The 144,179-nt window shown below is 38.7% G+C and overlaps 2 protein-coding genes across 9 annotated transcripts; both read right to left on the bottom strand.

Annotated features, from left to right (window-relative positions):
- Window positions 1-23,553: 23,553 nt before the first annotated feature.
- On the bottom strand, window positions 23,554-24,003 carry LOC124234503 (40S ribosomal protein S10-like). Its single transcript, XM_046651855.1, has one exon. The coding sequence runs from the start codon at window positions 24,001-24,003 to the stop codon at window positions 23,554-23,556; it is 450 nt and encodes a 149-aa protein (XP_046507811.1).
- Window positions 24,004-38,264: 14,261 nt separating this feature from the next.
- HEATR5A (HEAT repeat containing 5A) lies at window positions 38,265-137,755 on the bottom strand. 8 transcript variants are annotated; one of them, XM_046652275.1, is made up of 37 exons: window positions 137,689-137,755; window positions 122,322-122,522; window positions 120,874-121,085; window positions 119,900-120,008; window positions 117,051-117,200; window positions 116,222-116,396; window positions 110,465-110,625; window positions 108,994-109,249; window positions 108,073-108,228; window positions 106,502-106,752; window positions 103,642-103,753; window positions 99,829-99,981; window positions 98,742-98,841; window positions 92,801-92,910; window positions 87,694-87,857; window positions 87,433-87,608; window positions 81,448-81,553; window positions 80,618-80,808; window positions 79,185-79,344; window positions 76,337-76,526; window positions 75,020-75,189; window positions 72,293-72,319; window positions 69,917-70,055; window positions 67,248-67,427; window positions 64,955-65,194; window positions 63,014-63,195; window positions 61,212-61,280; window positions 58,388-58,567; window positions 56,153-56,375; window positions 54,093-54,341; window positions 52,661-52,788; window positions 50,950-51,097; window positions 49,327-49,599; window positions 47,548-47,772; window positions 41,844-41,998; window positions 40,066-40,279; window positions 38,265-39,763 (listed from the first exon to the last, which is right to left on the bottom strand). In XM_046652275.1, the coding sequence occupies exons 2-37, from the start codon at window positions 122,445-122,447 to the stop codon at window positions 39,456-39,458; spliced, it is 6,168 nt and encodes a 2,055-aa protein (XP_046508231.1). In that variant the 5' UTR covers window positions 122,448-122,522; window positions 137,689-137,755; the 3' UTR covers window positions 38,265-39,455. The 8 variants fall into 8 exon arrangements, with proteins under 8 accessions (XP_046508231.1, XP_046508235.1, XP_046508234.1 ...); XM_046652279.1 differs by lacking the exon at window positions 137,689-137,755 and adding an exon at window positions 137,312-137,641 and having other exon boundaries at window positions 41,844-41,995; XM_046652278.1 differs by lacking the exon at window positions 137,689-137,755 and adding an exon at window positions 137,312-137,640 and having other exon boundaries at window positions 110,465-110,622.
- Window positions 137,756-144,179: the final 6,424 nt, after the last annotated feature.

The following is a 144,179-nucleotide window of genomic DNA, read 5'->3' as shown; positions in this document are numbered from 1 at the left end:
CATATTAAGAGTGTTGATTCGTTTGCTTGTACTAGTTCTTAAGTTCTAAATCTTAAGAATAAGTTTATTTGCATCTACAACCCTTTAAGTGCCCAGCTTTTCATTTCTTTCAGAAACAAAGCAGAAAGTGATTAATATTCTCCTCTGTTTCTGACTCTTCCTCATAGGCCCTCCCCCTGCCCCTGCTCCTTCCTTCATGTTACACAACATTAGGGAGCCTGGAACATAACATCAACCTCTTTCAAAGGCAGTGGGTGATGTTTACACGCCTAAGCTGCTGGCACTGGACAAGGTGACTGGAGTCAAATGTAAACCACGGTGTTTGTCATTCCCAGTCAAATATATTGTGCAATAGGTAGCAGTGGGCACTGTGTGAAAGGTTGCCTAATAAGCTGCCCCAGCGGCAGGATTAGTCAGCTTCTTGCCGTGAGGTGTGTGTGACCAAGATACTGGAGGTTGTTGGTGATGGAAAGGCAGGCTGGCCAATGACAGGAAGCAAAAGGCGGGGCAACTCAACTCTTGGTAAACAATTGAATCTTAGCACCAGGCGCTTGTTCTCCGAGGTCCCAAGGCTGAGAGGCTCCAGAGAAACAGTTGAGGGAAAGATGTTCTTTTCTGCCTTTTTGTTGTTTTCCATGAAAATTTCCCCCTGTATAAAACCTTCAAAGCCAGTGCAGTTTCTGGTCATGTAATTTATATAATTCAGAGTGGAACCAAAAAATGCCTTCTGGGGAAATCTTTTTTTCTTTTTGTAACAAAAAATTTAATTGTTAAAAACTACATAACCACACTAAAGAAAGTTAGAAAAACAAAGCAAGGGGGAAAACAATCATAATCCCTTTTGCTAAAAGCAATCACAATTTCATAGTAACATATATTCTTATTCTTTGAACTGTTTTACGTGGTTGTAATCATACGGTTATAAGATTTTGTCCCGTGATTTTTTTGTAATTTATCGTAAGTTTTTTTCCTCCATAGTGCTATGAAACCATCTTTTAAATAACTGAATAGTATTCCTTTCAGCATTTGGTTGAACCCATGTTCACTTTAATCATTCCAACAAATAGGCTGCTTCCTTTTTATGCTGTTATTATAAATAACACTAAAATGGATATAATTTGAAATATAGGGTTTTTTAGTATAAAATTTTTAAAAATCAAATGTGATTTATATCAAATACAAAACTTGTATAAAGCATATATGAACAACTTAAAGATTAGTAATAAAATGAACAGCTGAGCATCCACTTCCAACTCAAGAAATAAAACATTGCCTGTAACTTAGAAGCCTGCCTAGGTGCTTCTCTCTGTCACATCCTGCCATCCTCCTCCCCTACAGAAACAACCGCTAACCTAAATGTTTTGTTTATTATATGAATTTTTTACATTTTAGATTTTTCCTTAGGGTAGATTCTTTCCAGGAGAGTTTAATAATTAAATAAGTGGTTTGCGTGTTTATCAGGGCTGGTTTCTGATGTTGGTGGAAAGGATTGGCTTACATTTCTCCTTCAGAAATTATCAGGCTTGACACACTCGTGTAGGGAGGGCGGGCCCACAGACCAGAGAAAAACTTGCCTGGTAAGGAGGTGCCCCCTGTGACAGCTTTCTGCAGTATGAGGATGTTAGGGGTTAGGGCGGAGAACCTGTATCGGAAAGAGAGAGGGTTCTGGTTTGCCTACCTAAGAGCTCCTCCTCCCCCCAGTCCTTCCTCCATTCCCTGGGTATTTTGCTTTTGGTTTGTTATCTGTGTGTCATTGTTGTTTTAATCACCCATCCATTTAAAGCTGGCAGTTCTTTTTGTGCAACATATTGGTGTCTGTCTTGGGATAGATCCCATCATAATCATGTTCCACTTGACCTAACCCCAAGGAATCAGATGGGTCAGATTTATCTCCTCAGTTTTGAAAATGGAGAAAATAAAACCGTTTAAAAATAATTGGCCAATAATAGAAGCAATAAAGATGGTTAGCTTTCGGGTCAGTGGTAGAAATCCCAAACCAGTGTTTCTGATACCAGCGTCAGAATCAGTTAAGGTATTTAGTAAATTCAGAGATTCCTGGACCCCACTTGAGACCTACTAAATCATGATCCCTGGATTTGGGGCCCAGGAATCTACAGTTTAATAAGCACCCCAGATGACTTTTCAGTACCCTGCATTTGAGAAGTGCTACCCTAGATCAGGGGCAGCAACCTAAGAAAGGCGATGTAGTAAATATTCCCATATTCTCTAGTGTGTTTATATTCGTTTAGCATTGAGATGTGCAGTTAGGTGGCCACTTAGGGACCCTTTCTGTGGAACCCATTGTGATGTACTTTGCTGAATGTGAATAGAAAAACCCAGTTCTTTACTACACTGTCATTTTGAAATGTTAATCCTGAAGGAAGAACTCATGCTTCAAGTGAGGTCTAGGAATCACCTTAATTATTTATGTCAAATTAGCAGTAGACTTTCATTGACTGTGGCCAAAAACAAGGATGAGATACAGATGGTTGCAAGTGAAGGCGTTTCACCTGAAGCAGAGGCCAGGGTTCTGTTAGAGTTCGTGTGGGGCACATTCTGTTTTCTCTTCAGTTTTGGGTAGTGACTGATATTCAAAATTGTTTTGCATGCAGCCGTTGGCCTGCATAGCACCTGTGCTACAATGATCATTTTTTTTTTAAGATTTTATTTTTCCTTTTTCTCTCCAAAGCCCCCCGGTACACAGTTGTGCATTTTTAGTTGTGGATCCTTCTATTTGTGGCATGTGGGACGCCTCCTCAGTGTGGCTTGATGAGTGGTGCCCTGTCTGCGCCCAGGATTCAAACCAGCAAAACCCTGGGCCACGGAAGCAGAGCTCAAAAACTCAACCACTCGGCCACGGGGTTGGCCCTACAAAGATCATCTTTCTTTGAAGCAGGAATCTTTATGATCTCACCAAGTCTGGAGGCACTTAAAAAGAAGAGAAGTAGGGAAAAATTAGTTGCTGAAAAGAAAAGCTAAGAGACGAGAGTTGGAGAAATGATATAAAGGTACAAATACAAAGCCAAGTAGAGTCAGGAAAGAAATATCAGAATTAATCTGGGAGACACTGCCATTTTTCAAATTCATCTTCATTTAATGTGACTTGGGAGATTGCTATGAAAATCCTTCTGCAAGCTGACTCTGAGATCCCGGTTAATACATATCTGCTGTCTGCAACAGTGAAGGAATCCCCTCTAGCTGGAAATCAGTTGCTCTATGAAAATGATCATTACTAAAATAGTTATTACTGAAACTGCATGATATGTGACAGAGTTTCTCTGGCTTCTTTCATCTTATTTTTTCTATCTATGCTATCAGAAATTTTCCATATTTAAGAACGCAGCAGTGGTAATTAGGAATGTTACACATTTCAATAATTAATGTTTAGACTCTTAAAGTGCTAACATAATATTTAACCCACAGAAAATGAAGTAGAGATGAGCTAATTGGTGAAGTGTCAAGTATGCTGCAAATATACTAAGAATGTTCAATTGTAGTAATAAGAATAATAGTAACAACGTGAATAAGGGGGAAGAACCAAATAATAAACTATATATATATCTTGCATTTTAAGGGGGCTCTTTAAATAACATCTTAAATCAAAATTGCATACTCAAGATATCTTTTTAATGTTTATTTGTGTGCTTGGTGATCTGCACTTTGAGTTAAGTTCTGTCTCTAGAATACAGAAAAATATCAGATTGATGTCAATAATGTTTTTCTTTTTTTTTGAGGAAGATTAGCCCTGAGCTAACATCTGCTGCCAATCCTCCTCTTTTTGCTGAGGAAGACTGGCTCTGAGCTCACATCCATGCCCATCTTCCTCTACTTTATATGTGGGGCACCTACCACAGCATGGCGTGCCAAGCAGTGCCATGTCCGAACCCAAGATCCAAACCGGCGAACCCCGGGCTGCCGAAGCGGAACATGTGAACTTAACCACTGTGCCACCAGGCCGGCCCAATCTCAATAATATTTATGGAGAGAAACCATAAAGACATGCTAAGATAAGTAAGAATTTAGGTTTTAAGAAACTGCAGACCAATAACCAACATCATACTAATTGATGAAACACCAATTAAAATTGGGATAAAGCAAGATTTTCCTCTTTAACTAGATACTTTTCAAAAATAGAAATCATATGTATATTTACAAGAAATTATAGATGAATATGAATCTGATGCCACAGTGAAGTTTTCTTAGGCAACAAACAAAGAACCATAAAGGCAAATGAATGAAGATAATAGCTTTGATTACATGAAAGTGTAAAACTTCTCTCCGTAAAAACATAAACAATATTAAAGAATAACAAAATAAGAAATCAAAGTGACCTACAAACATGAAAAAATGTTTAGGGGCTGGCCCTATGGCACAGTGGTTAAGTGCTCATGTTCCGCTTCGACGGTCTGGGCTTCACTGGTTCGGATCCCAGGTGCGTACATGGCACTGCTTGGCAAGCCATGCTGTGGTAGGCATCACACATATAAAGTAGAGGAAGATGGGCACAGATGTCAGCTCAGGGCCAGTCTTCCTCAGCAAAAAGAGGAGAATTGGCAGCGGATGTTAGCTCAGGGCTAATCTTCCTCAAAAAAAAAAAAAGTTTAAATCCATTAGTAATGAAAGAAATGCCAATAAAAACAATGAGATACTACTGATGCACCATCAAACTGCTTAAAATTTAGAATAATGAAAATATACAGCACAGGGTGCATGCAATAAAATGGGAACTTCTGAACATTATTTGTGGGAATGCCATCTTTGGTGAGCAATTTGTATCAAAATCCTTACAAATATACATACCCTTTGATTCAGTCATTCTTCCTCCTGCATGTGTTCTAAGGAAAAAAATAGGGGCATGAAAAAAGATGAACAGGAATGTTCAGAACAGCTTTTTATACAATATTGAAAAATTGAAACAACCAAAATCAAAAGAATAATTAAGTATATTATAGCGTATTCATAGGATACAATAATACTAAATGACCATTAAAAATCATGTTCTGCTCACAGAATACGATAAGTAAAAGGGCACTAAAAATAGTAGATAAAGTCTGATCCCAATTGTGATAAGCATATGCATATTTATAGAAAAAGAATAGAAGAATATACACTAAAATATTCATGATTGTTTTCTCCAGATGGTGGGATTCTGAGTTACTATTTTTACTTTGTTTTATGCTTTTCTAAATTTCCTACAATAAACACATACAATTTTAAAAAGCTTTTTTTTTTTTTTTGAGGAAGATCAGCCCTGAGCTAACATCTGCTGCCAATCCTCCTCTTTTTGCTGAGGAAGACTGGCCCTGAGCGCACATCTGTGCCCATCTTCCTCTACTTTATATGTGGGACTCCTACCACAGCATGGCTTGCCAAGTGGTGCCATGTCTGCACCCAGGATGCGAACCAGTGCACCATGGGCCACTGAAGCGGAACGTGCGAACCTAACCGCTGTGCCAACTGGCTGGCCTCAAAAAGCATTTTAAAAGCAATAAATTTTAAGATAAAGAACAATAAGGGCTTGCCCCTTGGCCAAGTGGTTAAGTTCTTGCACTCCGCTTCGGCAGCCCAGGGTTTCGCTGGTTCGGATCCTGGGCATGGACATAGCACCGCTCATCAGGCCATGTTGAGGTGGTGTCCCACATGCCACAACTAGAAGGACCTGCAACTAAGATCTACAACTACGTACCAGGGGGATTTGGGGAGATAAAGCAGAAAAAAAAAAAGAACAATAAGAGTCGACCCTCTTCATGAAGAAAATGACGTTCAAATCATTTCCTAAATCTTTTGCCTCTGACTCTCAAGGAAATCTTGCTTCTAAGCAGATCCTGATCTATATTAAAAATAGAGGCTATTTTAGGTTTTTAAAGTTTCCTGAGAGAGGAAGCAGAAGATAATGCAATAAGTGACTTTTTCACCTTACAAACTTTATTCCATGCCACTACACATGTGCACACACACAAACACACATTCCTATGCCTAGACCTTTTTGAAAAAATAATAGCCAACTCCAGACAGCACTTGAATCACAGAGTGGTGGAGGTCATGGGCTACACAGCCATAAACTTCCTTAAGGATCCCCCTAAAACTAATTCTAATTCCGCAGCTGGTACGTCTCTTCAACGCTTGAATTTGGATGAGATGCTTTGGACAAAGAAAACTTTTGTGTTCATTGATGATAAACTCATGGAATTATTATCAAAGATCTAACCAGAATGCATTAGACTCTTAGTAATAAAGAAATAGGAGGTGTAGGAGGGGAAAAACTTTTCCTCGTCCCTCTTAAGGTCCCTCACTGGGCCTGAACATTAAACTGACAAAGACGGGTTGACAGAGAAGAGCATGCAAATGTATTTAATGTAAGTTTTACATGACATGGGAGCCTTCATAAGGAAATGAAGACCTGGAGAAGCAGTTAAGCTTGAGAGTTTTTATACTAGGTTTGATGAAGAGTGGAAAGTCATGGAAAACCCTGATAAGACAAAAGGCTGGAGCCAAGTGTAGTGCACTGGGGGAAACCTGGCAAGGACTGTTCATTCGGATTCCTCTCGACATCCTTCTATCTTCAGAGACAGGATGCTGTTTCCTCTGACTATAGGGAGGTCACCTCTCACCTGAGGGTCTTAAGACCTGCTCCGGAGAAAAGGGGGAGGTCAGAGAGTCCTTCCTGCACCTGCCATTTCTCAGATTCCCTCAGCTTAACATATTCAATATCCCAAAGACCCATATTTTGGAGCAGCGTGTTCTGAACCCCATGAGACAGGTATAGGAGGCCTCTGGTGTCTTGATTTTCACTTGCACCCGTCAATAACCGAATTGCCTCTGTCACAGCTGTCATTTTTTGGGGGAAATCCCTTCTGAGATTATATCCAGCCTACTTATTTTTTAATTTGACCATACCTCTTCTTTTATGAAATGATGATGATGTGGTAAGTGATATGTTGGTTTTTCTTAAAGTTATTATCTGTCAAGACAAACATTGGCAGGGCTGGCCTGGTGGCATAGTGATTAAGTTTGCACACTCCACTTTGGCGGCCCAGAGTTCACAGGTACAGATCCCAGGTGCAGACCTAGCACCACTCATCAGTCCATGCTGTGGCGGCATCCCACATACAAAACAGAGGAAGAGGGGCTGGCCCTGTAGCTGAGTGGTTAAATTTGTGTGCTCCACTTCAGCGGCCCAGGGTTTCACCAGTTCGAATCCTGGGTGCAGATATGGCACCGCTCATCAGGCCATGTTGAGGCAGCATCCCACATGCCACAACTAGAAGGACTCACAACTAAATAAAATATACAACTATATACTGGGGGATTTGGGGAGAAAAAGCAGGAAAAAAAAAAGATTGTCAACGTTGTTAGCTCAGGTGCCAATCTTAAAAAAGAGGAAGATTGGCACAGATGTTAGCTCAGCAACTATCTTCCTCAAGCAAAAAGAGGAAGATTGGCAACAGATGTTGGCTCAGAGCCAATCTTCCTCACAATTAAAATAAATAAAAATTGGCAACCCTGTGCCTATTATTTCCCACCACCCCTAATTTTTCTTTGGAAATGTAAAATGAAAAAGTCTGAACACCATTGAGCTCATCAAACTTCTTTATTTCTATGAATGAAAAAATTGAGGTTCAGAAACGAATAGAGATTTACCCGAGGTTGTACAGTGGCTGTGAAGATGATTTCTTTCACCTCATGATCACACAGTATAGCGTCTTCAAGGGCTTGTCCTTCTCCATTGAAAGACACTTAGGAAATTCCTTGTCAGCCTCCTTGGGGCAACTTCTACTTGTCCACGGATCATAGGAAAATAGCATCTGGGCTCTTCTGCCTTAATTGGTCACTGAGTCCACTTATAATAAAGGAGAAAATCAGAAATCACCATCACTTCTGGATGTCTTGTTAAAGGAAACCAGAGCCAGGCAGTAGTTCAATCAGTATAAACAGATTTTATTCAGGAACTATTGCAATAGGGGAAGATAGACCTCAGTAAGAACTGGGCTCAGTTCCGAGTACAGCATGGTCAAGTGAGGATTTAAGCTAAGAAGCAGGGTCAGGGGCTGTGGATGGAAGATTACTGAGAGGAAACGTCAGGGGTAAGGAGAGATTCTGGCTAAACCAACTTACTAGGATTTTTGCGGAGGCAGGCCAGGGTCGTCAGATATCAAGGGTTGGGGATTCTCACTAAACTGACTTGGCAGGATTCTCGCTAAAATTAAGTGACAGACATGGAAGTCCAAAGGTTGAGGCCTAGCTAAGAAGAGGGTTCAGAGGAGCCTCACTAAAGTTTGGTCAAGGGAAGAGTCTGTCAGTCTCTCATTAAACAGAACAAAGATGCTCCAAGAGAATGAAGGCCTGGTAATAAGCGGTTACTTCAGAACAATACCTGCCCTCCCTCCCGTTCCCCCTCATACAAAAGTAAGTTAATTTCAAAATATGCTCAACATGAAGGTAGAAATACCTCCAGCTTAGCATAAAATAGCCAACCTCCGATAGAAAAATTCTTATGTGTATGTCTATCATTGTTCCTAATTTATCTATGTGGATCTCTAGCCCTGGCTTCAAGTGCTGACCCTGCGACAGTTCATCTCTCTGAGCCTGCTTCCTCATCTATAAAAAGGGAATAATTACATTGGCATTGTTAATATCTCGCAGCATAATTGTGAGTGTAAGATAAGAAAGTGTAGATAGGCACTCTTTGTAAATTGTAAAACCCAATGTGAATGTGTTGTAATTAAAAACGTAGACAGAAAGTGCATTTTTTTTCCTCATAGCAAACCATCTTTTATAATCATAATACTAATTAAAATGCAAATGAAGCCTTAAACTGTCTCTGCCTCTTTGAGCTCTGTGATAAAATTAGGTAATAGCCTTCTGGGACTAATGGTCACTCAAACAGATTTGGAAAATAATGTGACCATCTTCAGAAAATCCCCTTTAAAGTGTTCTGCATTGCACAGCATGGTTCAAACCGCCACGGGAAATTACCCTTTTTTGTAGGTCAAAATGGTAGAAAATCAACGATTCCGTATGAATCAGCTTATACTAATGCGTCAATCTATACAGGGAAAATCCAAAAAGAATTCAAGATCCACTAGAAATCTCAGGGGCTTCTCATAAAGATCTCAAGTGTTCCTCTATGGCTGCACAGCACCCAGATTTCTAGGAACGGGGTAAATGTTGCCATTCTTATCTTACAAATAAAAAACTAAGATACAGATTTGCATTTCTAACACATAATCACGTCAGCACAAGACTCATTTTGATAACTTCTATGTCCTGTTCAGGACTCCTTGTGTAGGATGGCTGGGCAGCAGAAGTTTGATGAATGGACTTAGCTACTTCCCAGAGTTCCCGAACAGCGTGTCCAACTGCAGGTTATTGTGAAGGTTCTGCTGGTTCTTCAAATTCATTATCATTTATCCAACCAGTTCCTTCTCCAGTCTTTTCTCAAATCAAGCTATAAACCTGAAATTCCGCTCTCTCTTCTTTCTCACTCTCCACCTCAAATCATCAGTCAAGTTCAATGCATTCTACCAACTCAATGTCTCTCCCATTCATTGGGTCTCTCATTTCCTAGTTCAAATCCTTGGCAAGTTTGCTTAAACAATTGCAGTCTTCAAACTGGTCATCCTGTCTCCAGGCTTGATTTCTAACTTTCTGCTTAAAGGATCATCTTTTATTCACTTTGTTTCTCCTGTAGCATCCAAAATAAGTTTTCAGTAAATGTTTGTTGAATGAATGGCTGGGATTAAGAATCAAGAAATAAAGAAAGGGTCATACATATGTGAAAGTTCTATTATATGTCTGGTACTATACTTCAGTTCATTTAATCTTCACAACAACTCTTGGAGGTTGATGTGGATACAACAAGATTTATTAACATGTGAGTGTTTCTCCTTCCCCACTCCCTAGAGAGAATTTTGTCCTTCCCACTTTAGTTTCTTTCCTCTCCTTCGCTTCTTTTTTTTTTCCCTTTTTCTCCCCAAAGTCCCCGGGTACATAGTTGTGCATTCTTAGTTGTGGGTCCTTGTAGTTGTGGCATGTGGGACGCCACCTCAGCATGGCCTGATGAGCGGATTTGGCGCACCCAGGATCCAAACCGGTGAAACCCTGGGCCGCCAAAGCAGAGTGCACGAACTTAACCACTCGACCACTGGGCCGGCCCCTCCTCCACTTCTAAGAAGAATTTTCTCCCTTCCACTGGTTCTTAGGTTTTGGTGACTCAGGACTAAGAGAAAGGAGAGGAAGAGGCCTTCAGTCCAGGCTAGGGGGAAGCTGGGTAGATGTTAGCTTGCTGAGTCTCCTTTGTTACAGAGAATGCAGGCTAAGGGCAAATTGGAGAGAAAAAAATTAAAATAATGTACATGATAAAGAACTAAAAGGAGAGGCTGGCCCCATGGCCGAGTGGTTAAGTTCGCGAGCGCTCCACTGCAGGTGGCCCAGTGTTTCATTGGGCGCAGACATGGCACTGCTCATCAAACTACACTGAGGCAGCATCCCACATGCCACAACTAGAAGGACCCACAACAAAGTGGAGGAAGATGGGCACGGATGTTAGCTCAGGGCCAGACTTCCTCAGCAAAAAGAGGAGGACTGGCAGCAGATGTTAACTCAGGGCTAATCTTCCTCAAAAAAAAAAACAAAAAACAAAACTGAACACGTGGTAATTTCTTTACCGTTTAGTTGCAGTGTGGAATCTGAAACCAGATAAATGAACTTTTTGTCTACCTTTACATTAAAATCCACTGATCTGCACTGCACTTTGACTGGATCTTCTATCCCTGCATGATTTGGTAACATCAGCTACTGGCCATTCGGGAAATACTGGCTCACTGAGTTACACAGATCTTTCAAATATTAACATCTTTCACATTATGATATAAAAAGATTTTAGTTGTTGTTATTACCATTGATCTCATCAGAAGAGTCGTTAACATGTTGGGAAGCTGTCAAATTCAAATTTGCAGGTACACATTTTCCAAAATTCTAAATTTTATCTTTGTCAACAAATGTCATTTTATTTATTTATTTATTTTTAAGTAGCAGGCTCACTTTGTTCATTTTCTAGAAAATGCCAGCCTGCTGCCCAAGTCTGAACAAGATATTTGCCTGTCAGTAGTTCTTTTAATTAAAATGGTGTTCCACGGAAGCAACTTAGTTGTCCATTGGTAGATGAATGGATAAAGAAGATGTGATTGAGATATATATATATCACACACACACACACACACACACACAATGGAGTATTACTCAACCATAAAAAAGAATGAAATCCTCTCATTGGTGACAACATGGATAGAACTAGAGGGTATTATGCTAGGGGAAATAAGCCAGACAGAAAAAGAAGAATACCATATGATTTCACTTATATGTGGAATCTAAAAACAAATAAACAGGGGCTGGCCCAGTGGCACAGTAGTTAAGTTCACATGTTCCACATCAGTGGCTGGGGTTCACCAGTTTGGATCCCGGGTGCAGACCTAGCACTACTTGTCAAGCCATGCTATGGCAGGCGTCCTACATATAAAGTAGAGGAAGATGGGCACAGATGTTAGCTCAGGGCCATTCTTCCTCAGCAAAAAAAGAGGAGGATTGGCAGCAGATGTTGGCTCAGGTCTAATCTTCCAAAAAAAAAAAAAGAAAAAGAAATAAGCAAATGAACAAAGAAAACAAAACAGACACAAACTCATAGATACAGAGAACAAATTGGTGGTTGCTGGAGGGGAGGTGGGTAGGGGGGAGGGTGAAATCGATGAAGGGGATAAGAGGTACAAACTTCCAGTCATAAAATAAATAAGTCGTAGGGATGTAATTTACAGCATAGGCAATATAGTCAACAGTATCGTAATAACTTTGTATAAAGACAGATGGTGAATAGTCTTATCAGGGTGATCATTTTGTAATATAAATAAATGTTGAATTACTATGTTGTACATCTGAAACTACTACAATATTTTATATCAATTATATTTCAATTAAAAAAAGAAAGCTACATGACCCACAAAAAAATCATAAAAAATAAAGTGATGTTTCCTGAAAAAAAGCAGCTAGCTTAGCTCACAACTCAGTCACTCAAGTGCTTTTTACTATTATATGGAGCAGAAACACATTGTGTATATTTCCCACTTCATCACATAGAGAATTAGCAAGATGTGTTCACAAGGGTCAAGATTTAATAAAAATAATACTTTTTACTGCTTCATCATGGATTTTTATTTATTTATTTATTTTTAGGAAGATTAGCCCTGAGCTAACTACTGCCCATCCTCTTCTTTTTGCTGAGGAAGACTGGCCCTGAGCTAACATCCGTGCCCACCTTCCTCTACTTTATATATGTGATGCCTACCACATCATGGCTTTTGCCAAGCGGTGCCATGTCCGCACCCAGGATCCAAACTGGCGAACCCCAGGCCACCGAGAAGTGGAACGTGCGCACTTAACTGCTGCGCCACCAGGCCGGCCCCCAGCATGGATGTTCTTAAATGAAACTATTTTGTGTGTATTTTACTGCAAGTGTGTGGTAGTAGAGAATACTATGACTATTAGCATAGTTTGGTGCTGTTGGGGAGGAAAAACTTTTCTTGTACCCTCTTTGATTCTGTTCCTGGGAGTCTGCAAATTCACCTGAGAAATGATAGATTAGCAAGAGAAAAGACAGATTTTTATTCAAGTAAGGACACACTGGAGTTCACAGAAGAATGTAACTCCAAGAGGTGGTGCGAACTGGGAGCTCATATACCACCGTAACGGGAAGGGGACAGGGAGAAGGGTACTTACAATAAAAAAGTGACTTCTGAAGCGGAGGGGAGAAAGGGCACTTACGGGAAAGCAGACGATCTTTTGGAAAGATGCATAGTCCTTGGGGAGCTTGTCTGTCTAGGTGTGAGGTGAGACTTCTCATCCCCAGAGGTAAGAGTCAGTCTTCCCTGGTTCCTCCAGGGGCGGGCATTAATGACAAATGAGTTCTTTAGGAGGCTCTACTTTTAGGCAGATAAAGGATTTCAGGAACTCAGATGCCTCCTGCTCAAAATAATTTTTATGCCACAGCGGCATCTTTTGGACCCTGTCAGTTCCACCGTCTTGATTAGTGCCAGAACACCAGCAGTTTCACCCGCCAGTGTTTTTGTATCATGAGTGCAAATGCCAGCATAGTAGAAAGGACAAATAACTCTTTACTCTAATTATGAAAATAGTTTTGGCATAGTGGTTAAGTTCATGCGCTCAGCTTTGGTGGCCCAGGGTTCACTGATTTGGAACCCTGGGTGCAGATCTATGCACCGCTCATTAAACCATGCTGTGGTGGCATCCCATATTCAAAACAGAGGAAGATGGGTACCACTGGTGTTAGCTCAGTGACAATCTTCTTCAGCAAAAAGAGGAAGATTGGCAATGGATGTTAGCTCAGGGCCAATCTTCCTCACCAAAAAAAAAAGAAAGAAAGAAAATAGTTTTGACTTTTCCAACCCCCTTCATACATCTTGGGGACCCCCAGGGGTCTGTCGACCACACTTGGAGAACCACTGAGCTTGGGTGTCTTGGAGAAGCAGAGGGGAAAGCAAGTATTACCCTTGGGGACTAAAAAACAGATTCCCCCATGTAGGTAGATAGGAGGAAGGAAGAGGAGGCCTGCAGGTCCTGGAGAAGGGAAGAAAATCTGCAGCTGACTTTTTGGCATGAGCACGGGGAGCCAGCAAGACTCCAGAAAGGAATGGCTGTGTAATGCACCTGGGAAGATAGACTATAATCTTGGCAAAAGATTTCTTTACTTCAAGAATGGTGTAGGGGCCAGCCCGGTGGCACAGCAATTAAGTTCACACATTCTGCTTCAGTGGCGCGGGGTTTGCGGGTTTGGATTCCAGGTGTGGACCTACACACTGCTTGTCAAGCCATTCTGTGGCAGCGTCCCACATATAAAGTAAGGGAAGCTGGGCACAGATATTAGCTCAGGGCCAGTCTTCCTCAGCAAAAAGAGGAGGATTGGTGGCAGATGTTAGCTCAGGGCTAATCTTCCTAAAAAAAAAAAAAGGTGTAGTCGCTTCAGCATGCAGACACATTAGCTGTCATCCATGTGGACTGAGGATTATGGAAGGTTACTCAAGAGGAAACACAAACACATCAACCCACGTACCATACAGTAGGGCCTGAACACTAAGATTCTTGGTACAGCCCCGTGGAAGGGTGAGGGAAAGCTCCTAGAATGACCAGCTTGGCAGAATGGGGGCCAGATCAGATATCAAGTAGATTTATAAATATCAAGTAGAGTTATAAATATTTTTAAATGTTACTTCTTACAACTGCATTTGTGAGCTTACATTTGCTGACTCTACATGCATCATCTTGTTTAATCCTTGACAACCTTATGAAGTTGATATTATTATTATTATTATCATTCTAGATGGGGAAGCTGAGAGGATAGATGATTTGCGTTGTGCTCTGCTAGTAAGTGGCAGAGCCATGGTTAGAACTGTCTCCTTTGAAAGCTTGTGCTCTTAGCCAGCACCCTCTCTGTGTGTACTTAGTATGGATAATTGCCCTGTCTTTGCTCTCTCCATTCATCTAACTACTAACTTCCTGGTAATGGGGTGGGGAGAGGGAGAATAAGATGTTGTCTGGCTCAGATTTGCCCCGTTGTTTGTGGGCTATTCTCATCCTGGCAAGAAATGACCTAGCAGATCCTGGATTCCTCAGTCTTTTTTTTTTTAAAGATTTTATTTTTCCTTTTTCTCCCCAAAGCCCCCCAGTACATAGTTGTATATTTTAGTTGTGGGTCCTTCTTGTTGTGGCATGTGGGACGCCGCCTCAGCATGGCCTGATGAGCAGTGCCATGTCCACACCCAGGATCCAAACCGGTGAAACCCTGGGCTGCCAAAGCAGAGCTCGCGAACTTAACCACTCGGCCATGGGGCCGGCCCCATGGATTCCTCAGTCTTGAATGATCCCTGGGAGGAGGGGATGGTAAATATTGAATGAAGATGCAAGTGCTGTTACACTTGTGAGCCTGCCCAGGAAATCTACAGGACTACAGGTGGCCGGAGGCTCGTCTCCCTACTCTCTAGGCCTCAGACCTGATCTGAGATACAGAGGCTTGGAGAGCTCTAAGGAAGGGGTAGTCAGACCCCGTGAACATAGGATCAAAGACACCTCCCGGGCAAATGAAGTGAATGTGTTACCTGTCTGGTATTCCTATCATTAGAGAAACACGGTACCCCTAACCGGCATACTCCAGACATTCCATGGGACTCCAGAACTCGAGGACTGTGGTGGCCTTAAAACATGTCTACAAATCAGACCTTTTGACACTCTTCCCATCAAGAGCTGGAGCCTCACCCCTCTTCTCTGTCACACGGACTGGTTTACCTCCGGTGATATACCCTCCGTGGAACTAGGCATGGCAGTGTGACGGTGAGTGACTCCCAAGGCTCGCTGAGAAAAGGCAATACAGCTTCTGCCTGGTTCTCTCTAGGGACACTCGCACTTGGAACTCAGCTGCCATGCTGTGAGGAAGCCCAGGCCACGTGAAGAGCCATAGGTCTGTGTTCTGGCCAACAAGCCTGCTGAGGTCCCAGCTGACAGCCAGCACAACTGTAGCAGTCACCAGACATGGGAGAGAAGTCTTTGAGATGCCTGCAGCCCCGGTCACCATTCGACTTCAACTGCACGAGAGAAGCCAAGTGAGAACCTCCTAACTGAACCCAGCCAAGGCCCAGAACCATGACAGGTGAGACTAACAAGAAGAAGAAGTGATCGTTGCTGTTTTACACCACAAACTTTGGGGTGGTCTGGTTGGCAGCAACAGAGAGCTCAAACGTCTTCCTTTACGGCTCTTCCTGCAGTTGCCATTCATTGATTTAATGACTGTTCACAGCGTACCTTCTCTGTGCCGGCCAGTCCGACCATGTTCCCTTTCCTTTCCCTAATGCCAGTGATTTTCTTCTGAGCCTTGAGAATGGAGTCAAGTCCTCAAAAACAAACCAAAAATGTCACAAAAGTATAAAAATGCTCCAGTCCCTACAGTGTCCCCAGACTCACAATTATTCAGGAGCTCAGGAGCAAGTCTCATATACCCTTGGGCGAGTCCTCTCTGGGGCTGCTGAGGCATCGCACCCTGATGGTGCATCTCCAGCCAAGGAAGCCATCCGAGGGAGAGCCTGAGCAGGGCTAGTTGAGATGGTAGCCGGTCCAAGGTGTGGCTGTGACCTTGGGTGGGGTGAGGCTCTTTATGGCTTGTTGCGTCTGCAGTGGCTGCGACAGGAAATGGGAAAAGAATCGAGGACACGTAAGATAATGGGGAGGAGGAGGAGAATTTATGGCAACAGGAAGAGGAAGGAAAAGAGGGCGAGGAAGTCTATAGGAGGAGAAATAGGAGAAAGAGAAGAGGGTATGGTAGCAAGAGGAGACAGCTAGAAAAAGAACTGCTATCCTTTAAAACATGCAAACGTTGAAAAAGAAACTCTCAGTAAATGAGAAGAACTGAAATATACTGAGCACTAGTTAGTGCCGGGCATTGCTCTAAATGCTTTAAATGTGATCTCGTTGAATCTAGTCCACATACCTCAGAAGTAGGGACTATTATTAGCTGCACCCCTATCTTGCAGGGAGGGAAACAGAGACAGAGAGGTTAGGGGTAGAGCTGGGAATCAACCCTAAGTACTCTGGCTCTAGAATCTGTGCTCTTAATGACAAAATGGTTTTTTTCATCATACACAATGTTTTTGAGGCTGCCCCTCTGAAATATTTGTTCTTTCACAAAAGAATGAGGATGGAAGAAAAAGAAAGAGGGGTGGAAGTAGGCAAAGGCAAGAAGAGAGATGAAGGAAATGAGAGCCATAAAATCAGAGAGAAAAAAAGGTTGCAGGACGTAACGTATAATATGATCCTGTTTATGGTTTAAGAAATAGCGCGCGCGCACACACACACACATATTCTTTGGAGGGAAAAAAGGTTTTTTCAGACTCACTGGTTTCCTAAACTGATTAGTTTTTTATTTGTCTGTTTGTTGTTACCTTTAGTTTTCACAATACTGTTTATACCACGGGCAGTGAGAAAGTTGTTCCCTGGGAAAGGAAAAAAAGTCCTAAATTCCCTAATGCAAAATCAAACAGATTTGGGGGTTGTTGTACTACAGCTGGTACCTAGGAATCCTGAGATAGAAACCCTTTGGGGGAACTTCCTTCCTCTGACTCTTCAGTGTGTAGATAAGACTCAGCCCCTCTCGCATAGTTAGAAGAGCTGGGCTGTCCTGACTTAAATGATAAAGGCAGCAGTGTGAGACCTCCAGATGGGGGTCCCAGCTGCTTTTCCTCTTACCTGAGTTGACAATGCTGTTCAAAAACAAGCTCGAGGCTGGGATTCTCTGCTGTCCTCAAAAGACAGATCCAGAAAAGCTGGGCTGATGGGTGGATGGTGGCCCAAGCCTTCTTTCTTCGAGCCTGACGCAAAGGGGCCTGGCTCCTCACCGTGACTCAGTGGGCTCCATGGAGAGGTGTGTGATTTTGTCACATCCTATAGTGGGCCCTTGCCCAGCAGCCTCCGGGATCCGAGGTGTGGCAAGAGCTGGCTGCCTCTGCTGAGCTTTCCTCCCTCATCCCAGCTGCCCTGCTGTGAGCCATGTGTGTGCTCCCTAGCTCTCAGACGCCAGTCACTACTGTCTACAGACACAGGTCTGGCTGCTCCTGGGTCTGAGCTTGTGCTCCTTGGCAGCCAGGGGACAGAGATGAGCCTCTCCCCCTGATGGTAGCACCTAAATCATCAGGGTTCCCAGGGATCAGTGAGCACACTTAAATGCTACAAATAATTGTTATCATTGTATAAGTAACCAATGATGAAAACATCATGCTGGGACAGAGGAAACTGATGCCTTAGAAACGAGAAGGTATATTTTAAAAAGGCTCAACAAAATGGGAAAACTTCCTCGGTAGTCCCAGTGCTCCTGATTCTCTCAGTCTCTCAGTGGCTAGCTGAAAGGCAGATGGAGTACGAGGAAGATGCTAGAGTCACCTTGGGACCTAACTGCCCTCCTGCCTCTAAGAAACAGAATTCCAGAAGGATCTTCTTACTTGGTTACCCCATGGGAAAGGGCTATGAAAACATCTAAACATCTAGAGTACAATGTGCGTGTGGCGATTTAGGACAGCACCATGGACACATTCTCATGTCCAGGTAGGAGGATTACCTGATTTACTCAAATACGGAAGCTAGTAGAAGGGCTGGATGCACTAATATTTCTTGTTGGGGATTCAGTAGCCTGAATGACTAATGGGACTCAAAAGCTGCCATCAAAAGGCAGAATTTTGTTGAGCACAGATCCAACTCTGAGATTCTTGACGTTCAGCGTTAGGAAGGAGGATTGTATTTCCAGAGTGGTGGCTGAGGTAGTCTCTTTTTCTCTTTTTAAAGATTGGTCCTGAGCTAACATCTGTTGCCCATCTTTTTTTTTTCTTTTGCCTTCTTCTCCCCAAAGCCCCCCAGTACACAGCTGTGTATTCTGGTCATAGGTCCTTCTAGTTCTGTTATGTGGGACGCCGCCTCAGCATGGCCTGATGAGCAGTGCTGGGTCCGTGCCCAGGATCGGAACCAGGGCAACCCTGGGCTGCCGAATTGGAGCACACACACTTAACCACTCAGCCACGGGGCCGGCCCCTAAGGTAGCCTATTAAATACACTAAAAATTTTTTTGTTCATCAGCATTTTATTTTATTATTTTATTTTTTTGATGAGGAAGATTGTCCCTGAGCTAACATCTGTGCCAGTCTTCCTCTATTTTGTATACGTTATGCCTCCTCAGCATGGCTTGATGCGCCGTGTGTAGGTCTGCACCCAGGATCTGAACCCATGAATCCCAGGCCGCCAAAGTGGAGCACGTGAACTCAACCACTAAAACACCGGGCTGGCCCCTGTTCATCAGTATTTTAAATGATAAACTTTGTGCTCATGTAAGGAAATGCAACAATAAAGAAAAGTATAAGGTGATTTCCGGGTCCCAGGCCTTAATCACCATTAATAGCCTCTCACATATCCTTCTAGAACATTTCTATGCTTGTAAAAGCATACACACACACACACACACACATGCTTCAAGAAATATGAAACGTATACAAATAAATATATTTATATCATATATGTATATTCCATTATAAAATCATAAATAGGAACATAGTATACATTCTCTTCTGCAATTTTTTTGTACAATTAAGTATATGTTGGCCATTTTCACACAACAGTACAATTGATCTGCTACACTTAAAAAAATAGTTCCATGTTATTCTAGTGTTTGCATTACTATGCTTTAACCAGGACCTTAGCAACCGACATTCATGTTGCTCATAGTTTTTTCTTTTTTTTAAGTAAGTATTACTTAATTGGCCTCCAATTTGTTGTACCAGTTTACTCTCCTACCAATGGTGTATGTGCATGCCTGTTTCTGAACATCACTGTTGTCACTGAAGATTGTTAAAACTTTTCTAAATAGATTTTAAAATTTGTCTGTCAGTCCTTTGCGGTTGAAATGCACGTATGTAGTGGCAACGCATGAAGTCAGCACGTTTGCCTCAGACAAACTGTCGATTTCCAGGTCAGCGTGCGAGTGAGGCACAGGGGGTCACTGATTTGTGATTCTCTGCTTTATTTTTCTAAGATTTGGGGCTGGGAAAGCGTTTTCTCGCGCACTGCTCCGAGCGGGCGCGGGCTCGCGGGCTGCACGGGGCTGTTGCCCTGCACACACTGCCTCGACGTTACCAGCCCCAAAGGGTGAGGCTGTGCTGGGAGTTTGAGCCTCTAGTCGCTGCTTAACCCTGGGGTGTGTTTTGGAAAATACGTTGAGATAGCCAGTTCGGGAGTCCAGAAACACATTTGCCTCTACTGTAGCGACGTGGGGCGCGCCACCATCTCGCCGCGTCTGCCTTCCTCTCGCTGAGACGAGTCTTCCGCAGAGTTCTGGAGCCCGGCAAGAGGCCAGGCCGCCTTACACACTGCCCCTGACTGAATGCAGGACCAACGGAGCAGCTCAGACTGCTAAGTGGGAGCAGGGAGAGGGGCGGGGGGAGGTGGACGAAATCCCCCCTGGCTCCGGAGGAAAGGCAAAGGGTTTCGGTTCCTTGCGGGAGGCAAGGATGGCACGGAGCCCCGCAGCAGGCTCTAACGGTGACCCTGGCAGGGCATACCAGCCTTCTGCGACTGGTCAGAAAACCTTCCGGCTTATGAGGTCCCCAGTGTCTTTTTTCAGCCAGCAACCGGAGTGCGGACGGCAAGGCATCCTTCCAGTTACTCCGGGTACTTCCTGTCACCCCGCAGCTTCTGCAGCCCTCCTGAGTGATGAGGCCAAGAGCTCTCTCCCACGTGGAGGGGAAGGGACCTATTCCTGGAAATAGCTCTGTCCTGTTTCGCCAGAAGTTCCTGCATAGTCTCACTGGTTCTGTTTCACAAGGCTCTGGTGAGGCTCGCTGTTCTCAGAAGGAAGGGACAAGTCAGCCCAAATCTGCTCGGCATTTGGATGCCTGGGTGCCCAGAGCACCGTGTGTCTCCTCTCAGCTCTACAGGCACCACAGCGTTTGTCCCGGCCCTGAGAAACCGCATTCGATGAACCCAGAAACACTTGGGTTTTGTAAAACGGTTTTTTTTTTTTTAACAAATCTTTACCTTAAAATGTGTATCAACTGGTTTTTAAAATTTAGAATCATAACTTTTTTTTGCAGGTTTAAAAAAATTAATTAAAGCTAAGTATTAAATTCAGATGGTTATCAAATATTTGCCCTTAAATATTAGCTAAACAAATCCAACAAGGATTTTAAAAATCATGCATCAAAATCTAGTAGTTTATCTTAGAAAAGCCAACTGGTTCAAAAATGGAAAATCTACCAATGTAATTCACCACATTAAGGAACTAAAACAGAAGAATCATTATCTCAGTTGAATGAGAAAAAAATTGGATGTCTTAGTGCCTGTTAATGATTTTTTAAAAAGGCAAGAACTCGGGTCAGCCCCGTGGCCAAGTGGTTAAGTTTGTGTGCTCTGCTTCAGCAGCCCATGGTTTCACTGGTTCAGATCCTGGGCGCGGACACGGCGCCGCTCTTCTGGCCATGCTGAGGTCGCATCCCACATGCCACAACTAGAAGGACCCACAACTAAAATATACAACTATGTACTGGGAGGATTTGAGGAGAAAAGGCAGAAAGAAAAAAAAGAAAAGATTGGCAGCAGTTGTTAGCTCAGGTGCCAATCTTAAAAAAAAAAAAGGCAAGAACTCTTAGCAAGCTTGGAGTAAAATGGAGCTTCCTTAATTTGATAAAGATTTTATACCAACTTTAGATGCATCTTAAAGATTGGAAACAGATCTTTGTAATTTAATACAGTGCTTGTGTGGGGGGGAAATAATTTTCTCTCTACCCGTTTTACTTCTTAGCTGAGATCCCTGTAAAAAAAGACAGATTAACAAAACAAAAGAAAAACAAACAGAGGTTTATTAACGTGTATACCTCATGGATATGTGGGAGATACCCAGGGAAAAATGAGTGACTCCCTGAGAGATGTCTGAGAATTCCAGATTAAATACCAGCTTAATAGGGAAGAGGGAGGGGGATGCAGGCCTCTTAGGGGAGAGGAAATGATTTTTAGGAGAGACGAATGGGCTCATAGAAGAGTGGATGGGAGGGATGACAGTTGGTGACAAAGTGTGTCTGGGTGTGGCGTCGACTCTAGTCTCCTCCGCTGGAATGGAAGCCAATCCTCCCTGGTTGGCGAAACTCCCGGGACAGGTCTATGACAACTGAGTTCCTGTTGGAGGACCTCTCTTGAGGCAGATAAGGGAAGTTCAGAGAAAGCCTCTCCCTGCATTTGCTGCTTTTCGAGTGCCTACAGCTGAAATAACCAATATATCAAAGTGGCAATTTGGGGGTGGCATGTCCTGAACTCCTACAGTCATATTTTGGGGTGGCATTATTCTGCTACCCTTCATGCTGTAAGGAAGAAAAAAGTTATAGTAGTTTATCAGAGTCCATACGTAATATATGTTTCTTGAAAGTGATTTGTAAAGTATTGAAAACATAAAGAAGGAAAAAGTTGTTGTGCCCGTAATTTTTTTTTCAGTTCAGTTTTCGACTCCTCTTCCTATATGGAAGAAATCCTTTATTGTTTATCACATCGGGGAGATGCAATGCTCTGCTTCCCACAGTGGAAGCTTGGGTGGGGACGCTGTCCTTCTCCTTCAAGTGCAGCCCTTCTGCAGCCAGAGCAAGGTATGGGATCTTGGCTTAGCCAGTGAGATGCTCCTCCCCAGGACTCTACTCTAGACCGATGGCCCGTGATGGCTGATGGGGCTAGCTGCGGGACTCCTTGGCCTTCCAGAGCTGCCTAGACTCCTGCATGTCTTCTAAATTGGGTGTTCCTTTCCCTTTCACTCACTGAACCCATGAGAGCTGTCAGTAAATTCTCATTTTTCTTTTTATTAAAAAAACTTAAGATAGTTTTGTGTTGTATGCAACTAAGAACCTTGATTGACACACCTTTCTTTCTACCACCTATAAGCAATCCTGTTAATATTTTGTTCTACTTCTTTCCAGACTTTTGCTTTGCATTTTTTATATAATTATGATCAAGCTCTGTACATTTTTATATTTGTTTATCTAGCTTAATAAGCATAAATACATTATTTAAAATACTATGTAAATAAATTTTAGAGTTTATGTTATTATTCCATAGTATTTGCACTATAATTTTCTTTTTTTTAAAGATTTTATTTTTTCCTTTTTCTCCCCAAAGCTCCCCAGTACATAGTCGTATATTTTTAGTTATAGGTCCTTCTAGTTGTGGCATGTGGGATGCTGCCTCAGCGTGGCTTGATGAGTGGTGCCGTGTTGGCGCCCAGGATCTGAACCGGGAAAACCCTGGGCCACTGAAGTGGAGCACGAGAACTTAACCACTCGGCCACGGGGCCGGCCCCTGCACTATAATTTCCTTATCCATCATCATATTGGATGTTTGAGTGTGTTCCAACATATGTGGATTATTATAAATAATTATTCAAATAAGTCATTGTGTATGTTTGTCTAGTTGTTTTTAATATTTCCTTGGTATAAATTCCCAAGAGGAGAATTATCATACTCAAAGATAGGAGTCCTAATATTAAGCTTGTGACCAACAAATACAAAAATGCTTGGGTCCAGAGAGTGGAGAAAAGGCAGTGGTTATTATAATTATCAAAAAATTTATTGAGCACCAACTAGACATATGGCCATATTGGTCACTAAGACACGACCTTTGCCCTACAACTAAGTCACAAATTTTCATATCATCTAATTTACGAGCAAGATCTACTAACATATAATCTACAAAAACAAAGAGAGTGCAATGTGTAAACAGGATACTGTGCTAGAATATGCTGTGATAGAAGACAGAATGTTAGTTCTCGAAGGGACTGTAGTAACGTTGTGGCATAAATAAATGAAAATAAGGCACCAGAACTCGTAAGTTTTTCTAGGTTTATAATTATAAAGGCTTGAACAAATAGATAAATGAAACTAAGGACTTTAGATAAACTTAAAAAACTTTTTTTTCTGGTTATGAATTTATTCAACACAAAACGATGCCCTCCAACCTGAGTTGGCTGGCCAGGTTCACTACCACATCTGCCTCTGAAGTGGAATTCTGCTGCTGACTCGGCAGTCTGTCCATGGATGTCTCTGGTGAGTCCTGCGGGCCACTCGCCCTCCAGCCCTTTCGGCCTGGCCTGCCAGTCTCAGGATGGCTGTGGTGCAGGGTGGCACACACGACCCCAGGGGGCAGATGGTGGTAATCACGGAGATACTGGCAACCCTTGTTGGTGAGGCACCAGTAGAAATGCCTCCGGCAAACCGTTTCTTCAGTAGCATTGTGACTTGAGAGACCGCGTGGCCTTGGTGACATGAAGATTGGGCACGTTCTTTCCTGCCAGCTTGGGGTGCTTTGGCATGTTGACGTCCTTCTTGGCAACATGACTGTCTCCTTCAAAACAAGTTCATAAATGGCAATCCAGTTCTTCATGGGCATCAATATCATCCAGGGCCGGGGCTCAAAAGCCAAGATAAACTATTAAACCTACTCCTTTATAAAAAATATTCAGAGGGTCTGCACCTCAGGACCAGAAAGAACTGCTGGAGGAGGGTCTGGTTCTTTTCTTGTTCTGCATACAGGCTATTCCCAGGGAATAGGTAACGAGCGCAATTTCTTAGGAGCGCTGAGGTGCTTGGAAAGGAGAAAGTCTTCCTTGTTCATAGCCATGAAGAACAACAATATCTTTTTTTTCCTTCTTCTTCTCCCCAAACCCCCCCCAGGACATAGTTGTATATTCTAGCTGTAGGTCCTTCTGGTTGTGCCATGTGGGACGCCACCTCAGTGTGGCTTGATGAACCATGCCAGGGCAGTGCCCAGGATCCGAAGTGGCAAAACCCTGGGCCGCTGAAGTGGAGTGTGCGAATCCAACCACTCAGCCATGGGGCCGGCCCCAACATTATCTTTTGAGAAGTCTTATTTCATTTATAATTATCTCTAAAAATGGAGAGGGCATGATGATCAGTCTGTAGAATTTGCTAATCAATCATTTCTGTTTCATTGCTAAACATCACCTTTGTTTTTTGTTTTTTGGGTATTTTTTGGTGAGGAAGATTGTCCCTGAGCTAACATCCATGCCAGTCTTCCTCTGTTTTGTATGTGGGATGCCACCACAGCATGGCTTGATGAGCGGTGTGCGGGTCTGCACCGGGATCCAAATCTGTGAACCCCAGGCCACTAAAGCAGAACACGTGAACTTAACTACTAGGCCACTGGGCCGGCCCCTAAACCTCACCTTTGTATTGACCAATTGCTGCGACTTCCAAAGGCAGTCAGATAGTTTTTAGTCTGCCACTGGGAACAGCACTTTACAGCAAGAGTTTCAGACCGAACAGGCTAAATCACCGACCTAAAAAAAAAAGCACAAAATGCCTGATTTTTCCTGGAAAATTTGGAAACACGCTGAAGAATGTGTCCCCATTTGGGAGACAGAATGTAGATCATTTCTGTTGCATTTTATGTTCTTTGGGTCCAGAGCCTGGAGCTTTAAGCTTTTTGGTTGTAGTAGGAATGCCATGTGCTCCAGCCTAGAATATTTGGGCCCAGAACACTTAGTGCAAATGCCATTATCCTAGTCAGGATAGGCCTCCACTCCACCCCCAGACAGCATTCCACGTCCACGTTAGGCGACAGATGCCCAGAACGCAAGGCGAGACTACGTTCTGGGTGGGAGACCTTATTGTGGCCATGAATCTAGCCTTTTCCCTCTTTACAGAATGTTGCCTAGATCTGCGTGAGGCTTGGAGGAGAACCAAGTGGTGATGACTTTCGTCCTTAACCTCTGGAAGAATGACTTGAGTAAACAAACTTCTGCTTTCAGAGGACCAGGATGAGGTGGCCAACAGAACCCCTGATGACCAAGTTTTGGAGATCAGTTTAGTGTACGTAACTTTATTACTCAAAACACAAGACAGCCCCTGACAAAACAAGCCTTTCCGATCAACCCACCACACCCACCGACTCTCCATCTTACAAGAAAAAAACATGGAGAGGAGTATGTGCCCCTTCTGAGCGAAACGTCCTCAGCACGCTGTGGGCGCTCAGAAGATGTGTCTTGAGCAGGACGGCACCACAAGCCTGGATGAGTCTGATCTTTCTGACGCACACGCAGGCTCAGTCAGGCTTCGAGAGGACTTGTCTGGTGTCACCTGATCTTTTGTCAGAAATTCCTTCTCAGGAAGGATTTAAAGAAGTTGAATGTTCTCCCCTGCCCTTCCCCCAACTCCACAGACAGGAGTTAACAAACTCAAAGGCCAGGGGACAGGGCAGGTGGCCCAGTCTTGTCAATTATGAGAACTCTGGCCACCTGCCATACAAACTAGCACATATCTTTTAACTTCTTCACCATCTGTTAGGTAACACAGACTGCTCCTCCACTGACGGAGTTCAGTCACATGCCTAGAGCCTTCTTAGGTAGCCAGTGTCTCCCATGCGGACCACAGATTGCCAGAAATATCTTCTGTAGAGATACATGCTACGAGATGCCTTTACTACTATCTTGATTATGTGTAAACAGGATTTTTCACTGAGTCATAATTAGTCTCCAGATAATTAACTCATGAACTTGTGGCTGAAAGTTTCCTTTGTTAGTGGCCTTAGATTCTCCTAAAGCAGAGCTCACAGAAAGGGCACAGGAGTAAATTTGGGTAGGGGAAGTATTACTATCGGCACATATTTCTTAAAACAGTTTAATTTGATTTTACTGTATTTTTGACTGGTCAAGAGTAGGTAAGAGACTTTACATAACTGCTGTCTTCATTTGCTGAGTTAGAGAATCCTTGATTTGTTACCAAGTTCCTTAAATAGCTTGTGTTCATCTAGCTCTTTTGACTTTCTCTAGGAACATTCATTCTCTTGCCACTCAGTAATTATTTGGGGCTGTGTTTTGGATCCAGTTGCTTAAGAAGAACCACTGAGACAGAAGTTGGGCCAAATTTATTCTACGAGGTGAGATGGAAATAGGAGTTCATCTTAAGCATAAAGCCAAAATGAAATCAAGCACACAGAAAATGTACAAGGCGATTGTGAAGTTTGCTTCTAAATTAAACATAAATCTGCCGGCAGCTGCATCTCTCCTCAGAGTCCACTGGGGGCCAGCTGGCAGCCTCTGTAGTCCTTACAGTGTGGTAAATCCACTCAAGACCTTGAGCGCCGCTTTCTTCCCTCTCGATTCATCATCCGAGGATCCTTTTCTTGAAAGTCATGAAAATAGGACAACAGATTTAGTTCTCAACACCAGCAGTGGCAGTCGCTTGCTCTGTTTTTGTTTTTTAAAAAAAAAATTTTAAAGCCTTCATTAGAAAGTTGATTTCATATGACCTCGTGCTGGAATAAGTCTATATCTAAGGACGCTAAAAGCCCTACTGCCAAGCCAATTTTAAATACAGTGTGAGCTGGGAAAGGAGCCGTCATTGGGATGATGGCCACGAAGCTAGTCGGTTGTAGCTATAGCTTAAAAGGTCACTGGCTCACTTGCAAGAATGCTGGCAGCCTCAACATTTGCTATAAATTCCTCTCATTAGTCAATTGTTTTCGAATTTCTTTCCCACTGGGAAACTCAAGAATGTCTCTTGCCTGAGTGTCCCATTCTCAGCTGATCCCTCTCCCCCTGAGATGTTAGGAATGTTGCTCTGCAGCCTCCCCCTGAGTCACAGCTCGAGAGTTCTTTGCACGTAGCCGCCACCCTCCCCGTTCATGACTCAGTCCACACTCTCAAAAGAACACAGACAACATGGCTTGAGAAGCACCTGAAGCTTAGATCCAGAATTATCAGAACCAGAAAGGACCTCAGATAGTCTGTCCGAGAGGGGAACTAACCATCCTGCCTTACCTGGTACTGAGAGGTTTCTGGGAACACAGATCTTTCTGTGCCAAAACTGGGAATCCCAGGCAACCTGGGACGGTTGGTCACTCTCTGCTCAACTATTTTGCAGAGAAGAAACTGAGGCCAGGTGGCTGCCTTGCCCAAGCTGACAAAATTAGTCAGTGGCACGCCTGGAATTAGAATCCAGATCCATTGGTGTTGGAGCTCAGTGCCCTTTCTGTGCTGCTACTTCCTCATATTCCCACAGTGCACTGCACACAATAGGTGCTCAAGTTTCTGCTGTGGTTGGTTGTTTTTAAGCTCACAGGAAGTGCTTTTCACAGATTTGATCATTCCTAATTAGCAGTGACCTCGCTCAAGGTCATTACGAATCAATGGTGAAATCATCTCTTTGCTTCCAGACTGAACAGAACAGAGTGAGCGAAGGGGAGGGAAGCTTAGTGAGCAAGACAAGTGGCTAAGAAAACAGAAGGATTGTGGGAAGGTGAAGAGCCCCACGTGTCCAGGTTGACGGAGCAACTCTGCAGCAGGGGACACGGAAACACCGTCCAGTGAACGCCAAGAGAAGGGTGTGTTAGTTCCCTGTCCTCAGAGAAAGAGCAGCTGGGAAGAAAAGCCTCAACATTCTTCTGACAAGGGAGGAAAGGTAAATATGGAGCGACACACGCCGCCCCCACCATGTTGTCGTGACCGTGGGATGAGAAATTAGATGACCTGACCTTCATAGTCACAAGTTTTCCCAGGACTTCAAAGGAACCTAACCCCCAGCAGTATTCTTTGTCCTTCTAGGTCTGAGATCTGCCCTGTTTTTCTTGCTAATTTTCTCCCCTGGATACTGAGTTTTTAATAAAGTAGCATAAATTACTAGGGATCATTAGTCTGTTATACTTAGAATTTTGCCATCACTTATCTAAACACTGCTGTGTCCCATCCGATGCTCCAGTCTTCTCACCTGCAAGAGGCACTGGTGTCATCTGTCTCTGAAGGAACAGAGAAAGCATTAGGAATGTGACTAGCTGAGGACCAAGACTGGAGAGATGACAACTGGAAACAAGGGTCCAGGAACATCGTTTATTGTGGCCGTCTTCAGCCACTCATTTTGTGGGCTAGTGCTTGGCACTTGGTTTCTTTCATCTGGGTCGGAGCCTAAGGAAGTGGCACATGTAAAGGGAGCAGCATCAACAAAATTACAGTGACTAAGGTGTTTTGACACTCGTTAAGATGGGTGTTACTCTCAAAATGGAAGCCAGCTACCTACTTTTCTATTCCACCACGCCTTTCCTGCCGGTGACCAGAGACAGAAGTACCTGTTCTTCTGACTAATCCCTAAAAACACAGTCAAACAGAGGCTGAGCTGACCTACTGTGCAAATGCCAACAGGGGTCATGGGGCCTCACGGCTGTTCTGCTTTAGGCTGAAGCCCAGATTGGGAGCTGATCTGAGATAGGATGATGCTTGTCAAGAATGGACTTGTGACACCCATCAGACGCAAGAAGCAAGATGAGAAACAAGTGCTGGTTAAAAATGCAAATTATTGGATCTTACCCCAGACATTCTGAATCAGATTTTTTTTTTAAGCAAACTTTTAAATGTAGGATAGTTTTAGATTTACAGAAAAGTTGTGAAGATAGTACAGAGTTGCCGTATACCACACACCCAGTTCTGCCTGTTATTAACATACGACATTAGTGTGGTAACTGTCATAACTAGTGAACCAATACTGATACTTCATTATTAACTGAAGTTCACACTTGATCCAGATTTCCTTAGTCTAACCTACTATCCTTTTTCTGTTCCAGGATCCCATCCAGGATATCACATTACATTTAGTCACTGTGTCTCCTTAGGCTTTTCTTGGTTGTGACAGTTTTTCAGACTTTCCTTATTTATTTATTTTTTTTGAGGAAGATTAGCCCTGAGCTAACATCTCCTGCCAATCCTCCTCCTTTTGCTGAGAAGACTGGCCTTGAGCTAACATCCGTGCCCATCTTCCTCTACTTTATATGTGGGACGCCTGCCACAGCATGGCTTTTGCCAAGCAGTGCCATGTCCACACCTGGGATCCGATCTGGTGAGCCCCGGGCTGCCGAGAAGCAGAACATGTGCACTTAACCGCTGCGCCACCGGGCCGACCCTCAGACTTTCCTTATTTTTGATTCTCTTGACAGTTTTGTAGAGTATCGGCCAGCTGTTCATAGAACACCCTTCCCTTTGGCTGTGTCTGATGTCTTTCTCATGATTAGACTGGGGTTACGGGTTTCGGGAAGAAGCCCATAGAGGTGAAGTGCCATCCTCATCACGTCGCAACCAGGGTACATCCTATCCACATGACCTCTCGTGTGGATGCTAATCTTGATCACCTGGCTGAGGTTGTGTTTTAAGGTTTCTCTGACGTAAAGTTATTCATTTCTCCTCCCCTTTTCTCTGCAAGGAGATCACTAAGTGCAACCCACGCCTCAGGGGCTGGGAGTTAAGTTTCCTCCTTGAGGGTGGGATGTCTACGTAAATTATTTGGAATCCTTCTACATGGGAGATATGTCTATTTTCCATCATTTATTTATTTATTTATTCAATCAATCATTTATATCAATATAGACTCATTGACATCTACTTTATGCTTTTCATATCCCCGTTGTGGGTTTTTTTGTTTGTTTTCAGCACTTTATCACTTTCTGGCATTTATTTCGGGGGGAAGGAGCACTTACTTTTTTTAACAAGGTTTCCTCATGTTTCCAGGTACACTACACATAGGCAGGTATTGACAGGGAAGAATTTCCCAAGTTTGTGAGATTATACGAGTCTCATGGGTCCTAGTTAAAAATCGGAGTCTCAGGCCCCTTCTCAAAGAGTCTAATTTAGAGGCTGGCCCAGTGGCTTAGCGGTTAAGTTCACACGCTTCACTTCAGTGGCCTGGGGTTCGCTGGTTTGGATCCTGGGTGCAGACCTACTATGCTCTGCTTATTGAGCCATGCTGTGGCAGGCGACCCACCTATAAATAGAGGAAGATGGTCATGGATGTTGGCTCAGGGCTAGTCTTCCTCAGGAAAAGGGAAGGATTGGTGGCAGATGTTAGCTCAGGGCTAATCTTCTTCTTCTTCAAAAAAAAACATTTGATAAGATTCTGATTTAGTAGTTCTAAGGTGAGCCCCAAGGATAAGGTAGATTATAAATAAATAGGGTGGATTATAAATAAAATTAGGGTGTAGAAAACCTACACAAGCCAGGCGCTGTTCCTGTACACTTTCCTTCCATCACGGTAAACTACGTCCACTTTACAGACTGAGCAACTACTATGTGCCAAGTATAGCCGGGTCTCTTGACTCCTTTGTAACTGACTCCTTTTTTAAAACTTGAGGGGCCGGCCCTGTGGCCGAGTGGTTGAGTTTGCGCACTCCACTTTGGCGGCCCAGGGTTTCACTGGTTCGAATCCTGGGTGTGGACATGTTGAGGCAGCATTCCATGTGCCACCACTAGAAGGACCCATGACTAAAATATACAGCTATGTACTGGGGGCTTTGGGGAGAAGAAGGAAAAGTAAAATCTTTAAAAAAAACCCTTGAGAGAGATATATATATAAATATATATATATATATATAAAAAAGTGTGTATATATATATATATATATTTTTTTTTTAAAGATTGGCACCTGAGCTAACATCTGTTGCCAGTCTTCTTTTTTTTTCCTTCTTCTTCTCCCCTGTGTCCTCCCTCCATGTCTGTGTGTCTCTGTGTGTTCACATGGCATCTCCTCTTCTTACAAGGACACTAGTCAGACTGGATTAAGGGCCTGCCCTGCTCCAATAGGGCCGCATCATAGCTATACACTGTAATGACCTATTTCCAGATAAGGTCACATTCTGAGGTGCTAGGGGTTAGGACATCTATTTGGGAGACACAATTCAACCCATAACAAATTCACATACCATAAAATTCACCCTTTTAAAGTGTACTATTCCGTGGTTTTTATTTTATTCACGAGGTTGTATAATCAACACCACTAATTCCAGAATCTTTTCTTCATTCCGAAAGGACACCCCATACCATTAGCAGTCATCCCCTCACCTCCCTCCCCAACCCCTGGCAACCACTAAGCTTTCTGTCTGTATGGATTTGCCTACTCATAAGCATTTCATATAAATGGACATTTCATATAAATGGAATCATAGAAGAGGCCTTTTATGTCTGGGTTTTTTCACTTAGCATCTTCAAGGTTCATCCACATTACACCATGTATCAGTACTACATTCCTTTTTATGGCTGAATAATATTCCATTGTATGGATGTCTCAATTTTGTTTATACATTCATCAGTTGATAAACACTTGGATTGTTCCCACTTTTTGGCTATTATCAATAATTCTGCTATGAGTATTCATTACAAGTTTTTGTGTGAATGTTTTTGATTCTTTGGGTGGAATTGCTGGATCATATCATAATTATGTTTAACTTTTTGAGAAACTACCAACCTGTTTTCCAAAGCAGCTGCACTAATTAAATTCTCATCAGCAAGGTAACAAGGTTCTCATTTCTCCACATCCTCCCCAATGCTTGTTATTGTCTTTTTGATCATAGCAGTCCTAGTGGATTTGAAGTGGTATCTCATCGTGGTTTTCTTTTTCCCTGATGACTAACAATACTGAGCATCTTTTCATGTGCCTAATAGCCATTTATATAACTTCTTTGGAGAAATGCCTATTCAAATCCTTTGCCCATTTTTAAAATGCGTTGTCTTTTCATTTTGTGAGAGTTCTTTATATATTCTGGACACTAGACTCATGATTAGATTAGACATGATTTGCAAGATTTTTCCTCCCATTCTGTGGGTTGTCTTTTCACTGTCTTGATGGTGTCCTTGGAAGCACAAAAGTCTTAATTTTGATGAAGTCCAATTTATCTGCTTTTTCCTTTGTCACTTGTGCTTTTAGGCATCATATCTAAGAACCCATTGACAAACAGGCACTTTTAAATGATTATAGAAAAGATGATTATGAAACTCACATAATGAAATCTGCTAGACAGCTTTTCAAGGAAGAGCATGGAAACTCTCAACCTTTTAAAATAGAACAAACCGTTCAAAATGGTTTAGGTATGTGTTTGCCCAGACACAGGATCAAGGGTGAATTCTGGAAGTCCCAGTACTATGTGAAGGACATAAATAAAACAACTAGAGAAACATCTTTATATTGTAGAAAATTCTACAGATTTTTTTATACAATACTGAGAAACCAGAATGGTCACATTATTAATGAAAAGAGAAAGCATCTGCAGCGAAAAATGTAGCAAATGGCAGCGAACAACACAGCTGACTGGAGAATAGGAAGTTGGTTGTCTAACCGCTTCTCCTTCGCTGTTGACTCACAATAGGTCTGCTGACCGCTGGAACAGAAGCATTTCCATAACTTAGAGAACCTATTTTTAAGAAGCTTTTGTGTTTAAACAAGGCCTAGATGATATGTTTCTAGTACCTGACACTACCACGGAGGAGAAGCTGTGGGGAGACCAGCCACCCTGGCAATTCAGGGAGTGGTGAGCACTCCTGCAGCATTTGACTGTGAAATACAAGGCCCAAAGCTTGGTAAGATGAGAAACACGTAAATGGCAGAGAAATACTGGGGTTTACAGGCCTCGTTGTCAGCAGAGAGTCTCCGTTTTGGTTGCACACGCACCTTCTCTCTGAGGTTGCACTCGCACTACCTCCAATAATAGCACGAACGAAACTGTTTTTGCTGTGTCACTGGCATGCTTGAAATTGCTTTTAGAAATATCTCACTTGTTTTGTTCTTTCTTCTAATATTACATAAAGCAGTCCACTACTTCTGATATACGTATGTATGCAAATATACATATTTTTGTTTATAAAGTTTTTTCTCTACATTTTTTCAGGAAAAAAATTAAATTGTAATCCCATTAAGCAAAACATTGTCAACATTAGTTTTTTATTGGCAGCAATGACTTCTTATTTTCTTAAAAAATATAGTTAGAATTCTTTAAAAAAATAAGTTGTTTTTTTGAAATACATTGGCTATTTAAAGAATGATATACAGACAAGTACTAAGAATGGCTACCAAGTAATGAGAATTTTCCCCAAGTAGCCTGTGGAATCATCATTTCATAATGCCCCAAACAGAACAGTGCATGAGTCCTAACCAAACAGAAATGCAGTTAAAGGAAGCTAGCGCGTTTGATTTGCAGAAACCGGGATTGTATTTGTGGTCTGCACTGAACATATTCTGGCTCTATATCACAACACAAAATTTCCCATTTCCTCGAAGCTAAAAGCTCAGGCATCAGTTAGACTGGTAAACAGAAAAGTCAGTCCAGGCGCAATTCATTAACTGGCTGATCACTGTCAGTCAGCCAGCAGTTGGATAATTATATTTTTAGCAAACATGTAGATAAATTTCTTCTGATAAACTGAGGTCTTTCAAGGGTTAACAAGCTATTTGTAAAGAGGAAAGTAAATTCAATTGATGGAGAGAATGCAACACAGTAGTCCCCCCTTATGTGTGGGGAATACATTCCAAGATGCCTGAAACTGCGGCTAGCACCAAACCCTAGATACACTGTTTGATAAAGTTTAATCTATAAATTATGCACGGTAAGAGATTAACAGTAACAATAATAAAATAGAATGAGTAGGGGCCGGCCTGGTGGCGCAGCAGTTAAGTGCACACGTTCGACTTTGGCGGCCTGGGGTTTGCCGGTTTGGATCCTGGTGCAGACATGGCACCGCTTGGCACGCCATCCTGTGGTAGGCGTCCCACATATAGAAGAGGAAGGGCATGGATGTTAGCTCAGGGCCAGTCTTCCTCAGCAAAAAGAGGAGGATTGGCAGCAGTTAGCTCAGGGCTAATCTTCCTCAAAAAAAAAAAGGTTATAACAATATACTGCTCATTAGCATGGATCTTAGCAACCTCGGCATACAGTTTTTTTCCCTTCCTTATTAAGTCAAGAACTTTCACCTTTTCACTTAAAGGAAGTACTTTATGACTTCTCTTTGGCGTATCAAAATTGCCAGCATCCCTGGGCTTGTGCTTTGGGGTCATTATGTGGGAAAATAAGGGTGACTTGAACACAGGTACTGCAAAACCATGACAGTCACCCAGAAGGTGACTAAGTGACCAGTGAGCCACTGGTAGCATATACAGCGAGGGTCCGCTGCACAAAGGATGAGTCACAGGCAGGACCAAACCGGACAGCTCGAAATTTCATCCAGCTACTCAGAAGGGCGTGCGATTTAAAACTTGTGAATTGTTTATTTCTGGAACTTTCTATTTAATATTTGCGGACCACAGTTGATTGTGGCTAACTGAAACCGTGGCAAGTGAAACCTGAGATAAGAGGGGACTACTGTATATGTAATTACCTTGACTCTACAGTTAGAAAGGTTAACAGGACTCTGGAAAGCCACATCCAGGTGGACTGTGGGAGCTTTAGGACTATTGCCTTAATGCACAGTAATGCAACCATTAAACTGCCGGAAATGACTCAACAGTTTAACTTTAGTTTTGGGGGGAGTATGGAATTTATTTCACATGTTGTCAGTTTTGTATTATCATAGTTTATTAGCTTGAGGGTTGAATTTCTTCACTCATAATGCAAACTAGTATAATAAAAAGACAAAGGGAATTGTTTAGGATATGGCATAAAGTGAATTCTTCTCTTCAGAATTAATGTTACAAAAGATTCTTGGGCTATGCATTTACTCCATCATGTAAGTACTGTTCTCTCAGCCTGGATCATATGATATTCCTTCCATGAAGTCCATCTTCGAAGCCCCTTTTCTTCTGTGGGCTCCCACAGCACTAGGCTTTTTTTTTTTTTTTTTTGGTGAGGAAGATTGGCCCTGAGCTAAATCTGTTGCCCATCTTCCTTTTTGCTTGAGGAAGATTGTTGCTGAGCTAACATCTATGCCAATCTTCCTCTATTTTGTATGTGGGATGCTGCCACAGCAAGGCTTGATGAGTGGTGTGTAGGTCCGTGCCCAGGATCTGAACCCACAAACCCCGGGCTGCTGAAGTGAAGTGTGCAAACCTAACCACTATGCCACCAGGCTGGCCTCAGCTTAAATTTCTTTTATAGCACTTACTTGTATCTTTGAAAGTGTCTGAATGTTCCCTGTAAGTTGATGGTGAAGTTTGTTTTATAAAAGCAAAATTTCGCTTCAATGCTCTATTAATAGAAATCCATTCGAGCCAATGTTATTTGTTAAGCCTTCCCGTGATAAGCTTTCAAGCAGTGGGTAGTTTTGGCTCTGTTTCTTCCCTTAGAAAAACATAAAGCTCAAGACAAATATTCGATCACTTTGTTCCATCCAAGTTGCTAATCAACACGGTTACTTTGTCAAGAGTTACCAAGCTGGTTAAACCGCTTTATCACAAGTGGAGACTCCGTGAAATAAACAGAGGCAAAGAACTTTGGATGGATTTTTCAGATTTAACTATTCACCTTTAAACAAATCACAACTTATATCAATATCTAATCATATCTATTTCCATAGGAACTAGAGGACATAATTTAAAAAAAACCAAACATTTTCCTACTGTATTAGTTAGAAAACTGTTGATGGAAATTTGGAGAAATGTAACTGAAAATATCAGCAAAGAGTAAGGGAGGGCTCCTGCGGGAAGCTGGAGCACTGAGAGAAGAGAAAAGCCACACTTCGATGGAACCAGGACTGCCAGAGCACTTTTTCTGTCTCCACCGTGGACCCTGGGATCAGAACGATGAGTTCCAATCCCAGCTGGTAAGCCTTAATTTCCTCATCAGTAAGGACATATTTACTAATTCAACGTAGTAAACAAGGTGGCAATTAAAAAGGTGGCTATCAGGCAGTACCTAACTCAAAGTTCCTAATTCCATGACATTGGATATACTATCTTGTCATAACTATTGACATTCATCTAGCACCTTTTTTTTTTGAGGAAGATTATCCCTGAGCTAGCATCTGCCACCAATCCTCCTCGTTTTTTTTTTTTTTGCCGAGGAAGCCTGGCCCTGAGCTAACATCCGTGCCCATGTTCCTCTACTTTATATGTGGGATGCCTACCATAGCATGGCGTGCCAAGCGGTGCCATGTCCACACCTGGGATCCGAACCAGCAAACCCCAGGCCGCTGAAGTGGAACGTGTGCACTTAACCGCTGCGCCACCGGGCTGGCCCCTAGCACCTTTAACCCCAACAATTCAGGACACCGTGTTACTAAATGATGAGTAGAAATCTTAATGTTTAAGAACAAACTAAATAAAACAAAACAGACAAAACAATACAAAAGAATCCCAAAATCTTATTAATAAATCACATCCCAAGAACAACCCAGTTCAGCAACTGGCCTGGCAAAGGAGTAAACTTCTGAGTTCAACTCCACCCTGTCCCAGTGCAGTTCAACAGTTATCAAGCACCTCGTGGATGCCACGGAGGCAGTTCCACAAGACAAAATGTCTCCCTTGAGGAGACACAGTCTAAAAGGGAGGTGAGCTATGAAAACACACTGTGATGTTCCATGCACAGTGAATGCATGAAGTACACAGAACCTAGATGCGGCAGCGGTAAACCTGCTTGGTGTCAGAGGAGAGTAAGATGTGTTACGGAGTGTTACCAAGGAGAAGCCAGCCTAAAAGGAGTGGGAGTCCGCCAGACAGAACAAAGGAGAGCAGGGTATTCAGGTGGAGGAGACAGTAAGCACACACTCAAATGTGCAGAGACAATTAGGACGACAGAGAATCCAACGCACTGTGAAGGATGCTGCTGTGGGGACCTGAGGTTGGCCACCCTAAGATATGTCTCTTTGGCATCAGGATTATTTGAGGCTGATTGCTTTTGATAGACTGGGACAGGGAAGGAGGCTCTGAGGAATGGAACTTGCCCTTTGTTAGGACACGTTTACATTTGTAAGGTAAACCTCTATCTGTAAAAGTTGCCTCCCTCTTGGGGCTGGCCCCGTGGCCCAGTGGTTAAGTTTGCGCGCTCCGCTGCAGGCGGCCCAGTGTTTCGTTGGTTTGAATCCTGGGCGCGGACATGGCACTGCTCATCAAACCACGCTGAGGCGGCGTCCCACATGCCACAGCTAGAAGGACCCACAACGAAGAATATACAACTATGTACCAGGGAACTTTGGGGAGAAAAAGGAAAAAAATAAAATCTTTAAAAAAAAACAAAAACAAACAAAAAAAGTTGCCTCCCTCTCTGTACCAGGAAGAAGAAAGGAGATGACCTTCTCTCTAAAAACTCTTAATCAATACCAAAGGCAACGACTTAAAATCTGCATTTTATTGTGCTAGTCTGGTAACCTCCTGTAACTGACTTCCCTCCCCCTCCCAACATTGGCATTTCTTAAAGATTAAGCATCTTTCTTTAGGCTAGGAACTGATTGCTGAGCTCACCTGTGACCGCCCAGCTCCAGACAATCGACTTTCCTCCGGCTACACCCTCTGAGACAGCAGACCACTACCTGCTGTGTCCATCAAGTGCTGTGCTGACGGGGCAATCTTGTGACTATTGTGAGAGGGACATTTCAATCACATGTGAAACACCCCGTTTGGGGGCTATATAACCACTCTGTGCACCCCACTTCTTCGGTGCCCTTTCTTCCTTCGGGAAGAAAGGCCCCGGGCCATGGTTCCTCATAAAGCTTTGTTTAATTTTCTCTTGCTATTCTGTCTCATGTGAATTTAATTCGTTCTCCGGCCAGACGAACCCCCATTTGGGGAGAGGAAATGTCCTCCTCCCCTACACTGTGAAGAAAGGGCTCCTCTGAGAAAAAAGGCCAAGTTCCAGAGAAGGGATATTAGCTGCTCCACAGGATTGATTTTCTGGAATCTGTGGGACTAACCAGCCACCTTTTGTGGGTAAAATAATTTCAAATACAAGAATGATAAAGAAAATTAGCTTTATTTATGTAGAAAAATTGATTGTAGTGTTAGATTTTGTCGAATGTTTTCATTCTGAACAATTTACAAGAGTATTTATATACAAACATAATAAAATAGAGTACATCACATTGTTCTTGCTTCACTCAAAGTGTCTTCTCAATTCTGAACATGCTGCATCACTTCGGTTTTTAACTTTTAACAGGGAAATGCTTGGTTGTGACATAGTGCTTGATTCATACAGTATAACACTGAAGTGGAAGGAGAGTCAATGATTACCAACAGTTAAAAAATATTTTTTCAAGCAATATGACTTTATCATTAAATTTTTTCTATATTAAAATACATTTCATGTTAAAAAAACATACTTGTATTCATTGATGACTTAAATTTGTTGTACTAAATTTGACATTTATATAAACCCATAGTTTATCTAAATATAGATATTAATCTATATTAAACTCATCAATATGAATGTCTACCACAAATGAAAATGAACAAAATTGTTAAGAACAGACGAACAGAAAATCTATTTGAGAAATGGAAGTGGAGATGCCTTATTCTATTTAAAATGAGTAAAATTTCCATTTTCTGAACCCAATTCAAACTAAACCAAGATGTGGTGAAAAGCCATGATATTTATAGACACCAGATCTTAAGTCACACTGTAGGGCTGTTATGAATTTGTACTATTATATGTCGGAAAATTCTAAACCAAGTTTCATAAACATTTCCAATCATTTATGTTGTTTGGGAAATCCAAGAAAGTTTAATACAATTACTGAATAAGGCAGAATTTTAAATTAGCAATTGGGATACAATATAAACGCAGATAATTTATACTAGAGTCAAATCTATAACTGTCTCAGTATTAAGTATCCCATGTGTGTATGGACTGTCAGAAGAAACCCATTTCATTTTTTAAAGCAGTGAATTGTTTAGTAAGGTCAGTTCTTTAGCACTTTCTTGAAATTCCTAGCCAGAATTCTGACAGAGTTCTGTGGTTCCACTCAACAGAAAAAACCCCACAAAAAAAGTTACCCTTGCTGTTACTTTGAAAAGTCACAGCTATTTAAATTAAAACAATCAACCAGACCTCCAAGTGCACTTGTGTCTAAAATGTCACTTTTGCCCCCAAAGAGAAAGAAATGATCAAGTATTGTATTAAGGGGCTTACTATTAAAAAAAATAACATCAGAGGAAATTGGTCTTTAATTGGATGCTTGAATTCCTTCCCGGGTTCTGAGGGTGTTTAGGTGTTGGTGTCCTGACTCTGACGCTTTCCTGATTGCCCTTGATGGCCGCCTCCAGGCGGGCTTTCAGGGCTGGAGAAGAAGCCATCACACTTTTAAAAACTGACGAATACTGAGGCCCAATCTGCATGAGATTTTGCAAAGCAAAGTCATGTAAATTTCTCATTATGGAAGTTGCTGATCCCAGAGCATTCTCATCCAAAAGGAAGGAAATGAGGATAGGCAGAAGACAGGCCACCAGCTGAGAGCCTGGAAAGGAAACAAATGATGTGAGCACGAGGTTCAGGGATGTAAATGGTCATCACGCCAAGTTGTAAAGGCACTTGATCTGGACACATTTTCCTCACCTAAGGGGAAAACAATTCTTTGAACTTCTTCTTCCAGATAACTACTAAGTAATATCAATACTGGGGATTAACATAATACCTGCTTTCAATGAATGTAGAAATAGAATGTTAAGTGACTAATGGGAGGTTTTATATTTTAAGTAACATTAAATTTCTGATTCCGCACAGACTTTCATTTAAGATGACTTCAGTGCTGACACTTACGATGCTGTTCTTCAGCCACGGCTACCAGCGCTTCCAAGACCTTGATACCTTCCTGAAAGACCTGAAGCTCAGCAGCGTCTTCCGGTTTCCTCTTGTCGATTTCCTGCAGTTTCCCCACCACAGAGGATACTAACGAGTAAATGTAGGGGTACGACACGGCTGGATTCGGATACTGAAAAACCGAAAGGAGGAGCTGATAGGTCTTGATTTGTACCTAATAAGGTAAAAGACAAAAACAGTATAAACTGTAAATATAAATTTACATTTATATTAAAATGTAGATTTTAGTGTAAAATTTAAAAAGTAAATAAAAAAAATGTAAAATTTTTAAAGTCCCTAAAAACAAGTATTTAAATTTATTTCTAATTTATCTTTAATTTTGGAAGTCCAAGTGCTAACAGGTATTCAAACTTGCATGCTGACAGTGGCTGCGACAGCTGGGGTGGGAGCAGACGCACGAGGGTGTGTATGGGAGGGAAGGAGAACTACGAGGGGTTAGCTGTTCTTTTTTTCTCTAGTTCCCATGCACTCCCATGTGCCCCTCTATAATGTAAAAAACGAAAACCAAAACAACACACACACATAAACTTGAAAAAGATTTTTGATTTCAGAAAATGTTTTAGGCAAAAGCACACATATTTGACATTCCAATGTCATGGTGTTGAGTCTGGACTGTAATTCTGTATCAACATCAGAGGAAACTGGATGATTCATATTTTGATAATATAGTCATGCTCCATATAACATTTCGGTCAATGACAGACAGCTTACTGTACACCACTGTGAGCCTGCTCCAGAGAGCTCCTGCGAGGCTGAGGGAACATGGGGCAGAAGGACAAGACGACATGACCGTGTATCAAATACCTAAGTCACTCCTTGTTCAATTCATTGTGATGGTATCTGAGCGATTACTGTTTTCTGAGAGAGAAGCTGGTTCTTATATTTTATAATTTTTTTTTTAATAATTTTTGTTTTTAAAGATTGGCACCTGAGCTAACAACTGTTGCCAATCTTCCTTTTTTTTTTTCCTGCTTTTTTCTCCCCAGTCCCCCCAGTACATAGTTGTATATATTTTTTTTAGTTGTGGGTCCTTCTAGTTGTGGCATGTGGGATGCTGCCTCAATGTGGCCTGACGAGCGGTGCCATGTCCACGCCCAGGATCTGAACCAGTGAAACCCTGGGCCACCGAAGCGAGTGCGCAAACTTAACCACTCGGCCACAGGGCCGGCCCCTGGTTCTTAAATTTTAAAGGTTGATATATTTGTGATCATGGGCTACAAACTCATTCTGTAACACAAAGGAACAGGAAATTAATCTAGCAAAGGAAGGGGCCATAAAGGAATGGGATCAACTTGTGTTGACTGTTTTTGGAACAGGTCCCATTATTTCAGAATCATACATTGAAGGCATACGCTGGAGTCTTCCTTCCTTCTTTTCTTTTTCTTTTAGGAAATCCACTATAATAAGCTACAAATTATCTTACTAAATGTCCCTTGTAAAGTTCTAGAGATATATCAATTTTAAGATGTCCCTATTTCAAATTTAGTAGTTTTTAAACATTTCCTTTTTCTTTCTCCGACTATACTCTATCCTCAGGGCCAAAGAATAAAACCATTATTATTTGCCTTTGTCACCCCAAGAATAGGAATTAATCCAAACCTAAAAATAAAAAAAATTTAGTCTGGTACTTCTTGTTAGAGCCAAGAAAATCACAAAGAAAAGTTTTGCAAAAGCCTAAACATTCCTATTAGAAATATCTCTCTGCTAAAGACACTCACCATAGGATCTTCTATCTCAAGAGCAGCCTTAAATCTGTCAATACAGCGCTTCTGCAGGCATGGGACGGTGGTTACTTCTGGACTGGTGGACAGAATAAACACCGTGAGAGCAGTAAGCAGACTGACTTCGTCAAGTTCGCGGTGTGTTCCGTCTACTGAAGAGAAATGATCAGTGAGAAACAGATCCCAACACTGCCTTATTTTCTGTTTTACGATCTGCGTGAAGTTCTCTCTAGTTTGGTAGTAACAATTTCTTTTCTGTACACAGCAGTTATAGACAATAAACACTGACTGACTTTAGAGTCCTAGCAAATGTTGTAGGTTTTATTTTTTTAAGATTTTATTTTTCCTTTTTCTCCCCAAAGCCCCCTGGTACATAGTTGTATATTTTTAGTTGTGGGTCCTTCCAGTTGTGGCATGTGGGATGCCGCCTCAGCATGGCCTGATGAGCAGTGCCATGTCCACACCCAGGATCCGAACCGGCTAAACCCTGGGCCACTGAAGCGGAGTGCATGAACTTAACCACTCGGCCACGGGGCCGGCCCCTGCTGTAGATTTTAAAATGTGCATTGTAAGTAATCCTGGAGGCAAGACTCACCGAAGTAATTATAATCTTCACAGGTAAAGACATCAGTAAATACATATATACATTTACTAGAAATATACATTTACAAATTGTGTGACTGTGGACATCTAACCCCATCTTCAGTTTTCTCATCTGTAAAATGGGAATAACAAGAGTACTTACAATGTTATGAGGAGTAAATGAGTTAATCCACGTAAAGCACTTAGAATAGCATGTTGCGTATAATGCTCAATATGTATTAGCTATTTTTTATTATTTTTATTGTGAAGCTATACAGAAATGCTTAGACAGGTTTTTTTGTTGTTAAGTTTACAGTATTCATATTTTGGAGAAGAGCCTGGTGGCACAGTGGTTACGTCCGCGAGCTTCGCTTTGGTGGCCTGGGGTCTGTGCTTCAGATCCTGGGCGTGGACCTACACCCCACTCATCAAGCCATGCTGTGGCAGGGTCCCACACACAAAATAGAGACAGATGGGCACAGATGTTCACTCTGGGACAATCTCCCTCAAGCAAAAAAAGGAAGACTGGCACTAGATGTTAGCTCACGGCCAATCTTCCTCATCAAAAAAAAAACACGGATTCATATTTTGATAATAGTCATGTTCCACATAACATTTCAGTCAATGACAGACAGCTTATACGATGGTGGTCTCACAGGATTACCATATGGCTTAGGTGTGTAGGAGGCTATACTATCTAGGTTTGTGTAAGTACACTTTATGATGTTTGCACAATGATAAAATTGCCTAATGACGCATTTCTCAGAACATATCCTCATGGTTAAGCGATGCGTTACTGTACACGTGTCAGGTGAAAATATCTCAGCATTTTCCTACATGTACTATTTCTTAACAGTACAGAAAAACCTGGAAATACCTGCATGGGCCACAATCATTCGAAGGAATTTTCTATTAGATGTAATTTACGCTCATTTTCCTAAGTCATACTCTCATTAAGTAATTCTAAATGAAACTGCTGTGAAAAAATCAATGTTATTTGAAAAGGAAAAGGTGTGGCAAATTCAACTCATTAAACTGTATAAGAATGGATTGCTCACTTACAAAGAAATGACATATCTATAGACCTGTATCTATATATGTAGAAGCTTTGGTAACATTCTTTCAGCTATTATTTAAGAAACATTTACTACGTGCCAGCACTCTTTTTGGCACTGAGAATACAATTTACAGAGAAGATATACTGTATACCACGAAGTAAATAATTTAATTTCAGCTAGTCACAAGATTTATGAATATAAAAAATATATTAAAAGATAATAGAGGGGCTGGCCCAGTGGCACAGTGGTTAAGTTTGAGTGCTCTGCTTTGGTGGCCCAGGGTTCACGGGTTTGGATCCCAGGCATGGACCTACATACCACTCATCAAGCCATGCTGTGGCGGCATCCCACATACAAAAGAGAAGGAGATTGACATGGATGTTAGCTCGGGGACAATCTTCCTCAAGCAAAAAGAGGAAGCGTGGCAACAGATGCTCGTTCAGGGCCAATCTTCCTCACATACACACACAAAAAAGATAATAGCAACTCCGGAGTTGCTATGTTGGGTGTCAGAGAAAGCCTTGAGGTTAATATCTGAGCTGTCACTTGAGACAGAGTTACAATGAAAGCATAATATTATGGACGAGTGGGATTTATTTTATAAAAATAATTTGAATAGGGGGCTGTGGTTAAGTTCACGCGCTTTGGCAGCCCAGGGTTTTGCCGGTTCAGATCCCGGGCGTGGACATGGCACAGCTCATCAGGCCATGCTGAGGCGGTGTCCCACACAGCACAACCAGGGGCACCCACAACTAGAATATACAACTATGTACTGGCGGGCTTTGGGGAGAAGAAGAAGGAAAAAAACAAAAATAATTTGAACAATTTTAAGGTAAAATAGGTACATGGTCAACATTTAAAATGATGACAGCATTATTATAAGCACCTTATATATATTAAATATTTAATCCTCACAATAGCACCATGAGGTATGTACTCTTATTTCTCCCATTTTATGGAAGAGAGACTGAGGAACAGGAATTCAGTTATTTGCCCAAATCACATAATTAGTAAAGCAAACAGTTTGATCCCAGAGAGCACACTGTTAACCATGTGACACTGCTTCCCATACAGTCAAGCTATTTTTAATCATTCATAGCAACCTGAAACTACAACACGGTCAGTTAGTCTGTTTAGTAAAAACGTCCTTTTATTCTCAGTAAGATAAAGCTCTCCTGGGTTCCTCTTCTCATTTCTTCTAAAATTCCCCTGTTCCCCTCACCCCTGCCCCAATCCCCTTACTCCCATTCTCTTTTACCTAGGATGGAGGCAAGGTTCCCTGAGCACCAGCCCCACAGAGGGGAGAGGTCTGTGTGGCAAGAAGTGAGGCCTCTGGCCAAGAGCCACGAGTGAGCCATCTTGGCAAGGATCCTGTAGCTGCCATGCCAGCTAACATCCGAACCTGAGTAACTTCAGGAGAGACCCTGAGCCAGAACCATCCAGTTCTGCTGCTCTGAATTCCTGACGCACAAACTACCAGATAATAAATGTTCGCTGTTTTAAGCCACTAAGTTTTGGCGCAATTTGTTGCATAGCGAATGGTTTACCTGTCGTGATCAGCTCCTTTAACTTCTCTCAGTATCTAGCCTAAATCCTCAAGGTCCTAACCTCGTTCCCTGAGACCCAACAAAAAAACATCTTCTTGTGTGTGTGATGAAAGAGGCAAGCTCATTATAACTCAACATAAAAACTCACACCTGTTACTTTCCTTCCTTATTTCCTTTTCTTCTCTCTCACCGGCAGAGGTTAATCCTTCGAAACGTGCTGTGAGTTTTATTCCTTCCTGCCTAGAAAGGGACATTGCTTCCCTCCCTTATACTTCCGACTCCAACCCCATCTCTGCCTTCTTTTCTTTCCATAAGCACGAACTTATGCTAGAGTCTCAGCTTTAAACAAAAATTCCTTGACCGTACCTCTTCTTTCAGCTTTCTTGTCCTTCCCCCACCTCTGATCCGTACCTTGACACTGTATCTTAGACTGCTGACACTCTCCTGCCATTAGAACTCTTGTCTTTGGCTTCTGTGATCGTGTCCTCTCCTGAATCTTCTCCCATCCTGCTCCAAAAACTTGAGCTGGTGATTTCAACCATCCATAGGTTGCAGTGACAACGTCCAAATATACGTAGTCTAGAATCACCTCTAGCCCAGACTCCTTCTCGAACTCCAGACCTCTGCATATTCGCTCCACTTGATTATTCTTTAGGCATTTCAGTTAATGGCACTCGAGTGCTCCAGTCACCTTACCCTTGCTCCTAGACCAAACTATCAGTAAATTCTGTGAACACGTGATTCACATCTTATTTTTCATTATTCTACTCCTCTTCATCTTTACCGCTACTATCTTACCTCCAACAATCTTACTTTCTTTTCCAACTGCTGCCAGAGCAATTCTTTAGAAATGCAAACCCCATCACTTTACTCCCTTTCTTAAAACCCTTTATGAATCCACATGCATATTAAAAGCAGTCCAAAGTACAAATCATGTGAACCCTCCACAATCCGGCCCCATGCACCACCCACTTCACCTCTTTCTCTACTAATCACCAGCTGCCACTCTCCTACTCTTTTCCCTCAGCCCCACATTCCTCATTTCTTTACTTGCTGTCACCAAATGGAGCATCCTATTTTGGTCTCCAGGTGTTTGATCAAAATGTTGTGCCTGGAAGCTGTTTCTGTGATGTCCGTGTGGGGACGCTCTCTGCTTCTTTAAGAAACGGCCTCTCCTGAGAAGCCTCTGGTGGTAGATGTAGACGTGCACGACTGAGATCCCCTTTGTGGCGGCCTGTGCTGCCCAGCAGGAGGGAGTGTGGTCAGCTGCCAGCTCCATGAGGACTGGCCTCAGCCACGGAGCTGCCTTGACTGACATCACATGCTTCTCTCTGAGGACAAGACCCAGGCCATTTCTGTCCCAGGTGAGACCGTCTGAATGGCAATCTCCAGAGCTCCCTTGACAGGTTCGCTGAGCTTTGTTGGGGGCCCGCACTGCAGTCTGACTTTTCCTTGGCCCAATCTTGTTTCCCCCTATTTCCTTCAGATGTTGCTCCTTAATAAATCTCTTGTTCCTCAAACCCCATCTCAGCATGAGAGAACCCTACCTGTGACACTTTGCTTAATTCACTAAACAGGGCTAATTAGTCTAATTTTTTGCCAGTTAGCCCCTTTTTATATTGTATTAGGAATGCAGTGATAAATAAGACATTACATTACTGTTCCCTTCAAGGAGCACCTTATGGTATGGATCATACCCGACAGCAATTTATAGGCACTAAACTCCACTAGACTCCCAATTTTGGGCACAAAGTAGGTGGTCAATAAATGATGAATTCAATTGAAATCTTTTTACCATATGAAATCGAACATGGTGCACTGTGACCTTTAGAAACAGAATAAGGAGGTGGGGATAATTTGTAATATGTCTAAAGACTTTTTACTCACTATAACATAACGTTGAAAATGAAAACTATACAACAATCACAAGAGAAAAACAAATTTTAATGGATACTGAACATAAAACCAGCTATCATTTATTGATAGACACCAGGTAATAAGCGAGATGCTTTTCGTATATTATGTTACTGCTCTAACAATTTCCTGTAACATAATATCCTTATTGTGTTAATGAGAAAACTAAGGCTTAGAGAAACTTGGTAGCTTGGCTAGTCAGTTAGCTAGTAAGTGCTGGAGTGAGGACATGAACCAGATGGGTCTAATTTATATTTATAATGCATAGTTTATGCACTTTTCAGACTGTGTATATTAGAAAGTTCCATCAGTCATAGATCATACTCAATTTTAAAATTAACGTAATATTACATTTGAAGGTCTCTCACTGTCAACACAAGCTGCCATTTAATTGCATTAAAGGTAAAAGACATTAAAATGAGAACATAGACGTTTCTAGATTATCTCCTTATACATATTCTGTAAACTCATATGTAGTGAATACGGTCTCCTCCAGATGAGACTGCCAAACATGATCAAGAAAATAGCTTCTTCTCAAAAAACTGTCCCTCTTGCTTTTGAAAACAAACCGAACAGCTGCTTCCAAAGAACCTTAATTACCTGGATCCCAGAAGTCGAGAACTGTCATTAAAGCGCTACGGAGAAGGTCAGTCCAAGCAGCATGGCTCTTCTCTGCCCTGGCCATGGGAGAAGACAGTATTCCTTTCAGAGCCTGTAGGGAAGCGGCCACTGTGGACGATAGGTGGCCACCAGGTAACCTCACAGCAGTTTCTCGGAGGACCCCAATAGTGAGGTACAGTAGGGTAGGGAGAATTGAGATGCTTCCTGTAAGATACATTAAAAAAACCCCTCTGTATTTCAGTCTATGTATGCAGGTCCTATAAAGAAATCATCAATGAGTAGGACACTGTCAAAGATTTCTAGCTTTTAAGATTATTTTTCATAAAGGATTGTAACTGTTAAGATAATTTAAGTAATTTTAAGACTGGATTAAATTTTGGTTATAATCGAACATGTTATTTAAATTGTGTCAGTATTATCTTCTTCTGTCTTGTCTTATTTGGTAGTTGACAGATGTTGAGTTTACTTTTATTTATTTTTTAATGTGGTAAAATATACACAACATAAAATTTACCATTTTCAAGTATACAATTCTGTGGCATGAAATAAATTCACAATGCTGTGCAACCATCGCCGCTATCTATTTGAATTTATTTTATATTAAACTCTTTTTCCAGGGAATTTGTAGCAATCCACTAGGTACAAAACATTACAGTTTCCATGGTCACTAAGGAGTTGAAAAGTCATTTATGTTTAAAATGAAGGGACTAAAGCTAAAATGGTCAATTTAATTTTCCCGGAGGCTACTCAACAGAACTTGTATATTTTTACCACTAATCTTCTGCTAGTCACTTTTTCTGCCACTTGGAATAAGGCAGTGTGTGAGAACAAGGAAAACAGGTTTTAATTAAAATTGGAGCTTAAAGTCATGTTAAAAATAAGTGAGCACATAAACTGGTCAAGACACATTTAAGCAGAAATACACTTACCAATTAAAAAGTATCTATTAAGTATCGAGTACCTATTATGTACAAGATTTCCTAGAGGATACAAAATTTCATTGCAAACAAAGCATATATGTCTGTGTATATATTTATCTTCTTTATGTATAATAATCAATTACATATAATGCCTCTATATGACACACAAAAACTAAGTGTTACTCACAGAAGCAACATATATATACACATGCACATGAAAAATCCAAACTCAGTATGAGCTAGTGTTTTTAGGGAAACTTTCACAAACGAGGGAGGCCTGGAGCTGAACTTCAAAGGAAGGCAAAATTTTAAAAGGGAGAGAAGGGGATGGGGTCGTTTCAGATCAAGTAACACCACGGACAACGGCACAGAACAGGGATGAGCAGGAGGACTCCTGGGTTCAAGAGTCACACAGAAGGAACCCACAGGAGAGCCGCATAGAGAGCCTTAAATGAAATATATTAACAGTATGGGCTTGATTCCAAACAGAACTGGCTATAACAAACTTCTGTCATCACTGAGGCAGTGAAGTCCATTAGAGACTGTATACCAAAAAATGCCCAAGGCCTAATAACTGCCACAGACCAGTTTAAAATACTGTCAACCATAGATGAGCTTATCCGTCTATACTACTTGCTGTCTCTGTATTTACTTTCACCCTTTTAGTAAAACAAATTATTAGATGTAATGTTAATCTTAGAGGATTAAAAACATTATTCAAACCTTTGGGTCAGCATTACTTTGATGAGAAAAGGCTTAGCCACCATTATCTCCTGTATCTACTGAACCCACCCACTTCCTTCCAGGTCAAGTACAGCAATCCCACAGCACAGCATACCTTCCGGAGAGCACACTGCGGGAAGCTCAGCGAGGATAACCAAGGCAGCGGAAACCAATCTACTTCCATCCTCTGACAGCATCTGTGGCTTTCTGGCTTTTACTCCTGGGCTACCTGTCAATTTAGGATTTAGTTCTGGGAGCTGTCTAACTAGGATGCACACACACAATTCCAATGTTGCAAAAACCAAAGATTTCCCAGGCACAAGTCCTCCTGTGTCCTTTCCCTCTCCAAATTCAGGCAGGGTTTCCTTTTCAGCAGCACCATCATCAACTAAAAGACAGAAAGAACAGTGATGAATAAATGCTTTGCTTGTTTTGCTTCTGGTAGATGGCAATTTAGTTCATTTCTATTGTGGGTAACACATTTAAATGGCGAAAATCTTGGGTCTTAAAGATTGAAAGAGAAAAGAGTTATGGAGATAAAAGTAGTTGTCTTTATTGTGACTTTTTTCTTTTTTGGAAGATTAGCCCTGAGCTAACATCTGCTGCCAATCCTCCTCTTTTTGCTCAGGAAGACTGGCCCTGAGCTAACATCCGTGCCCATCTTCCTCTACTTTATATATGGGACGCCTACCACAGCATGGCTTGCCGAGTGGTGCCATGTCCGCATCCAGGATCTGAACTGGCGAACCCCAGGCCGCCGAAGCGGAACGTGCACACTTCACTGCTGCACCACCGGGCTGGCCCTATTATGACTTCTTATTGCAATGGATCAAAAGAAATCCTTGGGGGCTGGCCCCGTGGCCGAGTGGTTAAGTTTGTGCGCTCTGCTGTGGCGGCCCAGGGTTTCACCAGTTGGAGTTCTGGGTGCGGACATGGTACCGCTCATCGGGCCATGCTGAGGCAGCATCCCACATGCCACAACTAGAAGGACCCACAACTAAAAATACACAACTGTGTACCAGGGGTTTGGGAGAAAAAGGAAAAATAAAATCTTAAAGAAAAAAAAGGAAATCCTTAATAACCTTCTCAGTCTTAAAAAATATCATTTGGTTAACTCCTTGCTATTAAGAATGTGAACCTGACAGCTGGAGCTCCAGCACGGACCTTGTGACCTTAAGTATCGATAGTGGCTGGCCAGAAAGATGGGAACCGAGGTCTCTGATGTCTTTTAAGAAACTGACACACCAGCCCAGGACTGCCTAGATCTGGTCTTCTCTTAGCTGAGAGAGTAAGTCCTTGTGTTTCACATCCACTGTTACATTGGGTTTTCTGTCATATGTAGTCAAATGTAACCTTAAATAATAAACTCACCAATACTGAACTAGACTTGCAAAAAAGCAATTTAATCACTTTGTAAAACCTAAGTCATTAAAAATTGTCAGTAGTTCTTTCCATGTACATTGGTAAACACTTAGCTAAACTAAGTATGCAACCAGTATGAGATTTTTTTTCCCTTCTAGGATTTTGTTAAAATTCTCCTTTCCCCAAGAACAGTAATTTAGCTACTAACAATATCCAAGCTAACATGCAGAGGTGACTGAGAGGACGTAAAGCCGTCCCTAGAGAAGTTTCATTTGTACTACACACAATAGACTATCAGAACGACACAGACACATAAGCAATACTTTAAGAAACAATGATGCTATGTGATTAACTTGGCATTATGGTTAACATTCACCTTCTGCACTTCGTCTTTTCTCCTTCACATGTTCTTGAGCCGCACAGATAATCTGCCTTACCACTTCAAGTGAAGCCAATTGAATGGAAGGTGATTCTCGGGTCAAAATTACTCGATGCAGTACATTCAACAACTCGATACCCAGGTCCTATCACAGAAAACATTTAGGGGAGACTGTACTGGAAATCACATACTTTCTTTTTTTAAAATACCAATGTTAAAGGCCATGACAAAATTCAGAAACATAAAATACAACAAATTGCTCACAAAAAGTAAAGGTGTTAGTGCAAGGAAGTTATAGAGCACTAGCTCTATTTTAAACCAACTCCAGATTTGTTTTTGTCCAATCTTGCGGGAGATGGCACTATGACAAAAGATCATTTTCACACAGGTCCTAAACTGGGAAAACAGAAAAAGAAATTTCCAAAACAAGATGAGGAACATGGCTAAAAGAATACAAGGAGCGCCATGTAGACTCCCAGAGTTACATTAAGGTTTTCTAGTAATAACAGAATGATGGAGAAGGATGACATTAAAAGTAGGTAAGTTAATAAGCATCGAATAGATATTTCTCTAAAGAATAAAATACATGAGACAAATACTATTTCATTTCTCCCTTTTCTTTTCTATTGTTACTCTGATGGCTTTCTTTGATCTTTGAAAATAACAGAGTACATCTGTCATTATACTACTTGTTTTAACACAGAATAAACAAGCACAAAAAGTTTAAAATTTATTCAAGTACAATCCAAGTCAGGTAGGAACCTGATTAATACTTTAAACCTAACATAGGAAAGTGTTAATAAGTTAAATAACAATCTATATAGAGAGGAAATCATACCATCCATTCTTTTTAACATCCAACAGGCAATGATAAAAACTTAACAGGGGCTGGCCCAGTGGCACAGTGGGTTAAGTGTACACATTCCACTTTGGTGGCCCGGGGTCCGCTGGGTTGGATCCCGGGTGCAGACATGGCACTGCTCATCAAGCCATGCTGTGGCAGGCACCCCACATATAAAGTAGAGGAAGATGGGCACGGATGTTAGCTCAGGGCCAGTCTTTCTCAGCAAAAAGAGGAGGATTGGCAGATGTTAGCTCAGAGCTGATATTCCTCAAAAAACAAAAAAACCCCACTTAATATACTGGGAATACGTGATGCTAAGGGGGCCTGCCCAATGCATAGTTGCTCTTGGGCAAGCAGTTAAAGGAAGTGCCATACTTCATACAGTGATCCTTCTACCATGGTCACAAGTGGCTCAGACACTGGTGTCTGACTCCACCTACAGGCTGGAGAGAGAACTCAGCCAAAAGGAATACTTTCTAAAAGACAGTAACTACACGAACCAAGCAGACTGTCTCTTGGGGAAATGCTACATGTAACTAGGGACTACTGCCCTGGACAGTGCCATATAGAACCTTCCCGCCATCGCAGAAAGTTTGACTAAAGAGCTACTACTATACAGCGTGGTTAGCGGCAGCAGCAGAGATAAGCGCAGAAGCAGAGACGGAAAGCAGCAGTCAGAGGCACGACTGCTCCTGGGTCAGCACAGGTGCTGATGACACTCCAGATCTGAGGCCTAGCTGTGGAGCTGGCTCAGTTTTCTTCTTACTTCTATGTGTTCACTCTCTGTTTGCCATAGTAACCTGAACATGTTTCTGTTCCTGTTCCTTGAAATCTACAGAAGCCAAACAAAAAACAAGAAATCACCTGATCACTACCAATTTTAGATCTGGGCCAAGGAACATCTAGAAGGGCCTGTAATGCATGTAAACAAGCAGTAATGCTCTCCATGGTTGCATCTGAGCGTAAGGAACACAGAAATTCCACACTGATTCCTGTAGAAAGCAGAAAAAGAGGAGGTTTCTTTGAGATTCGTAGTTTATGAAGTTAAATAATTATCTATTTTGATAAGATATACAAATAAACCAGCAAAAAGGTAATGCAAATAAGCCAGAATGAATTTAAGACTCTAAATAATTAAGCGATAAGGCAAGTCTTTTAATAGTTTGTTCTAATCTACATGTACACAAAGAATAATCTCATTTAGGCTTGTGTACTATTGCACAGTTGCTATGAAATAGTTCAAAGATGCAAAAATTACGATAAAATTGCACGAGAGAACTTAATATGGAGAGTTTCATAACTTCGTTTTGACTAAAATTTATTGAGTAATTACCACGTATCAGGCACTGCACTTCCTATGTATCATTTCATTTCATTCTCACAATACCCGAGGAAGTAGCTACTATTATTACCACTCTTTCGGAGATAGGGAAATGAGCATAAGTAATTTAATTTGCTCCAGGTCAGTTACCATGGGGAACATCAAGAATCTGAACTGAGGAGTCAAACTGCACAGCTTATACTCATAATAATGCTGCCATCCTTCGTTCTACAAAGTTTGTTTCTAAAAAGCTCTTGTCTCAAGGCAAATGAAAGCAAATTTTTAATATACCCAAGGATACAGGAAATCTGGTCATGTCTATTCTGGAAAAGAATAATAATAGAAGTCTATGAACCATAAATCTTACTTAGTTCATTCACTTACCTTTATAACCCTCACATTTCATTTAACCAATAACTTCTTCATAGGTACTGATCTAATGGGTTGTTTCCTCAGAACTAGGTAAACATGAAAACCATTCATTTCATCTATTCTAGAACCTCACTGTATCTTAGAAAGATACCTCACTTTAAAAATGAAGTTCTAAGAAAGCCAAAAAATGTGTTAAACTTCACAAATCTAAAAATCTCATTTATCTTTGACTTTAAATATTTGCTTGCAATTCTGTACCTTTGAGTATACTTTTTTGAACCTTGTAATCCCTGAGACATACTGAGAAATTCAGAACACTGGGAGACACCACAAGGATCTTTAAAAAATCCTGTGGAAGGAACTAGGCTTCTCTTGCAATTTGTATCATTCATTCAACTTGATGCTGAAGCCAGCTCTGTAATGGGATTTCAGACTTAATATAAAGAAATGTGCAACTTTACAAAATGTAAACAAGTTTACTCAGTTGTATCAAGGCTATCACTAAACCTAACAAAGAGGGAGGTAATGGCTACCCAGAGCTGATGGGCAGAGACACAATTCAAGAAAAACTGCAGGGCTGGAAGCTTGTAAGCTTTTACTCACCTAAAATAAGATGGAATCTATCAGTGTAGACATCCTCAGGGGACTTGACTGTAGCCCCAGATGATGAACCCTGACACATGGAAGTTGGTGTCACAGGCCTTGAGAGATTAGATGCTCCTTCGTCTGGGTCAGCGACCACAAAGCCTGTGCTTGTAAGCCACAGAGCTGTGGCATGGAGGATAAGTGCCCAGGAGTTGGAATAATGCAATTTTGCATTTTCACTAGTCTCTGCTGTGTAGAAAGCACCACCTACAAAAAAAAGAAGCCAACACTTTCAGGAGAAATAAAGAGAGATGAGCTCACACTTCATTTTCTCTTTTCTCTGTTATGAGACAGAGACCATTTCCATCACCCCAAAAGTTCCTTTAACACCTTTACTGCCAGTCCCCAACACCCCAAGGCAACTACTTTCTTTCTTTGTTTCTTTTTTGTTGAGGTAACATTGGTTTATAACATTATATAAATTCCAGGTGTACATCATTATATTTTGATTTCTGTGTAGAATACATCATGTTCACCACCCAAAGACTAATAAGGCAACTACTTTCTGACTCTTACCACCACAGATTAATTGTGCCTGTTCTTCGACTTCACAAAAACGGAAAAAGACACAGTATGAACTCGTTTGTGACCAAGTTTTTGTTTAATAACATTTTTGGAGATTCATCTACGCTGCTTTGTTATCATTGTTATCGACGTCTTTATTTCTACCGAGTACAATTGTTGGGTCATAGGGTTGATGTACCTTCACAACTTTATAAGAAATCTGCAGGCTCTTAATTTTTTATTTTTAATCATAAAATATTTTAAAACAAGTACATTGATTTATGTCTATCATTTACTTCTGCTGATAAATTATGTCAATAAATCAGTTTATTTCCATTTTTATGTTATTGAAAAGTACAATAAACACTCTACATATTTGTGTATAACTCCAATTAAAATTCTAATAGAACTTGACAGGCTGACCTTAAAATTCATATCAAAGAGTAAGAAAAAGAAAAAACAGACATTTTGGAATAACGTGAAGATTAAGAGAAGCTAACAAATATCCAAACCTTAAAATGCAGTATTCATAACTGACTATAAAAATCAGCTCCCTCTACCTATTCCATGCACACAAAATAAATCCCAGCTGGACTGAAGTCCAAAATGTAAAAAGCAAGACTGTAAACCTTACAGGTCTTTATGATCTTAAGTAAAAAAATGTGTCAGGGGGCTGGCCCCGTGGCCGAGTGGTTAAGTTCACGCGCTCCGCTGCAGGCGGCCCAGTGTTTCGTTGGTTCGAATCCTGGGCGCGGACATGGCACTGCTCATCAAACCACGCTGAGGCAGCGTCCCACATGCCACAACTAGAAGGACCCACAACAAAGAATATACAACTATGTACCGGGGGGCTTTGGGGAGAAAAAGGAAAAAATAAAATCTTAAAAAAAAAAAAAATGTGTCAGGTATTACACAAAAACACAAACCGCAAACTGACTACATTAATTTAAAACGGTAAACGAATAAGTTACAGACTGGGAGAAGATATCTGTAAGACATGGAACCACAAAAGAATAATACTAAAATATATAAAAGATGAACAAATCAGTAAGAAAATGACAAATATCAAGTAGAAAATGGGCAAAGATTATGATTAGGTGATTTACGGAAGGAGAAACTTGGCCCATAAATCTATGAAAAAAGATTCTCAATCAAGGAAATAAAACAATGAGAGACTATTTCCTATCTATCAGATTGGCAAAAATTATTAAGTATGATAACATACAATGTTGGGAAGACGCAGTGAAACAGAAACATGCTGTTGGTGGGCATGTAAACTGGCATCACCACTCCGGAGAGCAATCTGGCAGCACCCTGTGAGGTGAGACGTCATGCCTCATGACCTAGCAAACCAGCTTCAGGGTGTCTTCCCTGAGGCCAGTCTCACATGCTTATTCTATGAAGGAAAATATTCTGAGGACAATGTTTCAGATAAACATTACCTGCTAAAGGAGAAATTCTGAAAAGTTACTGACTGTCACTCTAGGAATTATGTAGGTGTTTTAGGCCCTTACCGTCAACAGGAAGTTGGGAGGCAAATTCGGACGGCAAAGTTAAGAGAGCAAAATCCTGAAGCGCAGCAAGCCAGAGCCGACTGAGCGTGCCCAGGTCTGTGTGGACTAGGTCAAGCAGACCGTCTGATGAACAGGACCCGTTTCTGACACACTCTTCTGAACAGGTGGTAGTCTTCAAAGGTTGTCTGCAGTTTCTATGTCTTTCTACAGCAATTATGTAGACCTGTTAAAGGTTAATTTGTAAATAGGAAAATCTTATACCCACTGAAAAGGTGCTATAATATTTTTATCTTGCTAAGGAGGTCGACTTACCTTTAAGTGAACTGGACTTGAAATGCACTATGATACCAAGAAGGTACACGTGTAACCACACACACAAAACTGGGGTAGAAAGATCCAAAAGTATTACCTTCAATGAGATATGTGAGGGATAACAAATACTTGGCAAATATGCTGCCACTCTGCATTTTACAACCATGACAGCTCTAACTAATGACCCAGCACTCTTTCTCACTAAACCTAGTTAGTATAATCCACCTCACCTTACGGTTTCAGGTGGCCATCTCTGAACTGCAATAAGCTGAAATACTGAAAATATCTTCTTTCAAAGTTGCCACTAAATCACTATAGAAGTTTACGTAGATTTAATGTGGACTGTTTACAGGATTAACTATATGTTAAAATATTTAACATAGTACATAACACGGACCGCCCCTTTATCTATAACTGTAAAATCCAAAAAGCTCTGAAAAATATAAGTTTGTGGGAAATTAACCTGGTGGCAAAACTGACTAAATTTATGTGAGGCTATTTCTAGCCTATATCCAACACAGTGTGAATATTCAAAAATTTTACTACAGATATTATTAATGTATTTACTTTTTATTAAGATTTTATTTTTCCTTTTTCTCCAAATCCCCCTGGTACATAGTTTTATATTTTTAGTTGTGGGTCCTTCTAGTTTTAGCATGTGGGATGCTGCCTCAGCAGGGCCTGATGAGAGGTGTCATGTCCGCTCCCAAGATCCGAACCAGCAAAACTCTGGGCCACCTAAGGGGAGCATGTGAACTTAACCACTCGGCCACAGGTCTGGTCCCTAATGTATTTGATTATAGATTCTATGGTATTGCCCTGGAATTCCTGGATGGATACATGAAATATGCACTGTATTACTTTTTGAAAATCTCCCAAATTCTGAATTCCAAATATATCTGGCTCCAAGGATTTCAGATTGTGGATTACGGACTTCAATTATACAGAACTTGTTGGTCAGTCATTATCTTTATTAAGGAGAGAATAGGAGGAGGTAATGGGCTTAAGCAGGAGCCCAGAGATTCAAATTATTATAAAGAACACTGTAGAAGCAGAGAATTATTTGTGAAATAGGTTACAGAGATTACAGAATTTGTTTGTTCTACTAAAAGCGTATGTTTAAAAGCATACAGAGTTGGCTATTAAAGATCATTAGCTCCAGCTTATTAAATCTAGGCAGAACTACTTCCTAACAAAGGTTTGTTAACCCTACCTAATGACAAATATAGGTATTCTACAATCTTCAGGTTTTAATCAGCTCCAGTGGAGGAAACTCTCTTACATATTGTTTAATTCTCTCAGTTGTAATCTGAGACTATACACCTTCATTAAAATGACATATGAACGCACACCGGCCAAGTGTGGTAGCTGCTGGAGCTAGATGATGAGTATATGTGGGTTTACCACACTATTCTATCTACTTTCATATATGCTTGAACATTTCCACAGTAAATTAAAAAATGATACAGCTTTCTCCCTGATTAGAAAATAAAGGTTAAACATCTTCCTATAAAATTTCCTTAATCTTAGAAGAGAAAATGACTATTATTTCATATTCAAAAGTCATTCTTTGAAAGAGCATTAAAAAAAAATTACAGTGTGTTATAGAGTTGATAGAACATACAAGCAAACCCACATTTTCAATAATTCAGATTTCAATAAAAGTTGATTTTCATTGGCTATTATAAAGTCTCTCTGACTCATGAGGTACCCTGCTTAAAGCAGTAGATAACAGACAATGGAGGACACTTCAGAATGCTTGGCCAAAATATCAATTAACATATAAATAAATCTCATGTTGAAAGTCTTTTACTAACCTTAAAAATGAACTTATTTGTGTTTTAAATAGTTAATTTCAGTTTATGGCCTGAGGTGTTTACTAACAACTTCCAAAATCCCAGTTATAAGTTGAGAAGCACTAACCTCTGCCCAGGCTTTTAGCACAGCTAAGATCTCCATGGTGGAAGCACTTTCATTATATAAGTGACTTAGAGCTTCTTTTCCAGCCTGTATTTTTGTTAATGATGAAACAAGCAACTGATGAACTCTCCGAAGATCATTAAGGTCACTTACAACTCCACTTGCTATCCAGGCACTGCAAACCTGGTTTTTAAGAAAATCAAAAGTTAATTAATTAATTAATTTATTTTTTGAGGAAGATTAGCCCTGAGCTAACTACTGCCAGTCCTCCTCTTTTTGCTGAGGAAGCCTCGCCCTGAGCTAACATCCGTGCCCACCTTCCTCTACTTTATATGTGAGACGCCTACCACAGCATGGCTTTTGCCAAGTGGTGCCACGTCCGCACCCGGGATCCGAACCGGCAAACCCCGGGCCGCCGAGAAGTGGATGTGCAAACTTAACCGCTGAGCCACCGCACCAGCCCCTCAAAAGTTAATTGAAAGACTATAAGTATCTCCCTTGTGAGTTCAGTAGAGCTCATCCACATCTTAGGAATCTAGTCACTGAAATCATCTTGCTGTAAGAAACTCAATGGATGTTGGTGATGACAGTCAAAGCCAGTATTTCAAAAGGGAACGAAGTCTGAGGTTGAAGCAAGGAAACCAGTGCTACTAAGTATATAAACTGAAGAGTCTCAGATGTTATTAGTAGGGAGAAATTAAGCCACGAAAGGTACCACTTTATAAACGTCTGGATTACCATTTGAATTAAATCTCCAATCTTGATTATTTCATCTTATTATTTTAAGATTTTATTTTTCCTTTTTCTCCCCAAAGCCCCCTGGTACATAGTTGTATATATTTTCAGTTGTGGGTACTTCTAGTTGTGGCATGTGGGATGCCGCCTCAGCATGGCTTGATGAATGGTGCCATGTCCGCACCCAGGATCCGAACCAGTGAAACCCTGGGCAGCTGACGCTTAACTACTCGGCCATGGGGCTGGCCCCCTCATCTTATTATTTTAAAATCAGATATTGTATGGTTAATTAACAAAACTGTTGAAAGATAAAAACCCTAACATTTAAAATCCCAATGAAGATTTTGATTCTTTTGAAGGCAAGATATTAAAAAATAAAAAATAAAAAACCCCCATCATTAATAAGTCTCCAATGCAAAAAGTTTACTCAATTACCAAGGGCTGTGTACAGTTTTCCCTGGAGTCACAGTATTTCCTTTTCTAAAGAAAACTTATTTTTATTCTTCCATCTATTTATTCTGTTCCTGTCTCATTTTACAAAAGATTTCAAGTGGCTTACAGCACGAACACATATAATAAAGTGATGATAAATTAGAGACCTGACACAAAATTTAATACAGTACTCTGAACACTGAAGATACTCAAACATTTCCTAAAGACAACTGAATAAAAGAAAGTTGAAAGAACTGACAAAAATTAGTTTATTCCATTATGTTTATAATTAATTTGATTCAAGTCAGTTCTGCTTTTAATTATTTCAGGTCATTTAGGGCTGGATATCAATATCAAGATTTGATAACCACCCCTGGAAAAGCAACTGTTTAAAATTGTCTATTATAGGGCTCTTAAATATATGAAAAATATTCAATCTCACTTGAAATACAAATCTAAACTATCCTGAGATATCCTTTTTACTTTATCACAGACAAAAATCTAAAAGTCTGAACACAGGGGCTGGCCCTGTGGCCGAGTGGTTAAGTTTGCACACTCTGCTGCAGGCGGCCCAGTGTTTCGTCAGTTTGAATCCTGAGCGCAGACATGGCACCGCTCATCAAGCCACGCTGAGGCAGCATCCCACATGCCACAACTAGAAGGACCCACAAGTAAGAATATACAACTATGTACCAGGGGGCTTTGGGGAGAAAAAGGAAAAAAATAAAATCTTTAAAAGTCTGAACACAGATACAAAGAACAGACTGGTGGTCACCAGAGGGGAAGGGGCCAGGCGGAGGGCAAAAGGGGTAAAGGGGCACATATGTACAGTGAGAGATGGCAACTAGACTTTCAGGGTGAACACGATGCAGTCTATATAGAAACTGAAATATAACGATAAGTACACCTGAAATTTACAGAATGTTATAAATCAATGTGACCTCATGAAAAAAACAAAACCAAAACTAAGATGGGTAAAATCTGACTAGTAGAAACAGAAGTATAGGGAAGGGGAGCCCCTAACATTTCTGGATCCTGGGGTAAGAATACAAACAGACCCCCATACCTTATGTCTTAATATTTTAAGTCATAAGTCAAACAAACAGACTGTTAGATAAAATGTGTACTATTTTAAAGTTATAAATCAAGCTAACAAATACTAAATAAAATATGCTCTATCCTTTCACCATAAAGAAAATCAAAAAATTTGACAACTCACAATGTTGCTGCGAATGTGGGACAATGGGTAGTTGTATACATTGCTGGCAGGACTTTAAATGAGTAAACCCCTAAAATATACTCTTTAACCTAGCAATTCAATCTTGGAGAATTTATCTCACATATATGCTTGCACCCAGTGAAGTGATCTACGTAGAAGGTCACTCACTGCAGTACTGTTTATAATAGCAAAAGATGAAGAAAACCCATATATCCATCACTGGTTAAATAAATCATGATATATCCATATATTAGATTACTGTGTAGCTATATATACGAAAGGAAGAGGAAGTTGTCCGAATTTAAAAAGTAAAGGAAAAGGAACAGCCGAGATTAATGATTAGACAACTATAATGTAGAATCTTGGAATCAAATACTAACTGGAGAACTGCTTCCTAAGAAAGGGTTTCACTTCTTAAGCTTTGTCTTTTTAACCATTTACCTGACATGCTTTGGCAGTGACATCAGGTGGCGTCTCTGAAGTAAAGGCTGGTCTAAGTGCTGCTCCTACCTGGCAGGAGAGTATACGACACATCAAGCATCAATAAGTAAGACAGCACAAGCAAACTCTCTTTTTAATATTATTTTGTTTTTTGCTTTTTCTCCCCAAATCCTCCAGTACATAGTTGTATATTTTAGTTGTGGGTCCTTCTAGTTGTGGCACGTGGGATGCCACCACAGCATGGCCTGATGAGTGGTGCCACACCCACACCCAGCATCCGAACTGGTAAAAGCCGGAGACGCTGAAGTGGAGCATGTGAAGTTAACCACTAGGTCACGGGCTGGCCCCTTTTAATATTATTTTAAACTTATTTATTTATGATAGCTATTCTGGACATTTTTTTTTTTTTTTGAAGAAGCTAACTACTGCCAATCCTCCTCTTTTTGCTGGGGAAGACTGGCCCTGAGCTAACATCCATGCCCATCTTCCTCTACTTTATAAGTGGGACGCCTAACACAGCATGGCTTTTGCCAAGTGGCGCCATGTCCGAACCGGGGATCCGAACCGGAGAACCTCAGGCCTCTGAGAAGTGGAAGGTGTAAACTTAAGTGCTGAGCCACCAGGCCGGCTCCTGGACATCTGTTGTTTTTGCCTGCCCCGTATATCTTCCCCTGTTTTTTGGATAACAGCATCCCAATTTCCCTTTAGAGAATCTTCTCTCTCCCCAATGCTTAGCCCATATTTTGCTATGGAGCTCACAGCACCACCTGGTTCCAGGGACACATGCCGGGACAATGAAAGTGCTCCTTAAGACTTTTGCTGAGAGTACTGGTAAAGAGGCACTGTCTCTTTATAAGCCTCTGGGTGCCAAGCAAGCCATCTTGCTTCCACTTGGAGAGAGCAAACCTGAGAATAAAGCCAGTGTAGAAGAACGTAGAGCCAACTAAGATTCCTGAAAACAATCTTCCTTTTCTGCTTAAGTGAGCTGTAATTCTATTTCAATCATTTGCAATTTTAAGAGGGCTAAAAATATAACACAGCTCCCCTTAATTAAACAGAATTACAATATTTTATTCTAGTATGATAGTTCCATATAAGTAACTCTAATACCTTCCTTTTGCTCTAAGCGTATATTGGCATTACCTGCTAGGAAGGCGTGGTGGAGACTGCTAAGTGGTGAACTGCTCTGGTCTCCCTAACTGCTAGCCATTAGAAGCTGCCTATGAATCAAACTGAGAGGTAATCCTGGAGGATTACATGTGATGTGCGTGACGTAACGAGATGACTGCTATCTTCCTCGTTCTTCCTAGATTGCTCAATGCACCAAACATCAGTTAAAAAGATTACAGACCCACTAACAGAAACCTGAATTCTTTACTAAGTCCAGCAGAAAAAAAAAAAAGAAAACAAAGGAGGTTACATCTATTCTAGGAGTAATGATCTGAAGAAAAACACGCATGTAGCCTAGTGGAATATTTAGTAATGACTTTGTGTTATCTTAAGCTTATTCAGATATGTTGTAAAGAATTGACTTACCAAAGTCCTTTATTCCCCTGAATTAGCAAGAAGGTTTTAATTATGAAAATTAACTTTTAATGTTATAAAAGACCTCTTTTATGTACCATTTTGCTTTACTTGAAGATTTCTTCTTTAAACATAGGCATCTTCTATATACTGACTATAGTGGTGACATATTAGCAGATATATGCTCACTTATGTATTAAGAGGTGATATGCCAATTAGTTTCATAGACTTTTTATCTGGGTGTTTAATAATAAAATTCTCTAAAGGAAAGTGCTTACATTGGCTTGATACTGTTCCAGAATCACGTGACCTGGAAACTCTGGTTCTGGAATAGTTGCAAATCGCCGAATAACAACTAACAGTGTTTCAAGGCCAGAAAGACGGAGCTGGTCACTGTGATCTGTGGCAGCCATAAAAGCCATGCGAATTAAGTCGGCAAGATGTAGCACCAAAAAGTCATCTACGAGATTAAAACAATCTTATCAAAAAGAGAATATGCCAGAACTAAGATTTATGTTAAGTGATAATTTCTTTTAATTTCATAACCAAGACTTTCTTTTAAGTACCTCTGATTTGATTTACTATTTTCTTTTAGTTTGTTAAATACACACTTTAAAGCTGGATCTACTGTACCACTGCAAATACTCACACAAAAACCATCCCAAAGCAAATAATAACACAGCTATTCAAAAACCAAAGGCAGAATTAGCATCCTTTAAAAGAGTGCTAATAATACCTTCAATAAAACCTTTGTTCACTTTCTGATAAAAGTACATTAGACGGTACTTAAAAGACTGGGTTTTGATGAATTGGGCAGTAATTTATTATTCTCTTTATGTCAAATTGAAGCTAAAAGATTTAATGTTCCTTTTTTTGGAGGAAGATTAGCCCTGAACTAACTATTGCCAATCCTCCTCTTTTCGCTGAGGAAGACTGGCCCTGCGCTAACATCTGTGCCCATCTTCCTCTACCTTATACGTGGAACGCCTACCACAGCATGGCTTTTTGCCAAGCAGTGCCTTGTCCGCACCAGGGATCCGACCCGGCGAACCCTGGGCCGCTAAGAAGCAGAATGTGCGAAATTAACCGCTGCACCACTGGGCCGGCCCCTAATGTTCCTTTTTAAAAAAATGTTTTATGTGGTTCTTTATTTATATGGACTGGATTATCTTATTTTTGCATGTCTTGCCACACATACAAACGATAGGAATATATAAAACATTTGTAGCTATAAAATTATAAATGAGAATTTCTTTTATTCCTACAACACACTCTTTGGTATAAATAATTCTACTAGAGAGAGACATAAGATAATCATTTAACAATGTTCCAACAATACAATGTTCAGGGGTACAACTAACCTTTGCCTAAAATATGTTTGAGACTAACTAAAAGATTTGTTATAGGTCACACTGAAGAAGCCAACTCATCTTAGCAAGCATCAATTACAATTTTAATTGGGAGCATAGGAATCAGTAAGCATCTATGATATACTCATTTTATACTCATCATTATCTAGCACAGTGCTCTCCTCACAAATAAGAGACTCAATAAATGCCCGCTTAAAAAATCATTAAAACAGAGAGAGATACTTAAAATTCATACTCTCCCACTGGCAATAGCAACATTTTGGTTTATAATTCCTTTACCTGATAAAGAATATTTCCAAGGCATTTAGATATGTGCATTGTGTCTGAAAATATGTGCTTAAATGAATTTTAAAAATTAGACATCAAATCATAGTACATACAGCTATCTAAGTAAAAATGACAAAACAATGATAAAAGGTCAAAATGGTCTTACATCCAGGTTTATTTTACACTGAGATAAGCTCAAATGTTTTCCAGGTAACATCCAAGAAACCAAAATTATCTATAAACAAAATTGCTTTAAGTTACAAATCAGAAAACAAAGTTTGGGAACTAGCTAATACTGCATATACTACTTTCCAAGAACATGATTATTCTCTATAAACTTAACTCACGGATATGTTCATTAAACAAAAGTGAATGCTAATTTAAGAAGCTTTATCATTAAAAATGCATTGAAACATTAAAAATATACTAAATTTACAGCTTATATATTGTAGTCAAGTTTCATAACTGATTTGGAAGAATAAAAACTACCTTCTAGTTTTACTTTTTAAAGCAATATTAAAAACACAAGCAGACAGCATTTCTACGTATATCATTTGGTCTTTTCATTAGTGTGCCACTTACTTCTTGAATCCCTTTTTCTCATTTCTTGTGCTAAAGCAAGGTCAAAATGTGCGCTGTGTGCATTCCCACACTGGTTAATTATCCTACAGACACATTCAGCAGCAAAGACTCTAGTAGCCCATCGGGGATTGGTGAAAGGACGGGATCTGTCGTCATTTCTCATGGTCAGAACTGAGGCATCATCCCCTTTATCTCCTTCCTCTTCTTGCATTGCATCCACACAAGTTACAGCCGTAAAATCTTTTATCAAGGGAGAATACATGTAATTACAAACAATTAGAAGATGTATTTATAAAGAAACACAAATGACTTCCAATTTAGACTAGAATTACTGTTAATCAATCATACACCTTTTAGCAACATAAAATAATCATGTCTAAAAACTGCAGATAACACTGGTATCTGAAGAAATGCTTTGAGAGCTGTTACAGGTAAAAGTGATAAAGTTGTCAAATTATATTCAAAGTGAAAACCTGAACACGATACTAGATACTACGCTATTTATCAATCCCCTGTATGTATGTAGATGGACATACTTAAGGAAGCTCAAAATTCTCTAGTAATGAGTGTGGTGGATTGCATTAGGGGTGTTGTTTTAAACACTGGGGACTTGAATGGATTTAAGAAGGTTCCTGAACCCACTAAAAATATTTTTCTTATGATAGACCCATTAATGTCACAGTCTGACGTCCTGATGGTTGGAGCCACTGAGTGGTGAATTACTTCTTTATAGTAACTGCTAACTTATTAACTATGTTTAACTTGACTTAAAATAGAGCTAGTGCTGTGAAACAAACCCACCTGTTCCTCTTAAACTATCTCCTACGTCCACATTTTCTGAGTGTTATCATAAACAGTGAAGACGTCACAAAGTAATGGCAAAATCTGTCTCACAACCAAGAAGACAACAGAGACAGAAATGTGTTTTCCAAATACAAAGAGAGAGAACCAAACTACAAAGGATAAAGAAAAAAATGGTGAAATAAATTGAGCCAGTAAGCTCAGGGAGCATGAATGTAAAATTAAAAAAAGATAGAGAAGACATAAGAAAGTGTAATCAATCTGTCTAAGCAAACATACATTTTCTTTTAAAGCAGAAGTCATTTTAAGTTCTTAAACAGTAGTAGTTCTTAAGTAGAAGAGAGCACCAAAGAAGGAAAACATCAGAACCCCATGGCCTAGAGGTCAAGTTTGGCATGTTCTGCTTTGGCTTGGCGGCCCAGGTTTGGCTCCCAGCTGCAGACCTACACCACTTGTTGGCAGCCATGCTGTGGAGGTGACCCATGTAGAAAGTAGAAGAAGACTGGCAACAATGGCCACAGACGTTAGTTCAAGGCAAATTCTTCCTCAGCAAAAAAGAAAAAAAAAACACAAAAAGGGAAACCTGTACCATAATGGTTGAAAGAGCAAGTATAAATCATGAGAAGAGAAGAGGACCAACAAAAACCAAGGTAGACAGTGGAAAATGTAAAAAAAAAAAAAAAAAAAAAACCCCAGGAATTTAATGGTATCTTTCTTCCTTTCACATAATTCAGAGATCAGAGCTACATTAAATTATAAGGCTTGACTAACTGAGTTGAGTTATTCAAACATAGTGGGAAGCTGGATTTTAAAGTCACGCAAGTCAAGGTTTGAATCCATCTGTGTGTGTCTTTAGGCAAATGATTTAACCTTTCCGAGTCCTGTTTTCTCTAAAGTAAAACGGAATATTATTGCCTACTCATTAGATAAAGGATTAAATAAGATAAAATACCTAAGTACTTGGAATAGAATTGGTTTCTATCTTCTTCCTTCGGGTCATTTATTTTCTTTCTCCAAGGATATAAATTTTTAAGACTCTGATATACTTTGTCACTAACAATTATCTTGTACTAGCAAAGACATTAGGGCAATAACACTACTTTTAACCCTGTTTGAAATTAACATTATTGAGTGTGGAGAAACCGGCTTGTTCATAATGTAATAACTTTTGCTGAGTTTTCTATTAGGGTGATTTGAGGCAATCCTTCAAATATTTATTATAGGTATAAAAACAAATAATGGGGCTACTATAAGTTAGTCATCTATTTTATAGCATAAATAATGATTCTACTTTTTACACAGGAAAGTCACGTAAGACAATAAAAAACGGATTAAGTGTTGCACTTAACACACTAGAATCTTCATTTGAAGAAAGTAACACGCAATTATAATGCAAATATTCAGACAAGATTAATGAATTGCCACTAACAAATAATTTTATACATTTTTACTTTCAATTTTATTATTTCAACTGGTAATCACTACTACTCACCAGCTGATGCAGCAAGTACATCTTTACAAAGCTTTAACCAAAAGGAGAGTTTATCCACTGCCATAGATGTGAGCATATGATTTAAAGTTTCCTTGATATCACGGCATAATCTCTGATCTGTCTCTTTGTCCAGTAAGGCCAATAATGCCCCTTCAAGGCCCACTTCTCTGATGTTAGCATCTGACAAGAAGAAAATCCATGATCTAAGTAATACAGAAAACAAAACTGCCATATGAGAAGCACACACATTCAGTAGTTATTAAAATTATAAAATAAAATTATGTGCAAATATATTTTAAAGAACTAGTCCAAATACCGTGTCTTAAACTACTGAGGTCTATTTTAGTTCATAGTTAGATTGGTCTTATTCATGACACTGGACAATTATTTTTTATGCAATGTCATTAAAAGATAAGTCTTTATTAAGAGATATTAATATGTTTTCCTTAAATTAGGTAAACATTTTAACCCATTTAACATTCAATAATACAAATTTTATATAATGTTTCTTGGTATGATTATTTAATTTTCTCTCTCAAATTAATTTCAAATAACCATATTAAGCTTTCTCTATTCTGGCATAAAGGCTTTAATTTTATTAATATGAGAGTAAAACAGACAGAAAACAACTATTTTATGGAGAACACTGCTTAATTACTACAACTAAGCTACTGTGGAATTAAAGAATACTGTTGAATTAATACGAATTGCTACACAATATTCTCACTGCAAAGTAATAAAGCATCCCAAAAGAGAAATATAAGCCTGGATCTGGCATCTGTTTCCTCTAATTCTGGAAACACCAAAAGGACAAATAAATTTTCTCTTAATGATTTAACTTATCTAGCATTTATGAAAGCATTTAGAGTCTAAAGATTATACTACTATTAGACTATTTTAAAAGAGAAATTACCTTTTAAAGATCAGAAGGAGGTGGTGGAACTATTTCCAATTAGGGGTCTAAAGAGACAGAACAGTCCATGCAATGTGTGAGTCAGGACTGGATTCTAAATCTGGGTGGGCATGAGGAGGGTAGGAAGGAGTCATAAACGACATTTTTTGGATAACTGGGTAAATTTGTGTGAGGATCGCACATGCTACTAAAGCAATATTAATTTTACGAGGTGTGGAAATGATGTGTGGTCACACAGGAGAATGTCCTTGGAAAATGCAAACGGAAGTTTTTAGGGGTGAACTGTCATGATGTCTACAGCCCGCTTTCAGATGGTTTGGCAAAAGGTTTCTGCGTGTGTATGTATGGAAAGACAGAGAGAGAGAAAATGAATGTCATACAGATAGGTCAATCTATGTATGTGTTAACTGCATAATTCTTTCAACTTTTCCATGGGTTTGAAAACTTATAAAATTAAAAACAAGGATTTACATAACAACTTCTTTACTATAATTTTACGCACATGGTTAATGGAATAATTCTAGGAACATGTACCATCATGTTTACACAATCAAAGCCTAAAGCAACAGATATAGGTAATCTCAGTGATGAATAGACACTGAAGATCACTCTGGGGGGACTCCCTCACGTGGTTAAGGTAAGTAATCACAGAATAATTTTCAAATGAGTTCTCCAATCTGTTTGGTGACTTCCACACCAGTTCAGCAATGCTGATTAACTCAAGCCAGAGCAAAAGTTTTCATATAATAAGAAAACTGCAATTTAAAGGGCACAGTACGACAGTAAAACAATTATGGATCTGAGAGCTTTAGATATTGGAAAGCTTTGTGAAGTCTGAGACCTAAAAGTCTGACAGCACTTTAGAAACTATATACATAAAAGTGTAAGATATTATCATTACTATTTTTGTAGGCTGTTCGAATTTATATGCATGTTTGGGTTACTGACATAATTTTAAAATGAAGGGATAAATACTTAAACCTTACTGGCTAAGAAATCCTTTAATTCAGCTCTAAAATGTAGAGAAGAAACATACAAACCCTTTACCTTGAAGCAGACACATCTATGACAAATTTTATTAAATGAGATTTTGGGGGAAGAAAGGGACATATGAGATTACTTAAGGGCTAAATCTAATTTCAACTGATTGTTGTAAAAAAACATGCTCTACACCAACGGCTCTCAAACTTCAGTATACATTAACGCAGGGATTGTAAAAACACAGATAACAGATTGCTGGGCTCTACTCCCAGAGTGTTGGTTTAGCAGATTTGGGATGGGGCCCAGTAATTTGCATTTCTAACAAGTCCCCAGGTGAGGTGGATGTTACTGATTTGGGAGCCTTAGTTTGAGAACCATTGCTCTAAACCAGTAAAATTGGTTGAAATGGTAATAATTGTTAGCAATTGTCTCTTGTAGCTGGTTTAAGACATTTTATATATTAACTTCTAAATTTTGTTTTCAAAACTCATGTTTATACGGAAGATTGAAGATTAAAACAATCGGGGCCAGCCCTGTGGCCAAGTGGTTACGTTTGTGTACTCCACTTCGGTGGCCCAGGGTTTTGCTGGTTTGGATCCTGGGTGCGGACATGGCACCCCTCATCAGGCCATGTTGAGGCAGTGTCCCACATGCCACAACTAGAAGGACTCACAACTAAAAAATATGCAACTATGTACTGGGGGGGATTTGGGGAGAAAAAGCAGAAAAATATATAAATAAAATAAAGTTAAAAAAAAGTTAAAACAATCATTACCTGGAGTCAACTCTTCTCTGCTGTCCTTAGCAAGCATAACAGCATGTTCTGAAACCTCAGCTGCTTCTCTCTGCACAAGCTGACGTAAACAAGCCAGTACGGCTCTTCTCAGTAACAAATAGGGACTACAAAGATTCACCTGAAAAATAGCATTTGGGGAATGAAAGAGCTGAAATTCTTTGCGGCATTCAATAAGTCTAACAGATATTCACTGGACCCCTCCTGATTCTGTCCAGTCCATTACTGGGCTGGACACAATTTATTAAAAACAGAAACTTCCTCAAACTATTCTAGTACATATTTTTTATTATATAATTTAGAAGTAGCTTAGGAGTAACATATGTACATGACTATGCAAATTCATAAACAAATCCAAGCAAAAGCCTCTTGACAGTGTTAGAAGACACAAAATTTATATGAGTAAAAATAGTTTTGAGAGAGAAAAGAAATACAATTGAGAAAGAATTTATTTGCAGCTTATACACCTGTGCTCATGCAACTATAGTGTAATGTTTTACCATTCTCTAAGTAGAAATTTATACAAATCCATATAAGCAATATAGCATACTGATTAAAATGGAGGCTCTGGAGTCAAACTGTCTCAGTTTGAGTCCTAGATCCACCACTTACTAGCTGTGTGACGTTGGGCAAGTTATTTAACCTCTCTGTGCCTTAGTTGTCTCATTTGTAAAATGGAGGTAACACTATGCCCATCTCACAGGACCGCTGTGAAGTTAACACAAAGAAACACGCAAAAGTGCTTAGCACAGTAACTGGCAAAGTAAGTGCTCAATAAATGTTAGTTATTATTAACACAGTCTCTATCAATAGTATTTTATTCAGATGCCATACAGGGTAAGCAAATGCATTTTCAAATAAAGGCAGAAGGAGTTCTACTCAGAAAACACATTCACCAAAAATGATCTCCAGAGAAAAAATTATAGATGACAAATTTTACATGTATCTACTTATATATGGATGTACACATATATAGACACGTATCTTAGTGATATAGAATATTCCTGCTCAGAATGAAGGTCTCCATACATATTTGCTTTACTTAGAAGCATTTAAACAATGCAAATCTCAGTATGTTGTGTCTACCGAGAGTAAATGACATGATTGGTGATAATGCCTTCAACAAGCAATTAAAACAAGTCACAGGTTTCTGGATACAAATTCTTACTCAGTGATTTCATAAGTAGAATAAAGTCTTGAGTTTTTGAAATTGATTCTGTTCTATCTATGAATGTAAAGACCAGTTTGGTGGTGTGGTTTATGACAATGAATACATGGTGCTATGACGTGATTTCCCAACCACATTTGAGAAATAATGGCATAGTTCTTACAGTGATCTTTAGATCTGGTGCATGTGGAACAAGAGGACCGAGGCAGGAGAGTTTGTTGAAAGGAGCAGAGGCTAAATTCTGAGAAAAAGAGTAGGTGGTGGCAACTGTTTTTTGATACATAAGAAGAAACACAGGCTAAGAGAGCTAAATCCTAAACATTATTAGAAGCCAAGAGACAGAAAATGTTTGTGAATATATCATCAGTGAAACATATGGATGGGAACGGCTTTATAAAACTGTTCGATTATACCCTCAAGCCACATCATCAACCCAAAAGGGGAAAGAGAGGAATGCCATTCAAAAAGTCTTAAGGTAACACCATTCCAGTCTTGTTTAAGAACTCTGTTGTTAAAGACTAGTACATAGGATAATAGAGAAGTTAAAATGTAAAAAGATTAAGTTCATTCATGCCCAAGATTACGGCTGTATTTAACAATGACAAAAAAGCACTCTACGAGACAATTTTAAAGAAAAGTTAATGGATCTATGAGTTATTTTGGAGTTTTACAAGCATATAACACAAGGCAGGTGCAGCATTTATTCAGGCTGGTCAAACAATATTTTAGAAAAAGCATGCTTAAAAGTACTCTTTACTTGTTGGGTAGAAAAAAGATTGAAGGTTGTCACACAAAGCAAAGTGGGACGCTTACTATCTCCATGTCATTCTCCAGCATTTATATTGGGAAGAGGAACAGAGTGGGTTAAGGCAAACAAACGAAGCAGGCAAAATACAGAAATTAAACTGTAATTACAATTCCTTTCTGAAATGAATATATTAAACCAAAATGATGCAAAATTAAATGCAAGGAGTGAGTGCACCAGCTGGAGAAGGTTAGGGAGGATCTGTTTACACTGGTATTAAGTAAACACCATGTAACATGCTACACATACTGGACTTTGCATTAACGGTCAGCTTAAACAAAGAGGTGCAGAGGAAAACAAGAACATCTACAACCAAAAAAAACCACACAAAGAAACAGCACTGCAAACTTCAAAAAAAGTTAGGAATCGAGGGTCAGGGACCTACCAACACAGAATTATCCAACAAGATCTCCTGCACAAAAACAAATGACAGACCAGTCATGACAAAACCAAAAGATAAATACTAGGATGATTTCACAACAGTCAGCTAAGCATTAAAATATAAATATTGATAGAGCTATCATTCAAACTGGCTTAGCTTCAGTTTTTAAAATACACTAAAAATACTTCATTTTCCAACTTAAAATATGAGTTGAGCTAAGATCTTGAAAATGGTCAACTCAAGAAGTATATACAATAATTTAAAAATGTACATTTGTGTAATTAGGCTTCCCTTTGGAATCTCTCGTTAAGCTTCAGGAACAAAACCCAATCAAGTGGACATGAGTGTGAGGGGAGTGATCTGCATGGCATTCACATGAACAGCTGTCCAGCAGGGGACAAAGTTAACGGTTTACCTCATCACAAGTTAATAATAGATTTTTTACTCGTGGAAGCCAAGTCTAAAAACTGAGAGCACTCAGAATTGCTAGTGTAGCTAAGGCCAAGTTCAGAATGGAAATTAAACAGCATGCAGTTAGAAGAAAACCCTTTCCAGGAAGGTTCTTTCTTAATGATGAAATGTATTCTGAATATCCAGGGCGTTTCAATTAATATGAAAACACTTCATGCTAAACAATTAAATTCTCTGTGGAAAAGAAAACCTATCATCAAGTTGTTAAATAGGAAAGCAAAAGCAATTTCCTTACTAGAGGGACTACTTCAAAATATAACAAATTAAACCAAATTTAGTAAAGCTTAACTAACCAAAATATTAAGACACAAAATTAATACACTATGGTGATAGTAATTTTTGAATATGATTTCTGTATAAGAAAAAATAATTTTATAACAAATATTATGAGTAATATGAATAAGATTTGTAATTCTTACTTCTGATTTTCTCAATTGCTATGAATGTACCTAAAAGAAAACTCTAACACTATTTTTCTTTATATGTAACCTTTCTCAGTCTGGGAAAAGAAAAGAGTAATGAGTTTAACTGATCATGAAATAGTAGTTAGTCTTGGTCTTTATTTCTCAATAAACTTTACGTAATAAATGAATTCATGTACCAGTTAAAGGAGAAATTTTAAAAGGCTACTAATGAAAAATTTCTACTACAATTCAAGAATAAAAAATGGCAGCATCATTACATTTAAATGGAGAATAAAAGTTAGACCAACTTGCAAAGGAGTAGATATTTTTCAATAACTGGTTTTGGCGATGATTCTTCGAACACAAAGAACGATATTCCTGGGGAAAATTCCTTGAGTGGGAAAGGTAAAATCTTTTCCAGTAAGTGCTATTTTCTCTAAAACGTGTTTAACAGACAGGACCAAGTTTTTATCAGAAAAGTTAGTCACATCCTCTTTTTAAGAGTCTTAAACAATTATGACTACCAAACCAATATGAAGATTGACATTATATATGTTTTAGCTATATGTTAAGAAAATAAAACTAACTACTATTTATTGAGTAGTTATTAAGTGCCCGGGACATGTACCTCTACAGGCTCATCTTGAGAAATTCTCGTACTTTACAAACAAGGCAGCTGAGGCTGGAGGAGGTCATGGGACTTCCTTCCCTAAGGCCACAGAGCTAGGAGGCAGCAGAGCTGAGATAAGAGCTACCCATAACTACAAAGACAGTATGAAATAATGAAATGAGGGCTGGACGAGGAGCTCAGAAACTGGATTTTAGACTAAGAACTACCACGATGTAGATATGTTATCTTGGGCAAATTATCGAGACTTTTTGGTCCTTAGTTTATCTTTTCATTGAGAAAACTGGTTTTAATGATGTCTGAGGTTCTTTTAAGGTCTGAAATGCTGCATATTTTGCCTCAGCCTTGAAAATGAAAAGTCTGTCTAAAGTAAAGATTCTCAACTGTCATGTTACTAATGGGAGTGTGCTGTGAACATTGTAGAGGTGGAAAAAGTTGAAAAGCAATGGTGTCAAGTTTTAATTCCAAATGTACCTCAATTTTTTTTTTTGAGGAAGATTAGCCCTGAGCTAACTGCTGCCAATCCTCTTCTTTTTGCTGAGGAAGCCTGGCCCTGACCTAACATCTGTGCTCATCTTCCTCTACATTATATGTGGGACGCCTACCACAGCATGGCTTACCAAGCGGTGCCATGTCCGCACCAGCGAACCCTGGGCCGCCCCCTGTAACTCAATTTTTGAGGCAAGTCCAGATAGAAACTGGTGATGCTCAAGGTAAATCTTAAAACCACTGACAATTACAAACTACCTCATCATAACTTTTAGTCAATTGCCCTCATCTTTCTATATTCATTAGACACATTATTAGAACCCAGATATGGATGCAGATGCTGCCAGAATATTCAAGAAAATGTTAATTGCCCATCTGGGATAGAAAGAACTTTATATGTGATAATTTGGATTAGAGGAAGAAGAAGTAAAAAAGACGTTACCACATAAATTTTTTCACATCCTATAGCATTCACACAGTACCTGGGACATTTAAGCATGCAATATGTTTACTGACTAATGAATAAATATTCCAGATATTAAGTTCAACATTAATGGGAGAAAATGAATCAATATATGAGAGGTTTAAGACTGAATATACGAAATTTTCCCTTCTACTTCCCAAAAAACACTAGAACTGAGGGAAAATAGCTATTCTACACAATCTAGAGAATAATCAAAATAAATATTAAGCTTCTAATAAAAGAAATTAAGGATTCGTTGATAATTTTATACTCACACAGAGGCAGCTGACCAGGCTAGACAAATTGACATGCCGTGGAGCAAACATATGGAGCTGCTGAAGGCAAGAGATGGCCTGAGCCTGAACAAGGCAGTCTGGGTTATCTTGCATCACTGCACAACCCAACAGACAGGAAGTCCTTAAGGTAGAAACTGAAGTACTGTTACCTAAATGAAAGCAGAAAGCTTTTAATAATTGGCCTATAAAATCATTACTCTTTAAACATATAACATTGGGTTTAAAATCTTTTTCCCCAATTTTAAACTTAAGGATCTGTGAAGTAAATTTCTTCTACAAAAGCAGGGATAATCCAGATGACAGATTTCTAGATTATGTTGGTTATTCTTAGTCTGAAAGGTTTACAGCAACACAAATCATTAGGCAAAGAAGAACACAGGACTACCTATAGGTTATACCAAATTTTCATGAAAAGTAGAATGAGAAATTGCTAATAAACTTAGCTCTGCTTGTATTAGTTAAGCTGCTTTCACATATTAAAATTATATATTTTGCATCTGAACATATCAGAATATCTGAGTTTTGGGATTTAGTCATTTATTTCTTAAAAAAGATAAGAGTTCTTTAAACAATTCCACTTCATGTCTGTCATTTTAATTGTTAAGGGAAACATTTTTAGGACATAGCTAATCTTTCTAAATATGGTACTCCTGTCTTTTCAAGTTAAGAGAAATCAGACTGAATGGCATTTATTTAACAAAATATACTAAACATCTACTGTGTGCTAATCACAAAAGCTTTTTGACTTGTCCCTCTCTTTTTTTTGAGGAAGATTAGCCCTAAGCTAACATCTGCCAATCCTCCTCTTTTTGCTGAGGAAGACTGGCCCCGAGCTAATATCTGTGCCCATCTTCCTCTATTTTATGTGGGACGCCTGCCACAGCAAGCCTTGCCAAGTGGTGCGTAGGGTGTGCACCTGGGATCCGAACCAGTGAACCCCGGGCCGCTGAAGCGGAACATGTGAACTTAAACACTGCGCCACCGAGCCAGCCCCCAACTTTTCCCTCATTTGCTAGAGGAAACCAAAGCCCAGAGACATAGGTTTTCCCAAGGTCACCCAATTAAGTCGTGATGGAACTCAGATTACGTTTCCTAGTTTCTGTTTTGTTCGATTATGTCATTATCCAGGAGTCAAAGTCTTCTCAAGACTACTCTCAACCTTCTGCCCATATATTTCAACAGAACATTCTATTAAACTTCACTTCATTGACAAGTATTTGAGTCAGTAACAGGAACTGAACTAATTTTTATGTGCATATTTTTAACGTAAAACATCACAAAAGCTGCTATGCATACCCTGTAGCTCTGGACCCAATGTAGTAATAAGGGCATTCAAACAGCGTCCAAGACTTTGGTGAACTTCAGCATGAGTAGGAGGCACATTTAACAACAACATTATAATGAGAGAAAGGGTAGGTTCCACATGCACATAGTAGAGTGGGCCAGCAGAATCAATTACCAGTGAGAGAGAATGTAGTGCCCAGGTCTGTGAAGACAGAGATAAACAATTTGTAAGGTTACAGCAGCATTAAGAAACATAAAACACAATGAATTGTTCTTCTGTTGAAGCAAAAGATAAAGTAACGGCAAAGTAAAGTATTTGTGTGCTATTACTAACTTGGATAGAGAAATGGAAAATTTTAGGAGTTTATGAAATTTAAATGTCCAGTAAAAAACAACTGAGAGACAATCATCTAATTTAGAATGGTATATTTAGATAGAGCTCAGCACTAAAAATTCCAAGATAATGTTTGGTTCTTTAGCTAACAGCTTGAACTAAATCTAGTTTATTGTTTAACTTATACAGAGAGTGAAAATTCACGTTTTTAAAAGAATCAACAAAATCTACAACTATGTGCAATAAAACAGACAAATCTCTTGAACACAACGTTGAAGAAAGCCAGACATGAAAGAGCACATACCATATGATTCCACCAATATAAAGTACAAAAGCAGGCAAAACTAACACATGCTGTTGCAAATTAGGATAGTGGTTATCCTTGTGGGACAGGTAGTGACTAGAAGAGAACACGAGGAGAGCGTTTGGGGTACTGACAGTGCTGTGTCTTGATCTAGGTGCTAGTTACATGGTGTGTTCAGTTGCAGACTTTATTCACATAGATGCACACTTATGACAGGTGCACTTTCATAAATATATAAAAATAAATATATTTACATGATAAATATACACATATATTTATATATTAAACAAACAAACAAAATGCTTATGAGCCAAATCTGGCCTGCATCCTGTTTTTATAAATAGTTTTACTGAAACACAGTAGTGTTCATTCATTTACATATTATTTATGGCTGCTTTCCTGCTACAGTGGCAGAACTGAGCAGTTGAGAGAGAATGTATGACACCTAAAGCCTAAATAATTTACTCTCTCGCCCTTTATAGCATAAGTTTGTCAACTCTGGTTTAAATGAAACAATACTGGCCATATATTAACACTGAAGTTAAATGAGGGGTATAAAAGGTTCCTTGTAGTATACTCTCTATTTTTATGTATGTTTTAACTTTTCCTAACAAGAAGTATACAAAGAGCTCTCCTTTTAGGAAATTAACTGAGGAATTTTGCCTCTCTTATTAATGGATATATAAGAAAGCTTACAGTACTTTACATGCTGCAAAAATGAACTCCTGTTGGGTGAGAGAGAGCAGCAATCAAGAAGAGTCCGATCTGATGACAAGGGAAGCCATGAAAAGCCTTTAAATTAATCAACAAAAAAGGTATTCAAGGGCTGGCCCAGTGGCATAGTGGTTAAGTTCGTGCACTCCACTTGGGTGGCCCAGGGTTCACAGGTTCGGATCTCAGGCACAGACCTACACAGTGCTCATCAAGCCATGTTGCAGATGGCAGCCCACATACAAAATAGAGGAAGATTGGCACAGATGTTAGCTCAGGGCCAATCTTCCTCACCAGAAAAAAAAAAAAAAAAAGAGGTATTCAAGTATAAAAGCATGTGCGTTCAGAACAGACTTCTTGAAGGGGAAGAGGAATATACTAAATAGAAGCAAAAAACCCCATATTAAAATAAGGATAAAAGAACGGAATACCTTATAAGTCAACTCAAGTACTAGATGATGTGGAAGAGACTACTAGTAATATGGTAATTCAAAGAACGAAAGCAAACTATGGATTAGGGATAAGGGATGTTGAAATATGACAAGAAGGTGGTTAAACTGGATCTTAGAATACTAAAAAATTTGGATTGTCAGATAGGAATAGGAAGGGAGAAGAGCAAAAGGAAAAATATAAGTGCAGATAAGAGAATGATGTGTGGGAGGAAAGCAGGAAGGTCATCTGTAGACTTGTACTTCAGGGTAATAACTGAGAAGGTTCCTGGGTCACTTGATGGGATTTGAAGGAGTTGATTTAAGAAGGAATGGGCGGTTTCTCCAGCTTTTCAGTAGGGAATTAGCAAGACGAAAGTCTTTCAGGGGAAAACAAATTTGGCCTCACATCTAGGGAGAGCTGAAAAGAAAAGGACCTAAAAACAAAGTGACCAGTTAGGAGGCTACTATAGTCATTAGGGGCACATAGCAGGAAAGAGAAAAGATAAGGGGAGTAAGAGACCAGGAAGAGTAATGGCCATTTAAGACTTGATTAAGGTATCAGGACAATGATGATGTTGACAGAAAGGGGTAAGATAATGTACAAAAATATGGTAAAGTGGTTAAGAACATGGGTTTAGAGTCCCTAATTTGTGTTCTTGACCCAATTCCATGATTTACTAGCTTTTCAGCTGAGAGCAAGTTAATTAGCTTCTGAAGCTTCAGTTTTCTTTCTGTATAAAGGGAACACACTCTCTAGATCACTGTGAAGATTAAATGTTAATATGTTTAGAAGAATGTAATACAACGCCTGGTACCTATTAAGCTCTCCAAAATAGTTCATGTTCATATCAAGACGGAAGGGAGATTCATTTTCCAAAAAAGACAGTGACCTTGACTTTAGACATTGAGTGTGAAGTAAAGTTAGTGAGATTTGAATTTTAAAAATCCATCAAGGTTAACAATGGCTTTAACATTTATTATGGGGGTGGTTAGTTACAAATGACTAATAGTCAATAAAAACATAATCTGCATCATCTACAAATCATGAATTATAAGGAAGGCATCACCTGGGGTACTTACCTGCACATCAGGAGAAGTGCTGTCCTGAGACAAAGTATAAAGGATGCCAACACAAGAATTCAAATGCTGAGAAGAACTTATTCCTCCTAAATACCTGTGTAGGGTTCCCAAAGCCAATGAGTGCCCTGTTCTGGTAACCACGTCTCTTGCTGACTTCAGTCTGTAATTACGGAAATAAAAATAAATGACAATCACTGAAACAAAACTAATGCATGTACACTGTCACTTAGGTAAAAACTTTTTTTAAGAACAGTTACAAAATTCAGAAATATATTTACTGTTATCTGACAAAAAAAATTCTGAACCCGAAAGGTACCCTGAAAAGAAAAATATTTTAAATAAAAATGTCTTCACATTATTCACGATTATTTAAGTATGAATAATTTCAATATCTTTCAGAGATATACACATTAAATTTATATGGCAGGCATTATTACTTTATCATTAACCTACTTTTAAAAACTCATAATGCTGAGATACTTTAATTCCATATAAAGAGAATTTCAACTCAAGAACTGACTTTAAAATTAAATATAGAAAGAGAAATGAATGTTTATTAGGAATTTTCTTATATACTGTGAGCTAATTTAAGTGCTTTACATTTAGTCCTTTAATCCTCCCAACAACCTTAAGATTCACACTATTATCAGTTCCTTTTTACAAATGAGAAAACCAAAATGATAGTTAAAGTAACTCTTACAAAGTAACCAACTATTAAATGGAAGAGTTGGGATTTGAACCAAGTTAGTATTCTGACTCCAGACTTTAAGCTCTTAACCAAGTCAGACACACATATTCAGTAGACTAGATGGTCAAAGTGCTACCCTCATCACTACCACCACTACTAACATAACTTATATAAGTATATAACTAATATAACCATGAACTTTTATTTGCAGTTTTTTTCCATATTACTTTCATGTTCATTATCTCATTTACCTTCACATTTTTAAGGTAGGCAAGGCCATATTAACAACCTTCCATTTGAAATAGAGGAAAACTGGCCGAGATGATTACGTCACCTGCTCAAGGTCACAGAGCTGGTAGAAATGCGAATACAGTTTATGTTTCCTGATCTGCAGCCCACAGCCTTTTCTCTTCCCAGTGGATTGTTCTTACTACCTATCATCTACATTTTACAGGATAAAACTCCCTAAGTGTCTCACTCCCAGAGTTCATTCCACTGCTTCCCAATGATATCACTCATATAGGTAATGATCTTTCTCTTATTACATAAAAACTAAAGCCAAAGTAGTAACAGTTTTTGTTTCAAGATGAGCAGGCCAAAAGACATTCTCCTCTATTTCAAAGTATCCACATTTGTCAATTTTTTTCAGTTATTCTCAGAATGCAGTTTCACTAGTTTCAAGAAAGCAACAAATTATATCCAGTTCTGACACACAGTCCGAGTACTAAATAAAAAGTTCACTTACTTGTCAAAGCTAACTTGAGCTAACACAGCAGTAAAAGCTGCATCATCAACCACCTGGGCTAATCTAGCCCACGCCTCTGCAGCTGCACATCTCAAAAGGGGGCTGGAACTTTCAAGGGCTCCCATTACTAACGCTAGGGCAGGTCGTCTCATTTCTTCTGGACCCAAACTTCCCTTGGCGCCAGCCACATACTGAAATATGTAAAGAACAATCCAAACTTACAATTGTAGTAAATTTTCTTATCCAGTTTGGAATGTATATTCTGGTTACCCAAATATGTTCATACTTGGATTACTACTTAAAAAAAAAATCAGAACACAAGAAATCCTATCGAACATACAAACATAATTTGATTTTTCTCACAAAGTACTGTAGAATTTAAACCTCCAGGCAAACAACATGGCAATGAATTATCACTGTAGCACATCTGTGTTCACAAGAACATTAATAGGTATTTCCATAAAATAAACAGCCAATGAAGCCTATTATATTTTACTTAGAAACAATAAGCCATAAATGCAACATCTAGCCAGATTTGGTCCATAGGCCATACTCTACCAATCCCTGGTCTAAGATATTAGGTTCAGTAGGTTAAAGCATGGCTCCAAGCCAAGATTATAGGTTTAATTTCTGACTAACAAGTTTTATATACAGAAAAATTGTAAAAGGGGAATTGCAAATGATGAAACATTTTCATCAAGAGATTAAGAAAAATGGGGGGAAAAAAGCACAATAGCCCTTTAAAACCATCTTCCTTCAACCTACTTAGTTGGCCATACATCCAAAAAAAAAAAAAAGCAAACATCTGAATTTTTAAAAAATAGAATTACCTTCAAGAAACTAGAAACTGAAGAAACAACATGTAATTGAACTACTTGCTGACGAGCTCCTTTTGTGTGCTTTACACAGTCCAAAAGCTGTTCCAATATAAGAAGCCTAAAATCAGAAACAAGATTTAAAAGCAAATAAATAAGGCAGTGGATTTGTTAACAAAGATAAAGTAAACCAAAGGGCAGTACTGAGTATCTACCGCTAATTTGTTTCTTTGTGTTATTTTGTTGGAACTCCTGAAGTGAGGTAAACTGTTGTTAAACACATTGAAGCATTTTAGGAAAAGAAAATACATCATAATCAATACAAAATGTCATTCAGGGGCGGGGGGGGGGGGGGGGGGGGGGGAGTATTAGTTTGTGAAAAAAATAACAACAACTGTATCACTTAAAGATTTACCTGGGCAAATACAGCTACTTCAGTAACTATTTTCTAAACAAAGGATATGTAAAAGTTACTTTCATCAACTTTTTCTCCCTTAATAACAGGACTTATTTGATTCAAATACATTGCTTTATTTTAAAGGCGGCACCAACTTATGTCATCTACAGTTAATGAGAAGCAGCAAAGCCCTTCAAACTCCCAAGAGTACTTTAAAAATGTACTTAGGACCACTCTATATATACAACAATTTTAACACTAGTTTTTCTCATTTAACATTACCTCTTTAGTACTCTTAAAATTATCTTTATTCTTCGAAAACTTTCATGAAGCCAAATTTTACCATACACATTTACTACAATTTATTCCACCATTCGTCTACTGCTGGAGAGCAATTTTCTAATTTTCACAATTCTAACTATGATGAACATAAACATTATTTCTGGTCTGGGGTTGAATGTGTCCATTAGCTATGTATGTATCTTCTGTGAATTATTTTTCATGTCTTTACAGCACAGAGCTTTTAAATTCTTATGTTGAGATTAAAGATACATAATCATGAAGTAAACCACCCCATCTTTTCCACCAGTTTTTCCGATGTTATAAACATTGTTCCTAAGCCCTGTACTCCTCTCTCCCATTCTTTCTCTTTACGTCAGAAAAATGGAAATAATGTTTAAGATTATTTTTTGGGGTGTGAACTATCTTGATGGCAGGCATAGCATCTTACAGTTGATCTTCAGCTCTCTAGTGTCTGTGTTTGGCATCAAGTAGGCAGTCAAACGTGCTCACTGAACAATCATAAAGGGCAACTGCATCGCTGAGTAAAAACAGCATGCCTGGCAGAGGGCGGCACATGGGTACACTTGCACCCAGCTCTAATGTACTCCCAACAATCCCTCTGAGCCCTTAACCAGATCCCTATCATTCTGTTGAGGCAACAAGGCCTAAGTATAGCTCTGCTCCAAATGACAGTTTTCTTATCAAAACAGAATGGATATGGGCATTGTGCTTTAAAAAATTCAACTATGGAAGAAGTTATGTTAGAAGAAAAGGAAGGTATGAGGCTATGTGTATATCCTATGAGTGGGAAAAGCAGTAAATACAAAATCAATTCATAGAATGTAATAAACATGGTTGTTCACTAAAAATTTTGGGAGAAGAACGGTAACTTCAGGTACTCTTTTTAAATATTTCTCTATTTCAAGGTTATTTCCGCTCATCATAATACATTTGAAAAACTCAGAAAAGCACACGAAAGAAAAATAAAATTCACCCATAATCCCACCATCTAGAAAGAGCCACCACTAACATTTTCGCATCTTTGTTCTAGACCTCACCCCCACCCCCAGGCATATGGATATCATTTTTAGAAAACTGGGATCACATTGTACACACTTTGTTAATAACTCTTTTGTTCCCCTAAACATTATTCCCATCTTATTAACTCTCATACTGAAATAATTTTAAATAGCTATTAGTATTATATGGTTTGACAATGTAATATTTTATTTAACCAATTCCGTAGTTTAGGATATTTAGGCCATTTCTAATTTTTCTTACTATAAATAACATGATAAACATATTATACATAAAAATTTTCCTGCCTGCCTATGGTTTTCCAAGACCATATTTAAGGCATTTTGTTTCAAGATATAGTTATGCCCAATGTCTCTGGTCTCCTGCAGGAAGACTAAACGTGGGTCTTTAGAGTAAATGTGACAACAAAGAGAAATGAAGGATAACCATGTGGTCAGGGTTAGGAGTTTAAAACCTAAAAACATCATTATTAGATCACATCCTAATCATCTGTTACAATGGAACTACATTATGTTGAATGTACTAAAAACACTTAAGAGAATTTTGTTACACTGTAAGAAAATTTGACCTGTACTATTTTTTTGCACACATTCATGGGTCAAAGACAGGACTGCCAGAGTCCCCACTTTTTTTCTCCATCCTTTACCCCTAAATCCTGACAGAGATCTGAACAAAACATTCTGAATCTTTAGGAAGATGCAGATGACTTTTTTAGTGACACTGAAGTGGTATTCCTAAGTAGTATCGGTTATAACATACAATTATCTGTTTGGAACACAATTAGGTATTGAAACAAAGTTTTGAGTCTAGATGAAATAAGAATCCATAGTTAACTCAGTAAACAGCAAAGATGTAACATTTGAAAATGCTGATTCACTTTCTACTTTCAGGGAGGGTGTATAATAGTGAAAATTTTTAGTACTGAGAACTGTATGCTTTTCCTCTCTCTCCATCAACTTACAATTTACATCATTTTATAGCATTTATAGCAGTGGTCTCAACATTGGCTGTAAATCAGAATCACCTAAGAATCTTTTAAAAATTTAAATGCCCAACATAGTATGCACACCGTACAATTAAATCAGAATCTACATTTTAAAATGTCCAGGGGCTGGCCCTGTGGACAAGTGGTTAAGTTCACGCACTCCGCTTCAACGGCCCAGGGTTTTGCTGGTTGGGATCCTGGGTGCAGACATGGCATCGCTCATCAGGTCACACTGAGGTGGCGTCCCACACAGCACAACCAGAGGCACTCATAACTAATATACAACTATGTACCGGGGAGGCGGTTTGGGGAGAAGAAAAGAAAAGGGGGTGGGGGGGGGGGGAAGAAGATTGCCAACAGGTGTTAGCTCTGGTGCCAATCTTAAAAAAAAAAAAAGGTGTCCAAATGATTGTAGTGTGCAACCAAGCGTGGAACAATCTTCAGATGAACTAAGCAGTTCATTCTTTGCAATTAGGTGCAAAATATATTTAAAAGTAACCAAAAACAACACATGCACAAGATCAATAATATTTCTTTTCTATATAAAATATCTTGACATTCTAAACTGTAAACATTTTAATGTTTTAAAGTTACCAATACAAAGTGTTCTTATTTTTAGAATCTTATAGTCAAAAAAGAGAGAATTACCTGATTTAAAGACAATTTCTAAGCAAATAAATAATATATGAAAAACATTTCCAATTTTAGGGCAATCTCATGTTTATAAAAGAGAGTTTCTTTCAAACTGTTTAAACACAAAGCTAATCACAATAACAAAATGCCTTCAAATATTCCGTTGTTGTTTTTGTTAAATATAGATACTTTAAGACTTTTCTTCTCTACAAATGCAAATATAAGGCCTAAAGTAGAAGGGCCTGCCATTTGAAACAAGTATTGTATGTGGGACAACAGGAAATTAGAAACTTAACTTTCCCAACTATGTATTTTCTCTCCCCTGGTCCTCCAACGACACCCAATGGAGACTGCTGATAGTTGCTTACAGCCCGTTCCCGTATCTGGGATCCTGCCAACTTCCTTTAACAATCTCCAGACTTCTGCTACCATTTTTATTCAGTTAGAATCCAAACAGAATCATATGCCTTGCTTTGACCAGTTTTCAATTTCTTTTTTACAACAATCAAAGCCTCCCCTCCCTTGAATATTCATTCTATTTTTAATCCAGGTGGGATAAAAAAAAAAAAACCAGTACATTCTAAAGTTCATTAAACTTCAAACAATAGAAATAAGAAACTATTGCCTTGAAACTACAACCGGGCAATAAATCTGAAAAGAAAAACTTCTCTAGGAGAGTAGAATCAATTTTTTAAAAGGAAAATTTGTAAGTAGTGTATTTTCTTCTTCACCTTTTATCTTAGACCTATCAAAAGGAGTTAGTGGAGCCATTTAAGAACATGGTTAATTTAAATCTTTTCCCCACAAGGCCACCTGTTTCATCCACTGTAGTTACTGCTGTATTAATCCAAATTAATTATTTTAAATTAATTGCATTCTCCATAAAATAGTACAGTTAGACTAGTTCAAATCTTATCCTCTCCACAACTTCTTTAAATATTTCAGACCACTGTGATTTTCCTCTCATCTTCTAGTGCTATAGCATTCATTTATAATTTAGTAACATATTGTCTTAAATATCTTTTTTTTTTCTCCTGAGGAAGATTCACCCTGACCTAACATCCATTGCCAACCCTCCTCTTTTTCTGCCTGAGGATGATTAGCCCTGAGCCAACGTCTGCACCAATCTTCCTCTATTTTTTTTGTATGTGGGACACCGCCACAGCACAGCTGATGAGTGGTGTAGGTCCACCTGGGATCTGAACCCATGAACCCAGGCTGCTGAAGTGGAGTACACAGAAATTTAACTACTCAGCCACGGGGCTGGGGCTTTAAATATCTTATAACCCTAACTTTATAGTTATAGCATATACAGGGAGCTATAGGCTAAAAATAAATTTGGGAAAAACATCTTTTGAAATTAAAGCTCTGAAAAGACATCTCAAAGTATGTGTGTACCTTATGATACTGAGTAAATACTACCATTATTTTAAATAAAATGACATGAAGCTATTAAAAACAAAGATAAGTCTTACTCACTTTCCTATCTGCTGAAAGTAAACTATCCAAAGACCTATTTCAGAAATGCTAACAAGACTCAAAATATTTTTGTGAGTCTTCATCAGAGACCAAGGTAAAGTCCCTACCTCACTGGTATTCTTCGGAAGACGTAACTGGAGAAAATAATATAAAAGCTATGATCTAGTCAAATGCATACTTGTTGGTCTAGCAAGATAGAGATGGAGATGGGGGAGAGGGAGAGAGAGAGGGGGGAGACACAGAATATGAATGAGTGAGGACAGTTAATAATTTGTAAGTTATTAATCAGCATAGCCTATGGGAGAGACTCACTTCCCATTTAGTATCTCATATAAAAACATAATTTTCTGGACAGTGGATATGAGTAGTGTTTTTGATCCCCCAAGAAAGGTATTAACCTCAAATAACTATCAAGAAATTGTCATTCTTGGGGCCGGGCCCGCAGCTGAGTGGTTAAGTTCACACGCTCCGCTGCGGTGGCCCAGGGTTTCGCCGGTTCCCATCCTGGGCACGGACATGGCACCACTCATCAGGACCTGCTGAGGTGGCGTCCCACATGCCACAACTAGAAGGACCAACAACTAAGAATATACAACTATGTACCGGGGGTCTTTGGAGAGAAAAAGGAAACAATAAAATCTTAAAAAAAAAAGACTGTCATTCTCAATGAGAAATCATTACCTGCCTTTGCTTTTTCAAAATCAAAGTTCATTTTGAATGAACTGAAATCCACCAAGTTGAAGGCTTATCCCTGGACCTGTAAGAGTTCCATAGTCTTGGCGGGAAGAAAGTCTGAGATGTAGACTAAGCAAAAAACCAGTGTTTTCCTTTGTAACAACAGCTCATAAAGCGGTGTTATTGTGTTACTGAGTTTTTCATTTGTATTTTCAGCTGGATGATAAGCAAACTGTAAAGTATTACATCCACAATAGTACCCAGAAGTTTCCAGCCTAATCATTTAATTTAATCTAAGAATTTGATTACTTCTTATTAAATATGAGTCAAGTGAATAAACAAGAGCCTTTCTCGCACATTCACCCGTTATCTATAAGAAATCTTCTATACCAGTGAGAACTTTTGACAACATTCTTCTTTCCCACCAGTTCTCTATTATGTACTCACTGAACCAATTACCAATCCTGAAATATTATACTTCAGGATAAGCGAACTAGTGAAGATGGTTTACCTTTGAGCTTCTCCCACACGGGCACATACAACTCCAAAGAGCTTGACGGCAGAGCTAATAACTGACAGTGTTGGAGGTAGGGGCTTAGGCACCGAATCTCCGTCTACATCTTTCTCATAAATAGAATAAGGGTCATACTCGAGACTTCCACAAGCAATACCACTACCAAGCAGGAGCTAAAAGAAAAAAATTATATATAAGCTTTTAGAACCACGGTTCACAGACTGAATCAACCTGAGAGTTACTGAAAAATGACCATACCTGTTCTTCAATAAATCTGTGGTCAGTCTCTTGCAGCAAAGGACTTAATATCAAAAGATCATCCTGATGACAGAGCGGTGGAAGTAAAAATGTGAATGCTGCCACCTGCATATCAGGGGCAGTCAAGTCAGCAGCCAGCTCTTTGAGGATAGCACAGAGGTTTCCTGTTGAGTCACAGCAGAAGAACAATTAGCAATTTAGCACTAGCAGATGACGGGTTAGAGCATGGGGTTAAAAACACCCAGGCTGGGCTTTAGTCTACACATCGGCCAACTTCAATCTATCACAGCCAAAGATTTTTGGCTCAACTATGTGCTTCTAATCACAGGCTAAGAATGGACACTGAAAAGACATCTCAAAGCGTGTGTGCGTGCATGTATACTTTAGGATACCAAGTAAATACTACCATCATTTTTAATAAAATGACAGGAAGTACAAAAGCAGAATAAAAAAAAGAACAGATAGAAAAGGAGGTAAATTATATTAGTTTACAAAAACCCACCATGGCCTGAAAAACAGTTATAAGCATCAGACATGTTTTTATTATGGAAAACTTCAAACATAAACAAAAGCAGGCATATCAGTACCATGACACCCAACTCCCCACCACCCCAGCATGATTGTGACTTATCTTGACCAGCTGAGTCAATCTTGTTCCAGCTATACCCTCATCCACTATCTCAACATGCCCCACAGTACTTTGAAGCAAGCCCTAGAAAGCATATTATTTCATCTATGAACATTTCATTGTGTATCTCCAAAGTTAAGGACATTCTAAACAATCCTATAATCATAATATCATATTTACAAAACCAATAAACATCACATACCCATTCAGTGTTCAAAGTTTCCATTGTGTCATAAGCGCCTGTTTGTGTTTGCTGTTCTGTTTGAATCGAGGTTTGAGGCTACAAGCTGACTCATCTCAAGTTCTTCCCTCCGCTCCCCCAACCCTCCTCCGTAATTTATTTGAAATGAGGTTATTTCTTCTGCAGAAATTTCTATAGTCTGGATTTTTATGATTATACTCGCCAGAGTACTTTAATTTGTTCCTCTATCGTCTATATTTTTCTGTCAATTGGCACCTTGATCCAGAGAGGACTCATTTTTTGTTTGCTTGTGTTTTGGGGGCCCAGCTAGTTCAGGCACGTTGTGATCTTCTGTAATGTATAGTTCTCTCTCTCAAATATACATTTTGAAAAATTGGTCTGTTTGTCACATTGACCTAAATTAACATTTCAAAGATACTTATCCTAATTTCTAACAGATTATCAATAGAAAATTTTATCCTGGGGCTAGCCCGGAGGTGCAGCCGTTAACTGTGCACATTCCGCTTCAGGTGGCCTGGGGTTCACAGGTTTGGATCCCAGGTGTGGACATGGCACCACTTGGCACGCCATGCTGTGGTAGGCGTCCCACATATAAAGTGGAGGAAGATGGGCATGGATGTTAGCTCAGGGCCAGGCTTCCTCAGCAAAAAGAGGAGGATTGGCAGCAGTTAGCTCAGGGCTAATCTTCCTCAAAAAAAAAAAAAAAAAAAAAAAAAAAATCCACCTAATACGTACATGGCTTTTCCCAGTTTGTAACTTAAGTACTTTACGAATGAGTAAAAATCGCCTTAGAGAAACAAACACTTAAGTGTTTCTTTAGCAAGAGCATCAGGATGAAATGAAGACTGAGGTGATGTTGTTAGAAGTGGTAGCAAGAGTTAGGAAGGTTCACCTGCTATCATTTTCTGTATCATTAGTAATAGTAAAAGTACTGACAACAAATATTTACTGAGGATGTAATATGTGTCAGTAAATGTCCTAAAAGCATTACATGTAGTTTTCATAACCACCTCATGAGGTCGAGTTAGTACTGTCATTTCATAGGTGAGGAAACAAGAACAGAGAGTTTGTTAATTTTGCAAGACAACACAGCAATTACATAGAAGAGTCAGACTGAAACACAGGCAATTCAAGCTCCAGAACTTGAGCTTTTAACTACCGTGCTCACTCACTCATTCATTCAATCAGTATTTAAGATGCTGTGTTTAATAAAATATATAAATATTTTATTGTATTTAATCCTTTCTTCAAAAGGATATAAAATACAAGACACAAAAACATACATATAACTATGAAATGAAGGTAGGAAGTGCTTTGTTTCATAAAAGATGAAAACAAAAGTACTGTTAAATTTAGTTAGATTTTTTCTTTTTTCTTTTCTTTTTTTGCTGAGGAAGATTTGCCCTGAACTAACATCCGCTGCCAATCTTCCTCTTTTTTTCACGTTTTTAAAAACGTGAGCTGCTGCCACAGCATGGCCACTAAGAGATGAGTGGTGTAGGTCCGTGCCCAAGGATCAAACCCATGAAGCAGAGCACACCCAACTTAACCACTAGGACATCAGGGCTGGCCTTAAATTTATAGAAAGCAGAGATTACATATAGGAACTGGGGAGGGCAGACAGGGATCAGTGAAGGCTTAATGAAGCAAATGAAAGTTGCTCAAAGGAATGTCTGCAGGTTTAATTACCAGTATATGACACTCAGAAAAATAATTTTGTTGGTAGTACACTATGCAAGGTATGTTTGGTATTAGAGCTAAGTGTGAAAACTGTGGTAAATCTCTATTTCTCATTTAAAGTGGCTGCTCCTCTAACTGTCCCTGAACAAAGTTTTTAAAGATGATTCGATTTTAAAATGCAAATATGCTTTTGTGGTAGGAATACATCGACTTTCTGATGCTAATGAGGAACAATTTTCAGTGCAGAAAATATTAAAATATTTGAAAGGAGATCCATAACAAAACTAAGAGCCAAATTTTCACTCCACAAACTTCAAAAAACTAAGTCACTTTTATGATAAAAGTCTGCATTTGCTGGACAATCATGAATCAAAGTTACTTAAATTTTTATATTTGTCCCATGTAACAAAGGCAATTTCTTAGCATGTCTTGTAAGCTCACTTTTTGATAAACCATTGTAGTAACATCAGGACTTGAAACTTCTGTTTTGTTACTTAGCCATATTTTCTGAGTTAGATACATAACTTTAAAGACTATTTCTTTTTGTATTAAAGATTTAGAAATTATGTTATTATTGTACTATGAGCTATGTTATTTAAAATGGCAATTACTATTTTAATGGTAAAGTTACGTTATGTTCCATATATACTATATAAACTTATTAAAACTATCACTAAAAAAAAAATCAGAAGTCTTTAAGGAAAAAAATCCTTAATTCTATTTCCACAGTGAAAAGACAGATACAAAATGGCAAATCCTTATTTTTGGTTGCAAGACAAATATTAATACATCCTTATTTGCATTTTTTATGATTTCTTCTTTAATTCTTGTTAGAAAAACAGACACACTTGAAAAAGACAAAGAGGGTGAACGTAGATTCTTTTCTCAAGAAATTCATGGTATTTCCTGACTTTGTCTCCCAATGAACACTCTGGAACTAATTTAAAATCTATGCACTTGTATATTATTATTCTTTTAGGACCTCTAATTGCATTCCTAAACTCCAATTCTGAGAAAATAGTAAAAGACTTTGTTTTTCCCTTAATTTAAATCCTTCAAGGGGAGACATATTATTATTTATCAGAAGATACACTGTAGATTTTAAGTGATATTCTAGTATTCCTAAATGTTGAAAGAAGACCTGAAAAAACCCCCAATTTTTCCATCTGTAGTTTGAAAATAAATTTCAAAATACTATGGTAAAAATTGATGTGTAAGTTTGAAGGGAACTGCTGTTGCCAGAACCTAACAACGATCTGAGTTATGGAACACAGAAGTTCAAAGTGTTTTGTTAGATATCTAACAGCCAACTTTTAGATTGAGAGAGAACATCAAATGAGAGACCTATCCCTAAGCTCTGACTGTTTCTAAGTCTCTAGCAGTTTACTTATCAACGAACAGGCAGCACAGCATGAAGCTTATGGTTTCATCTTGAGTCCACTATTTACTGGTATGTGTTCTTGAGCTGATTTTGTAACTTCTCTGTCTTTATCTGTCAAATGAGTAAACTGGAACTAGCTCATTGTATTATCCTAAGATAAATGAGATACTAATACATATAATATCGAGCACAGTGCCTGGCATACAGAAATGGTTCTTTTGATGCAGTTTCTAAGAAACAGAAATGTATCCATTTTTTTTTCAGCTCTTCAGAAGATTTTACCAAATCCTTACTTTAAATCAAACATTTTGCTAGGTACATTTGTGAACTAGGAAGGGAGGCAGTGGGAACACCAGCACTCACATAATGATAAAGGCCAAGACAGAAATTATAACATTTTGAACTAATATAGTATATATTATATTGCATTTACCTGCAGACTAAGGACATAAGTCAACAAATGTAGTATTTTTACAAGAAATGGATTTGAAGCATCAATCAACTTAATATGGTTGGCTGAAAATTAAGACTAAAAAAATATTGAAGTTCCCACTGGAAACCATTTTCAACTTAGACTTCTGTTAAAACAAGCATCTTGAGTTATTCAGTAGTACTAGCAATTTATTTTCTTAAGACTGTATCTTAAACTTACAAGCAAGGTTTTAGGACTAATTTTAAAATAGGGACAAGTTTATTTTACCAACTGCAGCATTCCAGTAACCTAAAGTCATCTTTGAGCCCACTAAGAGCAAAACCTATATTATAAACTTTATAAAAGCAATTATACCTTGGTAGTTCAATATTAAACTTCTATCGGGGCAGAGTTAAGAATGGAATGAAATGGACTATGTACTGAAGATAATTACTCTAGAAGAAAACTAAAGATGGCCAAATTTCTAATAGATTTGCATTATATCTCTGTACAAAACTCTGGAGCAGAATCAAGACCAATCTTTGTGACTCACTCTCTCCCACACAGTGGAACTACGGCTTTTTTTGCCAGAAGAGAGAGGAAAGCAAGACATGAAGTAGGGTATTTTTTTAAAAAAAGTGTTTTATTTACTATAAAATGGTGAACACATAGGTTAAGTGTGAACTCCCTAAATCTCCTAGATACAAGGCACTAAATAACTGCCACAATTCATTCCTTCAGGCCTTACTTTCCAGGCACTGTACTAGCCACAAACAGCAAAACATTTTGGTCTAAGGCACATACCTTCATAGGTTTCAGGAGGTAATAAAATCAGTAATTCATAAAGTCTCTGTCTATAAACTACTGATGGTGTTTTCAAAGGACTTCCATATGTTTTTACTATTGAAGAAAGCCTTAAAATAAACGAAAAAGTATATCTTAAGTATGCAAGTTATATAATAATGTACAAATACTGAATAGGTTGACATATAAACATAAAATGCCTATACATATTGAGTGAACATTAGTGTTGCTTTTATTTTATGTTTTTTTAAACAAAGTGTGATTATAAGTTATAAGAGGGATTACAACTGTCACACGTGCAAATCATTCTGCTATCTTTCCTATCATACTTCATAAAACAAAACTGTATATTCACCTTAGACTTATAAGGACCTAAGTATTTTGTCTAGAAACTTACCACATTCCAAAGTTTGCAACTTGGCATTTGAAAAAACTTAAGTCTGTTATGTAGGAAAGAAACAAACAAACAGGAGACACAGATAACTAGAGAAAAATCCAAGTGTTTCCTAGAAACTTGACCTGGAATGCCACCACCAAGTAGAATGAATCACCAAAATATGCAAAATCATAAAACAAATTCTCTTTTAATAAAGCACAAGTTGAGCCAATATTTCCCCAAAAGTTCTATTCACAAAATCTCTCATCACCTCCCTCCTTCACTCGTCCTTCAGCTTCACGTATTCTTTACCTTCTGCTCTCTCTCTACTGGTACTAAGACATCATTTTACTGACGTCCACTCATCTAACAAATACTTATTGAAGGATTACCACCCTTTGCAAGATACCATGCTATCAACTGGAATATGATTTTCATCTCTCTTAGCAATACAGAAACTCAGGGGAACTACTTTTATTGTGCCACTGGAACAAACCCACTAAACCGTCACGGCATGAGATCTCCAGGTACTCTGAGAAGTTCTGGCAATGTTTATTCATTTGTATTTTCTAGCAAACTGCTCTTGCTATTTCTAATTTCTAGAAAAGCATGTTTTGTGTTTCTCTAAAACTAGATGAGAAAATTACAGCTGACATATGAAAATTATTTTAATCATATTGACAAGATGTTAAGAAATTATAAGTTGTATTTTTAAAAATCCTGCAACATCCATTTGGTTTAAATACAACAGAAGTGAGTTTGCAGGGGTATTTGTCTTTCTGTTTTTAAAGAAAGTGTGATGAATAGAACAAAATAAGAATTTAGAAAAACATTGCTAGCAGTTTCTGCTTCGATTAGGAGGGCAGATTAAAGTCTCTGAAGGGCATTCCTGCTATAAATACACTTAGATCCTGGGTAAAAGATAATTTGCACTGCTAGGCTTGCACGAAGAGACTTTTTCAAAGTCTGCTCCCTCAACCCTGACCCCCCAAACAAATACAAAAGCATAAAACAAAACATGAGCTGAAATGAGAGTCAGAACACAAATGCTAATACCAATACAAGAATCTGCAACTGAGCTGGTGCCCATGGCAAGGTAGGGGTGATAAAGTGGAGGCTCTTGAAGGGGTTTAAAATGGTCCCAAGTCCTGGCAGAGACAAAGCCATACTGGATCAAACCCAGTTGAAGAGAGAATTAGTGAACTGGAAGACAGAGCCAGAGAAACCACTCAGAACACAGCAGACAGCAAAGGAGGAAAAAATACTAAAAAAAAGATTAAGACATGGAAGACAAAATAAAAAGATCTAAAATTTGTCTAATCAGAACCCCAGAAGGAAAGTTTAAAGAGAACAGAAAACAGGCACTATCTGAAGCGATAACCACCACTCTTCTAGAACTAATGAAAGGCATGAATCCAACAAAATATACACCAAGATGGATAAAGAAATTCACAAATTGCCAGTTTAAAGCAGAGATTGTGAGATTCAATTTTTAAAAACTCCAACTGTATGCAGTCATGAGATACACCTAAAAACAGTGACACTAAAAAAGACAAAGCACACATATAATAATCACAAAGATTCGAATTTAAAGAAAAAGTATTATTAAGGATAGAGTTACTGTATGATGATAAAAGATTCATTAGAAAGATATAAGTCTAAACTCCTATGTACCTAATTAAATAGTCTCAAAACACGAAAAAGCAGAAACTAATAGAACTATAGAGAATAACTGATAAACCCAGCATCACAGTGGAGTAGTTCACTCTCAAGACTGTCAAGTATTGACAGGTTAAGTAGATAAAAAATTAGTGAAGACAGATGGCACAATGGAACTTAAAAAAACAGACACATTTGTCATAGAGTAAGTCTCAACAAACTTAGAAGGACAGGTAACATACAGATCATATTCACTAACTACAATGCAATTAAATTAAAAATCAGTAACAAAACCATAAGCTAAAAACTGTTCTATACATTTAGAAATTTAAAAACATACTCAGACAACTTAAAGAAATTTTAATGAAATTTAAAAATATTTAAAGCTGAAAAAGGGAAATAATACATATTAATACTTTCAGGATTCAGCAACTGGAACCTTAGAGGACAATTTATGGCCTTAGTTTCTATTAGGAGAATTAAGAGAAATTCAATGAACTAATAAGCATTCAAATTAAGGGGTTAAAAAAAGAACAAGAATTTAAGAAAGCAGAAAGGAGTAATAACAAACAATAACGAATGAAGTAGAGAATGAACTCAACATAAGCAAAATTATTCTTTGTACAGATTAATAAAATAGATACATCTCTCATGAGATGGATCAGGGAAAGGCATAATGAAAACTTACCAAGAATGGAGAAAGGGACATATAGATATAGCAGAGATTAAGAAGATAAGAGAATACTAACGACAACTTCATGCCAAAAAAATTGAAGAAGATGCATTGGGAAAATTCCTGGAAAAATCTAACGAACAAGCAAAACAAACCCCCAAACCAGACCTCAAATAGTCAAAACAATTAATACGAAATGGAATACGTATTCCTAAAAAGAAAATATCAAGTCCAGATCGTTTTACGGACAGGTGGTTGCTAATAAGATTTTATGTGATGCATTCCAATCTTACATAGACTCCTCCACACAACCTGATGAAAGATTCACCTACCTCATTCTACAAGGCTATGTAAAACTTTGATGAAAACCTGAAGAGGGTAGTGCAAGAAGTAGAATTATAGGGTGGTTTCACTGATGAATAGAAACCCAAACATAAGCAAACCAAATCCAGAAGTTTATAAAAAAAATTATTATTTCCAAGCTCAGTTTATCCCAAGACTGTAACCAAGTAAAAAAATTTGTCAATAAAATCTGTTCCATTAAAGTTATCAGATTAATCTATTTTATAAAAATCAAAACCCATTCATGATAAGACAAAACAATACAAAACAAAATGTGGCCAACTAGGAAGAGGTTATTTTCTTAACCTGATAAAGAATATCTACTAAAAAGTTGTAGCAAACATCAATCTATTCATGAAACAGGAGAAGAATTCCCTTTAACCACTTCTATTCAGTTTTAAATGGTAGTTATCTAGCACATAAGTGGAGAGAGAGAACATGAATCAATAAGCATTGTAAACAGAGAAACCCAGAAGAATCTATAAATATATCCTTAATATAGGAGAGTTTGGCAAGGTGGCTGGATATAAGATTGATAATATTTTTGTACAACAGTAATGAAGAGATTATACTCACACACCAGTCACTCCCATGTGCTTATGTAAATAATTACTGCAATGAAAAATATAAAGTATCTGGGAATAAATTTTTGAAAAGTCATGTAAGATTTTTATATAGAAAAAAATTTATACTTTGTAAAAGACCTCAAAAATAGAAGAGAGACAGCATGTTTATGGCTATTGTAAAAATATCAATTATCTTCAAATTTATCTATAGATTCAATGAAATTTTAATTAAAATTTCAACAGGAGACAATCAAAGTGCAAGAAGGGCCAAATTATGCCTGAAGAGGAGTAAGGCCAAAAAGCTTGTTCTAACAGATACTAGAATTTACTATGAAGATGGTGTGGTGTTGGCACAGAAATAGACAAACAGACTAGAGAGCACAGAAACGGACCATGGTCATATGGGACTACAATACATGACAGAGGTGAATGAAATCACTGGAGGAAGTAAATATGGAACAATCTGTTACCCACATTCAAAAAGAAAATGGGGGCTGGCCCCGTGGCTGAGTGGTTAAGTTCGCGTGCTCCGCTGCAGGCGGCCCAGTGTTTCGTTGGTTCGAATCCTGGGCGCAGACATGGCACTGCTCATCAAACCACGCTGAGGCAGCGTCCCACATGCCACAACTAGAAGGACCCACAACGAAGAATATACCAGCTATGTACTGGGGGGCTTTGTGGGGAAAAAGGAAAAAATAAAATCTTAAAAAAAAAAAAAAAAAAGCAAATGAAATCTGATCCCTACCTTACTCCAAACACAAAAATCAATTCCAGATGGATTAAAGACTTAAATGTAGAAGAAAAAATCTTAAACATTCTAGAGAGAAATATAAAAAAGTATCTTTATAACTTTCAAGTAAGGTAGATTTTTTAAATCAAAAGACAAAAAGTACTAACCAAAAAGTAAAAGACTGATAAATTTGACATTTAAATTAAGATCTGTTAATCAAAGAACTATTTTACCTAAAAATAGGTAAAGACATGCATGAATAGGGATTTCATAGAAGGAGAAAGACTGAACAACAAATACATAAAATGATACTTAAACCATCTGGAATCAGATATATAAGTTGAAATCATAAGGAGACACCAATTTACACCTACTGGATGAGCCCCGATTGATGTCTGAGTAAGTGTTGGTGAAGAAGTTGATCAAAGGGCACCCACATATATTATTGGTAGAAATATGCAATAATTTTGGAAAATAATTTGAATATTTCTTGACAGGAGGATGAATAAGTTGCTGTATATTCACACAAATATTATGCAGCAACCAAAATGATTAAACAAATTTACATATAGATTAAGTTTCAAATAATGTTGAATAAGAAAAAGTAATTCTCAGAAACAGTATACCGTGTTCTGATCAAAACCAAGCAAAACTAAACAATGTACTTACTGCTTAGGAAAACATATATATGTGCTATACTTTTTAAAAATGCAAGGGAATAACAACTATAAAATTCAGCGTAGTTATTACATCTATTAGAGAGGAGCACACAGATAACTTCCATAGTATTGTTAATGTTCTGGTCCAGGGGTAGCTAAATCTGACCCACTGACTGTTTTTGCAAAGTTTTTGTGGAACACAGCCACATTCATTCATTTACAGATTATCCATCACTGCTTTTAAGCTACAACAAGAGTTGAGTAGGTGCAACAGAGACTGCATGGCCCAAAAAGCCTAAAATATTTACTGTTTGGCCCTTTACAGCAAATATTTGCTAAGCTCTGCTCTAGTTGTGTTGAATTCAGAGGTGTTCATTTTATTATTATGCTTTATAAGCCGTATCTTAAATCTATTTCCATATACATAAAATGTTCTATCACTAAATATATTTTTGGAAATACTTTCTCTAATCTATCCATTTTATTAATTAGGAAATTACAAGTGCTTATGACACATATTGGATTTTGTCAATGTTTTCTTGTAAGTCAAACGTATGAAAAATAAACAACAAAAAACTAAAACTGTCAACAAGTATCTGGTTCTTATGAACACAGAATAGCACTAACAAACCAATAAAATGCATACCTGAAAAGGTTAACAGGCTTAATACTTAATTTCTTGGTTAAATCTGACTGTATAGAAGATACATTATCGAAGTAACTTTCCTTCCCTTTTAATATGTATTTTTCTTTCAAGATCCTAGCCTAAAAAAAAAAAAATCACATAACTAAATGTTTGCCTTCCTCTGCAAGAGGAAAATTATTCACCAACCATAGGAACTTGGCCTTATTCACGTACTTAAAATGTTACATAATCGGAGGGTAACTGATTGCTATTTCAAACAATGTTATCAAATCTAAATAACAGATCCTTACTGAGTTAGCAAATCCACAGCACACGGAAGAGGCGGAAGGAGACGCTGAAGCACTTCCTCAGTAAGGAGATCACCACAGTGGGAAACAAAGCTCTTGACAGCTGAAAAAGAGAACAGACTTTTATTTGATGGAGTGTAATGAACCATGAAAAAGGTATTCAATTATGGCACAGCATTTGCATTTTTATCACAGAAATAAAGAAATGTGCTGAAAATAAAAAAAATTCTTGAAACTCCAGTATAAAGAAGAAGCTAGTGTCTTCTATCTCTAATCTACAAAGATAAAAAAAAAACCCCAAACTTCCAAGAATTACTAAAAGAGACCAACAACCAAGGTAACAAAATGTTGCTGTCCTGGGATCTAACTCAGCCCTGGAGCTCAGAAGCAGAAGAATAAATTATCTTAGACCCTCAAGTCTGCCAGTTCTACACTGGTTCTGAGGACTCATGCTGACTTTTGAGCCAGCATGTTAGGTTTTTATAGATGTTACCTGAAACACAGAAGTTTTTATAAGGAGTTATTTCATATGCAGAATAAAAGAATATATGAAAAGAAGTTAGACTGAGTTTCAAGATTAATTTCAAAATAGTTTTTCTTCTTTAAGAGTAAAAATGCTATGAATAAATGAAACCAAAATCAGTGCTTCCATGTCTTTTCAGGGATCTCACCCATCCTTAGTTCAAATTCTCATGGTGGATACTAACGTTAATGGTCTATATATTGGGGAAGGGTACAACTTTCATACACCAAAAGCCTAAAAGAAACACGCTTAGTCAATGCTGATTAAATCCACTCCTAGGATTTCTGAAAAGAGGAATGAATACCTACTTAGGACAAAGCAATCTTGATATTTCTCAACTGGATTACATCTAATAAAACATGCATTATCCTAAGGATTAGAACTCTTAAATTTGGTTTATTACATCACACTTCTATTATAATCACCAACTAATCAATTATAATCAATGACAAGAACCACCACAAGCAGATTTTCTCCCCCTTAAATTAGACAAAACATACAAGCAGTGTAAAGTTAAAGAGTTGGAAAAGCCAAAGGAAAGGGAGAAAAAGACTAAACTCAACCTACCACAGAGAGCACCAGCTCGTCCTTCCAAGGTTACCTGCCATGTAAACGAATCTCCTCGGCTCTTTTCTGTTTCCAGATCTTTAGGAGACACTGGAAAGACACACTTCCACAACAGCAGAACTCGAGCAAGGTGATGGCTGACAACCGCAGGACCTGTAATTTATTCAACTTGTCACTTGTTATAGATCCCCAAATGATTACTCTTTAGAACTATTAATAAGCAGGAACTTCCCTATTAAAATAAACATTTTAATCTACTACTTCAATACTTCGTTCCTTTTCTTACCTTCTGGTTCCAACAAATGTACTACTGAACGAATGAAGGCACTGGAGTATACAGAGGAAAAACAAGAAGTAACACTGAAGTCCGGGCTCCAGCGTCAGCTCTTCCACTATTGCTGTGGCCTCTTTGAGATTCAGTTCCTTTTATCTATAAAATGAAGCTAATACTACTGGCACTGCTTGTCTCCAAGGGTTTGTCAGATCCAAATGATAAAGCACACTTTAAAGTAGTCTGAGAAACTGCAATGCACCACAAAAATGCAAGGTACTCCTGTTTTGGAAACAAACAACACTGTATCCTGAGAGTAATGCTAATTTTTTATAGCAACTTGTTCTGGGCCAAAAATCGGGTATGATACAGCCGACTGAAATTTTTTTTTAAGATTTCAGAGGAATGACATTTATGAACCCAGGGATCATGAATACAAAAGCCCAGTAGTGAAAGACAATGTAAAATGATGGCATTTTGATAGCATTATGTTAAGAAAATAGAAAAACTAGAAGTATAAAAAGCAAAACCCACAGCTTTTCTCCCCAGTGATTTTCTTTAATATTCTGGGGTTTCCTGAAAATTCTGCTATAAATACTCCTCACTTCTTATTCCATGTTCTGCAGACTGATGTTTTTCTACTGCAGGATGGGCAGCATAGCAGAGAACAGCACTGGGTTCCGGAAGGAGAGCCCTAGGTTAACATCCTGGTTCCATTCACTTACCAGCTGTGTAAACTTGGATAAGTTATTAAACCTTTTTGTGCCTCAACTTCTTCATCTATAAATGGGGATAATAATAGTATTTACCCAATCAGACACTTTCTGAGGCTTACATGAGTCTGCATTTAGAACAGTGTTTGACTTATGATAAGCATTTATATGTCTGACATACAATTATCATTCAAAAATTGCCTTATTTGCATATGAAGAGATGAGCCTAATGGCAAAATGAAAAGGCAATGGCAAGCCAATCTTTTTTTCTACACATGCAATTTAGTAGATTAAAATATAATATAATTTCTCCATTTTTCCTCTGACTTGCTTTTTAGGGAGAGGCTATATGCTAATCCTTACAGCAACACAAACCGGATTCAACACTCTTTGCTCACTACTTTCTTAAACTCCTAGAATTGGAATGAAATAAAGAAGTCGGAGCAAGGCAACTGAGAATAAGTGATTGTAAGAAGTTTGTGTGTGACTGTATGCACGTGTGCACAAGCACGCTCATATACAATGGGCTATGGTAATAAAGAAAATTCTGAAAGTAAAATTTAGACACCTAAAAAACAAAATTGTGGAGTCACTGGGAATACCCATAGTTGACAAAAGTTTCATAAATATTTACTATTATATCCTTAAGACAGCTGACTCAACAGTAAACAGTGTAGCATCTCCTTCTTAGAGAGGTATCAAGATAATGTCATTTCAGAGACATATATCAACCAATAAAAATGAGTTTATAGTAATTACAAAGTTAAAACATAAACAAGAGTAAGTTTATTCACATCAAGAATACTGTATCAAACAGAAACCACACACACTTTATGAGCCACCACAGATCTGTAAGACATGTATGTATAGGTGAATCGAAGTTGTTTTATGTGGCATCAGATAAACTGAGAAGTGTAGCAGAAAAAGGTTAAAAAATGTTGTAGTTCACATTTGAAGAATGGACTTGAATGTGGTTTATTTGAGTTTACATTAGTTCAGAATAGTGAATATATTAAAAATAATAACGGAAATTGTAAATGGTGAAGTAAATGCTGAAAATGCAAAAGAGGTGTTCAAACTGCAAGGTAAAAATTAACAAAGCACTGAGATAGTTATCTAAATACCATTTTCCAAAAGAAGAATAAGAGCTCTTTGGAGAAATGACTGGTTGCAAGCTGGAAACGTAAACGTTGGGAGATTTTGTCACCCCCAAAACAAACATGATACCAAAGAACACTAGGTTCATGTTAAAAGGACACATGGCCCAGCTTGAAGGGGCTCCCACTGACTAAAGATGAGACAATTTGAGGATCAAAAGGAATACGCCTGCAATGAACTGAAATACATCAATATATAAAAATCTATGAGCTCATGATGATACTTAAGAGCACCAGCTTCACTGATTCCCTTTGCAAGTTGCTAGGAAACTAGCAACACATTCTAAAAATTGATAATAAAAAGAAAACAATAATGCATATGAAAACAGAATAAAGCCAGAGAAAACAACAGTAGAACAATTAAAAATTTTAACCCTTTCTGTATGTTGGTTATGAATATATAATAAAATATGATGAAATCATCTTTTTTTTCTTTTTAAAGGAGAAGGATCTCTTGTAGTCTTCTTCCGATGGAATTACCTTGTTTTGAAGGTTTTGTTCACTAAAATATTGCATTTATTAAGGAGTATATTTTCCCCTTTAATTAACCAAGATGGTCAATATGGCAGGCAGGAAACACTCAGCCAAAGGCAAATAAAGCTTGACCACATTATCCCTATCATATTGTGAAATGATGATCTATGCCAGGGGCCAACAAACACTTTCTGTAAAGGGTCAGACAGTAAACATTTTTGGCTTCAAAAGCTATACAGTCTCTATTGCAATTAATTACTTGATTCTGCCACTGTAGTGCTTAACGGCCACAGACAATATGTAAATGAATGACTGTGGTTGTGCTCTAATAAAACTTTATTTATGGACACTGAAAACATAATTTTCATGTATCACACAATATATATATTTTTAATCATTAAAAATATAAAAACCATTCTTAGCTGACAGGCTGTATAAAACAGGTGGCAAGCCAAATTTGGCTCATAGGCTGAATTCTGATTTAGTCCAATAAATCTCTTTAATCATCTCAAGAACATTACTTAAAGTGGTTCTTCATTTATGATTGCTTATTTTAAGTTCCTTTTAGATCAGAGTACTTCAGAAGTGTCAAAATGATTTATTGGTCAAATCCACTCAGTTTTATATCCTACAATAAATCATGACTATAAAATAGAGACTTAAAGCAAAATATAGCTTTAATAAAGTAGTAAAATTGAGTTTCGAAGTTAGAGGATGTAAATAATTACCGATTTTTAATAAATATAATTTAAATGAGCCCTATCCCCTTCAATGTGACTACCTTATTGGCACCATCAATTTTCAGAACAATTACAGAATTGGACTCACAGGCTATTTCTCTTGCCTATCCTTATATTGTGGAAAATTTTTTTTTCTCAAGATGGATGTGAACGATTTTTTTAAAAGTCATAGTCATTCAGAGTTAAGCCTGAAAGATGATCAAATTAGCTTATTCTACTTAAGGCTCATAAACTGATCTTGAAGAGAATTTCAAATAAGGAGACTTGAAAATATTTTGAAGAATGGAGTAAGTATATGGCTTCCTAAGGTAACTGCTAGAAGAAAAATGTTTGGTGGATACTTAAATTCTGGTACACATTAAAAGTTAGTCTTGTCAAATCACACATCACTATATTTCACATTCAGAAAACACAAAGTAGTTCACAGTTATGTAAACCTTCCACAAGACTGTTGTTACCTAATGTCATCAGAGCAGCAATCAACAACCATCCAGCTTGTGTGCGCTGAGCTGAAAGGCGGCTGTTTTGAGCAGCAGAACACAGTAAATCCTCTGCTAACGTCATAATAATCTATTTATGTACAGAAGAATAAGGCAAAAAGAAGAATATCAGTTTATAGGTTATTGGACAAATGACAGGAACTAACAATAATCTCTTGAAAAATTAACTCTCATATAATAAATGTAAGTGATAAAGGACTGTTATTCTTGTAGACTATAGCATAGGACAACGTCATACAGGATACTATAAAAGAAGTAAGTTTTCAAGGTTAAATACTGGCATATTGGGTTGTACACAGCAACCCTATAATTCTTTGTAGAACATACGAGACAACATTGCATGACTATTCAAGTTTAGCTGTATAGAATTTGAATTTATTTTTAGTTTTAAGCAACTATCTGAGATGTGTAATTACTAGAGAAAGTTTCATTACAGGAATCTCCCTTTTTAAAATTTTGCATACCACTTTGATACCTGAGTAGCTGACAACAGTCTTTTCAGAGGCAGTGTATTAGAGAGGTTAAAAGTACTCAAAACAGTCCCACATTGAAGCAAGTTTCACAGTAGAGTGGGATTTACTACAATGTTATATTTTAAAAGTCTATGAAACAGGCAGTATTATAAAACGAGAGGAAAAACCAGGTATTTCACATTTATGGATAATGCATGCTTATACAGTACAAAGGCCACGAGGCATTAATACGCCTGAGAAAACATCTCAGTTACCAATCACCCGCAGAAAAGCAGCAAGTATTATGAGTTGGCATATAAATTTGCTAAAGAGGAAGGCCAGCGTATTTTAAAACAATCAATCAACTTACTACTGAGGACTACTTGCAGCCTATACAGTCAACGGATAATACTCCAAGAGTGAGGACAAACAAACCAGTCCTGTGTGCCTAACTAATAAGATCTGAGAATATGAAATTTAATACATGCAATGGCAATTCTTTGCTTAGCAAGATGTGAAGTATTAGTTTATAATATAACTAAAGTAATAAATTCAAATGAATAATATCTTCTCCTGAAGTTGTCAGTCACCTTATTCAAATGGTGTTGGCAATACTCAAAATAGTTTTAGAACTTTTGAAGTAATGGTATGTTTTTTTGCAAAGCCTAAACTGTGGAGAATATACTATAATACTCATTAATAATGACATAGGAGTGACAATGAGAAAGAAAGGAACAATGGTGATTTACTTATTTATTTATTTTTGGAGGAAGATTAGCTCTGAGCTAACATTTGCCACCAATCCTCCTCTTTTTGCTGAGGAAGACTGGCCCTGAGCTAACATCCGTGCCCATCTTCCTTTACTTTTTATATGTAGGATGCCTGCCAAAGCATGACTTGACAAGCGGTGCATAGGTCCGCACCCGGGATCCCAACCAGTGAACAATGGGCTGTCAAAGCAGGTGTGAACTTAACCGATGTACCACTGGGCCAGCCCCCTGGTGATTTATTTTTGAAAAAATACCTATTGTGTGTGAGGTCCAGGTTACGAGGGCTTTCATTGTCAAACAATATTCTGACAATTTGCAATTCCTAGCTATTCAAAAAGAACCAAAATTCCCACACCATGTTTTGCCTATTCTGTCATACTTCATTAAAAAAATTCTTTAGTTCTCTTCAAAATTCTTTGTACATTACAACTGGGTTATTTACTTACTAGGTTCTGTATCATTTATCTATTTGAAAGTGCTACATTCAAAAGCACTAAATTTATCCAGAAAACCCTATTTTTGGGCAGCAATGCAATTTTTGGTAGACTTTTTTTAGTGTCAGTATGAGCTCATGAGGTTTTATATGTGCATTGTTTTCAATCCACTGTTGTCATTACTTTTTCCGATGCACACATTATCCCATCTTTGGTCAGTACGAGCTCATGAGGTTTTATGTGTATTGTTTTCAATCCACTGTTGTCATTACTTTTTCCGATGCACACATTATCCCATCTTTGGTCAGTGGAATCCCTTAAGTTACCCCCTGTATCCTTCTAAAATGAACACAGTAGTCTTTGATGACTTCCTTGCTTTCCGGCATGACAAGATATTTCAGGCTTATATTGTGCATTTCCTGCCCCAGACCTGGAACCAGCCACTCCTCCGTGGAGTGCTGATTCCTTTTTGGTTGCAATGGTATTTAGAAACATAATCCGGGCACTAGGGATTTTCCCTGCTAGCGGGTTCTCAATGCTTTATGTGTTCTCACTGGACAGACTGAGGATGTTAAGTATTTTTTAAAAAACAAAATTATAAGTTCATAGTGATACTTTCGATCCAAATTTAACATACTTAATGAGGATTTTACTTAACTTTCTTGATTGTACAGCTGTAGCTTTATTTTTTATGTGGAAAATCTTGGTTCCTAAGAACATTCATTATCTATCTTTAAAGTAAACTTTAAAGTTTACTATATGTAAACTAATTTCAAAATAGCAACAATACCACTAATTATAAAATTATTAAATGAAGTTTACAATTTCTTTTGCAGCTCTCTTTTGTCTTCGCCATGCAATTTTAAATGCGCTTCTACGGCAGAACTAAATATATGGCAAAATAAAGCCTTCAGGAACAAATTTTGTTACTAAATGGAGATACTTCAAATAGAACGCACTCCTGTTTAAGTGTAGATCAAACATCTTTAACTATCCCTTCGTTTTCTACAAAAGTTATGCTTACATTTAACACTTAAGTAGAACACGTGATGGCTCAGAAATTTGCCCTGCATGGCTGTGACGGGATGATACACAGGAAGATAACATTTCTGGGAAAAACCTGAAACATCATTATCATACAGGTGGAGAATGAAATCATTACCTTGCCCTTTCCGTGAGGAATTCCTAAAGGACAATGTTTCACTGCTCCCAACAAAGCTGCCACAGCAAAACTAAAGCCAGTCACTGCTTCAGGTGAAGACTTAAGTACAGTAAGCCGCTCCAGGCAACGGTCTAAGAGGGGCGTTAGGTAAGAAGGTAACGCCACAGCAACGCAGCGTAAACACCAAGCTGCTGCCAGTCGCACAGAGACGCTAGGATGAGTGCTAACTGAAATGACACTGTCAAGAATGCCTGGGAGGACAGAAAAAACACATGATGACAGCTCCACAGACAAAACTCACTTAGCAATAAAACAGTCAGAACAATTAAGCAGCCACATGGATATAAAATATATTATCTTTATCAAAAGCCAAATCAAAATAGAAAAAATAAGGGATACTTAATTATAAATAATTTTTTGCATCCAAAAATTAGTTCTACTAATATAGCTCATGAAAACTGGCTTAAATTAAGTCAGTACATAAAAGAAAAATTTTATTTCCTAAATAAGCCAAGGTTCTGCTTACTTTGAGATCATTATTCATTTGATACTAGCAATTAAAAATTAATAAATAACAAACACACCTTGAGAAGAAACATCATACCATGCTCATTCTCCTTCTTTTTAATCCCTTCTGGGGCATTAATCTACATAATTAGTATACTTCCTATCTACCATATTGATATTATCTAAGAACAAAACTGATATTATCTGAGAACAAAATTGAGGCTAGGTCCTCAGTCGGCTACTAACCAATTATGAAGACAGTGGTGTACCACTACCAGAAAGAATAAAAGTTACATTTGCTATAACTCAATCAAAACATGTTAATAGTTCATGTCCACTGCCCCTGAAATAATATACATCCTAGGATAAAGAGCTTGCAAACAAAATATAATGCAAAGCTTCAATCAGCAGGAAATGTATATCACATTAAAGGACAAAAACCACTAAAAACGATTTTTAAAAGTGATTAAGTAAAAGACGCCAGCCACAAAAGAGCACATACTGTATTACATTTACATGAAATGTCCACAATAGGTTAAGTTCATAGAGACAGAAAGTAGATTAGTAGCTCTCAGGGGGTGAGAAGGCGAAAGAGGTAGTGACTGCTACTGGGTCCAGGACTTCTTGGGGTGATGAAAACATTCTGGAATTAGACAGTGGTGGTGGTTGTACAACTCTGTGAATATACCAAAACCACCCAACTGTATACATTAAAAGGGTGAATTTTATGGTATGTGAATTATCTCTCAACGTGATTAAACACTGTTCAAAGAGAGAAATGAATTTAGGTTTACTTCTCTGTTTCTCCATATTAACTTAACTATCTCAGGAAGGGGAACAGGAGGAGACTCAGAGACAACTTTTACTTACGAAAGCAAAAAAACTCAAATATATACATATTTTTAATAATCTTGATCATATATATTTCATAAAACATCTCTAATAAATGTACAGTGGAATCTATAACAAATGAACTACATGAGGGAGATTTCCTGTTGAAAAAAAGGTGTCTAGAGTAAAAATAAAATTACAAGGTACTCAGATGGGTCACAAATAATAGATACCTGCACTTGAATCCTGCAGCAAAGGCGCAGCTGTGGTACCGAGACTGTGTATGAGATTTCCAAGTTCTTGTAAAGCACACACCAGCATATGCTGGCCGGCTGCTACATCTGCGGAGCCAAGCCGGGTTTCCAAATTACCGTCACTCATCACAGCATCTGATAGAGGTGTGAGAACGAACTAAGAGTCACGGTTTTAGTAAAATGTATTACAAGGGGTGGGTGTTAGGAGCAGAAAAGCATAAAGGCAAAAATTAATACCTCCACTTGATCTATATGAAATCCTTAAGGCAGTAACTGAAATACTAAAATGCGGACTGGCATCAATAGAGAAAGAACTGAATATAACAGATTTAGTTCAAGCAACCTGACCACAAATCCCTTATTACTCTTTTAGCAAGTGAAAAGGCAATGAAAGGGAAAACTAAAGAATGTTCCAGTTTTACTGATACACAAAATAAGCAGAGTGGATTTAAAACAGTACAGGAACTGAGATGAACTGTTTCGCTTTTTTTAAAAGATTTGTGGCATGTGGGATGCCGCCTCAGCATGGCTTGATGAGTGGTGCCATGTCTGCGCCCAGGATTCAAACTGGCGAAACCGTGGGCCGCCAAAGCAGAGCGCGTGAACTTAACCACTTGGCCACGGGCCTGGCTCCAAGTTTTTAAAAAAACAATGTATTCAACTTCTATAGGAAGATCATGAATTCTGACGAACCACTATCACCATCCTTCAAGATCTGTACATATATATGACAGCTCTTACCAAGTTAGATAATTTATGTCCCATCTGTATATTGACTACTCTGAAACAACTATTATAAAAGTGGTTTTTGTATTAAATATAGTAATATACCAGTCTAGCTTTTCCAAAGGGACAATTCCTTTAGCACCATTGAAACAGACTGTCTGAGTAGATCCATACCCACAACTTTCTTTAACTTCCAGATAGCCTGGCAAATATCCTTGGCAGCAGCAATTTGAGCCTTTTCTCCAAGAAGGCCTCCTATAGTAGCTCGAAGGATAAATGAAACACACCGGCGACCACAGACAGCATCAATCTGAGTTTGGTTGGCTTTAGGGTGCGACTGTGACACAAGGCTTAGGACATGAGAAAGAAAGGCAGCAAAATTTTTCTCTAGCCATGCTCCTCCTAGTGTTGAAACAAATACCACGTAAGCCTAAAAAAGAAAGGAGTTTTATCTTCAAAATGAAATAGTTTCAATTCTATATTAATGTATTCTCTTCCACAAAATATGCAGACTTTATTAACATTTCTTTTTAGTCTGTCCTCACTTATAGCCACTTTAGCTATAGAAATGCATTACTACTTTTTTGTTTGTTAAGCCAAAATTGAAGTACGCAGTCTTTCAACTGAGATTTCACTTATGCTGTCTGTTTTATTTTGTTTGGTCAGACTGTGCAAAGATTCAGGACAGTCAGCCTAGCCAGCTAATATGTAAAATGTGTCTGTGAATTCTCTAAACAAAAGATTCAAGCTTTTTAACATTCTGAACAAGAAAAAACAAATCTAACATATGAACACATTGTAAGAATTAACTATGTTCCAACACTATAACTCTAAGGGAATTTAGTTCTAGAAACCTGAAAGGAATTTATAGTGATGAATCACTGCTTTTTATTTTCATGAATGTTAAGAGTTTGTCTTACTCTAGAGATACAAAGACAGTAGTTTTCTTACGTAATCTCTTTTTTAGAAACACAGTTTGCAATTATATTTGGACACCTTACATTTTCATGAAGTCTAATATCACACAGTATAAAACAATGAGGACACGTGAATGTGAAAAAATACATTTGCTTTGAACTATAATGGCATTTAGAAAACAAGATAATTCAGAGACCTCTTTGTTGTTTCATTCTAAGACGATTTTCCTATGGTTTTAGGTTTTTATATTTTGTTTAGGATGAAGAATTTAAGCACTTAAGTAGATTACATGCTGTAATCTTTACTTAGGGGTTGAAACCATATACAATGGAAGTACGATACTGCCCATGCTAAATAATATGCACCTAATAGTTTAAATTCAAACTGTATAAGCACACATTAACACAATGGAAAACATGTTAAACCACAAGACCCATGAAGGCATAAGGCCTAGAAATAAATAATAAAATATTTGTGTTTCAAATGAAATAAACAAAAATCTCCCAAATTGTGGATAACAGCCTATTTAATTGGTTTGTTTGTAAATAAGGTTCTCTTACTTGTAATCCAGTTTTTAACAAGCATTCTGATCTCACTGTATCTATTTATAAGTATGAGGGCATAAGTGATGACCTTGCGTGGTATCACTTCTGCCTGGAGTCAGACACCAACACTGTCCTTACAGGCCAGTGAGAACTATGTTTGGACACTGATCTGTGATTCTAACCTGAGTAACTCCAACTCGAACATCCCTACTGACTGAACTGGTTCCTTTCAGCATATCTCCACTGGCTCGAAGAAATCCTGAACTCCCACGTAGAAACCCTGTTCCTAGTAATTCCAGAACTTCCTCCAGAGATACTCTGCGAATGCTCTGACGTGAGGCTGCTACAACAAAGAACAAAACACGTGATTCGTATTTCACAGACTAAATTTTAATGATCTCCATCAGCACGTTAATAAAAACAATAAACTAAAAATCCAAACAAAACGCAAAATTTACAGGACATTACACACATTAATACACAGTGACACAAGGGTTCAAAGGTCAAATCACAGCAGACCCTGAAGTACCATGTCAACGATATCTTAAGAGTCTGTGCCACTTTCAGATTTTGCCCTACTGTTCTCTTTTCCTCAAAGAAGTTAAAAGCCTAACAGCCTTCCAAACAATGGAAAACATAAATAAACTGCCCTCGCTCTCCATGAATGAAAATGCTACACATTGCTTCGAAGATTCTTTTGAAATATTAAAAATGCCAAAATCATAATTCTATTCTTCCAAATGCTCTACAACTCTTAATGAAGCTTATATAAAGTAGCCACCGTGTCCTACTTTTAAAATTCTCAACTGCAACTTTTGTTATATCTTCGGTCTCTGAAGAAATCGAAGGCAACCATTACCCAAATTGCCCAGTCGGCCCTCAGGCTACAATAATTAAGACATTAAGTTAGGGCAGAATGTTTAAGTTTGTCTTCAGTTTGATACAGCTGAGTTTCTCCCCGTGAATGGCTAGCGGATAATATCTCCTTTTAAAAAAAGAACCCATTTTCTCCCTTTCATTCTTTTGAAAAATGGTCACAAGCTCATTAATGACTAAAGTCATACACAGTGGAGAAATAAACTCCTGCCAATCAAAACTAAGATGGAGATAACCATCTGAAACAAATGAAAACCTACAGCTGCATTTGGGACAGACACTTTAGTGAATAATACAAAATTCATGCCCTCGTGGATGATAAATTCTAGGAAAGAGAGACAACAATAAACATAACAAATGCCTGAATATATAGTACATTACACAGTGATTAAAAGACATGCAAAAAATAGAGCAGGTCAGGAATACTGGGGGTGGGGGGAAGTGGTGCTTGTGATTTTAAATAGGGTCACCAGGGTAGGATTCAGACAAGCGGAACACATAAACACGGTTTGAGGGAATTAGGCATGCGTCTATCTGGAGAAAAAGTGTTCTAGGCAGAGGAAATAGCTGGAGTAAAGCGGCCCTGAGGAGGCATATGATGCCCAGTGAGTTAAAGCAGAGCTATGTTGACAGAGCACTGGAGGGGGCTAGGAGGAGACAGGCCAAAGTGGAAGGATGGGAGACAGCAGAAGACTTAGGACCTTGTAGATCACTATAAGGATGTGAGTGAAGTGAGGGACAGTGCAGGAACTAGAGCAGAGGAGTGATACCTGTCACTATGCTGCTGTGCTGAGAGAAGACTGCAGAAGGGGGCAAAGGGGAAGAAGTAGGGAAACCCATTAGGAGCAATTTAGTAATTCAAGAAAGAGATGACAGTGGCTTAGATCAAGGTGGTTGCAATGGAGTGGAATCTGGATATATGTACATATGTATTTTTAAGATTTTTATTAGAAAAAATTTCAAAATTACAAAAAACCTGCAAGAATAATAAACTCCCATATATCCTTCACCTGGACTTACCAGGTTCCTTACCACTTTTTCATTTTTGAAGAATATGTGTAGGGCTAGTTGTTTTATAGAATAGCCCATAATTTGAGTTTGTCTAGTATCTCCTCAGAATTTCTGGCAGAAGAACTATCTAAACAATGCTGTAAGCCTTCTCAATAAATGACATCAAAAAGCACCATGAGGCATGGTGTCAGTCTGTTCCTTCATAGGTGATATTACCTTTGAACACCTGAATAAAGTGGCTGCCAGGTTTGTTCACTGTAAAATCTAATTTTTCCCTTTGTAATTACTATGCAACCTGTGTGGTGATACTTTAAGACAGCATAAATGTCCTGGAACCCATCAAACCTTCATCCAAGAATGCACTGAGGATTCCTACCTGTAGAAATTATGTACTATAAGGACTGCAACAGAGGTCATTATCTAACAATCATTCCTTCTACATTTATCAGTTGGAATTCCACTGTAAAAAAGAGCTCTCCCATCTCCTTTATTTATTTATTTTCAGTATGTACTCATAGATTCCTTTTTTAATTAACAGGTTATAATCCATTTCTGTCATTATTAATTTTGACTCCAATAATATCCCGGATTTGACCAGTGGAAGTGTGTTCATAAAGCTGGCCAGTGGAAGCTCCTTACTTTTGGCACAACTCGATGTTCCAGGCTCATCTTCAGACTTTCCCTGCCCCCATCCCATAATTAGCCACTTCTCCAAGGAGTCCCGACTCTGGATATATTTTAAGATTGTCAAGTAGAATAGTTATTGAGTGTGAGAGAAAAGAGTCAAGGGTAACTTGACAAATTTTGGTTTGAACACCTGAAAGGATAGAGTTGTCATCAACTTAGATTAGCAAGACTGCAAGCAGAGCAGGTGTGCGTATATATGGGGGAGGGGAGAGCAAGCGTTCACTTTAGGACAAGTTAATTTGAAACATCAAATAGACATCCAAACACAGATGTCAAAAGGGCAGCTGGATATGAGAGTCTGGCATCCAAGAGAGAAGTCTGGGCTAAACATATAGATCCAGGAATCCCTGATATATAGATGGTATGTAAGCCATGTGACTGGATAAGATCACCAAGAGAGTGAACACACGTAGGCAATGGGCCTCTTCTATGAGAAGACAAGGAATCATAAAAGAAGACTGAACAGGTATTTCTAGAAAGGAGGAAGGAAAATCAAGTGAGCACAAGGTCCTAAAAGGCAAGTGAAAAAAGACAACCATGAGGACCAACTGAGTTAAATGTTGCTGAAAGTCAAGTAGAACAACTGAGAACTGCCCACTGGCTTTAGTGAGGCTAACTATTAGAACATAAGCTCCAAAAGAACAGGGGCTTTTATGTGTATTGTTCAATAACAGATCCCACATGGTCAAAACAGATCCTGCCCCGGTATAAACACTCAGTAAATATTTGTTTATTCAATGAATGAATGAACGAACGTGGAGGTCATTGGTAACCTCAACAAAAACAGTTTTGGGGAAAAATCCTAATTCAAGTGGGTTTGAAAGAAATGGCAGGAGAGGAATTGAAGACAATGAGTATCAAGAACTCTCCTGAGGAAGTTTGCTGCAAAGGAAAGAAGAGAAACAGAGCTCCAGCTGGCTGGGGAAGATAAAAGAAGATTTTTCTTTTTAAAGATGGGAGAAACAAAGGCATGCTTTTGTAGGAATAATCCAATAGAGAGGGAAAAATTAATGTAATAGACAGGAGACTTCCTAGGGCAACTCCTTGAGCAGGTGAGAGGATGAGCTCTAATAGGCACTGACAGTATGGCTTTAATAGGAGATGGGACAATTCATTAGTAATAGTGGGAAAGTCAGAGCATATAGGTACAGATGCTGATAGGTGGGCAGATGTGGTAGGGGAGCCTACGGAAGATAGCCCATCACATGAAAAGAAGATGGGGAAAAGGGTCTAAGGTGAGAAGAAGGTATAAAATCATCAACTAGGAAAGTGGGAGAGGAACGGACCAGGGAAACACAGTATGACTGCCAGCCACTGTTAAGGACCTCCTCGAGGTTTGTGGTTAGGAAGTAATTTTAAAAGATTACATAAATCCCTGACAACTTATCTCATGTTAGATAAATGTCATACTCAATCCCTGCTTTTTAAGTGCCTTGGTATGACATAGCATCTACTTGAAGCCTGTTAGTTTTACTACAAAAATCATTTCAGTTCCTTACCTCAAAATCTTTGCATATTGTGGCTGAGTGTACAAACCTCCACTGCATTTGTTCTCCAAATTTATTATTATTATTATTTTTGAGGAAGATTAGCCCTGAGCTAACTACTGCCAATCCTCCTCATTTTGCTGAGGAAGACTGGCCCTGAGCTAATATCCATGCCCATCTTCCTCCACTTTATACGTGGGACGCCTACCACAGCATGGCGTGCCAAGCGGTGCCATGTCCACACCTGGGATCCGAACTGGCGAACCCTGGGCCGCCGAGAAGCGGAACATGCGAACTTTACTGCTGTGCCACAGGGCCGGCCCCTGCTTTCCAAATTATTAAGCACTATGTTGCTGAAAAGAACTCTATTATGACGTCTAGATCATTTTTCAGTTGTATGAAACTAACTCAATTATAACACAAGCTAGAACTCAGAGACACAAGATGACAGAATTTCTAACAAAAGATCAGGCCGAAGTTTTTTAGAGTGGGTGAAGCTGATTCTTTACTTTGCTTAGTATGATTACAAACATGCTGGCATTAGTTTAGTGCTATTACAGGAAAGTGTAATTTAAATATTATTCACATTTGTTATGCAATTCTACATTCTGCTTGTTTTTACTGCAACTGGGTGCTGGTGCTAATGATACATTTATAGAAATGGGCAATTCAGATTTTTAAGAGGGTCTGATTAAACATGTCTTCTAATTCCAATTTCTTAGGTGGCTTAAGATTTAACCTCTTAAGTGCCCTGAACAACATTTTTTTCCTAATTTGGATTTTTTTGTAGCTTCTTCCTCTTCCCATTCACCCCCTTCCCTCTCCCCCATAAAAAAGAAAGTCTTTTTGAATTATAAGATTTAGAAGAATTACAATAAAAATTTCTTATTTTAACTTTTAAACTTGTAGGTCTCAACTGGAGAAAGAGGGGACTGCACAGTTTGTTAGTGTCCTCAGGTGATTCTGATATGCTATATTTCTTGTCCTGTCTCTTTTTCGGTTGAGAAACACTGGATTTGGCAAAAACCAGAATCCTCCTTGATCTAACAATGGACAATGTCTAGAGCAACGCTTCCCAAGTTTTAATGTGCACACTCATTATCTGGGGATCTCGTTAAAATGAGAATTTGACTCAGTAAGCTGGGCAGGGCCTGGGTTTCTGCATTGCTTACAAGCTCCCAGGTGATGCCAGTTCTCCTGGTCTGTAGATGTTTGAGGAGCAAAGTTCTACAGAATAATTACATTTTTATTTGCATGAGGTTGTTTATTCTTTGGAGATAAAATGGTAAAACAGGTTTTCAATTATTCATCAACGTTTTATATACACTGTAGATTAAACCGAAACTCTCTTGTTTTCAAAGATACCTCATCCTTGCTTACTGCCTAGAAATGTATAAATATGAAATAAAAACTAACGCAAAGAAAACTGTTAAAATATATTAAATGTTGAAAATCTGTCATCTGGAATTATTTACATCATTCCTCCCTTGTACCAACCCAGAAATGGCAAGCCAAATGTATGCAGCCAGATGCATGCTGCGACAAAAAAAAAAACTCCTCAAGATTTAGATTATATCTCTTATTGGATGACACATCACAATTTACTTTTTTCCTAAAAACAAAGGCCATAATGCAAAGGAATACAATGATTGAATAAAATCATTTTTCAAGAGTTCCTTTATTTCTTTTCCACAAATTTTTACTGAATTGTCTCAAAATGAAATCTTGGGTCCTACAGTAATATGTAGAAAGTAAAATTGTTTATATTCCGCCTCTTTTTCAAAGTAATAACGGGTAGCATTAATGCCACCTCTGCTTGTTTAAATCAACTGGGAAAAAATTATAGAAAACATTCTGAAAATAATTACATGAATTTACCTGTTCCTAGACGTTTAGAAATTATAGCTTTAGCCAACACTGTGCCTAGTAGCTTTGAAACTGCAATCCGCACATCATAATTAGAACCTTCAAAGGACTTAAAACATAGTGTGGCCACACTGTCCAGGTCTGTAGTCCACATAAAGACGGCCTCATGCTGAAGTTCAAGGAGACACTATTCAATCGGAAAAACAGAAATTAATGAAAAATAAAATATAAATGTCAGGTTCAGATCTATTTAAGTTTGTAGAAACTATCAAGGTCTAAAAAAAATAATACACAAATCCAAAGTATCTAAATAATGACTGTAGGGACAACTAAAAGTCATAAAAATTACACTACATAAAGCAAAGTGCCCACAAAGAGGGGCAGGAGACCCAAAATGTCTTTAAGAATTAATCTGTTGGCTATGAGCAACCATGAGGATAATTCCAACATAAGCCAACAATTTTACTGTACCATCTAACCAACTATGTTAAGAAGGCATGATAAAAACAAAAATCACTTTCAAACAACATAAACCTTACATATAAACTTTAGTTTACACAGTTATAGAAAGTAAGCAGAACGGAGTGGAAAGAATACTTAAGCGTCTGGAAACCTGAACTCCCCATCCTTCAACACTGTGTTGCTAACTACTTGAAGAACCCTGGGAAATTCATAACTCTCAGGGCCTCAGGTGCTTCATATGCTAAAATGATAGGTCCCAGCTGATTACCAAGGATGTAGCTCTAAGATCACATAGCTGTTACAGGGTTTTCACGGGGGCAAACTGATTTAATTTTCTTTATATTAACTTTTAGCAAATCTGCTTTTTAGACCATTTTACCTTTGCAGCAGCACAACGAACAGCCATGGATCTATCTGTTAAACAGGATCTAGCGGCTTTATAAACATCCCTGTGGCAAGATGTAGCAGCAGCTCCTAGTCCATTCAGTATATTTTGCAGACTCAGCATAATCTCATATCGACCTTGAGACTACCAAAGAGAAAATAAAAAATTTAAAGAAAAAAAAATCACTGCGAAGAACAGCATTTAGCATTGAAATTTCTCATATATTAGAGAAACACTCAGATTTTTGTACACACTAACCAACCCATTCTGACATCAAGAAACATTGATAGTTGCTATGTTATGAAGTGTTTACTACTTGAAAGGTATTATTTACATATACTACATTTCAACACAATACAAACTGCACAAGGCTGATGCAAAGAGTAAATGAAATTATACTGAAAGTGCTTAGAACAAAGCTTGCACATTGGTAAGCATTCAATAAATGGCTGCAATAAGATGAGGTAATATGGTAAGAGCGCAGGGTCTGCCACCTCCTAGCTACATGACCTCGGGCAAATCTGTTTCTGTATGTCTAATAGTACCCATCTCATAGGTTGTTGTGAGGATCAAATGAACTACTACACATAAAGTGCTTAGAACATACAGTAAATGCTGAATGGATTTTACAGCTATTAATATTTTACCATTCATTGGTCCAAGTAGTTTAACTCAGAAGTTAAAAGTCTGGGCTTTTGACTTAAGATGACCTAGGTTTGAATCTCGGCTCTGACCCTTAAGAGCTGTGTGACTTCAAGCTGTTCTTACTTACTTCTCCATCTATAATATGAGGATAAGATAAACCTCATGGAGCTGATGTGAGAAGTAAACAAGCCTGTGTAGGTACAACATTCACCACAGTGCCTGGCACATGGCACACTTAAGAAACAGTAGTTGATTGTATTATTGACGTTTTACTAAACGCCCCACATGATTTCTATAGCCAAAGAAGTTAAGGCCACTTGAGGTAAGTAAAGTTGGAGGAACACAAAGATCAACATCAAGTATCAGTTTGACAGTAATGTTATTAATCTATCTTCGTTCAAAGGAGCATAATAGTAATTATAGGTGGACATAAAATGGGTGCTAATGGGAAACTTCTTTCTTTTGTCCCAGTTTCAAATGTTGTATATCCCTGGTGGGTGTGTATCAAAAGTGGGAGTCCCTACTGATATCTCCGAAATGTTATGGTACCTGATCAGCTAAATCATAAAGGTAAGAAGTAAGGAAGCAATAAACTACACAGCAGTAACTTTAAAATTTCAGAGACCTACAGAGTAATCTTCTGTTAACCATGGCTCTAAAGTGTATTATAGCTTATCCAATGGAGTTAAGAGGAAAAAAGTTTAAAGTGGCCATGCCTCAGTAAATAAAAGTTCTTACAGACACCTGCTTTTAGTTAAAAGCAGATTTATAGAAATTAGTCTCTTTTCCTGAATCACCTTCTTCAACTTTTCAGGAAACTACTGAGAAGTGATCTGCTGAGTAGATTCTCTCATCAGTTTTATATTATGGACCTCACTTCTCCATTAAGTTCTTGAATTAGCTACATTCCTCTTGAAATTTAACATTTTACATTTGAATTTTCCCATGGTTTATCTTGGTACACTTAAAAAAAGTGTGTGTTTAACAAGCCAGCATTTTTACAAATTATTTCAGAGCTGTTTTCTAGACTATTTTTCTAAGTAAGGTAAGAACAGGAACTGGTGTGATATTTTCACATTTAAAGGTGCTGAGTTATCTTTAAAATTAGGGATCAGAGGGGCTGCCCCAGTGGTGCAGTGGTTAAGTTTGAGCACTCTACTTTGGTGGCCCAGGGTTCATGGGTTTGTATCCAGGGCACAGACCCGCACACCACTCATCAAGCCATGCTGTGGCAGCATCCCGCATACAAGATAGAGGAAGACTGGCAGAGATGTTAGCTCAAGACCAATCTTCCTCACACACACAAAAATTAAGGACCATAGATTTAAAATTTTTGATATACAAACATACAAATACTTTCATTTCAAAACTGAATGGTAAAACTGAAGTTGGCAAAGGATCACAGTATCTTGGAAGTCAAGTGAAGAAACGAGTACAAAAACAAAGGGTGTTCCACCGTGGGAAATGATGCCAACAAATCAACGAGGCTAAAGCTGAGAATACACTCCCCTGGCAATTAAAAGGTCATCCAGATCCTGGTTGTACTGACATCCCCATGCTCTTTCCTGCCCTGATTATTACACTCCTTACTCCCTTCTGCTGCTGGTACAATACTAATCCATCCATCGGGTACACAGTAGTTACCTCCTATGTATCTGGGTCCTTGGTGACAAGCAGTTGCTCTGGCACTAGTAAGTAGTATCAGATGGAAAAGGATGTGAGAGGAGGGAACAGGGACAGGTCAGCCTGAGAAATACCTTAGCTTTTGCCCATTTGGATTTATCTGAAAACACGAAATTTTATTGCATTATTGCTTTTCTAATGAAGATTCAACATACAAAGTACATATGTGTGTCACCTAGAAATACTTCATCTATGGATGTATTTATATACATACCTTATGTATACTTGTCATAGGTAAAGCTCTTATTGTTTTTTTGTGTGAGGAAGATTGGCCCTGAGCTAACATCCATGCCAATCCTCCTCTATTTTGTATGTAGGTCACTGCCACAGTGTGGCTTGATGAGTTGCGTAGGTCCATGCCCAAGATCCGAACCCGCGAACCCAGGCCATCAAGGTAGAGTGCCCACTATACCATTGGGCCGGCCCCAGTAAGGCTCTTTTTTATTGGCTCAAGAAACCATAAAACTTACAAAATACAACCTTTTTATTCTTTGGTCAAACTTGTAGTTACGTACCTCTGCACTCTTCATAGCTTTAAGAATATTCCCCACTGTATCACTAAAGGTGTTACCCAGTATTCTACCCAACTTCTTGTACAAGGAACCCAAACAGACCACAGCAGCACTGAAACAACATTTAAATGAAAAATTAGTCATGGCTTAAAAAGAAGAAAGAAAAAAAATCTTATGACAGGTAATGGAGACTATCTAATTTTACTTTTAAAGGATAAATTTCCCAGAATCTACATCATTGTTAAATCCTAAGGCATAACACTCAGGTGAATATCAAATAATTACACTTTCAATAACAAGAATTTTTTAAAAGATGTACCAATCTTCAATTAAATCTCAGCCCAAAGACTCAAATTTTTTACAAAATAATTTGTAACAGAATTCAGCCTCATATATTAGATAATCAAAGATGGACTTGAAAGAAAAAAATAATGTTCTCATCAAGTCTGAAGTCTGAAAACTGTATGAGAAAATACAGTCTTCTATAAGCTAAAAATTAGATCAATAAAAATTTCTATAAATTACTATGTGGAACCATACATGGCTTATTGCCTGCTCTAAAATAACAGGTGATAAAATGAGCTGAATCCTATAAAGAAAGAAACTAAGCTATTCTTCTTGGGATCTTAGAACACTAGCATTTTTCTATAAGATAATTACTATTAATTTCCACTACTAAGAACTAATACACTAAAAGACCAACCAAAACGTGAAGAACTTAGAATAGGTTTTTCTTAAACACTCAACTACCAAAATTTTAGTGAAACACATCTGATTCCCAAATCTAGACTTCAAACATGTCTAAAATATTTTTTAAAAGAACGGTTTCTCAGTCAATGTTAGATGGGAAAATGTTAAATTTCTTAAAAAGTTAGATAAAAAATGAGTAAAACAATTAGTATTCAGTTTCAAAATAATTATCAAGTAGTTTGGGTTCTTTATAAAAATTTTCTGTTCAGTTTCAACATTTAACTTACAGTTTAGTGGGAAGATAACTTGGAGAATCATCTTTGCTACGAATGAGATCATTACATTTATCGATTGCCTCGTAAACAGAGAACGTGTCTCCAATACTATAAAGAATGCCTAGATTCTTAGCAAGGAGCTTGCGGGTAGGAGGCCCTGGGGAGCTGTTCAACAAAGATAAGAGCTGCTCAACAAGAGTCTTCTGTCTCTCCCTTACAACACTCTAGAAAGGAAGGGAACAAAAAGACAATTCAAAGTCAACACAATTACATGTAATCCTCTAATAGGATTATTCTTTCATACATTTAAGAACTAACTAACAGGCTCTGGAAAAACGTAAAATTATTTTCACTAAAAATTACAAATAAGTTGGTGGCAAGGTCATCACACCACACGAATAGATGATTTGCTGCCCTGCTGATATCTCCCAAAAATAAATTCTGGACCATCATCTATTGGAGTCTCTGTGCACAAAGACAAGGGCTCCACCTCTTCTCTATCTTTATGTTTGAGAGGTAGAGCAAATTTGTATTTTAACTAGAGCTTTGAAGTTATTAAGCCTCGTCCCATACACATCTGCATAAATAAGCTGCAACCTATAACTCTCACCAGAGCGGACCTTGTAATGGTTACCTGTTTCACTCAGATCTTTTGCTAAGTTTAGTGCAATTTTATTTTTGTAAGCTTATGCATCTAAAAGCCAATAATGTTACTCCATTTTACTTGTCTGCTCTCTGAAAAAGGAGTACAGAATATCACTACAAAGGTAACGGTATTCAGCTGCTCACTGAGGCCTAAACTTCCATAATGAAATATCTGATAATTTAGTGCATGGATTTTTGTCTTTTCTTAAATTCTAATCGTCTCCATGAGTAATGTCTTAGCACCACTTTGGTAATACATATGTTATTGTTATTATGTAGGAGAATGTCCTGATTTTTAGATGTAGGCAAAAGTATTTAGAAGTACCACCTCACACAGCTCAGTAAATCTGTCAGTCAAACAGGGCAAAATGTTAACAACTGTTGAATGCAGATGAAGGGTATGAGTGATTGGTATTCTTTTTTTGTACTCATTTCATAAGCTTTTAAGAAGGAATGTTTACTCAAAGACTCTTCAATTCAGATCTCCCTCTGCTTTTATAAGTGAAACTCTGATTACATTATTTAGCACTATACTGCACCAGGGCTTCATGCATATGGAGGTACACAAGGGACAGAAGATAAGCTCATTTCTTTCTGCTTTTTGGAAAAGAATAAAGTTCTTGTAATATTAAAACTGCAGGTTTTGGTAGGGGGCAAAAAATTACTATATTTAATTATAAAGTCTCAACACAGTCTAGTATTTGAAAGCTAATTTAGGTTATTCTGGACAAAACTAGAAAAGCAAACCAAAGGACACTTACCTGACACTTTTTTAAAAACCCCCCCAAAAAACCCAGTTTTGCAATTTTACCCACCCTGCTGGTTGCTAGCAAGAGCTTGTCCAAATATCTCAACCAATCAAACAGAAACTCTGCCTTCTGAACTTCACCTAGCTGACTGCACGCTTCTTCATTCAGCAACAAGCTATGAGCTAATTCCATGCCTTGCAGAAAATTCTCCTAGCTGGTCACGATTCTTCTCATTAAACTTCAGTCAAGATACCTAAGAACAAAAATCTGTAAAGAGGAAAACAACATATTTTAAAAGGAGAATGAAGAGGCAGGCAATCGTAACGCCAGAAATCTTCCACATCAAAGCACAAAGCATAATTAAATGTACACATCTTTTATAACGGCTCTCTGGCAAAACTGGGAAAATCCCACTACTAAACTCTAGCTAACACTGACACAAAATCCAACTTGTATTCTGTACCCGTTTGAGAGAGTAGATAGGCAAAAGAGAGTAGGATCATTGACATTTATATACAAAAACTTGCTGAACAGAAGAGACATTCCACTCAAACTGAAAATTTTAAGGTAAGCTGGACTATGAAGTGCTAGATTTTCAGTTTTCTTTGTAGTCTAAATACTCTTTTACCAAAATGAGTCATGGTATATATTAACAAATGACCAAATATCCAGATCTCGTTCTACAAATCTATCTAAAATTCTACAGTCAAGTCTGACAGCTCTCTGGGCCTTTGCACATCCTGTCATTTACCTGGAAATATAAGCCAGAGCAGAGGGACTTACTCCCATTAGTCTCTGTTCCTCCAGCCTAATAGACGCTGCGTGTAGCTTTAGGCTAGAAGTTTTAGGAAAGTTTCATCTCAACCAGTACAGTTTCCTTATCTCTGTGAGCCTTGTTGTGAAAGCAAATTCTTTTTTGAAGGCACTTGGATGGATGTTGTCCAGGGATTGTAGCAATAAAGATCATATCTGCTCTGACCTAGATCCAATGTAGCCTTTACTTTCATTATAGCAAATAATCAACAAAAGACAGAAGAGGTTTGGTTTTGTTTTTTAAAATTCATCAGCATCTCCCAGGCACATCCTAGGGCCTTTCCAGAACATACATAACATAGAAGCATGTGTATACACATACACACAACACACATTTACACAATGGCATTGTGACTAAGGAATTTTTTATTCTTAGGATACATGCTCAAGTACATTGCAGTAAAGCAGCATGATGCCTGCAACTCGTTTTCAAATGGGTAAGCAAATCAATCAATCAGCCATAAAATACGGTAAAATGTTGACAGTTGAATGTAGGTAGTGGGTATGTGACTGATCATTTTACTATTCAGTTTTTCTGTATTTTTTTAAAGATCACAATAAAAAGGTGGAAAAATTATTTCAGATAATAGAAATAAAAAAACATAAGATGGCTTTTTAACAAAAATCATTACTACTACTTATAGGAGTGACAGCTATCATCAAGAACATTACACAACAGAGAAGGCACCATATACATAAAACACGGACACTCTTGTTCACTAATATATCAAAAATAAATTTGATACTTTATAAATAAAACTCCAAGCTGAAAAGAAACAGGTAATTGGAATTGCACAGAAATACAGATAGAATGCCACAGATAATTAAACTCAAACATTCCAAACACACAGGTCACATTCGCCTGAACAAATGTCAATCTCCTACAGAGAAGCCAGTCAGCAAATATGGATCAGAAAATCAGATGGGAGGCATGGGGAAGGCTTTTCTTTCTTTCTTTCATTTTTGTCTCCCAGAGAATTTACTGGTATAAAATTACCTAGAGTATCAGATCATCATAATTATTATATAAATGAAAAGAGCCTCTTTAAAAGACAGTAGTCACAAACTGGTACCCCGTTGGCCACATCTGCCCTGCAATGTATTGGGGGGGAAAATTAATCACTAACATTTAAACACAAGATTTTACATGAAAATCTGGGTCCAACTGCCCATTCAGCAACGAACGGCTGAATCTAGGGATGCTCCAGCAGGCCACAGTTGCCACCTGGCCTGCCTTACGCATTTACATTATCTGCCAACTTCAATGGGTATTTAAGTTTTCAACTCCTCCTCTTTCTTTTTTTTTCATATTTTAAAGATTTTATTTATTTATTTTTCCTTTTTCTCCCCAAAACCCCCCAGTACGTAATTGAATATTCTTCGTTGTGGGCCCTTCGAGTTGTGGCATGTGGGACGCTGCCTCAGCGTGGTTTGATGAGCAGTGCCATGTCCGCGTCCAGGATTCGAACCAACGAAACACTGGGCCGCCCGCAGCGGAGCGCGCGTACTCGGCCATGGGGCCAGCCCCCTCCTCCTCTTTCTTTATCTTAGCTGCGTCCTCTGGCTTGAGCCAATATTCTAGATTCTGACTGTGACGCTGCCCCAGATGCCAAAAGACAATTTTCACCCACGCACCCCAGCTGCCCGAGCCTGTGTGCTGCTTTAGCTATTGGGGCCGTCCCCTCCCAATCAGTCCTGCCTATCCGCCCAGCACCACCCAGGACCTGGCACTGACAATCTGCAAAAAAAAAAAAAAAAAAAAAAAGCACCCATTAGATTATTTTCATAAATGTCAATTTTAAGGAACAAGAACAATATAAACAATGGCGCTAACAGATTCACTTTTATAGAGACAGCATCAATTTTAGCTTCTTGTTTAAAAAAATCCTTTCTTATATTATTGAAGTAAACTGACCAAAATATATATAATTAAGGATAAAGTTAATAAATATTAGAGAAATAATTTCCGGAAGAAATCTACTAAGTATACAGAAGGTGAAAAGCAAGTTTGCACTCAATGTCTACAATTGTGTGAGGAAAAAAAATAACCTCGGTAACAAAGAGAAAATTTCTTGTACCCAGCAGGGCAAGCCAAAATCCTATCTTAAGAATCAAATTACCCTTTTTAGAGGTCATTAGGATTGCTGAGGAGACATTTTTTTCCTTAGGCAGCAGCAATATTGTGGTGTAAAATGATCTATCAAGAAGCAAAATAGCTAACACAATGCAATCATAAATAATTCAGTAAGAAGCCTGAGATCATAAGCAGAGCATAAAGTTATCTCCGATACCCTCAATACGTTCCTCATACAAATTACTCCTAAAAGAAGCAGACAGTTCATACTGGCAATCCCACGCCTAAAGCCCCAAGTCCAAATCGTGCCTATGATCTCCTCAGGCGCACTACCAATGAGACAATGCATTTTGTAAGTAACAGATGTTCCTGCTCTCTCCTGAAGCTTCACTTTAGGAAGATGAATACAAATGCAGTCAATCTACCAAACGTTTTAACATAACCACAGCCCCGGGGCTACATATACCTGGAGAACGGCTTATTTTTCCTTTCGAATGTTTCTCTTTTCCATTTTTATGTTTCTGTTGAGCTTGCAAAGTGATTAGTTTATTAAAAGTGAACATATATAGCAACACATTTTTCAAAGTAAAACTATGCTACTTAAAAAAAAAGACTTCATAAAACTGCTGCTCCAACTGTAATGGCAGCCATTATTTTTGACAGAAGCTAGTATTTATTGACCACTTACTATACTCTAGGCACCACTCTAAGTGCTTTACCTTTATTTTCTTGAATAATTCACAAAACTGTTCATGGGGTAGCTATTTTTATTAGTTTTAGATTAAGACGAGGAAACTGAGGCACAGAGAAGCTTAAGTAGCTTTCCTAAGGTCATACAGAACCTAGTGGTTCACTTATGCAATCTGACTCTAGATTTATGACTTTAACCACTAGATCCAATGCTGCTCGTTTCATCCAGCTAAGCCCCTCAAACACCCTGAAGGCAGCCATTCTTAAAAAGCTTGGAACTTGTACAGAATTCGTGGATAGTATGGAACTACATATCACTGCACTGTTTCCAACACAGAACACCAAGTTTCTGTTTTTATAAGTTTGAGAATCTCAGAATAAAAGATTTCTCAGGGTGTTTAATAAGGTTGGTGTGTAGTACAAATCTCCACGAATGCAATATAGTATGAAGTATTCATCACTGCCAGCACAATAGTACTTCCAGAGCTAAGTAAGCTGTCCCATGGAGAAACATTAACACGTACCTGTTATGATCCCTCATCCTCTATCTTTAAAAGGTACACGAGAATATCAGTTCCACTACCTTACAGCCAAATATTACACGTGCTTGCCCTAACGCCAACAGTTGAGCTGAGTTTACAAAGGCCCTGAGATGCTTTTTAGACCATGCATTTCTGAGGCGCTGTTTACTTCCTTGGTAAGAAATGTCTGTACGTCGTGTACGACAGAGACTCCTGGTGACTCAGTCCTAATTTGCATCCCTGAAGCCTTCCTACTGAGAAAAGCAGCTCTGTGCACTGTCTACTAGACCTAAGCAGCTAAGGTACTGTCCAAACCATGCTTCTCAGTCGGGGGTAAGTTTGTGTGCCAACAGAAGAAACATGGAGCATACTATTGGAGGATCAAATTTTACTTCAAGGTTTCCTCTCTGATACGAATTTAAAACATTATTTTATATTAAAATATGCAGTTAATATGCAACAGAAGGTAAATAAAGTGTTTCAAGACAAAACATGAGACTTCAAAGAAATTCTGAGTATGACAATGCCTTTCTAGACTTCCTTTAACAAAGGCACTCTCCTCTGCTGGGAGACTACTACATTAAAGGAAAAGTTTAAGGACCACTAAGCCACTAATAAGTTGAACTATATGAACTGCCATTTTTATAGCTCAAAATGGCTAAATACTGGCAATTTCTTGTGATTAAATCTAAATATCACGCTCAGTCTTCGAAGATCTGGCATGGTACAGAAAAAGCTAATGTCTGCACTTTGCAGCGTCTTCTCAAGCCAGTGACTCTCTTAACCGAGAGTAACACATACGTATAAATATTGTTGACTGCTGACAGAAAGACGAACCAGCAGGGAGCCAAATTTCCAAGGTTTGCTAGAATAACTTACTCCAAAGCCATCTTCCAAGAGCAGTTATCAATTTGTATTATCAACAAGGGCCAACTTTCCACCTGAAAATGAGTTAACATCAAATTTATGTAGGCAAGGAAGTGTAAGCACCTTCAACAATTTAAAAAATAACACAAAAGAATAAAACAGGCTACCGATTATGCCAGTCCTGATAGAAAGTATTAACATAAGTTTCTCTAACTAGGGTTTATAGATCTATTTTGATAGAGATGGGAACACACATTGAAATTTATGAGGAAAAAAGTCTTCTTAATCTTTCCGGTCATTTTAGTTTCTTAAAATGTTTTAATTTTGAGGATGGAAAATAAGAATAATCACAAATAAAGAGAGCACCAAACACAAAATAAGATAGGTTTGTTGGATTGATTTGTTAGTTTTTTCTTTCCAGAGCACGAAAAGACCAGTTTACAAAATGAACAAGCCACTAAACAGTAAATGGAACTAATTCCAGAATGCATCAAGGTGGCTGAAGTTTTGAAATATGTCTCATACTTAAATTTCAATTACTTTTGACTGTCACTTCTCTAAAAAACATCATGACAGCTTCAAGTCAGCCTCCAGTCTTTATTTTCTCAGTTTTGTTCGAAAAGCATAAAGTAAGCCAAAAACAAAACAAAAAACTCTCAAGATCTCCCACGCTTCAGGAAACATACATAAATCTTAAAGTCTAAATCTTTCCAACAAAACAAAACAATAATTAACTTAAATCTAGAAAGGAGCTGGATCATTCTACCCTGACCCAAGATTCCCCTAGCCCTGTGATTTAGGCTTTGCAAAATTATAGGTTACAAAACAGGAACACACAAGATACACAGCATTAAGTCTTGCTTCAGATGTTGCCTAAGGAAAGCTGCCCCTGGCAGGGAGAAAATGAGGCCTCTTCGTTACTGTACTTTAAATATCCCTAGGCACAGTCTAAAGTTGGTTTGCTGACACACTTAACCACGATACTGCACTGGCTTTAGCGTAAAACGGACAATGAAGCAAATCATTTATAATCTTAGAATTATTTAATACAGTTTTATCTTGATTTTAAAATCTTGTCTGTATTGATTCCATCTTTGAATCTGACATATCTTGCTTCTTTCTTTCTACCACAAACTATTTTAAAATTCAGCTAAAAAAATCACTTCCTTCAGAAAGCCTTTCATGATTAATCCCCCTATTGTACTGTCTCCTCTTGGCTTAGCACTTTTTCCATTATTATATTTATGCTTTTAAAATAATGTTTGGCTTCTCCAGCCATCACTTAGATTGTGTCATTCTTGGGGTATTTTTCCAAATCATGATTAAAAAATCTTAAGATTATTAGACTAGTATCATTATGGGTAATGTTCTCTTTTCTAGTCTCCAAATTTCTAGTGGTTTAAAAACTTTTAAAATGAAACCCTCAAAAACCAATCAGCAAACTAAGCTTCTGCTCAATTTCTAACTTCTAAAATTCACAACAGTGTTTGTCAGCATCATCTTGGTAACATCACAAATGGGGGCGCCCATGTATAGTCTGATGTTCACGGCTATGCCTTTCACTGTCCCCACAGACGACCAAATCATAAAATGACAATGGGAGCTTTTAGTCACCGAGCCAGGAACTTTTTAGGGGCCTAATTTATATCACCTCTAATCATCACAAAGAAAAAAGTAAGGAAGGTATTATTGGTCCCAATTTTATAGATGAAAAAACTACAAAGATGCCAGTAAACAGTAGAATAGGATGAACTCGGGTCTCTGGCAACAAAGCTCATTCTCTTTCCTCAGTGCTAGGAAGCCTTTCCAAGCAGGGAGGGGAGACTGTGTTTTTGACATTAAGATGAAGGAAGGGATAAAACGTGCAGAACAAAGATGGTAGGGGGTGGGAGGGGAAGAGCATTACTTTATATTTGGGCTTTTTCTCTACTCATTTCTCCCTACATCTTTCCGTAAATCACAAACTTGCCTTTATCTCACAACTCCTCCAAGGATAAGGATCAAACAACTAAAAAGGGAGTGCTAGACATGAAAAGATGCTCATCATCGCTGATCATCAGGGAAATGCAAATCAAAACTACACTAAGATATCACCTTACACCCGTTAGAATGACAAAAATATCTAAAACTAATAACAACAAATGTTGGAGAGGTTGCAGAGAAAAAGGAACCCTCATACACTGCTGGTGGGAATGCAAACTGGTGCAGCCACTATGGAAAACAGTATGGAGATTCCTCAAAAAATTAAAAATGGAACTACCATACAATCCAGCCATCCCACTACTGGGTATTTATCCAAAGAGCTTGAAGTCAGCAATCCCAAAAGTCCTATGCACCCCAATGTTTATTGCAGCACTGTTTACAATAGCTAAGACTTGGAAGCAACCTAAGTGTCCAGGAACAGACGAATGGATAAAGAAGATGTGGTACATATATACAATGGAATACTACTCAGCTGCAAAACAGAACAAAATCATTCCATTTGCAGTAACATGGATGGACCTTGAGAGAATTATGTTAAGTGAAATAAGCCAGCGAGAGAAGGATAATCTGTGTATGACTCCACTCATATGAGGAATTTAAAATTATGGACTAAGCACAGTTTAGTGGATACCAGGGGAAAGGTGGAGTGGGGGGGGCACAAAGGGTGAAGTGGTGCACCTACAACATGACTGACAAACATTAATGTACAACTGAAATTTCACAAGATTGTAACCTATCAATAACCCAATTAAAAAATAAAAAAATTTAAAAAAGCAGGAAAAAAAAATAAATAAAAAAAATAAAAAGGGAGTACTGGAGGGCCAGCCCACTGGCATAGTGGTTAAGTTCGCAGCACTCCTTTTCGGTGGCCCTGTGGTTCATGGGTTTGGATCCCAGGCAAGGACCTACACAGCACTCACCAACCCATGCTGTGACAGCGTTTGACATGCAAAGTAGAGGAAGGTTGGCACAGATGTTCACTCAGGGCCAATCTTCCTTAACAAAAAACAAAAGGACTGTTGAGAAGGCAGCGAAGAGAACAACACAGATGAGGTAGGTAAACCACTGAAGGAAGCTAAGCATGTCAAGACAGTAGACCTATAACAATGTAGAGGAGCGATTCTCAACTCTGGCTGCTTTAAAAAAATACCAAAGACAAGCCTAAACCAACTGAACCAGAATCTCATTTAATCCTAATATCACCACCATACAATATGTATTAGCACTATTAATTTAAAATAAGAATACTGAGATTAGATAATACAGATGATTTTAATAGCTGACTGGTGTCCACTACGCTCTCATAATTCATCTGTTAAATTGGGTAAGAAAGATTATCTTGGTATAATTTTTAGATAAGCCCACAGCAACTGAAAATGCTTTAGAAAATAGCAGGAAAATGACAATGAAAGTCAAACTTATGATATTATCTGACATGAACTTAGTCTTCCTAATTCTCTATAGCAACCCTAAAAATAAATTAGTTATCATTACTTAGTACTTTAAAATGTTAAACAGTACTGATTTGATTTAAGCTCAATTAAGAATTTGCTTTACCTAAATGGCTCAAAATGACACGTACATTAAATCTAAATAAGATACAGAAACTTTTATAGCCAATACTAAGATTTCAGAAAAGCTTATAGTTCTATAGTGACAGTACAAATGGTTTAAACTCTTTTGGAAAATATAATGTATTAGAAGTCATAAAAATATCAAAACCATCTGACAAAAGAATCCAGCTTTTGAAAATTCATGCTGATGGCAAACATCAGAATCGTTAAGTGCTGATTACAGCACTATAAAAGTGAAAACTGGAAACTTACAAGTCCAACATTACAGAAATGGTTAAAGTTTGACATATTCAAAGACTATTAGGCTTTCATTCAAAACTATAATTTTGCAAACTGCAAGTGCAGAAGTTTTACATGTTGAGAGAGCCCCACAGGTGAAGCAGTGTTTCCTTCCTAAAGAGTGCTTTGTAGAACAATAGTGCCAAAGAATGAGGAAAAGTGTTGTGTGCGGGGAAAGGTCCAAATACTTCTGGGAAATGCCTGGTTGCGGTCTTCTTTCCTACAGCACATCTCCACACGTGATATGGTCACGTGCACTATGCACCGCTAGGAGGGCCCATATACAGAGCACTGGATATTTCTCACCATGTTTTAACTATAGACCTCTCCCTCACTTCTACCTTTTCCTTTTTTTTCCTTGCTGCGAATCTTGTGCACTGGTGTTCTATAGAACACAACCTTTGTAATACTAATCATTGAAAACTACTCTAAGTCAAAAAATTAATTCCTTTTTTTAATACTATGATAGGATTTTTATTAGAAGGATATATAACAAGTCAATGTCACACTTCTACTTAAAAGTGACCATTTCTGATTAATATTTTGGATCAAATTATTTAACATTCAGAATTCTAAATATAAACAGAATCTTCTCTTAGCTATTCCTGGAATATAAATAAAGATAGTTTTAATTAACCTAGTGTATTTTAAGATTTATCAGTTCACATAAAAATCTGTGTTATTCATATTTTAAAGTTTCACATCACATCCTGTCCAAGCTAAAAATGGCGTGTTGCACCATAAATTTAAAAATTTGACTTTTGTAATTCTGAACACAAATTCCCATAAAATCAACTTAATCCATGTTTCTTAAGTCATAGCACAGAAGTCTAACTTGTAAGGTGCTCCAGGCACAGCACTGATATCTTACTTTAATATATAATGAAAATACATTCAGTGTACCAAGATTCCAAGAATATTTCCTGCAAACTTGGAAGGAATGGGGAGAATACTGCTTCTTATCACTGCATAATACAAGTCAACAGGAATGGCAGATACACACAGCTCCAAGAACCAACGGGAAGCACATCCTATAGAACAGACCAGTTAGGAATGGAATAGGCAAGAAACAAGAGTTACAGAGATGTGGAAATTTATAAGATGGTGGGATAAGAACAGGCCAGAAGTGGGGATACAATTTACTTTGCCTTTGTCTCCTGTTTTTCCTAAGTACTGTAGGTTACTGTTAGGGACTGGAAGAACGGCGGAAGCTGGTTCAATGAAGGAGACTGCAAATGGGGCCCCAACTGGAGTCTAGTGTTTCTGGCAATTCTCCTTCAAAATTACACAAGAGAAAGCCCCTGAAGGGTAAAAGGAAGTGTTGGGGGTGGGGAGAAGACTGAGCAGCAGGAACCAACTCTAATACGGCAGTGATAGGAAAAGGAACTACCTTTTTTTGAGCATTTACTTACTAGAAACTTTTACTATCTCATTTAATCTTCATAACATTGAAACTTAGATATTCTCATTGTACAGATGACAATGAGTTAAGAAATTTGTCCAAGGTCAAATTTGTCCAAGATGTGATTTAAGAGGAAAAAGAAAGAAGGTAGTGCTTACATGTGCCTAGTTTCAATGTCCATGCTCCTTCAACTACTTCACACAGCCTCTTCATACAGTCTCTAATCTCCATTACTGACAGCTACTGCCATAGCTGCCACCGAAGCTTCTAATCCTTATAACTTTGTCACTTTTTCTCATCACTTCGCTCTCCTCTTATGTCTCCAATACTTTGAGGCTTTTGTTAACGTGTGAGGTCTTCCAGAGACACCAGCTTCCAGAGGGCTCTTTCCAACCAGACAGTAAATCAATAAGTAATAACACTGTTAGTTTAGGCTTTAGCTATTCCTGACAATTTTTATCACCATTCATTCCACAAACGAACTCTTCCATTTCTCCCGGGGAAGGGAGATCTCATTCGGACATTTGGGAGTGTCAGACAGCAGATTTTAAGGTAAGAGAATTTTTACCCTTCTATCTCCCACCTCTCTCATCTGAAAGTCACTGACTGAGCCATCTCACTACTTGGTACCTAGTTGAGAATCCAGTAACAAGAAGTGAAAAACAAACCAAGTTTTTTTTAAAAACAATATATAGCAATTGATTGTTTCAAAGATCATGATCCTTACTGACATAAGTGTCTTGGTCCCTCAAAGCCTATTCACTCTTAGTTTAGACATGACTAATAATCCAGTCATCTGGATTCTAGCTAGGGTGGAGTAGAGCGCCATGTTAAAAGTGAAGAAGCAAACTCACTGGGAGCAGGAAGAAGTCAGAGCAGGCAGCTAATAGTGATGGAAGTGACTAAAATACTATTTAATATAGATGTTTGAAAAAGCAGGGCAATACGGGGCTATTTAGTACAAGAGCAAAGTGCACAAGACGCCATTATTCCCCTGGCTTGGCAGGGTACAGAGGAGGCCAGGAATCCCTGCTCAATTTCCCCAAATTACTCTATCCTTGTGTTTGCTGCTCGTGCCATCTGCTACCTAGCACTTCCGAGTATAGCCATTAGACCCGCCTGCTTTAGAATCTCCTCCTTTTTCCTCTTCAACTCTAACTGTTCATGGCTTTTACATTGTGGTTAGTATTCACAGACTCACCCTTAATCCGCACTATGGTCTGGCATCTTGATTATTCTCATGGTTCCCACTTCTAAGTCACAACATAGCCCATGCAACACATGGCCTAGAATTTAGCTGTATTTCCTACCTTCTTGGGGCCCCACCTGAGGGCTTTCCTTAGCAGACACTGCTTCTCACTCCCTGCCAGATGCCCAGCCAGGCTCTTAACTTTGCAAGTGTAACTCCCTTGCACAATTCCATTATTACTCTGCCTTCTGGCTGCCACGGTCATGGTACACCCAAGTAACACAGTCAACAGACCATCCATTACCTCTAACCCCCAAGTAGATCTAGGGCAGCCCTCCGTAATCCAACTCATTGATATTTCTGCAGCAAAAGATAAACATATTTGCATGAGGTGGGATAAATAATGACTATGAGTAGCTTCAAACCAGTTCAGGTCATGTTTTGCTCCCATATGAGTTAAGAAAAACACTTTTCAGAGTCTTTTGGACTCCAGAATTAAGATTAAAGGATTTTGTACCTGTATATGTTTTTCTTCCTTTTTTTCCCCACTTTTCGGATTTCTCTCAAAATATTAAAAAAGAATTTTTTCTTGTGATCTCAATGGGTACTCTCAATTTTCTGATAACTTTACTTAGATAAAAAACGTATTGAATAAAGAGGTATTATTCTGCATATATACACAAAAACATGCATATATTCAACATAGAAACCTACAAATACAACAGAAATGGAAATAGATAGATGCCACTGTAGAGTTATCCACAGAGAAGCATTATTGGGGCACTAAGTACAACTAAGTTCCTGAAAAAATACAGGGGCCCGCCTCGTGGTGTAGTGGTTAAGTTCACGTGCTCCACGTGGGCAGCCTGGGGTTAGCAGGTTTGGATCCTGGGCACAGACCCACACACCACTCATCAAGCCACACTGTGGTGGCAACCCACATACAAAATAGAGGAAAAGTGGCACAGATGTCAGCTCAGGGACAATCTTCCTCACCAAAAAAAAAAAAAAAAGTACATATATAAAACATTTTATTTAGTGAAATTAGAACCAAATGATGGTTTTAAGATTAGCAAAAGTATATGCACAGCTTCAAACATTTACAATTATCACCTCCTACAAGTTTTCCTTCTTTCCTGTCATAAAACTCACTCAAATTTCTTAGGCAGGTAACATTAACAGAGTGCCTTAATATGGCTATATTATGCTTCTTTTTTTTTAGAAATAATTACCTTTTAAGTTGCCACTAGAGTAAAAAAAAAAAAAAAAAGCCCTAGCATGATTCAGGATACACGCTTCAGTTTCAATGTGTTGGGTATCTGTTAAGAGAGTCTAATTTCTCGTCTGGGTCTTACTGTAAATATGTTTGATTTCATGTTCAGTTACACTTTCAGTAATTTTCTGTCTGATCTTTTGATCAATTGCTATGTCACTAGATTCATGTTAAAAAAATGTTCTGAGTAAAAATAACTGTTACTTGTGATAAACACCATGAAAGATTCATTAAAGAGTTTACCAAACTAAAAAACTTTTCCACACCAGATCTAAATTAAAACAAAAAATTATAAAGTTGTCAGAGAAACATAAAAATCCCTCCTTTTCTCTAGTCTTCCAAAAGGCTAGGATCACTGAAATAAAAAACTTTATACTAGGTAAATATAGCAGAACAGCCACGCCCCTCCTCCATCATTACACACCTAGAATCCAGAAGCATTTATGGGATCCTACGGTTTACCTGACGCAATAAAAAAAAAAAAGGCAAGATTAAGAATTAAAACTGAACTTAACCTATTTCCTCCTACAAAAGATTTACTGATTAAGAGTTTAGAGTTCTAGTCCAGGGTTGGCAAATTTTTTCTGTAAAGGATCTGTAAACTACTTTAGGCTCTGTGGGCCATACGGTCTCCACCACAATTACTCATAACAACACATAAACCACCATAAACAACAGATAAACGAGTACGGTTGTGTTCCAGTAAAACTTTACCAAACCTGCCCCCCACAGGCTGGATTTGACGGACAGGCTGTCAATTACCAACCCCTATTCTAACCCAAAACATTTAACACTAGAACTAGACAAGAATTCAATTAAACGATATAAACAAGTTTTTACTAGTTCCTTAAGCCTCAGTTAGCTCATTTCTTAAGAGAAGATTAATAAGTTTCTGCAGTCTCCTCAAAAAGCAGAAGTGCTTTTTATATGAGGACTGTGGTCCCATAAAGGACTGTTGAAACCCATCAACTACACTATGGTTAATTAACGAAACACAGAAGACTCAATAAAGCTTTTCTTTTGTTCAACGCAGATGCCACTAAACTGGCTAACCAGCATCCAGAATGAAGTAAATTTAGAATATGTAGGGGCCAAACAAATCCAGAGTTTAATCCTTTACTTTATTCATAATTAAGAAAGCCTCACGAAGGATATAAACTGCCTCAATCTCCTTTTGAAATAAAGCTGGAAGGAAGGAAGACAGGTGCACTACCTAAAGACAAAAGTACTTAAATTTTTTCCTTAGAAAACGTGTTTACTATTTGTGTAATTTAAACAATTTTTAAGGTATTTTGGATTATATATTTTCTGTCACTAAAGTCAGATACAATGACAAAAAGAAAGGAAGAGAAAAGTAACCTAGGATCCATAAACAGTATTGGAGAAGCTTAAGCTAAAATTCAGGTCTCCCGAGTCTTCTCCTATACCACAGCTACCTATATAAACTAACAGCATTCGAAGACAGATCCAGCCTCCAGTACTTTTTCCAACTGTTACTGTTCTTATATTATACATCTTGCCTGTTAGTCCATTTTATTAAACAAAAAAAAAAATCAATGGTATTACAACGGAAGACAAAGATCAGCTTCAACGTCGATCTAAAGTCACTTTCTCAAAGACGCACTTTCGAAAACGTCTGGAAAATGAAACAGGACAATTCTGCTCTCCCCACCCATCTAACGTCCAGCTCTCAGGACACTTCCGCTTCCCTTACACTTCAAATAATCTCGCCAGAGTATTTTCTCCGAAAGTTCTGAACTGTACTGGCGGGCCCCTTTTCACCCCTCCTTTTAACGTCTCTAGGCTATGAGTTCCTTAAGGGCGCCGAACCTGCACATCAAACGTGCTGAATAAATGAATGCACATAAAAATAATGTATAATTATGACCTTTAATGAGGGAGCTCAAATCATTTGACTACTATCTGATTTGACAGTTACGAAAATCATCTTAACTTGCTAGAGGTATACATGCCTGTCATTAGTAAGCACCGTACAGCGCGTGATAAAGTTCCTAGAGACTCTACAACCGCATGAAATGACGCTGCGCGGGCCGAGAGCAGGGTCGGAAGGGAGGCTTCCCGGCACGAAGCGAAGGCCACCCCAGCAGAGGCTTCCTTGCCCCGCGAGGAGGACTGCAAGCAGCCCCGCACACAGAAGGCAGCCCCCACTCTCGCCCCTGCTCCCTCTGGAGACCCGCCCCGAGGCCGCGCGCCGGCGTCCCGAGAGCCTCGCCCGCCGCCGGGATGGGGCCCCGCTCCCTGCTGACCGCGCGGCGGGCGCCGCAGGGCGGGTTTGGGCGCGGCGCGCCGGCGACGCGGGCTCCGACCTCCCGACCTTCCCCGCACGCCGGAGGCCCCGGGCTCCCGCCGGCGGGCGGAGTCCACGCCTACCTGTTGTGCCCCAGGGAGCGCAGACTTTCCCGGAGCCCAGGAGGAAGGCTGTCCGCACCGGGCAGCGGGCCGTCCCCGCGCGCCGGGTCAGCCCCTCCTCGCAGGGCCCCGGCCCCTGGCCACGGCGCCTCAGCCCTCGACTCCTTCCCGCACCCAGGGCCAGCTACCTCCACCACTTCGCCGCCGCCACCACCCCGGGAACGCCCAGCCGCTCAACTCCCGCCGCGGGCCCCGCTGCGGCGTCCCTCCCCGCCGGCAGGCAGCCTGGACACCGCCCCCTCGCGCCCGGAGCCGCCTCCACTCCCGGGAACCCCCGACTGCCCGACCTCAGGGGCGCCCCCCGCGGCTCGGCGCGCCTCCCAGTCCCGCCACGTTACCCGCTCCACAGCGCAGCAGGGCAGCGCCACGACTTGCCAGCGGCGGCGACTGCGAGGCGGGAGACGGGAGGGGTGTGCGCGGGGCGGGGCCGGAAAGCTCCGGGCGGTCAGCGCCGCCCGGGCTCGGATTGGAGGCGCGCCCTGCGCCGCGCCGCGGAGCCCAGGCCTCCCCAGCCGGCCACCGAGCCATCGAGCGCCCGCTCTGGCAGGCGTGACTGCTCCACCGCCGAAAGAGCGATGGAGGCGACCGCGGCCCAGATTGAACCCAGGGCTGCGGATCTGCAGTCCGAAGATTTTGGCCACAGCTATTTTTGTCTGTTTTTATCGCCACTTAGAATCCGTGGGGGCGGCATTGTGCATCTGAGGGCTAAGACACAACTGGAGCCTGGAGAAATTCAGGCAGGGAGTGGTGTGGGTGTAGACGGTGGAATGTTAGAGGTGGAAGGCGCCCTACAGAGCCTTGTAGTCTTAGCTCCTCGTTTTACAGCCTGAGACTCAGGCCTGATGTAAAGCGACTTGCTTAAGGTCACACACTGAGTCAATGGCGGAATTGGGACTAATAGCCTCTTGGTTCCAAGTTAAGTGCGTTTTTCCAGTATACTCAGTGTTTTCAAAGCAATTTTTCAACTATTTTGAAACAATCTCAAGCCTATAAAAACGTTGCTAGTACAAAGAATGTTTTTTTCCTGAACCACTTGAGCTTTAAGTTGCTGATACGATGCCACATTGTCCCTAAATACTTGCATATGTATTTCCTGCTAATAAGCACCTTCTACTACATAATTACAATATAACTATCAAAATCCACACATTTACATGATATATTTCATTTTACCAATTGTCTCAATAATGTTCTTTATGGTAAGAGGATTCAGTTCAGAATGAAGCATTGAATTTACTTATCACGTATCTTTAGTTGCCTTTGATCTGGAACACCTTCAGTCTTTCCTTGACTTTCACGTGCTTAACGCTTTTGAAGATTCCCCGCCAATTATTTTGTAGAATGGCCTTCACTTTGACTCTGTCTGCAGGTATCTTTGACGGGACTCTCACAGAAGTGATGCTGTTTTCTTCTCATTGCACCTGATCAGGTGGCACATAAATTTGTCTCATTATTGATTTTTTTTTAAATTAGGTAGTGTCTACCAGGCTTCTCCACTGTAAAGTTGCTTTTTTTTATCATTTTGTAATTAAGTATTTTGTGGGGGAGATTCTTTGAAACTATGTAAATATCTTGTTTCTCATCAAACTTTCAATTAATTTATTTATATCAGTATGAATTCAGTTTCCTATTTTATTTAATGGGTTATATCAACAACATGGATGGATCTTGAGGGTATTATGCTAAGTGAAATAAGTCGGACGGAGAAAGTCAAACATCATATGATCTCACTCATAAGTAGAACATAAAAACAACAACAACAAACAAACACAGAGATACAGAGATTAGATTGGTGGTACCAGAGGGGAAGTGGGGAGGGGGAAGGTGAAAGGGGTGACTGGGCACATGTGTGATGGTAATTGGTGTTTGGGTGGTGAACATGATGTAAACTACAGTGAAATCGAAATACAAGGATGTACACCTGAAATTTACATAGTGTTATAAGCCAGTGTTACCTCAATAAAAAATAAAATAATAATGGGTTATAATCTGTTTCTATCATTATTTATTTTGATGTTCAAATTGTCCCAGGTTTGGTCAGTGAGAGCTGCATTCATGCTGGCTTCTGTGTCTTTGTGCATCTGTTTTAAATTCTTTCACAATATTTTTTTGCAAAACATTTTAAACATACAGTAAATTTGAGAGTTTTATATACCATATACCCATCATCCATATTCTACATTAACATTTTACTCTTCTGTGCCCTTTTGACACACGTCCATCTTTCTTTGAGCTTTCCCTTACTTTCTGGCACAATAAGATGTTCCAGGTTCATCTTGCCCCAGCCCTGGATACAGCCATTTATCCAAGAGTCTCAGCTCCTTTTAGTGGAGAATAGTATTTAGAAACACTAGACATGCTCACTGCTATTTGGGTACTACTGCCCAGCCTGTCTCAGTGAATGCAGCTAGAGAATATTTATACATTCACACATTTATACAGTGCATTTATATAAGTGTATTTATGCACACACCTTTACGGCTATATTTCTTTAACAATATATATTGAAAAACCATATGTTCACACTAATACCTCCAATCCAGCATCACACTGTTCACTGTAGTTTTCTCCCTTCCACATGCGTAACTCCTTTCTCCTACAGAGAGAAACCTGGATCCAATTATCCTTGAGATATTTACATATTTGAGCAGCCTCCCCCATATTTAAGCAATCATCCATATCTACCATCTCTCTCTTTGGAGGATGCTGTTCTTAGCCCAGGAAGGTTCTGAAACCCTGAAATTAGCCACCACAAGCCCCCCTTCTCTTTCTTTCTTTTTTTTTTTGAGGAAGATTAGCCCTGAGCGAACATCCACCACCAATACTCCTCTTTTTGCTGAGGAAGATTGGCCCTGAGGTAACATCTGTGCCCTCCTTCCTCTATTTTATACGTGGGACACCTGCCACAGCATGGCTTGATAAGTGGTGCATAGGTCTGTGCCCAGGATCCAAAGCAGCGAACCCCAGGCTGCCAAAGCACAGCAAGTGACATTAACCACTTTGCCACCAGGCCAGGCCTCCCCCCTTTTGTTTTGTTACCTCTGCTTCCAAACCCTGTGCCCATGCCCAGTCCATAAGCCCTCCCCACACTGCTCAGGCTCCAACATCCCTTGCCAAGCATCCTCCAGGCATCCTCTTTACCCCACTTGATATATATAGACACATTATACATATATATATATATATATATTTACAAACACACACATACATATGTGTATATGTACGGAGTACTATAAAGTCCCCCGAGAAAGGCACAAAAGTATTACAGATCCTGAAGGAGAGAGCAGTGACTATGTTGAGAGGCTCATGAAGGGTTTAAAGAAAGAGATGACATTTAAAACAGGCTTTGAAGGATACCTAAGAATGGATGAGTAGTATATACTCTATTAGATACTGGAACAACTCTGGAAAATAATTTGAGCAGATCCAAAGCAGAGAAAGCAATTCATTCTGAGACCGAGTATGTGGTATAAGAATAACAATGAGAGAATTTTAGAGCTGGAAGGGATATTATGTATCAATGAGTCCAACTGCTAGTTTTACAGAGGATTCAAAGATGGCTCCAAACTTTGAACCTAAGTGACTATGAGAATTAAATTCGAAGGAGTCAGGTTGGAGGGAGAATAATGAGCTGAACCGTAAAAAATGAGGCGACAGTAGAGCATCTAAGGAGAAATGTGAGACTACAGCTTAGAAGAGAGGACAGAACTGGAGATCTCGATTCAGAACTTTTCCACATGGAGCTGACAGCTGACGCCATGAAAGAGAAAAAATAAAGAGAGAAAACAACAAGGACAGAACTCTGAAAAGCAACCAGTTTAGTTTTAACCAAATGGAAACGTGTCCCACCTTTCAACTGCTGTTATACTTTGTTCAATCTCAAATTGAAATTTTGAGTCACAGTAAAGAGCAAGGTGTATTATAATTAGTGGAAAAAAACACAGCTTTGGAATCAGGTGATTTGTGTTCAAATCCCAATTCCACCACTTAGTAGGCGTGACCCAGGGAAAACCACTTTGTATCTCTGAAGCTTGGTTTTCTCACTTTTAAAATAAGAATAACATCTCCCTCCCTGAGGTGTGCTGAAGATTCAAGATAGAATAGAAATAACTGGCATATTGCCCATTATCAAATGATAGCTAACATTATTAGGCACTTACCTTAACTCTCTACCCCCAACTTACTCGAGCTGGTTCACTCAGTTGGTGTCACTGCTTGGCACAGAAGGCACTCAGACATTCGTTGAAGGAATGGAGAATTTTGCATATTTACTACTTATTTTATACTCATCACTATAATGCATTATACTGCATCTTCTTGGCTTTCTGCAAAGGAAAAATTTCAGCAACCATGAAATGAAGTACTGTCAGAAGTAGAACTGTTGGCATTTAATAATGCATGCAAAAATTATGAAGTCAACCAGTAGTTACCCATTTGTCTGGCTATGTGATATCCTGCTTTAAGTTATTGTTCAAACACATCCGATACAACGATTCTAGGTTCCAACCAGCAAACATTTGGGGAACTGAAAATGACAGACTACCTTTAAGATGGCTTCTACCCCTGAGGTTATAAAAGCCAATGATGGTAGAACAGTATTACCAAAAAAATGGGACTTTAGAGTACCCACGGAATTCTAGGGTCCTCCTTTTGATTATACTCCTCAAGGTGTTAATAGGTGTTCCTTTAAAAACGCATTCTTAAATAAATTTGAGAATCACTATATGTTAATATATTATAGCTATCTTTCAGAGTCTTTACCAGCAGGCTGCATTTTGTGCAATGTTTCCCAAGCTTATTTGACGATGGTATAAAATATCTTCTTTTGAAGGAATGCATACTAATATCTTTCAGAACTAGTGTTCCTGGGAGCAGACTTTGGGAAATGCAGCTCTGGAAGTTTGTTATTAGTGACCCACTCCAGTCATGTCAGGTTGCTCAGTGTTGATGAAACCATTGAGGAGACTGGCATGTACATGTGGCAAGCTCATGTCACAAACCTCATGGGTTGGGCATAGCTTCCATTCTGTCGATTTCAAGGTGATTTGAAGCCTGAGATGACAGTGATAGCGCCCTCCAACAAAAGATCCACTGGCCCTTTGTGATACACTTTTCCATTTTTTGGTCTAGCAAGCATTATTTGTCAATGTACTGCTGAGCTTGCGGTAATCTGTGACAGCCTTTAGCGCTAAATTTCCCACAAGAACTTTTGGCCACAGGTAGAATTTTCCTCAGAAGGCAAACCAGCACGATAAATATTCAGCCAAGAAGTGCTTAAAACATAGCATAGATCTTGACCCACAATGGCAAGTAAGTAAGTCAGTAGGTAGGTAGGTAGGCCATCTAACCCGGAAGGAAGCAGTTAAACTCAGGGTTGGTGCTTCTAAGCAGGAATATTGAGCAAAGGTAGATCTGCAACTATGTATCTGATAAATACATACATACATTTCTGTATGTGTATACACACATTCATGACATGAAGGTACATACATATATTTCTTGTATACTTTACATAGGAAAGGACTGCAAGTATGCTCATATCCCTCCCATTCCTCATTCTCTGATCAGATGAAGAAATACTGTGTTTGACATGTGCATAACCTTTATGGTTTTGTTCTAAAGTTGTTGTCATATATTTATAAGCAAGCCACTTAACCTCTTTGGGCCTCAATTTCTTCCTCTAGAAAATGGGCATGTCATATTAGAGAGTCTCTAAGATCTCCTCCAGTTTTAAAATTCAAACATGCTATGGTTATTCTCACAAAAATCTCTTCAAAGTAAATAGAGTAGCTACTATTTGGAAGAAATAGAAACCAAAGCCCGGAATATATAAGTGCTTTGTCCATGTTTAGAACAAGATTCCAGAAGAAAGATTTAAAACCAGGCCTTCTGAATCCTTGTCTGATATCCTTTTCATATCATCACAGTATTCAAAACAGTATAAGATATGTTAAACTAACAACACTTTTAAAAATCTTTCTTTTATAGGTATGTAGTCATATATTTATTTTAAAGTATTAACATCAACTTGAAAATACAATTTTTTAAGACTTAAGGAAACAAAAAAATAATCCTACTACCTCCACATGGTAATTATTTTCATTTATTTAGTTTTCTTTCAACTGTTACTTGCCTAAGCAAAGCTATATGCATGTGGCACATCAAATTTGTATTCATAGTAATTTTATTACCACTAGCTGTATAAATATCACTTCCTGGGGTTAGCATTGCTAGCACTCAATCACGTGGAACTGAGAGAAGGGGGCAAAACTGCTATCTCCTACCTGTAGGTAGGTGTAATTGGCAAGGGGTGAAGAGGACCTAAAATGATTCTGTAGTCTGCTATGATCTTCCTTTTCTCTCATATCTGGCTTTAAAGTCTCATGGCTAGAATCATTCCCTTGGTTTTCACAAGAAAGAGAAAGAGGCTTTAGGAAGTCAATGTCAAGATGCTGTCATCTAGGGTGGCAGAGAAAATCCTGGCGATCTCTTCTGCCTTATTCCTTTAATGCAGTTTTCACCTTGAAAGACAGGGAGAATGTGACCCTGAAGGAGGGAGCAGGATGGTTTCCGTGGAAATGGGGAGGATCTGGCAGCAACAAACCTACAGCGGCCAGGGAGAGAAGGCTCTGGATGACGGGATCCAGAGCAGACTCCAGGAAGGGGGAAGGAGGTGTCTGTGAGGAATCAATAAAAGTGGGGCTGAGAGGAATTAGAAGACAGTCTTTGGTCAGCTTGTCAATGTTTCCCTGCCAGAAAGTTCCCGATGGGAACCACACGAAACACCATGATAAGCCAAATTAATCATGAAGTTAATCTATCAAGGTGA

Source organism: Equus quagga, chromosome 2 (assembly GCF_021613505.1).
Source record: "Equus quagga isolate Etosha38 chromosome 2, UCLA_HA_Equagga_1.0, whole genome shotgun sequence".
NCBI lineage: Eukaryota > Metazoa > Chordata > Mammalia > Perissodactyla > Equidae > Equus > Equus quagga.
This window is presented reverse-complemented; position numbering and strand designations above follow the sequence as displayed.

Excerpts from the sequence above, each read along its gene's own strand:
- LOC124234503 (XM_046651855.1), bottom strand. The coding sequence starts at position 24,003 with ATGAAGAACTGGATTGCCATTTATGAACTTGTTTTGAAGGAGACAGTC.
- HEATR5A (XM_046652275.1), bottom strand. The coding sequence starts at position 122,447 with ATGGAATTAGCTCATAGCTTGTTGCTGAATGAAGAAGCGTGCAGTCAG. Across the intron at positions 87,858-92,800 it reads ACCTCCTGAAACCTATGAAG|GAAACCTCTGTGCTATCCTC; the intron begins GTATGTGCCTTA and ends GTGACTCAACAG. Across the intron at positions 76,527-79,184 it reads GCACTTCTCCTGATGTGCAG|ACCTGGGCACTACATTCTCT; the intron begins GTAAGTACCCCA and ends CTGTCTTCACAG.